This window comes from Micropterus salmoides, unplaced genomic scaffold (genome assembly GCF_014851395.1).
Source record: "Micropterus salmoides isolate LMB-PRFRI ecotype aquatic unplaced genomic scaffold, ASM1485139v1 Ms_hic_scaffold_19, whole genome shotgun sequence".
Lineage (NCBI taxonomy): Eukaryota > Metazoa > Chordata > Actinopteri > Centrarchiformes > Centrarchidae > Micropterus > Micropterus salmoides.
The window spans coordinates 27,350,519-27,474,676 of NW_024041039.1; the positions used below are offsets into that span (position 1 = coordinate 27,350,519).

The following is a 124,158-nucleotide window of genomic DNA, read 5'->3' on the forward strand; positions in this document are numbered from 1 at the left end:
CATTATGTTCAAAAACTCAATATTGGTTTGGGGTAGCAGGCATTTACTTTAAAATCTGGATGTACTGGCAATTTTTTATATGTGGACATGGAGTATAATTCACAGAATTCATTCAAAAACCTTAATAACAGAAGGCCTATATTACACAGTACACAAAGTGTATAATGTGAGTAAACTATTCAATATTAGTCAATGTATGTGATATTTAAGACAAATCAAGCTGCAGCAGCACACCAAATCACTCTGTAGTACTATGAACATCAGCAATATAATCTCCTTCTGCAACATATACCAAAAGCATTACAGAAAATATCTTTAAAATATGCTTAAATATGCTAAGTCAAATTAAAAATGACCTTTTATACAATGCCTGCTTATGATGCTGTAGCCTCCTCACTGATGCCATTTTCTGACAGTAGAGGGCGGGAGAAGACTGTATGTGAGGACAATCAGGGTGGACTGTAGAGGAACCTCAGTACAGACTGCAGCGGTGGAGCCATGAGGATATGGTTTTACATTTAATTCATTAAGATTATTTTATGCATTAGAGTTGTGTGAATTATTTACCATCATATGAATGTTGATGGTTATGTTGTTTTTTTTTAAAACCATTTGAGTTCATACATTCATAATTATTCATTACATGTCCGTCTTGACACAGAAATGTAAAGGTTAAAAACTGGAAAATTCCATTTTATCATGATTTAAGAACCATAATAGAGGCAACGTTTCCCTTTGAAACATGTCCTTATTATTTATTTACCAAACTGACCCCTGGGGAGCACGGGACATACCCCACTTAAAGAGGTATTTCATCTGGTTGGATGTATGTAAGACTTCCTCACAGGTCAACACAGATATTTGTTAAGTTCCCACTGTTCCCAAGTGCAGTGATGTCCTCAGTAAACACTACTGATGGTGTGGGTATTGATTGCTAGTTTCCAAGTGAACTAGTTGGCGATAATGGCTTGAAAGCCATCCGTCCTTGGTGAACAGTATTTTCCACATCATACACAGTGGTCAACAATGCAGCATGACATTAAAAGGTCAGCAAAAGGAAATCAGATCAAAATACATTTTAAATTGATGTATTAATGTTTATTCACTGTTTACTTCCATATAAAAATAGTTAACAAAGTAGTTATATTCGTTCATGTATTTTACAACATTTAACTATGCTGTTAAAGACATTTAAATTGAAGCTCACTGAACATTTATTTTGCTGTTTTGACTGCTGTTTAGGTGCTTGTTCTTTTAGCATCGCCATAGCTGAGTTTCATAGTTGTTAACCGTTCAGTTCAACAAGTTTAATGCTTTGATATGTGGTTTTCCCTCCAAAAATGAATCCTTATCCTTATGGGATTGACCTTCATGCTACAGGACTGTGACACAGCGGGCAGCAGTTATATTTGCTGATCTCCTGCTCTAGAGCGCAGTGTTTACACACACCGCACATCCAGAACTGGTACTCCTGGATCGGTACACCTGTCACGATGCATGTGGGTAATTTTCCTTCCGTCCTAAAAGGGGAAAAATAGAATTAGTTGAGAATATGGTGATTTATTAAGGCCCCTATGCTCCTTCTTCCAAAACAGTGCCTTTACACACTTTAAAATAATATGATGATATGATTTTGTAGCCATACAGTTTAGGAAACTAGACATATCATTGTTTGGGGCCAGAGTTTGATCTGAACTCCCTGGTGCCCTCACCCCTCTGATGATCTGTCCAGCTCCATCATGCGGCTGTCCTTTGGGGTGTGCTTGGTGAAGATTTGCAGCGCCAGATCCTCGTAAAGCTGCCGCTGTTCAGGGTTCAGACTCTCTAAGGACTCCAGCTTGATGAAGGCCTGTGAGCAGGTGCCAAAGGCCCGGTAGGCTGCCGAACAAATGGCGAGCAGAGAGTAGATCTCCACCGCTGGGATGATGTCCTCATACTCGCGCAGGTGAAGGGCTTTAAAAATGGAGAGAAACGGTGAGACTTCCTCTCTGTTAGGTTGTATCTATTATAGGAAAATAACTTGACTTCAGCCTAGGTCCCGAGACTCCGAAGTTAGTCAGGCATTGTACAGTTGTTACTGCTGTTGATTCTAAAATGAAATAAGAGCCTGTGTAAAGAGGCTTGTGAGAGCTGTGACAAAATCCATAGTAAGGATACTGATCTAATGAATCAGCACTGACCTACGTATTTACACAAATTATACTGAAGTATTTAATACAATTTAATAATGCAACAAATTCCAGAATATAGTCAACTTCAAAAATGTGTGGAGAGACAACCTGTGGAATACTTAATAAATGTGAAAACTAAATAATAGCTCATGAACTCAACATCTGTCTTTGCATAGTTATGGAAAATACTGTATATTAATTATGACATTATAAGGTCAACTGTCCTACTGTATGTAATTTTGTACCTGTGCGCATTGCGTTCTCCATGTAGCCTTGATATAGCTGCCTCTGAGCTAGCAGAAAGAAGTGATACCCCTCCGCTCCACGCCAGGCATTGTCCACAATATGATTGTCTGAAGAGGTTGAATCTTCCTCAAGCAGCCCAGCAAGTGCAAACGTTGCCTAATTCCAGCAAAAGAAGAATAAATACACTAAACCATATACTGTCCCATACACTAGTGAATGACATACAGCACAGTACATGATGCATATCGATACCTTTTGAAAACAAGCTTGAAAACAAATAAAGAATACATCCATAGTATATATACGGTATGTATGACGTATATTACCTCAGACTTCTTCCCTTTGGCCTTGCTCTGCTGTGACGTCTTCACCTGCTCGTGGTAATTTTCAACAAGAAGTGCTGCCAGCACATAGAGCTTCTTCACTCGCAGTGGTCGGGTCCTTTTCTCCGCCTCCTCATCTGCTATCTGTAACAGCAGCCACAAATTCCATGGTATGTGCCCACAAACATTCCAGCAAGTAATTTGCTCCATATAAGCATAGGAAATATTTATATTTGTTAAAGACTAATCATTTCCCCATGGCTTTCAAATTGCCCAGTATCTAACACAACATAAAAATGTCTGAAATGAGAAGGTTTTAGGTGTTTTCCAGTTTATTCAAATGATTAACTCTGTTAAAAATACTGCTCTAAGGGTGCTGAAGGAAACTGAAAATATTAACAATCACCATTATTATTAAGGATCACACCTCTATCTCAATGTAAAAGCCACATACAACTTGAGGTTTTTCTAGTGAGCATGAAACCAGGACTACCTTAAACATGAGTTTGGCTGCATCAAGAAAATGGTGGGCTTTCCGATACAGTTCCACTGCCTCTAAAGTTTTATTCTTCTCAAGCAGATGTGAAGCATATTTGGAAAGAAGAGATTTAATCTCCTTCATGTTGTGGGTCCTGGCGAGCTCCACCGCTTTGTTCCACTGTAAGAAATGATGACAACATTTCTTCAAAAACAAAATTACAACAGCATTATTTTTGCCTATGGCTTTTTGGCAAATTAATCTGAAATACTAATCACAAAAGTCATTGCTATGTGTGCAACATTTACTTCAATTTAGCTTTCAGTGAAAATCTGCGTCACTAAACTAGTCCATTTTTTGGCTCCCAGTACTCCAACCCTGCTGACAATGATCCATAGCTGCATATCTCACTCATAGTCAAGGCACAACAGTTAGATGGCGTGAAAAAACACTGTATTTTTCAAACATTCTGGGGATGAGCCAACAGGAAGGTTAAAGAGGAAACAGTTAAAGTGACTGTGTGCCTGTTCATTTCATTGTCAAAACCACAATATTAACGCAGGAGGAGAAACTGCAGAGAAGGGAGGAAGTCAGGACTGCTAATGACTTCATGGTAACACATGGTGAATTACAGAGCAAATGTACCATCCTATAAATTAAAGCACAGCTGCAGCTTATGTTACTGATGTACATAAAGATCAAACTTGCACAAAGAACAGTTAAAAAATAATTTTTCTTGAACCAAATGCTCAAATTTACATTGGAAGAACATAGTCTGAACGCAGCATTCACACTCTAGGGCTAAATATCACTCAGGAAGAGGATGGGAGTGGGAGGACAGCAGGTGCCACTGTGACTGCTGTGGTCCAAAGCTGTCTGAAGATCGCTGTCTTCAGAGCGTCACTGAGATACTCTGGCGCCACAGGTTTTCTCTCACCTGGTTTAGATGGACACAGGTGTCAACAGCAGCTTTGGGCTGGTTGCACTTAAGGTAAGCGTTCACAGCCTGTTCACACATGCCCACAGTGGCAAACATCTGTCCAATCTCCTGCAACATAGAGATGGAGAATGGAAATGTAGGAGATACTGTAGTGTTTGTTGTATTTAAAAGCTACAGATTTAAAAGCTACAGATTCAGAGTCACTGGTGTCTGAACCTGTACATAAAGCCTAAAGAGAATATCAAAGACTTATTTTAGGTCCAACCTCAACATTTGACTCACCGGTAAAAGTTTATGATTCTCTGGAAGCACAGTGGTCAGCCTTTCAAGACCATCGTAGTCCTCTAACATGTAGTAGCATTCTGCCAGCCTCTCCTGGTTGCGACCCTGAAGGTAGTACTGCACTGCATTGACCCTTGAAACAGAAAGGATTTATATTTAAAAATTATGTTGTTTGTTTCCTTTGATCTTAAATCATGTGGCCTTTTTTCCAAGCCTGTCTTACAACAACACTTACAAGCTCCTAAGTACACTGAAAGAGTTACTGCTCACTGTAATAATGCTTATTCTCAATACTGGCTATTCTCCTAACAATTTTTCCAATGTAAATGATGGGGGAGAAAAAACACAGTCCTAAAGTTTAGCTGAAGCTAACGCAAGGCTTCAGTATTTAGTACAAAAATCACTCTTTTTGTAACTGTTCCTCCCATATGGCTCAGCAAGCACACAAGTGGGGGGAAAAAAGATGGAATTTTGCACTCAAATGACTAACTTTGGAAGATCCCCTAACTAGTTTCAAATGAAAATCTGAATGCATTTTTGCACAGAATGAGGACTTACACTGGAAACATGTTAGGAAGGGCTCACTTCACAGCTAGTATAAACAGTGTGTTCATTGTTCACCTACCCTTTAATAATGAAATCTCTTTATTGGCAGCATTAATAATACCATTCAACTTAGGCACTAACTAATTGTTCTCTGCATTGTTTATAGCTTGGATACTAAATACACCACAATGTATTAACAACAGTCTTGGGATTGATAAATACACAACCAGAGAAAGAATTGGTAAACTAAATTTAAATACCATTTCTGTCTGTCAGCAAAGTAGTCTCCAATTGCATTGTACGCCTGTTCCAGCAGCGTATCATCACAGTCCCCAGAGCCAGTTTTGAGCAGCTGGAGAACCCTGAACCAGTCTCCCAGCTTGATCCTAAGGCTGATGGCAAGGTCCCTGCAAGAAATAAAACACCCACTAGCCATCACGCCTGGGGGCATAAGGTAACACTGACATTGAAAATGACAAATTGAACAAAAGCAAACAAGAACGGAATCAATTAGTGGAGGTTTTGATGTCCCTATCAGATATGCCCGAACAAATATAGCTAAATATACCTGCGATCCATATCCAGATACATCCGCTCAGCTTCCTCAAAGCTGCTGAAGTAAGCTGCCACCTCCGCCTGTTTCATCGGCTCGCTCTGCAGGTTGCCCAGGCGCTTCACAAACTCGATGCCCTGGTAGTCTTTGCAACGGACGAAGGCCTGTTCAGCCGTCTTCAGATCCAGTTTCTGGAGGGCTGCCTCAGCCAGTAGACGCCTGACAGGTTCATAACGGAGAGAGAGAGGTGGTTAGCTACAATCACCAGTAGAGCTGCATGGCATGATATAAACTGTAATGGAGCTATTACTAACTCACTAACTAATCCATGACTAAGAGTGTTACTTGTAACTGTAAATCAATATGTAAGTGGTCTTTACCAAATAAGTGTCTGTAATCAAGCCATCTGTATCAAACACAATGATTCTATGACTTTATAATTCTATGAGATGAGTACAAAGAGTATCCTTATGTCATATACTGGAACTGACTCCTAGAAAGGGAATTTTTTGATGTTGCCAAAGTTTGAGGGATGCTGTAAGAATTGACACCCCAGCCAGAGAACACACATAAGCCATTGCGATCAAGCTGCTGCTTCAAAAGACTATAACCATAAATCTCTTACACTCTATCATGCTCCCACACCAGCACAGAGTATATGTTCAGATGGAAAATGGTTCTGACCGCAGCCATTGATTAGTTAGACAATTCAGGAACTGCTTTTGAGAATAGATTTAGCTGCATAAAAATAAAATAACAGGGATTCAATCTCTTTATTCGTGAAAGCTTGTACATTTGTTGATTAAATGAAAATCAAAAGTTGCCCAAGAAGTGATGATTTTGTGTCAAACTAGAAGCAAAACACCAACAGATAAAGAAATGGATAGTTTACACGGGAGAGAGGCAAACTTACAGAACCTATGAGGACACAATACATGATTGTACTTTGAACTGAACATTTTAAATCATCATTTATGGCCCTATTTTCGCAGTGGCGCAACAACCAGTGCGAGCAGCAGTCCGACAGTTTTGTATATCTCTGACCTTGAAAAATTCTTTTCCCATCTGTGTGGTATTCTGATGCACAGCGCAGACTGCAAAGTGCACAGATGGGAGGTTCATTTAAATGAGGGAGTGCAAAGTGAGTTGTTGGTCTTTAACTTTGTGCAGAGAATAGATGTCTTTAACCACCTCTGTTTGTTGCACGTCAAATAGCTGCCACTATGGTGGTTTTATCAACAAGAGCAAATGCACAGCGATAATGCAATAATGCCTAAAATTTAAATAAACAAATGTAATTAAACCCTCCCCAACCAGTAGATGTGTTTAAATCTGCATCAAAAATAATATTTAATGAGGGGAAATCACAAACATCAGTAAACCATTGTGCATTTATCTATAACTGAATATGAGTGATTACTTCCACTCTGGATCTGTTATCCACAGCTGCTTTATACTGTATGAAAACATTCGGCTTCAGTTCATTAAATCCGGACCACGCAGACAACAATACGATTTCTTCGAGAGGCTGATCCTTCATTTGTAGAGCCTGTGTCGTCAATGCCTCACTGTAATTGGCACATGTGTTTCACAGCGATGTGACCAGTGATGTGGCATTTATTAAAAACCCCGCCCTGTGATCTCCATCCACCTTCACCCAGATCTTTTACTCTGTGCACTGCTGCACATATACATGAATTAAAACAGTAGGTGTGCTTAAAGAGACTCCCACAGAGTCTGTTGCTGCACTTGCGCAATTATAATATGGCCCTTAAACTTAAAGCCAGGTTTTACGCTGAATCAAAAGTAAATATCAAAATGTGCATTTACCAGAGCCTTGGGTGAGGATTGTCTTCAATGAACTGTGAGGCATCTTCAATCCCAACTTTTTCAATCAATGCACGACTGTCTCTCAGGGAGCGGATTTCAAAGTTGATGAGGTTGTCCTTGTTAGGCCTCTCTGGATCCTGTCAAGCAAATGCAAAACAAAACTTTCAGTTGAAACTATGAAAAAATATATATGTTGATATTAGCATAAGTGGTTATGTTTTAACATGACTGTGTTGGGACTTAAACCATCTCTTCACCTTCATGATTTCATCAAGCAGTACAGATTTGATTTCCAGGTCTTCAAAGTTGCAAATGTATCCAGATGTTTGGACTGGTTCCTGTTTTTACAATATACAAAATACAATACATTATTGCAACAGTTGCTAAATGTTTATTTAGTGCCAATAAGACAATGCAGCTGACTGTCGCACAAACACCTGAGCACTCACCTCTGGGTCTAGGTTCCTGAAGACATACATCCTGGTCTTCTCCATCATGGCAAACAGATCAGGATTGTCATTAGCCCACTTCATGTCCCAGACATCCTTGCGCTCAAACTTGGATGGATCTCCTGCAGATGCCTGGTTTCCTGTGCTGTCGTCTGTGGAGGCACGAACTTCCAGGTCCAACAAAGTCAGCACGCCCGCGATGTCGATTATGGCCAGGCGACTAAAGAAAACGATAATTACATTTTATAACAGCCCTGCAAATGGGAAATATTTCATCTGCTGTGCATCAAGTTAAGAGAACCACGGTAATTTCTTGGGAATTCACTTTTCTTTGCATGTCGATTATCTGTATTTTAGCTATTTCTTTTTAATACAATTATTTTTACTTATTATTTTTTTCATCTACATGAAGGTATCGATACGATCGCTTTAAAACATCATACCCATTAGCTGGGGTAGCTACCCCTAGCCTACTATTGTTGTTTGTACCTGTCTTTATCTTAAGATGGACATGTAGCCACCCAAACCACTTTATTTGATATGTAGGATGTTGCATATGATTTGCCGAAGGAGCAGCACATTGTTGCCAGTGTGGCACCAGTAAAGCCCAACAGAACTGTTATCCACCCATATTTGCTCTGCGTTCTTCTAAAAACTATCCACCGTTGATGCAGGCTGCTTTCCAACATGGCCACCAGCGGAACAGTGTGAGTTACATTAGTAGAACAACCAAACATTACATTTATAAGGTTTTTGCCAGCTCATTAATATCTGGAATGTGAAAGGTTACCAATCCTAAAAAAAAAAGTTCTTGGAACGAGTTCGATCAGTGCTTGCCTGGAGTTGCAGTTCAAGGACAGATAGTAGGCTCTGTTGTTCAAAATGTGTTTCTGGATGAGAACAACATTTGGGAGGCTGTATCTGTGGATGGTGCCAGACTCACGGCCCTGTAAGCACACGCACCCAGACACTCAACTTTAATTTTACTTTTTCATTTTATGGAATTATTCAAACTTTTATAAAATAAAAGAGAGATGTACATACCACAATCAGGGTCTTATCTGTTGCTGTAATACAACAAATGGGATCTCGAGTTGCCTGAAACAGAACAGAAACGTACACGTGAAATATGACAATTTATACAATTTATCTGTTTTACTTTATTCTCGTTGAATTTATTCCTTTGTGAGCTAACGATTTATTTTAAATAAATAATAATAATAGTTATAATAAGTATATATTAAATATTAATAATTATTATCATTATTATCATTATTATTATTATTATTGTCATTATCATTATCATTATCATTATTATTATTATTGTTGTCGTTGTCGTTGTTGTTATACTACTACTACTACTACTACTACTACTACTACTACTACTACTACTACTACAGGTGTATCTAAAAATAATACATTTTATACAGAAACTTTAACAATTCAAAAGGAAAGTTCCAAAATTAAAATGTAACATCATAGTTTCACAGTTTACTCTACTAAAGATGGCTCAGAAGTGTTTTTGTAGAGTTAGAGGTAGAAATGTCTTACTGTGAAGGCTTTTGCAAAATCTGTACCACTGTCATTGGCTGCAGATGGGCTGCTGTCAATGTGATAGACCCTAGAAAGGAAGGAAGTGAAAACAAATGAGAAAGAGCCAGAGAGACAGCCAGACAACCAGAAAAACAGCTGCCCTTTCCGCTGAGGTGAACTGTGGTCTGGGTGCTAGGATAGCCCTGGCAGAATATTAGGCCGTGCCTAGCCTGTCTGGAACCTCAGTGGCATTTGATTCCGATGAATGAATCCTTGTCATGGCACTGTCAGTACCGACACCCTACAGTGAGCCAGTAAACCCACAGTGTCATCCACTGACTCACAGACTCTAGCCTTGAGGTTAAGCGTGTAAGTTTCCATGATCTGCTCAATGTTTACTGTAAGTTCTGATGTGGGCATTATATTTTGTCCCCATCCACTACCTGGCTTTGTTAAATACAGTCCTCACAACATTGAGCTCCGATGTACTGTAAAAACAAAAAACTCACCTCTCTCTTCCCTCCTTCTTAGTTCTGGTCACTTGATTGATCTCCAGAGCTGTTAATTTCTTCGCCACTCTGTACTGCCACAGGTAGAAAGCCTCTTTGGATGCAGCGATCACATGTGTCTTGGTCATGGTGACAAACAGTGGATCTGACCAAGTGGGCAAGTGACAGACTTATTATAAATAGGGTATATCATTTTGTGCCATTTGGGAGCAACTCAATACATTGTATCCACTTCTTATTTGTGTCATGGGGGGGATCCTGCGTGTACCAAGCTTCAAATACAGACTGTGTTACTAATGTTACAGACAGAGAGGATTTGAAAGTTTTTTCTGGTTCTTGTTGGTCTCACACTATACAGTTTCAGTACATGCACTGTACATAAATAATAATTAGGTATTACATTTTATTTGGGTGGTGACAAGTTACATAAAATACAATTCATTCTCTTACAGTGAACTTTACCAAACTACATCAAAGATCAAATATGAAGATTATCTGTAACTTTGAACGAGGAACAATTGTGTCCATATTTTCTTTGTGGATAAATACAAGAAGATACTACTGTATAATACTGTTCTCAAACAGATTTTTTTTCCACTTTGACTAGTCTGGCAAAACAAGCAATCATGAGGCCACGAGAGGACACACCTCCAAAATGCGTAAACTTCAACTCACTCTCTTATTATTCAACAATGTTGGGTCTCTCAAACCTGATTCAGACCATGAGAAGCCTTTAAAATCTGCAGACTTTGAACTGTTTTGGCCTGAGCTTCTCAGCAAACATTTGGCCACATCAAACAGAGACAGAATGCTGACTATTTGTGTGATATAAAGACGCCCAGTGCTCACTGTCTATTTGCTATAGGACGCTGTGTGCCCATGAAAGATGTAACTGTGGGTGGCAGGTGGCAGAAAGCCAGCCACCATTTCTCTATGCACAGGGTGTGATCTTTCACATTGGCTAGAAGAATTACACGAACCTTATGGTAAATTCAGACTTTGATCAGCCCACTGCTGTGCCACAAGAAGATTATTACCACATTCACTTCTGTATTCTCACTGTATGCACTCTTGTAGGGCACATAGCTTGTTTAGAAGATGGTATAATGTCAGAACGTCACTTTAATGGAGTTCTGACAAGAAAATGTGGCATCACAAGATTAATATGTCTCTTTTTAATGTATGAACTCACCAATATCAATGTATTTTGAGTCCAGTGGAGTCCCAATGGAGTTGCACAGAATCAGGACATACTGAAAAACACACAGCAGTGCAAACTCATTCTACAGGTCAATGTATGATTCTTTATCAAAACAAATAGTTCTCATTTTGAGTGTGTGGTTTTAATTTGTACATTACCCTTGAATGACTCCCAGACTCTAACTCAGCATCCTCCTGTGTGCCAGTGAATTAGAAAAACAGGGGGCAAGACAGCAGAGAAACATTTGTGATCCTTACTCTTATATCTTACTGTCCATCTTCTACTGTATCAGCCCAAGTATGTAAAAGTACATACACAGCAATCGATAAGCTTGTCTGAATCATACAGCATGTAACTAGCATATCAAGTCAATCTGCAATGTTCATCACAACAAGATTTTTGCCAAGTTAGGACGTGTTTGTACCTGAGGCTGGGTGTCATCTGCCTTGCTGGCTAGGATGCAGAAGTCCCCTGAGGTAGTGATGGACATCAAGCTCTTGACATATTTAATAAACTTCTCGTTGTTTTTGGTGTCCCAGAATACCACACAGTAGTCTTGCCGCTCTGGCTTTGTGTAGGCATACACTACTGTGCTGCAGCAGTAGCCCCACTGTTAAGGGACATAAAAGAGCTGATGAGATTTTGTGTGACATTTGTAAACTCTGGAAAGGAAAATTTGTCATTTAATAAAAAACACATGTCCCTTCAAAGAACCCCTTTGTCTGAATAACTGTGCAGTAGCTACATCTTCCAAGTAGTACTTTTCACTGTAGGTTTATAGAAAATGGTCTGCTATGACTAATTTCACCCTCTTTATTTAAGAAAGGAATACACTACGTAGTCATCTTCAATGTGTGATAATAGACAGGAACATATGACCTATTATTTTTCCGGACAGATCCTACAAGCAAGGTGTTGTCTTTGCTGTAGGATCAAGAGTTGCTTTATAAAACTAAAACACCAAATATATGTCTAGTATGTATTTTATGACACACACCTTCCACGTGAAAGAGAAAATCAATGGCCAAAAGAACCTTTAGACACTTACAAATGGATGGAACATGTAAAGATAATCCAAACATTCTTCTAACTGAAAGACATGTGACATCCTGTTTATTAGGGCCCGAGCACGACCGTGCGAGGTCCCTATTGAATCTGCTCGGATTATATATTTTTTTTTTTTTTTTTTTTTTTTTTTTTTTTTTTTTTTTTTTTTCTGCAAAGTAGGCCCAAATGACATGGCCTAAACATACTCGAAAACTCACCAAAATTTGCAAACATGTCAGAACCGGTGAAAAATTTCGTATTCTACAAGTTTCGCACATGGGCGTGGCAAAATGACTCGCTAGCGCCACCTTGAAAATTGGAAATGATTAGCCCCTCGTTCACGTTCAACCTACATGTACGAAATTTTCTGGGGACATGTATCGTATCAAGACGCACAAAAAAGCCTCAAGAACCCATAGCCTAAAGTCAACAGGAAGTCGGCCATTTTGAATTTTATGGCCATTTTTGGATGATTTACACACTTCGTACTTTAACGAACTCCTCCTAGGGATTTAGTCGGATCAACGTCAAATTTCTGCTGTGCCTTCTAAAGGCATTGACGATGAAAAGTTGTGCTATTTGCGAGTTTTCGTCAATGGGCGTGTCCGTGGCGTCGATGATTCGCAATGAAACAGGAAGTTGTTGTAACTTCAGTGTACATGCTCACATCTGGACCAAACTGTACATGTAGGATGAGAGTCCCGCCCTGAACACATGTACATGCCGACATTCACCCACAGTCATAGCGCCACCTGCTGGCAACAGAAAGTGACCTTTAACGAAGCAGCCCCCGCCGCACGTTTCACCTACGTGCACGAATTTTCTGTGGTACGTGTATCATGTCCAGACGCACAAAAAAGCCTCTTGGAGCCATAGCCTAAAATCAACAGGAAGTCGGCCATTTTGAATTTTACGTCAAATTTTGGATGATTTACACACTTCGTACTTTAACGAACTCCTCCTAGGGATTTAGTCCGACCGACCTCAAATTTGTGCTGTGCCTTCTAAAGGCATTGAAGATGAAAAGTTGTGCTATTTGCAAGTTTTCGTCAATGGGCGTGTCCGTGGCGTGGCGTCAAAGATCAGCTCTTCGCCATGACACGGAAGTTGTCGTAACTTCAGTGTACATGCTCACATCTGGACCAAACTGTACATGTAGGATGAGAGTCCCGCCCTGAACACATGTACATGCTCACATTCACAGACAGTCATAGCGCCACCTACTGGCAACAGGAAGTGACTTTTAACGAAGCAGCCCCCGCCGCACGTTTTACCTACGTGCACGAATTTTCTGTGGTACGTGTATCTTGTCCAGACGCACAAAAAAGCCTCTTGGAGCGATGCCCTAAAATCAACAGGAAGTCGGCCATTTTGAATTTTACGTCAAATTTTGGATGATTTACACACTTCGTACTTTAACGAACTCCTCCTAGGGATTTAGTCCGACCGACTTCAAATTTGTGCTGTGCCTTCTAAAGGCATTGAAGATGAAAAGTTGTGCTATTTGCAAGTTTTCGTCAATGGGCGTGTCCGTGACGTGGCGTCAAAGATCAGCTCTTCGCCATGACACGGAAGTTGTCGTAACTTCAGTGTACATGCTCACATCTGGACCAAACTGTACATGTAGGATGAGAGTCCCGCCCTGAACACATGTACATGCTCACATTCACAGACAGTCATAGCGCCACCTACTGGCAACAGGAAGTGACTTTTAACGAAGCAGCCCCCGCCGCACGTTTTACCTACGTGCACGAATTTTCTGTGGTACGTGTATCTTGTCCAGACGCACAAAAAAGCCTCTTGGAGCGATGCCCTAAAATCAACAGGAAGTCGGCCATTTTGAATTTTACGTCAAATTTTGGATGATTTACACACTTCGTACTTTAACGAACTCCTCCTAGGGATTTAGTCCGACCGACTTCAAATTTGTGCTGTGCCTTCTAAAGGCATTGAAGATGAAAAGTTGTGCTATTTGCGAGTTTTCGTCAATGGGTGTGTCCGTGGCGTGGCGTCAGAGATCAAGTCTTCGCCATGACACAGGAAGTTGTTGTAACTTCAGTGTACATGCTCACATCTGAACCAAACTTTACGTGCTTGATAACTCTCCCACCCCTCTATGGAGGACCGATCCTGACACAGTCAGAAATAAATACAGAAATAAATAAATGCTCAATAAACAAATAAGCTTCCAATTAAATACACAAAAAATAAAGTAAATAAATAAATGTTGGCAGTAATTAAATTATACAAGGAGACATAAATGTATATATTTTAATTAGTTCCTTTACTTATTCACCTTTGTTATAATTACATTATTTATTTATTCTCTGTTATAATCTTCAACTTTATTTATTACTAATTTTTTTAATGTATTTATTTATGTGTGTGTTTTAATATTTTTGTCTGTTTTATTCTTCCTTTGTATTTTTCTACCTTATTTATTTTCACCCATGGTATTTATTTCTGCCTGTCCTTTTTAAATTTCTGTCTCATTATGCAAATGAGGAGGGGCTGTGTCTCAAGGGGTCATCTTCTCTGCTATTGGTGGACCAGTCAGACAGGAGAGCTCCTACTCTACCTGCAGAAATCAACGATCTTGCCCCTCACACAGTCAGATGGCTTCCTTCAGTGCGCTGAGGTGTTTAACAACTCTGAAGACAATACTACCAGCAATTTCTTCCTTCTCTTTTCACGTAGACGCTCCGACAGACAGTGCTTTCAGTTTGCTGCATGCATGGACACAGAACTGCGGTATAGGGAGAAGCACACGGTCAGCTGGCTGCAGCTAAATCTGGAGTGCACTCGTATTCAATTCTGTATGGTAAATTCAGTTTTAACGGAGCAGAGCGAGCTGACAGGCAGAGTTAGAGACTTTTTCTGTCCGTTTCTCTCTTTACAAAGACGCATGTTGCAGTCAGAGTCTTCTCTGACATACAACACAATTTATCAAATTACACATCGGATATACAGTATGAAAATAAGATTGATTGGATTATACTCACAGGAAGTATAAAACCTGTTACATGCGTCTATTAAAAGTAAAGTAACACAAAAATGTCAGGGAAATTACTTTACTTAGATTTCAGGACTGCAGTTGTACATTTGAAATACCTTCCTACCTTTCTGATAGGAAGCCTTCTTGAGGTGGTATAAAACATTTCTTCATATATTCTGATTTGAGTTGTGGACAACTATGACCACATGAATTAAAAAAATTAAACATTTCACTGCCCAAGTCAGCTATAACACGAGTCTTGTTCATTAGACTACATGCTGTACAGTATTTGTGGACAGATTTTGTCCCAGGATTTATTATGCATTTCTTCTTCTTCGTTGCATGGTTTAGAATAATAAGGTGAGAAATGGGTCTGTTCTGAGTTCATCCTGCACTGCAGCAGCTAATAAAGTCCATTTAATCCCCAAAACGCTTTTCTTTTAGGCAGGCTGGAGCAGAAAACAACTCACCTTTCTCAAGTTGTACAGTAATGTCACATGTGTATGAAGGTGGATCAAAAGAGCTAATCTTAAATGTCAAAGTGGAGAGGAGCCTAGTAGGCCTATTTATTTTCATTCATTACACAATATGAATAAGCTATGCAGACAGTTGTAAAGAAAGAACATCTTTTTCTTCTGTTCTCTACTTGTTATAGTTACACAGTATTAGGGGTGTGGGCTGTATTAAAAGTATCCACTGTTCTCCCATGCTCTAACACACAGTAACGATGAAATGTGTGCTGTTCTCACATTCTTCCTCTGTATGTACACATAAACAACAAGGCAGGGAAATATAAAAGGAATTTATTTTATTGTTTGGGTACATTATTGTTCAGTGTACATGTTCACATCTGAAACAAACTTTACGTGCTTGATAACTCTCCCACCCCGCAGACATCTACACGTCAATACCGATTTATATTCATAGCGGCAAGTGCTATGTAGCTCCACATAGGGGACACAGGAAGTGACATATAGTACATTCATGCGGCGTCGGAAACGCGTAGGAAATTCACAGCCGCACCGGCAGAACTCCAGAATGTGCAACTCGGCCGGCTCACGCGCGGACGCGCTTACAAGTGCGAGGGCCCGCCCAACGCTGCTTGCAGCTTTAATTTGGATTTGTCATCACTGTCACTTCATGTCACTACTTAATCTGTTTTTATAACTCTGGCCTGATCAATGCTTTTAAGCAGAGCTGGACTGGGACAAAAATCGGCCCTGGCATTTTTGGCCCAGGTGGCCTACCAACATCTGTTGGACACCCCTTACCAATACACCATCCTTCCATTAAAGGGTTCAGATTAAGGGTGCGATGAAACACATGAGATGTGACTTTGCACAAGATTGGGACCATGACAATAAGACAAGACTATTTTAATAGGCCTACTATTTAGAAAAACTATTTATTGATGAAATGTTTGATAGGGGGGTCTAGGGGTCCTCCCCCAGAAGACTTTGAGCATTAAACACTTAATTTCCTGCATTCTGGAGAAATTTTCTGCAACAATTTATGCTGGAATTTTTTTTTTTTTTTAAAGGTAAGCACAAAATTCAGTAGCTTATTCTTGTTTTTAGCCAAGGTTACATTTTTTGGGACAACACAGTTTTCTTCTATATTTACACTGCATTGCAGGCTTATTGTGCAAATCAGCCTTCTCACAGCATTTTTATTTGTTAATTAACATTTCTTGGTGCAAGCTATTTTTCAGAACATTTTTAACAAATGCTTTCAAAAAGTGCTGGCTAGCCTCCATGTCCCCAGCGTCCCCAGTGTAAATGACCCCACCTCCCTGCTCCCTCCCTACAGGTTGAGCTACTCCATGCTAACCGCTTCACCTCCACTCTCCTCCTGCTCTGTCACTTTGTCACTCTGCTCCGCTGTCTCACGCCTCCTCCTCTGCCTGTCAGCGGCCACAGCTCTCCTTTACTGTTTCAGGTGCCTGTGCCTGCACCACGCAGGTTACTGCAGCTGATGTTGAAGCTACTGCAGCCCCGGTAGCAAACATAGCTGTTATTTTCGCGCATTTGGTGGCAGCTGTCTGAAGAATTTAAAAAAACTTTTGGCCCGCAACGCCAGAAACAGAGAGCAGAGGAGGAGGGAGTGGGGGCTAGTAAGGGATGTGATTGAATCAGCCCAATGTCAGTAGCCTTCAGAAAATTACCCAATGGGCCACTTTCCGTGCTTTATGGCCCGATCGTTGGCCCATTTTTAAAAAAAAGCCTATATAAATAAATAATTTATGTTAAACCGGCCCCACTGGGCATTCGCCAGATTACCAGTCCACCCTTACTTTTAAATTTGCAAACAGCGTTTTAACAGTGCTCTCGCCAGATTAAGTATAGGTTTTGTCTGTCCACGAGCATCTTTAAGAATTAATTCTCTCCCAAAAACTTTGATTAAAAGTCCCACACAAGTGTTAGCATTTACCTTGTAGTCTGGTCTTATGTTAGCAAAGTAGATGTAGGAGTCCACAGCCAGGCCAATACGCAGCCCTCCTCCCTCCCAGGCAACTCCTGTTATCTGCTTCCCAGGAACTTTTAGAGTTCTCAGATGCTGTTTGAATATCAAAAAACAAAGCAAGCGCATAATTTAAAACTTTTTTTTTCTAAGTGTCCTTGGGCTAGACACTAAACCCCAAATTGCTCTAGATGTTTGGCCAGCATCGTGAGTGGTAGCACGCTGCCATTGGTCTGTGAGTGTGAGTGTGTGCGTGAACGGTTGAATGAAAAAACCTCGTAAAGCGCTTCAGAATGTAGCCTGTTGAGAATATTTCTTAAGGGGCTTTGTTGATGTAATAAGAAAAGGTAAGACAGTTCTAGCTTAGAGTAATTTAGCTGATCCCATAAGTGTTTTCTGACATTCTAGCTTTAGGTATTTCTCACATGTACTTGTCCTTGTCAGGGAGACAACAATAGACTGATTAGTTAGAGACAGTAGCTCAGGCGTCAGGCTAGCAGATATCAGTGCTCTGGGAATCTTACAAGGTTGATTCCTACAAGAATGTTTAAAAGAACTCACTGACTCAACAGATTAGAGTATAACTCACGGATAGTGAGAGATTCCAATATGACGAAGCATTGGAGTCTAAACATCAGATAGATTAGTTATTCTAGGTGAAAGATGACCTAATAGAGAAACCTACAGGCACTAGGGGGAAGAGAGAAACATAAAAGGGACCAAAATATGTTATCCTTCAGATTTGGTGTTGACATCTGACATGTTCACATGTTGTATGCTGGAACTGTGTCTCCTCGGCCGGGCTCAATAAACCATGCTATGTTAAACTTCTTCACACTTGAACCTGGCTCACAATAATTCTTCAACATAGCCATTTACCCTTTTATCAAAAGAGAAACTAACATTGCGAGGTATTTCATTCTTAAAAAAACAGAAACAAAAGACATTGGATTCTTTATAATTCTGTCCATTCTATGTCAACTGTTTGCTCCCATATACTGTATATGGTATACTGCATATGCCTGATCTTTATGGATAAAATTCTATGTAAGTAAAATCTTCACCCTCACCTCTCCAAATGGTGTGTAGAACTGCACAACATTGAATTCTTTCTCCATATTTGAGGCTCTGAGAGAACCCGCCACCGCCAGTACACTGCCGCAATGATTCCACTGGATACTGACCACATTGATCTGAGTGTCAATACACACCGGGTCTGAAGAAAAGGGCAGCAGCATAGCACAGCACCATTGGTAAACATTTCATTCAAGTGTAACCTGGATAATAAACTGCAATATACTGTTTTTTTTCTTACTTTCATCATTCTCGAAGCGCATAATCTGGCACCTTCCATTGTCAAAACAGATAGCAAGACATGGACAGTCCGGTTCAATGTAACCACCAGTTCCTGCGTACCAGTGGATTCCTGCTATACTGACAGCTCCAGTTGCATTGGTGAGACAGCTGACGGTCATTTTCATCTGAAACAAAACATAGAATATAAAAAAGTCAACATATACATATATGTAATCAGTAAAAGTGAGCATATGGTAAGATCTGATGTGCCTGAAAGAAAGGCAGAATCAAAGTCAGTTTAGGTTGGCAAAGTCTGATATTTTCAAGTCCTACACTTAGGGCTTTACAAAACTTTAAAATTATTTATTATTATTATTATTTATCAGTAACAACTTAATATATCACCATTTAAAGCTTTAAAGAGACTAATGTTGATATGATGATGTTGAAGAATGTATGATAACAGATTCTTACTAAATCTGCTCTTTCCATGTGCGCTGAAAGCTGCACTGATGACAATACAAGGCACACACTAAAATTAACTGAACTTTCTATTTTACTCATGTTTATGTACTCACTATGAAGTTTCCTTGATTGTCATAGATCTGTACTTCCCCGTTGACCATGCCGAAGAGGAGGATCTTGCTATCTGGTGACCATGCTACATGAGCAAGCTGATTTCCCTTTAACTCTTTTCCCCAGATCCGGTTTCCTACCAAATAAAAAAGGCATTTATACTACTGTACATGTTCGCATCATTCCCTCAGTATGAGAACAAAGCAATCCCTGTCAAGGGACAATATTTTGCCAAATTTAGCTGGAAAAATTCTGTAATTGATTGTCATTTATTAGATTTTTAATGGTGACAGTTTAAGTCTATTTTACCATCTACAGAGCCGACAATGACGGCTCCATCTTCATACACAATGCAGATCTTCTGACCATCAGCGTTCCAACTCATGCTCCTCACCACCGACTTGTTCCGGTTGTTGATCATCTCCTCGTACCATGCACCTTCGGAGGGGGCAAAGACAAACAACTATAAAAAGCTGCGTTTCGACCAAAAGACCTCGGCTATCTTTTCAAGGGACTAAAAGGTTCCTTCAGCCCCTTATTGTGTGCGTTTCCATCGAGGCCTAAAGACCTGTGAAGATTAAGCAAATTAACCAGCTGACGTAGGTCTATCTGCCCTAAAAAAAATTTTACCACTATCCATGAGCAAAATTTATAAATGAACATCAGATTTGACTGGAATTATTGAAAAACTATAGGCTATGCTTGACCATTAAAAACAGCTTGCTTTGTGTGGGAGTATAATGAGAGACACATGATAAAGATCGTTACAAATTTAATAACATACTGGATAAAGCGATCAAGTTCTTAAAATAACCAGAGCACAGAGACAGCAGTTTGGAAGGTTATTAAAACTTTTTCAGCCGACAAGACCTGCAGATCAGCTGGCTGCATTCACGTCTGTGTCCGCCTGAGCGTCGGAGGAACAGGATTTTGAACAAGCTTTATTACCTGCCGTAATCAGCTGTTCCACTTGTTTTGGAGAAGAGGAGACCGACTTCAGCTCTGTGTAAAAACTTCCTGACTGATGAAAACTTAAAACAACAACTTCAGACCCTGTATTTAGCGTAACTCCATCAGCTGTTCTGTAGCGGGAAAGGCGTTGCCGATAACAACATAGAATGTTTATCCAAACGCGCAACATGAACAGCGCTAAAATGACTGTATTCTCTATAGGGGTAAATTTTACCCGCTGGCGCTTACAGATATAAATGCCCTTTTTTTTTTATCTGGCTTTATTTTAACAATAGGGGGTGCTACATAACCCACTTTTAGGAAAAGTCAGAGACTGGGGGACAAAGATACATACAATCATAAAACAACCGCGGGTAAATTTGACCAGTTGGCGGTTCTCGTGTTAAAGCCAGTAGCGTCTTCTCGCCCATTCATAAATTCACTGCAAGGCAAGCCCCCCAAAGTATCGGTACTTTTGGAAAGGGGTAAAATAAAGACCATAGAACTAAATTTAAACCCTGGTCCCTTCGGTGGAAATGCAGTGATTTCCTCCAAAAGTTCCTAGTTCTGGGGGTGTAGTTCCTTTGGTCGAAACAAAAGCTTAAGCTTAAGCCGCGCTTATTACAAGCCTACTTGTATTTTTAGTTTGATGGCAGTAATCACCTTTGTAGAGCATCCATACAATGATAAGTCCATTCTGGTCACTTGTTGTCAGCTTCTCATACTGTTCGTTCCATGTGACCACTTGCACTGCGCCTGCAATGTATTAATCATAAAGTGTCAGATACATTTCCTGTGGCTCCTGTATAAACTTTAAATTTTGTGGATGCTGCCTGTTACTTAAATATATTGATAATGGGTTTGCCAACTACTAAATATAACTTACCACTGTGTCCCTCTAGAGTCTGGTTCATTGACAGATTACTGGGTGCAGCGAGACCTTTAAGTTTGGCATCATCTGTTGACAAAGCATTAAAAGAGGTCAGGTTCAGAACGTCAACAATGTTCAAGCTTCTCTATGGGGGAATTTTTAAAAAAACTTTTTACAATGGGCAGCACTCATCTACAGCATTGGAACAGTAGTTAAATACCAGCAGACGTTTTACTGATTGTTGCACATTACTGTTGGTGGTCGTCTCTGTTTGTTTAACATAGCAACACAATAGCAGGTCTGTGCAACAGACGGAGTGGACAAGTTAGTGCCATTTCTACTAACTAACTGTGAGTGGACACTGAGGCACCAGGGCAGAGCCAAAAAGATTATGAAAGTTTCAGAAGATTTCTTAAACAATGTAAGAAATCATTGTTTCAGAAACCCTCAAATCTCACTCACATGGCTATTACATAACAGCTTTGACTGTGACAGAAGAACAAAAAGCTGAATGTATGGAACATTATTAAACAAAACTCCAAAAAGTTTGCGTTTGCAATGTCATTTAGCTGACTGATTTTATTAAAGCGAAATAACAGCAATAAAAAATGTATATATGTTGAATGTTTAAATGTGAACAAGGACACATACTGTCACAAGTGAAACCAGGCCCAGCCAACATCAGATTATTGTGTAATCAACAGTGGATTTCTTTATAACAACTTTTACACATGTTGTCCTTTTAGCCTTTTACTACACTGGATTTATTTATATCATCATCATCATCATCATCATCATCATCATCATCATCGTTGTTGTTGTTGTTGTTGTTATGTCATATAAGTGTTATTATGTAACCAAGTCTTACCAATCTCAGATACTAGAAATGGACTAACCACCCAACAATTTTTTCAGCTATGAGTGGAAGTAAGTTATTCCAGTCGTTTTAGGTAGGATATGTTTTTTTTTTTTATCCAGCACATGTCAAACAAGTTTGCATTGTGTATTGTATGAGTTGAAACCATGAGCTTACACCAGTACTGTGCACACCGTTATTTCCATCCACTGAACTTACCTGTCTGAGTTTCAAGCTTGAGCACTCTGAGGAGACCATCGTCTCCTCCACAAGCAATGAAGCCTTGATCTTTGTTCCAGGAGACACATTTTAGATGGATATTGTTGGGGATAGCAATCTATAAAACACGGGAAATGTAAGCCACACTGTTACCAACATCTATGTCTTTGCTGAAGTTTTATATAGTTGGTCAACGTTAGGTAGAAGACCGAGAGGTGTAAGGCACTAACCTTCTTGCTGAGGTAGATAAACATGGTGGTGGTAACGTTAATGTCGTTTCAGACGAGATGAATTGCGTACAGCGTAGTTATACTAGCATCAACAGACACTTACCCAACGCTATGTACTAAACTAGACAGCTAACGTTAACTTTTTCAACCTAGCTACATCATGCGGGCCTCGATATGGTAAATTTAACGTTAACGTTAGCTTATCCACTTAGCTTTGCTAGTTAACGTTAACTACTTAACGCGGCAGATACCGAGTACCAGAGGCAGTTACCATTAAATGTACCCTCATCAATGAAATGGCCGACTACAATTATAGCGAATAACGTAGGCGAATGTATTGGAAAAACTGTTCAAATTCGACGTTTCATCGCTTGTACTGGAGGACTGCAGTACTCGATGCTTTAGCTTCCCTCTGTCTCCCGTGGTAACCGTAAACCGGAAGCGTTGGGTTTGGGGTCTTTCTGGTAATTGTAGTTTTTCTTGTTCGTGTACTTCTGATAGACATTAATTTTGTAGGATCGTCACTCCTGTTTTATTTGAGAGTTTTGAGCTTTATTTAGCTTTGCAGGGTTGTCTTGCACTTACTTAAGCCTGCTGTGAAAACGTAGTTGACCCACTACCTAACTGACCACCATAAAAAAAAACAGCCTATATATAATTATAATACAATTTTGCAAAAAGTGAGTCAAGTGAAGGTATCAAAGTCACTCCCAAGATGGACAGATTTGTTCTGGGATGGTATAATAATTGTATTAATTTTAAATATGCCTTTGGTGTAACCCACAATACACAAAAGAGATGTATAGGATCCATTATTTCAGAATATTTATTTATGTGCAACTATACTTCCAATACAAATACACAGGCAAGTTGCTTTCTATCACAAGAGCACCAAAATATGTCATGCACATAACTCAGTTTCCCACCACAAATACCCAATTCACTTTGTTTCACATGTGTTCCATGGCTATGACGAAGTAGAAAATACAGTGCATGTGTGTGTTGTATGAAGAAAATACTGTACAATACTGTTTTAACTGATCTTAGCTCACGGTTTCAAAACTTAAGTGCATCAAAAAAAGACTTTAATTGCCAGGACTGCTACAAGAAAGTCTTGATCCAAGCCTTGCCAAGTGTGAAAATCATGGCCCAATCATCCTTGAACTCCCTAAACTGTTTTCCCTCTCCTACCAAAACAATCACACCTATCTGTTACAAACAAAACATTAATTTCTAATCAGTGTTGTGCAATACAGTTCTTGAAATATTTCAGGTATCAAAGGAAAGGATTATAGATAACACTGCTAGGACCAACTGGATCAGGCTTTCTTTTGGTCTACTTAATAGTGCTGCAATCAGATAGGTAACAACAATGCTCTTGTTGTATAAGAGATTAGTTGTTATGGATGGCGGCTTTGTGTTCTACCAAGAATACAAGTACACTGACCAAGAAATGCTCTCGGAGAACGATGTGGTACAACAGTTTCCCACAAAAAAACATTCATTGTGAAAGTAAACTGTTGAACAATTCTTCATATATATTTTTAAAAGTTTGCACTTCTATCAATTCTATAACTTCCTAAAGTATCTTACGTAGTTTGAGTCTCAACTCAATGGCTTACACTGTTAGGAGGAAAAAATACAAGTATATGTAAACATTTACACCAGTAATACAGTTATACCTGACTTCACTGAAAGACGTAACAGTGTTGTGAATGAAAAATGCACAATCCACAACAGTAATGCTAAAAGTATACTGCATTAGTAATCAATACCATGCAGACCATCTTAGACATTTTTACTGAAACATTAAAAGATGACTTCAGCAGGTCAAAAAAAAAAAAAATGCACTGCTAGTCCTGAACATGTCTTATGAAATCTTCATCGCTGTTCTTAATACTGCTGCTGGTCCTCAATCAGGTTTACTTTGTCTGAAAGTTCATCAAGTGAACAGACAGTCAAGGAAATAGAATTTAAAGGTGTATATGTGATGTTTACCATTTCATCGGGACACTGGGCATTTGTAAAAATTAATGACTACAAATTAAAAATCAAGACACTCAAACTTTAGATTCTGATTCAACTTACTGTTATTAAATGTACAAATACGACAAAGTGATTATAGCAGCTTCCCAAGCTAGTGCAAATGTCTCACATAATAAATAGGGATGTACTGAAATGAAAATTCTTGGTCGAAGCCGAAACCGAATATAATGAAAAACTTTCCCAAATAATGAATACTGAAGGTTTTTAATTTTTTTTTACCATTTCATAAATTTAATAGTCAAAATGTGCTTTTTATTCAGTGTTTCCCACAGGATTTGGAGAGACTGTGGTGGATGGGTCCGAGGCCCGAGAGGGTCCGGTAAAGTAAATTAGATGTGTCCCTTTACTTTTAATTGACACATGTAATATGTTTTATACTTTCTGTGAATATAATCCAATTAATCTTTTTTCCATACTGCATAGACGCCTTATTTTGAAAAGCGGACATTGTCACATGTGTATCCTCACACAAAATTCATCAAGTCCGACCCATTTTGATAAATAATGTTGTATGTGGTTCTTGTATCACGTAACATGAATACTTTACATCCTCTCTTCAGGTAGGACTCTCATACAGCAACACTTGTCTTTGTAAAGAGAGAAACTGACAGGATAAACCATCCAACGAAGGTTAAAGTCAAGGGCAACTGGACTTGGTTGAGGATACTGGAAGACGTTTCGTCCCTCATCCAAAGGACTTCTTCAGTTCTGACTGACTGGTAGGGAAACTCAGCTATTTAACATCAGTGGGGTCGTTTGCCAGGATCGTCGATACTGCTGGTTCGTTAGTGTTCCTGATTGCTGTAACAGAAGTCCTTTGGATGAGGGACGAAACGTCTTCCAGTATCTTCATCCAAGTCCAGTTGCCCTTGACTTTAACCTTCATTGGATAACTATGACCTGGATGACTGAGAATCTTCACAGACATCAGGATAAAGTCGCTAACCTGCCTGTCAGCTCGCACTGGTCCGTTTCAGTTCATTTACCATAAAGGCTTGAATACACTTGCATTCCAAATATAGGTGCGGCTAGCTTAATCACCTTCTCCCAAATGGTGACAGAAACACTCAAAGCGGTTCTTTTCTATAAAGTCAGCCACAGATGGAGTGGATGTGCTAGGAGACAATTCAGCAGAACAGTGTCTGCAAACTGTCATTTTTGTGTCTTTCTCTGACACTTTAAAATGCTTCCACACTGCCGACATGTCAGCGTAATTGTTCAGTAAAATTTCTTCAATCTTTTGACTTATTAGGCCAAACGCCGAAAGTGCTTTTTTTTTGGCTATTTTGGCCGATTAATTTTGGTGGCCGAACATTCGGTGCATCTCTAATAATAATAATATAATAATAATAATTTTAAAATGTTATATCAAATTCAAACTATGGATCCCTCTAAGCCTTCCACACAAAAGGATATGCTTTCTGCTCAGCTCCTGAATGGTTGACTGTACTTTTTTCTGGAACACAATCTGAGCTTCACACATGCAGGCATCTTGGGTTATTTCACTTCTCATTTCCTCTGAAAGAAACAGAAAAATATTGTTAAAAGTCAAAGCATGTGGTGGTTTCACAATGTTCAGTGTATCATCTTTGCAGTACTCCATATAGCTAAAAAACACAGCCCATCTTATGTTCCTCTTTGTGGATCGACGGTCAACTTCCTTATAAACCGATGTCGTTGTTCAATATGAAAATATTTTGCGGCTGACAAAATCATGAGCATAATGGATTTTGATTCAACAAGATAGCGGAGATCAGATAAAACCATGATTTTTATTTTGTGAGTGAAATTAGAAAATTTATCACTTCAGCTTGTTAATCACAACCTAAGAGTGCATAGTAACTGAGGTCAGGTGTGACTACTTTAAAGAGAACACGTTAATAATTGTTTGAGCGGTATACTCACATATACATACGATACCAATTCACTGAAAAAGAAACAATCACAGCAGACAACAGGCAAATCAATTACAACCAATTTGTTCTGGTCCTTTACTTGGTCCAAAGTTCTCAGTGGGCTCAACCCACAACTTCCATTGTTTTAGCAATCTCTCATTCCTTAAGCCAGCAGCACAGCACACATTTATTTCCTGTAAACTGTGCTGTAAATGGCTGGATCAGTAGTAGTATTGCTTGTTGACACAGTAGCTTTGGTTGCAGTCAAGTGCAGACTTCTCAATGACTAAAGAATGCAAAAAGACAGATGTGAAAGGTATGTAGTTATCAAAATATAGGTTAACGCATTGTAGGCCTAAATCTATACACAAAGCCTTGTATCAGTGTCATAGGATTGACCAAACACCAACCTGGAGGCATGCACTGAAATTTACACATGTGAGTATAGACAATTAGTGAGAGATTTTTCTTGTCTGTGGAGGCTGACTCTATTTAACAATACAATATGCATTGACAAATGCATTGGCTGTTTTTTGTGGAAGGGTTGCAGACCTGTTGTCAAAGAATTGGGTGACAATCCTTAAACATAATTCTATTTTATTTATGCTGGGAATTTATGGTTCTCCATTGAGATGTTGCAATGTCTTAACATGGATACACAATTGCTAGATGTGTGCACCTCAAAAATGTGAAATGTAACCACATATCATGGCTGTGTTGTTTTCACTAGTGATGCTTTGTGTTTCTTCCCACTAAGTTTCAGTTTCCAGTTCTGGTAGAATTTTGGAATAATATAGAATAAGTTGAAAAATTACTTATCTTCATCTTTTCAGTAACACTAAACTAATTTGTTATATCCAGACTCAATATTCATATGCAATAGTTATACATACACACAGTATATCAATCCTTAAACCTGTTGTCATTAAATAAAAATAAAAATAAATTCTTCTAGCTAACAGCAAACCCTAACCTGATACAATTGAACTGTATGAATCATGGCACATTCTTGGGACCAGTGAGAAACAGGCTCTCATTCTTTGTTGCCACAATTTTGGCCACCTTCAAAGGAAGGAGGACTCTGTAGTGTCATTACTGTTGGGCTGTCATGTTATACCAAGCCTGGTACAGCCAGTGGTGAAGCCATGGAACCACCTATGGTTGTGGCAAAATCACAGGCAAGGTAGTTTAGCTATTTGACCTGGTAAGATACGAGCTAAATTCCTGGCGCCTGGTATTGCCTTCTGAGCCAGAATATCAACAGAGCACACTCTATTGTCCGGATTGATCGATTTAGCATTGGAAAAGTACCATCATCGCTATAATGTCCTACATTCTGGACTGTTCATGTTGCCAGTAATAGCATGGTGGATGCCCTGCTCTCATGGTGCTGCAATAAGTCCAAGTAAGAGAAGGACCACCATATGGACATTGTCCTAGTGACTGGTATTGTCTAAGAGTGAAGTCAATATGTCCTTGTTTACAGTCAGACCAGCTTCCATACTAAAGGTTAGGCTCATCCTGATATGCAGACCACACAAATGCAAATTTCAGTACTACTCAAGCCTATAGAGGGCAAAGCCTGGGTGAAAGATGATATAATATAGAGGATATCTACATTGGATTGTAAGAGAGCAAAAAAGACAGCATTTGTAAAACTAGCATCTCACCTTGAATCATCTTACATACTTTAAGATGGTTTGCGATTGGTTCTTGTCAAGTCAAGCACATGGTCCAACTGGTCTTTGATAACGCCTCTTCAAGTATCACAAGGAAAGAGTGTTCAAGGGGCCCTTGGCCTGCTGTCGAAACTTGGACGCTCATAGTTCCTTCAAGTACCCATGAAAACCATGTCCATGTATGCCACACTTTTTATTAAGTTAGTGCCAGTCTGGCAAATTTTCTCAGTTCAGCCGAACTCAACAAGCCAATAATTTAAGAGGCTTGCGTGACACATTCCTGAGGCTAGAGCTGATTCAAACTATGGAAAATCTTTTGCAAGGTTTCAATATACAGGTACCATTATGTACGTTGACAAAATCCTTACGTGAGCATGTTTTCTGATCTGCATTCAACACGTATCCCACTCGACACTTGCAGTTGTAGGTGTCACCATTGTTGATACAAATATGCTGGCAGTCATGTCCCTGAGCGCACGCATCTGAACCTGTGAAGAGACACTACCACATTTAACTGACTTGGTCTAAGACATCATGGTAAAGGAGATCTAGGTTATCATTATCTTAAAGGCGCGGTATTCTAATCCAATACACATCATTTTGTCAAATTTAGAGAATATCTCCTCACGGTCTGCTAGCTGTCCGTTCTGTGTGTGTGCTGAAAAAAATCTTATCTGAAAATGGGAAACAAAAAAAGTGGCTCGTACCAAGCCACATAATACTACAAAAATCAGCCATGGTTTGTGTGTCAGGTCATGTCAAATGGCTTGCACATGGACATTCAGCTTACTTTCTAGTTTGCCAAGACATGCTGTTGTTGTGATGTTTGCTATTGCTGCAGGACAGTTGTAAGTATTGCTGTCTGGAGCTGGTGTGCTGGTTCTGGGACTGTCTCTGTTGTGTTCCATCATTTATATTGTATATGTGCAACTTTATACCACTATGTGGCACTGTCATAGAATCAAGATGGCTATAGTGAATGTACAATACAATAAAGCTACTGAACACTATGTTTTGTTTTACTGCTTGTCTTGCCATCTCTGCATGTTAGCTTCTAAGCAGCAACTGTGTCGTTGTTCACTCTATATCATGGTATTTGTCATAGTATTGGATTTCTCTGGAATCACATACCCCACCTTTAATAATCATGGTATCCCTTGCCAAAACATGATAGTATGTGTCTAGCATAACAAGTGCCACAGCAGTGCTTGTTGCAGATGTCACTGTAACAATGTTTACTTGAAACAAAGAACTTTCTTACGTGAGCATGTTTTCTGATCCATGTTCAACACATATCCCACTCGACACTTGCAGATATAGGAGTTCCCATTGTTGACACAAATGTGCTGGCAGTCATGTCCCTGGGCACATGCTTCCAAACCTGAAAAGAAAAGCTCACACCTCAGTGACTTCAAAAACAGTCACTTAGCTTTTTGCAGAGCCTTTGGACACACTTCACTTCAAAAGAAGTGGATGTCTTAGCCATGTGACCAATACATTTCAACATTCACAGTCTCTAAATCTCCTGCTTATACACACTGGTCTCAAAAGAGTTGATATGAGGTGTGTCCACAAGACAAACTGCCTCAACACCTCCTACTCTCCAGTTGGAGCTTTTGGTGCTCTGACCACGCTTTGAAGATCCAAGCATGGTGCTTTGTGGAATATCTGAGATGGTGGATCACACCACAGCCACAAAATATGCATATTGAAACAAATTAGGTGCTTACGTGAGCATGTTTTCCGGTCAGCATTCAATACATATCCCATAGGACACTTGCAGAGATACGAGTCATCACTGTTGACACAAATCTGCTGGCAATCATGTCCCTGGGCACATGCATCCAATCCTGGAAAGAAGCACTTCCACATCTGACTTAGACTACCACCATCAGTCAAGAAGCTCTTGACCGTTGAGAACCCCCCTCCCCGACCAATTTCCTTTAAACGGGAGTATCATGAAATCTATGGTGTGTATGGTATGTACAATTGATTACAGTGGAGCCAGGTGTGCAGGAGTTGGTCCAGCTGCCAATCATCATCATTACTCTGTTCTGCTTCAAATATGTGGTTCCTGCCTCAACACACTGCCAGATTGTGGGCTCAGCTACCTAGTTAGTCTTGCACCAGCGTTGGCATTCTGCTTTGTGTGTGTGTTTTTTTTGTAGTTTGGCTAATTCCTGTTCTCCACGACTGGTCCCGTCTCCTGCCTCTGCTCTGCTCCTGTTTGCCTTGGAACCTGACTGCTTATCCCTGAATCTCTGGACTCTTAATCGGGATTGGACTTCACTCTCTGGATCTCTGGACGTCCCCTGCCCGATTAAACTATCTGCTTCCCTGCCTGGTACTGCGCTCTCCTCTGGCTCATAGCTCAAACCCAAACCTCCCCAGAATCATATACTGCTGGCATTCACTATCAAGTATTGTGTTTACAAATCCTTCTCAACTCTAGTATCTGACTCAGTGTGCTGTGTCCTGCATTTGGGTTCTCACAACAGTCTAGCCTTAACATTTAAAGCTGCTGCACCAATCAACCCTTTTATCTTTTTACAGTTTCACAGCAGAAAAGAACATAGTGAGATTTGAAGCAAATCTAATACACTGTACCAAAGAAGAGAATAATATATTTTAGAGAGGTCCAACACAAATGAGTCATTAGTGCTGACACAAATATGTTGGCAGTCATGTCCCTGGGCACATTTGTCTGAACCTGAAGAGAAACACTTCTTACGTGAGCATGTTTTGTTGTCTGGATTCAAAATATATCCCACTCGACACTTGCAGATGTACGAGTCATCACTGTTTATACAAATGTGCTGGCAATCATGTCCATGGGCACATGGATCAGAACCTGAAAAGAAACATGTCCACATGTGATATGGCATCATTTAAGCAGAGCTTGGAGTGTTGAAGCCTCTGTCTGGTCATTGTTTCTATTACAGTTGATGCTACAATCCATCTCCATCATGTCCCTCGGCACGGGTATACAATTTTAAAAAGAGAGACCCCAATACTCCAAGATTTTATTAATAATCTAGAAAAAGGCCTCTGTAAAATTTAGGTAAGCACTTCATTTTGTACCAGGGCATGGACTTGAAACTCAGACTTTCATTGTCCTATCTGGTCTGTGTTAACAACAAACAACAACAAAAACAACGTGTCGGAAGCAGAAAGACTCATGTTGATGGTATCAGCGGCTAAACCTTTGCTTGAACACCACCTATTTCTAATACAACTGGGGATTCTACAGACTACATGGCTGTGCCGTGGGCTCACCAGTATCACCTATCATGGCCAACATCTACAAGAAGTAATATGCAGAGCTCTGAACTCTTTCAGAGGAACAGCACCACGGCAATGGTACAGATATGTGGATGACACATGGGTCAAAATTAAAACCCAGTAAGTGCAAACCTTTACAGAACACATCAACTCAGTGGACAGTAATGTCAAGTTCACACGAGGGGAACAACAGTTTGGCCTTCTTGGACTGTGCCGTACACAATGAAGAGGACAGAAGATTCTACATAGGAGTTTACAGGAAACCCACACACAGACCAATACTTAACTCTCTGACTAACCACCCACTGGAGCATAAGCTAGGGGTTATTGAGACCACTGAGCTTATAACAGACCAACAAGTGCCAAGGCCCAGCAGAAGGAACATTAACACCTCAAGGATGCACTTAAAGCTTGTGGATCGTCAAACTGGACCTTTTGGGGAAACAGCCACGGGATCTATGAAGAACACCAGCACTATGTTAAGACAGTCAGTCCACCCAAAAGACTGCACACCCAAGCACAAGAAACCAATCTAGTGTACGCTGTCCAGTGCAGTGACCTATATATCGGGGAAAGTAAACAACCATTAGACAAACGCATGGCCCAACACAGAAGGGCCAATTCCTCAGGTCATGACTCAGCAGTTTACCTACACCCGAAGGACAGGGGACACTCGTTTCGAGAACAACGATGTATATATTTTGGATAGGTAAGAGAGGTTTGAAAGAGGAGGAGTGAAGGAAACCATCTACATCAAATAGGAGAGACCATCACTTAACATGGGGAGGAGGCCTGCAACACATTTATCCCCCAACGACAATACTGTCCTTTCATCCCAGGAGATTTACCAAACACTCACATCTGGACTCAGGTGACTCTAACGACTGTACCGACTGCTGTTACAACAGCCAGGAGCACTAACAAACAAAGGGGTATTTCTAGTATGAAATCCACACATTCCACTCCACCGTTCCATTTCCACTTTTTAGTGATCAGTAGGTACTCCAAATGTGCATTACTCAGCCCCACTTGCTGCTCGTTCAAAACACGTTCACTATTCACTTTGTACAAGAGCATGCATATCAAACACAGTATACAGTTAAAATTCAGGTGCTTACGTGAGCATGTTTTCTGGTCTGCATTCAACACATAACCCTCATGACATATGCAAAGGTGAGAATCGCCATCTTTGACACAAATATGTTGGCAGTCATGTCCCTGGGTACATGCATCTGAACCTGAAAAGAGAACTTCCACAGCTAAAATCCAAAGCTAACTTCCTTGGTGAATTATATGATTGCCAAAATTGATTTAAAAATATAAAAAGGCCATGGCCAAATGCTCAATGTCTCTTTCTGCATTTATTCAAGTATATACAACAGTCAAAATTGTAGTTAACCACAGACAGTGCGCTATGACATGCATATCAAATCTCATGATAAAGCCCAGGTTCTTACGTGAACACGTTTTCTGGTCTGCGTTCAACACGTATCCCACTTGACATTTGCAGATGTACGAATTATCATTGCTGACACAAATATGCTGGCAGTCATGTCCCTGGGAACATGAATCCAAACCTGAAAAGAGACATCCACACTGACTTAATTAAAGCTTCACCAGTCAATTCATAGTTTAAGTCATGGCCATGTGCTCTATACCTGTAGGCGCATCAGTCTCAGTCTCCCAACTTCCTGATCATTCAAAATTTTTACTTCCTAATCCTTAGAACAACCCACAACCTATTGATTTATGTGGGTCCACATAGCCTACATCAGTGTTTCACCAACTTTTTCCGTCCAAAACAAACTTTTGGCTGCAAACACCAATAGGTTCAGGTATTTTGAATGCTCCAGAAAATTCATTCTAAAACATTTCCTCAAGTAGAAAACAGACTTTGAGTGAAAACCAAAACACTGAATTCCGACATGCATATAAAATGTATATGTCAAAATCTGGTTCTTACGTGAGCATGTTTCCTGGTCTGGATTTAACACATATCCTTCACGGCACATGCAAAGGTATGAATCACCCTTTGTGATACAAATATGCTGGCAGTTATGTCCCTGGTCGCATGTTTCCAAACCTGAAAACAGACACTTCCAGAGCTAACACTTCCACCATCAGGAAAGACAAGCATTGATTGAAAAAAAATGTGATGCGTTCGCCAAATGCTTTAAGCCTTTTTCTGCCTTTAACCAAGCATTTCTAAAAATCTTTAGTTAACCAGTGATACTGCACTAAGCCATGCATATCATAAGGTCTAAGTTCTTACGTGAGCATGTTTTCTGGTCTGCATTTAACTTATATCCCACACGACACTTGCAGATGTACGAGTCAACATTGTTTTCACAAATGTGCTGGCAATCATGTCCATGGGAACATGAAGTAGAACCTGAAATGAGACACATGTAACTGACATCTCATGACATCAGTTAAGAAGAGCCTGGACTGTTGTAGCATCAGTCTGGCCATTGTTCCTTTTACTACTGATGCTAGCTGTGGTTTCATTTTGTTCCTCTTTCTGTATCAATCAAGTCTCCCAAGTCTCTGAGTTATTTAGGCTGAGCTCAACAGCTGACTGTGTGAAAGTTTTAAGAGCAAAGTGTAATATTAGTCACAACAGGCATAAAGAAAGTCTGCACTCTACCTCAACAATTTCTGGTCCTTCACAATTACAGTCCACATTACAACGTGTCTTTCAAACAGCAAGACCTGGTGGTTTCTGTATTTGATCAAGTACTGAAGTAATGATTGTCATAAACCAAAGACGCTGCCCTAAGACATGCATATCAAATCTCACAAGGCATGTTTTCTGGTCTGCAGTTAAAATCCAATAAATGCTTGCAGATATAGACACTTCATAAAAACATACACTCCAAATCTAATTAAAGGGTAAAGTTGCTTACGTGAGCATGTTTTCTGGTCAGCATTCAATACATATCCCAAATGACACTTGCAGATGTAAGAATCATCAGTGTTTACACAAACATGCTGGCAGTCATTTCCCTGGGCACATGTAGTTGAACCTGAAAACAGACACTCCCAAATGAAGCACACTCAGTCGAATTACATCAGTCAAGCAAATCATAGCTGAGATGTTAATGGGCCATTCAAATTTATAATTCAGGGCCATTTGCTCACACTCTCTGTGCATCACTCCCAGTTTCCTAATTTTATGCTCTTTCAAATAAACTCAATATTGACTGCTGCATACATGCTGCAGTGCTGTGCTCCACAGAATGGGTTCTACATTTACTCAGGTACCAATAATAATGAACTTAGGGACACTGCACCAAGCGATGGACGTGAAAGCTATTTGTAAGGGTCCTTACGTGAGCATGTTTTCTGGTCTGCATTCAACACATATCCCTCGTGACACATACAAAGGTAAGAGTCGGCATTTTTGACACAAATATGGTCGCAGTCATTTCCCTGGACACACGTATCCAATTCTGAAAAGAGACAATTCTACATGTAACTGTCTCAACAACAACCAACTTGTACACTGCTCACACTGTTGCTGATCTGTGCCTGACCCTTTACAAATTCAAGCTGAACTGAGCATTTACTTCCCACTTTTCAGAATAACCCGAACCCAAGTAGCATCTGCCATAACTGGAGCAGAAGCCAGTGTAGAAAAGCCTTAAGGTCAGTTCCTTTCAATAGCTGCTGTGGTGGCACCAAGAATACTTCAACAACAAAAAGACTGGGAAAAGAGCCAAGCCAATGTGTTTCTACAGATTTTGTTTAAAAAAAAAAAAACATGATATAAACATAAAGTCTACCTGAAATGTCCAGGTTCTTAAGTTGGCATGTTTTCTGGTCTGCATTCAAAACATATCCCATTCGACATTTGCAGATGTACGAATGATCAGTGTTGACACAAATATGCTGGCAGTCATGTCCCTGGGAACATGAGTCCAAACCTGAAAAGAAAAAACTCCCACATGACATGAAGCCCTCATTGTTCTACTTATTGTAGAGCATTTGATTGGCAATTATTACTTTTACCGTTCAGATAAACAAGCTAAGAGGTGTCCACCGTAGAAAGAGCCATATTTTGCTATGTCTGGTATATAGAAACCTTTAATCGTGCAAAACACATAGGAACTGACCAAAAGACAGACAACAAATCTAGGAAAAATATTGTGGTTCTTACGTGAGCATGTTTTCTGGTCTGCATTCAACACATATCCCTCTTGACATGTGCAGATGTACGAGTCATTATTGCTGACACAAATATGTTGGCAGTCATGTCCATGGGCACATGCATCTGAACCTGAAAAGAAACACTTTCACATCTAACCAACTAGTCTAACTACATCAGCCAAGGAGCCCTGAGTCAGTTGCATTTCATACACTTGCACATCTCCCTTTAAGTGGGCTTTAACTAGGGTTCAACTTTGCAGATCTTCCTTTAGACAATTGCTAACAGGATAATTTAGATTTTTTTTGGCTCTAAAGTACATAATCCACAGCTAAAATCCAAAGCTAACTTCCTTGGTGAATTATATGATTGCCAAAATTGATTTAAAAATATAAAAAGGCCATGGCCAAATGCTCAATGTCTCTTTCTGCATTTATTCAAGTATATACAACAGTCAAAATTGTAGTTAACCACAGACAGCGCTATGACATGCATATCAAATCTCATGATAAAGCCCAGGTTCTTACGTGAACACGTTTTCTGGTCTGCGTTCAACACGTATCCCACTTGACATTTGCAGATGTACGAATTATCATTGCTGACACAAATATGCTGGCAGTCATGTCCCTGGGAACATGAATCCAAACCTGAAAAGAGACATCCACACTGGCTTAATTAAAGCTTCACCAGTCAATTCATAGTTTAAGTCATGGCCAGGTGCTCTATACCTGTAGGCGCATCAGTCTCAGTCTCCCAACTTCCTGATCATTCAAAATAAATTGAATTCTTACTTCCTAATCCTTAGAACAACCCACAACCTATTGATTTATGTGGGTCCACATAGCCTACATCAGTGTTTCACCAACTTTTTCCGTCCAAAACAAACTTTTGGCTGCAAACACCAATAGGTTCAGGTATTTTGAATGCTCCAGAAAATTCATTCTAAAACATTTCCTCAAGTAGAAAACAGACTTTGAGTGAAAACCAAAACACTGAATTCCGACATGCATATAAAATGTATATGTCAAAATCTGGTTCTTACGTGAGCATGTTTCCTGGTCTGGATTTAACACATATCCTTCACGGCACATGCAAAGGTATGAATCACCCTTTGTGATACAAATATGCTGGCAGTTATGTCCCTGGTCGCATGTTTCCAAACCTGAAAACAGACACTTCCAGAGCTAACACTTCCACCATCAGGAAAGACAAGCATTGATTGAAAAAAAAATGTGATGCGTTCGCCAAATGCTTTAAGCCTTTTTCTGCCTTTAACCAAGCATTTCTAAAAATCTTTAGTTAACCAGTGATACTGCACTAAGCCATGCATATCATAAGGTCCAAGTTCTTACGTGAGCATGTTTTCTGGTCTGCATTTAACTTATATCCCACACGACACTTGCAGATGTACGAGTCAACATTGTTTTCACAAATGTGCTGGCAATCATGTCCATGGGAACATGAAGTAGAACCTGAAATGAGACACATGTAACTGACATCTCATGACAAAAGTTGGCAGCAAGCAATGAACATATTTCCAGGTTCAAAACAAACAACAAATATAGTTGTCTCAAAAGCTAAAATTAAAATCAGAGAAATTTGAGAAAATGTATGATCTTACGTGAGCATGTTTTCTGGTCTGCATTCAACACGTATCCCACCCGACACTTGCAGGTGTATGAGTCACCATTGCTGATACAAATGTGCTGGCAGTCATGTCTCTGGGAACATGTATCTGAACCTGAAAAGAGACACTCCCACATCTGACTGACATAGTCTTGGATTCAGTTTAGAGCAGGGTCTTCAAAACTAGGCCGTCATCATGTCCTGCTCATTTAATTTGTACTGAATAGTGTCAGCCCTAATCTATTTAGGGCAACCCAAAACATTAGTAACAAGAGATGGTATGCAGTGTGTCCACAGCACAACGTGCGGAACTAACTGATGTCCATAGAGTGCTTCAAAAGCTTATGAACTTGGATTTCCAATGTTCAAAGTTCTGACAAAGATTTTAAAAGTTAGATATTTATACCTCTAATACGGCTTTTCCCATCCAATCCCAAATATATATTTTTTATTTCTTTAAAACAAAATTGTCTTTTTCAGCAGGTGTTTTCAGATAACGAATCCTCTAAAAACACAGTGAGATTTTGTGACAGACATTTGGACAAAAACCATTAAGACAAAGATAAAGATTCTTACGTGAGCATGTTTTCTTGTCCGTGTTCAAGACATAGCCCGCACGACATTTGCAGTTGTATGAGTTGCCATTGTTGACACAAATGTGCTGGCAATTGTGTCCCTGAGCACATGGATCCAAACCTGAAAAGAAACACTCCAATGTCTGATTGGCTTAAGCCTAGTAAAATCAATCACTTTGTGTTATTCCTTTTGTGTTGGTGAGGTGTAAGTAGGTATTGATTAATTGTTTTTAATTCTACAAAGCCACATGCAGGTTAGTTTGCTTAATATCTGTGCTTTAAATATAGTGATACAAGAGTGAATTAATTTTGTATCTATTTTTAGTTCAGACCATGCAAACACAAAATGTTCTGAAGGAAACACTTCCGTCATAATAATTGCATGTCTTTAGTAGTGATGTCATTGTTGTGGGGAGACAGAAGTTGGTCTCAGTGATACACAGAGGTTGGCTGAACTCACAAACTCAGGTTCAAGATGTCATTCAAAAACAATGAATTTTGAATTTGCAGGGCTGGAAGTCAGTCATAATTTTAAGCCCAGTGTGTGATAAGTTCGACGGAGAAATCTGCATGAATAGCATGGGTAACCTTAGCAGTTACCTTGTTAGTTTGGGTGGTACCAGAAGTCGGAAAAGAGAAATTAAAAGGTCACACTCTTAAATAAATAAATGTTTCACTCGTGGACAGTTACTCAAAGGTACTGAGCCGTCAAGAGGTCAGGATGGGAATTTTTCTAAATGAAATACTTCTGCATTACCTTGCAATACATTTGGTATTGCTTTTGGTTTCCCAAGAGTGTTTTACATTCTCTGAAATGTTGCTAAGGATACGGATACGTAGCTGTGTCTATTGTTCCAGCGTGTCTACACATGTGGCATTTCAGTCGCGTTTTTCTGTTGTCCGTCCAGCGGAACAGATATTTTAATCCATCCAGCTGTCTGCACCGGACACTAATGTTTTACTCGCATGTAAACAGGACCTAAAGCATATTTTTACACTTCAAGTCTATATGGTTCTGTTTTAAAATGCACTGCGAGATAATGCAACATATTGCCAAGGACTGCAAAAGAATTGGGAGTGAACACAAAACTTATTTCGAGAAAATGCTAAACTTTTTGGGAGAGAGCGCAAAAGCTGTTCAGAATAAAATCTCACTGACCTTTTGGGGACTCCGTACGAATTAAACTTTTATTGTAAAAACTAAGCACCAAGTTTTTATTTTCCATGTTCTGATATCACCTAAATGTATCATGGCAATAAGCATTTGGGCTGGATCAAGCATTCCTGTAGCCTTAAGCATTAAGTAGGCCTACTACATTAAATATAAATATTATGTTTAAACACGTAAACATTCTTCACTCTATTACATGTAGTGCTTTGTTTATATGAACAGTTTGACATGTTTTCTTCCTGGAATCTTGTTGTCACAGTGAGGTTGCCAGGCAACTGACAGAGACACCCAGAAGTCAGCCAAGAAATAGTCCAGCAACTGTGAAACTTGTTCTTGCAAATTGTAAATTTTTTTATACGGATCAAACAAATGAAATTTAACATTTTAACTATTATACTACCCAGTTTCCATTATTTATCCTTGCTAAGTTAGCTTGCTGCTGGCTCCAGCTTCATATTGAACAGATATATTAACAGATATTAGAGTGGTATCAATCTTCTCATCTAATGATGTGCATTTAGAGGCTAATCAAACAATTATAAAAACCTGTTTTTTTTTAAGTTTCTGAAATTCTAAACATTTCCACTCAAATACGTAGGCAAATTTAGCGCAAGCTGAATTTCAGTTGCAGAATGAGTGGCCGTTAATGTTGTGTCACAGATTGCAAAGCCCAAACTGTGGACCTGGCAGCTTAGCATGTCTACAGGTAACTGAGCAGGGCAAACGGCATAAGGCGCAAGATGCAACGCAGAATAAAAAGAGCAGTGCGCTCCCTGTGAAAAGTAAAGGCAGCATCATATAAGGGTTTCAACCATTTTAAAGAATTTGCTCTGAATTGGCAGATCAACTAGTGTCTGTCTTCTTCTTTAAGTTGGTTAGTACATTACTTATAATACCTGTTTGATGTTGACTGCATTCCACTTATTATCACCATCTGCACGGCAACAGTTAGTGAACACAGTTTGTGGAAAATCAAACACAACAAGTGGTGGTAATTCACTGGTTACCATGCCCTAGTTCTTAAGACAAAAGAAGAGGACTAGTGACTTTAGAATGGAGAGTCCCTCTATGGTGCTGCCCATATGATCACAGGTGACATTTCAAGGACGGGTCTGACATACCGTTTTTTCTGCCATCTAGGCCTAGTCCATAAACATCAATTCCGCCATCTAATGGAATATCCGCACTCGCATTCTCATCATCCTTACCACACAAGGTTTCCCTAAATTTGGAAGTGAGCTTCTCTATGACACCATAGGTCTCCACATAAAAGACATGGTCATCATATGGGTGGCTGGCCATGAGGCGGAGGGACATCAAATCAGCTCTGTCTACTCCCACTGCGTAGATCTCGATCCCAGATGACCGAGCTGCTGCTGATACATCCTCTACCTTGTCCTGGGGCCTCCCGTCGGTCACTATGATGGCTACTTTGGCGATGTTCATGGAGCCAGCTCGGGACCCTGCCTCTGCAGTGAAAGCTTTCTCCATGGCAGTCTTGATGGCCAGGCCTGTCATGGTGCCTGAAGCGAGGGGCTCAACACGGGCCAGCGCCTGCTTCAGGCCAGACTTGTCAAAATATGTCTTCAGTAGAAACTCAATCTGCACTGTGCTGGCATAATTGACTAAGGCGACTCGTGTGGCATCTGGGCCGATCTCCAAGCTGTCCACCATGTCTTGCAGGAACTCCTTGGCCTTTTCAAACTCAGCAGGTCGTACACTGCGGGAGCTGTCTATAATGAAGACCAAGTCTATGGGCCGATTTCTGCAGTTAGACCTTGTTGCTGTACAAAAACAGAAAGCATGTTTTAAATGGATGTTTAAGTGTATTTTCCATTGTTTTTGGATTTAAGATACAGTGCTACGTCTCTCACAGTTTGTGAGAATATAAATCTCCTGGTGTTCTCCTATAGCATGCATTTGTACACAAACACTGTACCAGTTGCACAAAAACACCAGTGTACTATGGACTGAATACAAGCATATGCTATAAATGGAAAATCAGTATAGATGTCATTTACACTGGGGATGCTGAAAAATAGCTTGTATAAAGAAATGTTAAATATCAAATGAAAATGCTTCAAGAAAGCTTTAGTTGCACAATACGAATATATGCAATGCAATTGCAAAAAGAAACAAATCTGCATTGCCCAAGTAACTTAAGCTAAAAAAAGTATTTTATTACAACTGATTATAGAGTGACACAAAGATGTGCATGCACCAATCGATAACTTTAACAACTTCTGGACACAATTTTCTTTTTGGCCCGTGAACATGACAAAAGAGGAGGGATGACTAAAACACGCCTGTATGTATGTTGAATCAGCAGGAATGTAATTAATGAGAAAAGTTGATCTGCAGGAGAATTCATATCTGAAAGCAATACAGACTGCCTGATAGCCTGACTGCATTATATTCCATTACAATTTTTGATTTTGAATTGTCATCTGCCTGATCTTTGTACTTCCCTTTACATAAATAAAAAAATCACCATAAATTGGTGCAGAAAATTTCACCAGAAGGCAGGAAATTTAGTGTTTAATGCTCAAAACGTTCTAGAGGAGGACCCCGTCCTATTTCAGCATTGAAGATGTCTTCAAAACAGTGTTAAATTCTCATCTCGTTCTTGTCGATCCGTTATTGTGTATCGCCACGTCTCATTAGCAGAGCCCCTAATCTAAGCCACAATGTCCCCACCACTTTTCAACACAAAGTGACGCCCTTGGAAATCACAATCAAATCCCGTAATAAACAATAATCAACCTTTTCTCCTGGTATTCACTATTACCACTATGACCATTACACCTAGGCAAAATAAATAATATTGTAATGAAACTACAGTAGGATTAAACAAACTTTGCCCAGGAACTGAAGTTCCATGAGTTCCAAAACATTTTGAACCTGTTGTATCAGAAAAATATTAATATTTTCACCCTAATAGATGTGAAACAAACTTCACAAAACAAATATATTAGTTTTGCGCATTTGATGTGTGTAATCTGCCAGAGAAGACTGTCCATGACACCTCATTTTTCTTTTGGAAGTGTTAGTTGTGGCCAAAGTTAAGTACCTGCGGCAGTTCTGATGGATGTAGGAGAGCCACTCGAGTCTCGAGCAGGCTGCCAGGATGCAAATGGTGCAGCTGTGTGTTGCAGCTGTGAGAGCGTCTGGTGATGGGGGGGCTGATAGCGATAAAACCTGGAATTAGTGCCACCAGCTTTGCCAAGGGAGAGGGAAAAGGCAGAGGGGACAGCAGCAGTGATTACTTTAGTTTAACTTGAGCAAAATGAGGTGCAGCATGACGGGCATGCATACATGATTATTAGCTTAATAATACCTTTTCAATGTAAATATCACAGAAGGGAAAACGTCATGCCATTTGGGCTTTTGTTGAAGACCTGCAGTATACTGTAATATACTTTACTGCACATTTACAGATGCAATTATATTGCCTAAGTTATACTATATAGCCTGGTCAATTTTTTTTAACTAATTACTATACAATATATTTATGTATACACAACTGGTACTTTGATATTTCAGTTATGACTGTGGAAAATAATAAGTTAATTTTAACTTTGCCCCAATTTGTGCATCTGGTGTATTACCATTCAAATCTACACACAGAGCTAAGCATCTTATCATCAGAAAATAAAAAACGATGTTTTATATTTTTTATATTTTCGTACACAATGACAACAAAGCAATGTGTATTACTTGCATACCCTATTACAGAAAGAACAATGACATTATGTCATTTCTGAGTAGGAATAATAGTAGCAAATTGACAAATGGGATAGTAGCCAAATCGGTTTGTTGTTTTTATAAATCCACAGAATAGACTTCTGGATTCTGAAAGCACTTTCAGAATAGTGTTGTTGAAAAACCTGTTTTTTTCAGAGATCACAGGTTATTTATGCTTTATGCTTATCTCTGTGACTGGACTGTTCATGTTTATATCAAAGCAGTTACCCAGGTACACAACCTGGTATGTTAAAATATAATATTTTACATTTCATTATGCCCGAATTTAAAAGCTTGTACAAACCATGACAAAAGCACGTGAAGCAAATTAGAAGGTTTCTGCACGCATCCACAGCAGGTGGATGGATACTGAAAAAGAGCTTACTCCATAAGGCCACAAACACCAACCAACCAACCTCCGTCCTCAGTTCTCCGTCTCCCCTGATTCTGGTAGCTGCTGGCACCTGGTCGGGCCCCCTGCTGCGGCTGCTGGAAGCCTCGGACACCATAATCACCCAGCTGGACCTCTTGAAAACTTTCAGAACTTGGTTCTTCGTCAGAGGTTTGCTCAATAGATTTGATATCTCCGAAACGCTGGTTGACCCTCGGGGGGACTTGCGGGGACGCGCTTAAAGGCCTAATTGAGTGAATCTGCCGGTCGTGTGACCCAAACTGGGGGAAAGTTCCCAGAGTTCCCGATACCAGGATGCCAATGAAACCGAGCAGTCCCCACACTGATGAAGTCATGTTGCCTGCGCGCAGTTGTTTTCTGTCTGCCCCTCGGTCCACCAACACAGCTGACTGTGGCGCATTTATATGATCTCGTCCACGGCCCACAAGGCGTGGGGAGCAAGAGGCCAATCCAGGGACATTTGGAGGAAGCGAAGGAAGCAGTGCACATGTGAGGGTGGTCACTTTTCTCTAACTGTGAATGATCTAAGAATTTATTTCATTCGACCTGGGTTTCCAGGACTTAATTAGGCTACTTTATGAATTTACATTCACAGTACTTTTTTTGCATTATTATATCATATTCTCTTAATATTTATTTAACAAACAATACAATGTGGATTTTCACATAAGACTGTTACTACTTGTAGTAGCAGATCAGGAATATAAACAGTGGTGAAAAGTAACTATAAGCCTACTACTGTATTTAGGTACAGTTAAAAGGTATTTGTATTTTGTTTGAGTAGCCTATTTCCATTTTACACTAGGCTACCTTACATTCATACTCCACAACATTTATTTTACAGCTAAAGTGCTAGTCAGATTGAACATGAAATATTTTTATTAAAAAAATGTAAAATCAGCTTATAAAAAACGTTGTGTTGTTTGAATTTAAACTGTCTAAAAGCAAAATAGTATATAGGATGGCGCTTACACCATAATGGGTCAGTAAAAATAACGATATACTATACTTTAACATTCTGACCGGGGCCATTCTGTCACCTAATGAGTACTTCAACTTTTGTTACTTGAGTACATTTTGCTGCTAAAACCTGTAAAACTATCAATGCAGGACCTTTACTTGGGTATCCTCACAGTGTGGTGCTATTTTCACATTTTAAGTAAAAGATCTCAGTACGTCTGCACTAGCTGTAATCATTTTTCCTAAGAAGATATTAATGTTGCACACATTTAGTGTCTTTCCAGAAGTTCAACAGATAAAAAAGAAACCATTGTAGTAGCTTTATTTAACTTCAAATGTCCATCTTGAATTCCACACACACACATTGCCCCATATTTTGTTAAGTTTTACAATTCTGACCTCTGCTGACATAATGAGCAATAACCATGCAAGAAATGGCCTCTAAGCCTGACAGTTCATTCTTGACCTGGGAAATAGCAGCCGACATATCCAAAGTGAAGGTCAACTAACTCACTTGTTCTGGAGCTTTTGACTGTATCACTGTCTTCATCAGCAGATGCATGTTGCTCAGTTGTCAGGGAACTGTAGATGTTCAAATGTTCCTCTAGTCTATTCTAAGCACTTTTAGGACTTCTTGCCCAAAATGACCTGTTTATGAGGGCCTCCATATTACTCTATGGTAACTTAACAATTTGCAATGGTGGGATGATTCACAGTGAACTAAAACATGTTTATTTTAAGGCACAAGATATTCAGTTACCATAGTCTACATGTAGCATTTTGCCCTCTCATGGACTGTAGGCTAGTGCAAAGTGTGCTCCATTGTTTCTCTGTTGGGGTCATTGACCTATAAAAGAGCCACAATTCAAATACAGACACCTGCCTCATCTGAATATAGGAGATCATGGTGAGCGATAATGAACGATACTGAAAATTTAAATGAATCATCTTCTATGAGCAATTCTAATCATATTTTTGATCTTGTGCCATTTGGTGTGTTAGTATGAAAATTGTTTTGCATAGAGTAACATATTCTTTCAGACTGGTCCTGCCTGTCTGACTTCCCACAAGGGGAAGTTATATGAGAGCTGCTGTCCAGAAACCAGTTCATACAAGAGAGAGGAACAAATGCATACATATATGTGTTTACGCCTGTGTATCCACAATGTTCATCTTTTGGTTATTTGTCAGTATCATGGGTGTATTTTGCCCTTGTTCAGGCGAGGATCTTCTGCACGCGTACTCACCTGGGGACATCATCATTGGAGGACTTTTCCCTATTCACATACAAACAAACAGAAACACAACACCGGGACCACTCACCTGTAGAAAGTAAGTATGAGCTTACTGAAATTAGTCAATTTACGTGACTAAAATAGAATTCAATCATTTCGGAAATTCATCTGTCTTCTGTCAATTTTTGCAGTTATGATCTCCAAATGTTCCTACGCACTCAAGTGATGATATACGCCATCAGTGAAATAAACCAGCGCACACCAAGGGTTCTACCCAACTTCACCATAGGATATGACATCTATGACACTTGCGGAGATGTCAGCCTTGCCATCAGAGCAACTCTCCAGCTGCTGACCCCTGAGAGCTGTTTAGAGCCATCTTTAGTTCCACCTGCTTTACCTGAACCCAAAACAAAGGCAGTAATTGGTGAAAGATATTCTGAAGTGTCAGTAGCTGTTGCACGAGTTGTTGCTTTGTCAGCTGTTACCCAGGTTTGTCTTCACTGTACTTGATACTGTTCTATTAACTACAGTTAAAAATGCAAAATATTTTCAATGCCTTTGCATTGTTTGAGGCTAATGGCAGAATTCCTATTTAAACTATGCTTGTGTAACATACTTGTATCACGGTTGCAAACTGCATGCAGAATGATTTCAATGTGATTTATTCCTACAGATTAGCTATGGATCAACTAGCGAGCTGCTCAGCAAAAAGTTGAAGTTCCCCACTTTTCTGCGAACGGTATCTAGTGATGAATATCAGACAAAGGCCATTGCTGAGCTGGTGTGGCAGTTTAAATGGCAAACAGTGGTCATTGTAGGAAGTGATGATGAGTACGGGAAGTATGGCAGAGACAGCCTTGTGGACATATTCAGTCAAATGAAGGACGTCTGCGTTGAATTCACCATCATCCTGCCTGGTTACTTTTCCCAGAACAATAACCAAACCCAAAATTTGCTGCATTCGTTGGTGACCAACATCAGCAAGTCCTCTGCAGAGGCCATCATCATCTTCACCAAGGATGTCAATGCTGGTATCATCATGGAAGCAGCTATTAAACACAACCTCAACAGAACTTGGATTGCAAGTGATGCATGGTCCACCTACACAAAGCTCTCTGCAATGCCAGGCATCGAGAAGGCCGGGGAGGTTTTTGGATTCATCTCTCAAAGGCATGAAGTGCCTGGTTTTAAAGACTACATCATCTCGATGTTCAATGGAACCACTAACGCCATTCTCGAAGATTACCTGAACCTTTGTTCTAATCCAGCTGAGGAGAACAAAGAAAGTAACTGCTCACTAAACAGCCAAGAGGGGTCCGAGCAGTGTCTGGACCTAAGCTGCTTGGCCAGTTACATTGACCAGGATGAATCATTCAATATCTACCTAGCTGTTCAGGTCATTGTTGAAGGCCTCAGACGCTTGCTGAAGTGTGACAACCACAAATGTGAACGTAACGCCACATTTACAGCCTTGGAGGTACAGGAAAGTGATCTTGCTGACATATTTTGCATTGCTAATGTGCGACTTTAAAGCAGTAGCTCAAGATTTATACCCTTATCCGCTTGTTATTCTTGATGAATTAGATATTAGAATTCTTTTTTTTTTTTGTTATTCACAAAATACATTTATGGGAGTCTATTTGATACATGAAATATTTCCTGTTTTATGATTTGTCATTTTGCTAGGAGTAGAAGCAACAATAAAAACATTTCCTGATTTTATATCAATGTAGTTTTGTTTATGCTTGTCTCCACAGCTTCTTATGGAAATCAAAAAAGTCAACTTCACTGTGAAAACCACACATATATTCTTTGACTCCAATGGAGACCCCAGTTTAGGATATGATATTGTTTATTGGAACATGACTGAACAGGGCACAAACATAAAAACTATTGGAGTATTCTGGCCAGGTCAAAAAATCAAAGTCCCAGAAGATCTTGTTAAACTGCGCCAAGTGGCGGTAAGATAAAAGGTTTCATCATATGTTTCTTTCCTCAAATAATTTATGAATATCATGTTGCACTGATTCTGTTATTGTCTTTCAAAGGTAACTGCTTACAACTGCTCTAAAACATGTAAACCAGGGCAGGAGCTGAAAAACCAAGGCAAGATGTGCTGCAATGATTGTGTTCCGTGTGCAGATAGAGAGTTTTCCGCTGAAAATGGTAAGTGTTTAATTAAAATGTCTGTGTGTGCGTGCATGCTGTGTGAATATACAGCATCAAATTGATCAACTTATTTACCTGTGTGAAAGTCCTTTCAAAAATATGACTGAGCCTTAAAAAGCAATCTCCATGGTTATTAACATTAATAGCATTTATTTTACATGGCCCAAATCACACATTAAGAATGGAATAAGGGATTGCTAAAATTATGGTAAACATAACAAATGGGTTGTCCTGTTAATGGAGCATTTCAGCTGCTTTCTCAAAACAAACGTATTGGTCCTGCTGGCATAAACATTTATGATTCATGGTGAACACAAAGGCCATGTTTTTGAAGTACAATATTTTTAAACATGAAATCCAGCAAGAAAAGGATAGAATAAAATAAAATAAAATAGTTTAAGTAAAATTATTTAAAAGAATGTTTTTTTAAGAGCTTAACACTTTATGGGCCCTTAACAATTGTTTTGATGATTTCCAGTGGAGGGACTGGTTTTGTTGGTGGAAAAGTTTCAGTCAGTATTTTTTTAGATCTCGATATAGTCAACCACAAGATTTTACTGGACTGGAAAACTGGGTGGGGCTTTCTGGAACAGTGTTAAATGGGTTTGAATCCTATTTAAAGGGCAGGGACTACTTTGTGTCAGTTGTCACAGATCTGAATATATGTAAATGACCCATATACAGTATATATTTATATTGTTAAATAATAAGCAAAACTGATATAACTGTCTTTTGACCCAGAGAAGAACCATTCTAAGTCAGTGCTCAGTATCATTGCCAGTGTTATAGATCACAGACCAAGCAAGAAATCTTGATGTAATCATGGACTCAGACTAAAATTTTAATCACTCCACAAAAAGCCATACTTAAAAATGTGGCACTCTTTCTCCTCGTCCTCGATCTTGTCCTTGTCCTTTTTTTCATTTGCCCAGGAATTACCTTTCTTCTACCTGAAATCAACTTAAAAATAAAAGCATGGACTCTAATCTGCGGCCTGCATGTGTACTTCCATATGAATGCGTGTGACATGGTATTATTCTTTTGACCATGCGGGTCACACCGGAGTCTGATATGGGCCACATTTAAAAAATAATCTAAGCAATAAACTTGAATTGAGCTTCAAGGCCTGCATGTGAACGTAGTTTAAGACCAGGATAGTTGGATCATCCGCTCTCCAGTTCTCATACCTTTATACTGGCAAAGCTATAAATCGCAATAAGAATGTTTTTTACATCATGTTTTAAGACGATAGCCAATACAGGATATTCTGTTAAATAAGTGAGGTGCCAGTTATAATCCAAAAATTGGTTGTTATATTATTTTATTATTGCATAATACTTTCTGAAAGTTTATATACTAAACGTTTAAATACATAACTCACTTATGTGGGTAGTATATCAAACATGATGATCAGATTTAATTATTATTGTCGTCATCTGTGTTGTTTTTGCAAATGTTGTTTTGCGTTTTGCAAATATTGTCATACTGTTGGACGGTATGGGTGATGAGATGCTGTGATATGATACTTCCTCATTTTTGTAAAACATAATATTCTACATTAAAGTATTTCTCAGGATTGTTTTCATGATGAATATACAAAAATCATATATTCTTGTGCAGTTAAACGTGCATTTCTTTGCTTACTTCTATAGGTGGTAAATGTAAAAACTGCGGTCCAGATCAGTATTCATCTCCACAGAGGGATAAGTGTGTGAACAAAACTGATGAATTCCTACAGTGGTCAGATCCATTCACTATCATTTTAAGTTCCTCTGGAGTCTTTGGGATAATTGCTTCCATTGTCTTTTCTATTTTGTTTGCAATCTATCATAGCACTCCGATTGTGAAAGCTGTTGGAGGTTACTTGTGTTTCTTGGAGCTTTTTTCCTTGCTGGTCTGCTTCTGCCTTACATTTAGCTTCTCAGGAAGACCCACAGTGGCTTCCTGCATGGTAAGCCTGCCGCTCTTCGGCATAGCCTTTACCCTCTGTATCTCCTGTATTCTGGCCAACCTGCTCCAAATCTTAGTGGGCTTCAACTTTGACCTGAAGATAGGGCCCTGGGTGCAGAAGCTCAACAAGCCGATGGCTGTGGTGACCATTGTCTCCGGGATCCAGGTGGCCTTGTGTGTGCCATGGCTGTTCCTTTCCCCCCCAAAGCCTACTCAACAACATTTTGACAAGACCATCCTGCATCTGTGTGACAGTGGCTCTATGAACTTCTTCATTGCGATGTTGGGCTACATCGCTTTCTTGGCCATCGTTAGTTTTCTGTTTGCATTCAAAGGAAAACAGTTGCCAGATTTGTATAAAAATGCAAGTTTAATCACCACCAGTATGCTGCTGTTTTTAATTATTTGGATCCTCCTCATCCCAATTTATATCAATTTGGTTGGGGTGTACAAACAAGCCATTGAAAGTGCAGCCATTCTAATTTCAAGCTACAGCATCCTTGGGTGTCACTTGGCCCCAAAGTGTTACATTATGATGTTCAGGAAAGAGATTAATAATGAGAGGGCCATTACTGAGCACATCAGAAAGCATTATGAGCAGAATGATATGGCTGTGAAATAATAATCTCATATGCATATCCATTAAGTCTTTGCTGGTGCTAGGTAACAATTGTCCGCACAGAAAGTTCTTCCTGTGTTGAAATCATAGCAACTGTATTCCTCTCTGACTACTTTAACATTTGTGTTTTGTGCCCACAAAAATCTGGGTTTTTAACGTTACATTTTCGTTATGTCATTTTTTAAATGTGTGATCGCTTTCCACTGCCATATCTATGGTGGCGGAGACGTGACGAACAAACAAATTACAAATTTGAAAAACACAAGCGCACTGGGAACCTCTGGGAAAAAACACAAATCACATGCAAAAATCACAGCGCAAATGCAAAAGCCACAACACAAAGCCACCACATAGCAACAGCAGTGAGTAATGAGATTTATTGATGAAGGACTATTATTGCCTACACATGTAGAAAAGGACAGTTCTTTGAGAAGTTAGTGAAATGTTGTTTGTTAGCTAACATTAGTGTAATTACTATGTGATTGTCACAATTGACAAATATTGTTCAATTCCTTCATATTTTCTTAAATTTTCTTCTCCACATCTATTGTTGCTCACTTCCAATGAAATGTTTTGTATTTGGGTTGTGGCTTTTGCATTTCTGTTTTCTATGAGAGTTTTTCCTTATCGCTAACACAAAAATACTAAATTTGGGCCTTTGTGTCAAACCTCTACACAGAAGCCAAACAAGACACACCACTTGGAGATAAACATCTCACTTCTGTGTCAAAATGAACAAAAGGGCATTTTTGTTGTGTAAGGAATAGTTTTATGGATCACAACTTCTGTACTGCACTGTCCTTCCTGGCTGAGCAACGGGGAAAATATCGTCTTGCCTGTTGTATCCATCCGTGGATTGAACCCACCTAAACGTCTCCACGTGCCTCCTCCATTGCTTGCAGAAGAGGCATGTGGGCATGTGGGCAGCGGCCTTTTACTTTCCAATTCAAAGCCAAAAAGAAGTCTCAACTGGACTGCGAAATGGGGAGTAAGGGAGCAGGTACATAACTATGAAACACAAAGTGATATTTTCCCTCTGCTGCCCAGGGACATTCACAAAGGCTGTTGGCACATTTTGCCCTGACGCCTGGTTTTAGCTAGATTGAATACAGCTTCATCAATGAAAATTAACTCGTTAGACTTTGATACACTGACACGTCAATATGGTGTAACTCAAACCCAGCACCACAGTGTCTACATTTTCACACAATGATTGGGTTGGGTCAGAAACAGTCAGTCAAACTGATTTGTCACAATTCCAGTACAATCTTTAATTCCCTTCAGTTCAAGATATCTTAATTAAGTTAAAATGGTTAGAATTATTATAGATATCTTAAACTGGAATAATGAAAAATGAAAATTATTGCATATTATTATATGAGCCTGTATTCCATATATGGTCATTTGCTCCACACAGCTATGCTCAGTCAGTAATACGTGAAAATGCGTGATTAATCATTAAATTAACTTGCTAACCTGAAATCCTGCTTTGCATCTAACCATCTGAGCTGGGAATGATGTCACACCCAGTTGATGGCGTTCCAGTTAACAAGTCGGGGTCTTCCGCGTTTGCGTGGCGGTGCATTTGGGAGTCATATTGTTATATATATATATTTTTTTATCTCCCACCCCTCTTGGCTATTAGGTTTCTTGCCTGCCTGAGGCTGGGGTCGTTGCGGCACAGTCGTGGCGTCCCACTCTCACTAACAACTACATTCTTTTAGAGGCTTATGCGCACACACATGTGCACACACACACATACAGTCTCACACATAGACACAAACAAACTTAGGTTGTCCCTGGTAGAATTATTCCTGATGCTTTTCTTTCAGTTACTTATTTAAATTAATTGTTATTATTCCAGCTCTTGTGGCTGTGCTGTGTTGCTTATTTGTGTTTGACTGTTTCTTGTTTTCATCTCTTATCTCTGTCTTTTATTATTATTTTATTATCGAGTTTTTCCGCCCCAAGCCCCCCTCTCTGTTCTATTGCAGGTTTCGTTGCTGTCTGCAATTGGTGTTTCCCTCTGCTATTCCCTGTTGTCCCCACCTTCCATCCCCCTTCTCTTACAGGTGTTGTCCTTTCTCTGTGCTGCCTGTTTGTGCCCCCCCATCCCCATGTCTGCACCCCTGTCCGGCCCGGTGACGAATCAATACATAATTAAATAAATAATAAAACAGACAAAGGAGTATATTAATACTCTCTTGTTAAAGTAAAATCGGTCTGGCACAATATGGAATCCAGCTCATCATACTCAGGACAGGTTTAAAAAAAAAGAAAAACAAGTTGGAAAACCTTGCTTGGCCAGCAATGTTAGCTATTGTTACCCCAGTTGATTAAAAGAAACGCATTGTGCTGTATTTACTCCTACTAAACACTGTAGCAACACATCCACAGACAGTAGCTGGACAGCACTTTGTGTACAAACATTTCAATGAGTCACAAGTACACAGAAGTGCTAATAAACAGTATAAACTACAGCTTACACTAACTGTTGACACTCAGAGCAGCCATCTTGGGTCACGAAGTCAGGGTAGTGCGGTTCTCCCGACTTTCCGACTTTGAACTCGAAAATTCCGACTTTGTAAGTCAAATGGAACGCTCCAATACCAACACTCGAGACATTTGCTCTGGGGACCAGCGGAGCTGTTTGTCTAAGGGAAGGCAGCCGACATTATTGAAGCTGCAATAAACTTCACAATCTGATGATCTGTTTCTATGATGACAAGCAGTCCAGTGCGCCTGTTACACCAGTGAACATGCCCGAACACAGAGCTATGGGGTTTTGAGTCTTGAAAGTGAAGACTTTTAAATCAGTCTCTCTCCCCTTACCCACTCACTGTGGCGTTAAACACAGCATGCGTCTGTCTTTTCACAAATCACACCCTGTGAATAACTGTATTTCCCAGAACACTGTAGGCTACACTGTGCTATTTTTGGCTTATCATATGTAAGACAAATATGGTAGTTGTTCTTACATACTAATAGTAAGGTTGGTGATACATTTGTTGCCAGATCTCCTGCTTTGCTGCTGTTTCTAACACTGCTGCAATATGTTTTGAACAGAAATGATGAATTAAGAATAGTTTTTTGATATTCATTGACCTTTATCTTTTAAATTGTCAATTTAAAAAGAATTGTACAGGACAAAAGAGGAAAACTGAAAAAAACACTGTAGTGTGTATGCAAGGTAAACAAAGGTGTTTGGCTATGTAATATGGTTACCTTTTACCTGCCTGTAAATACTGTATATTGTCCTTTTTCGGTGTGTAATTGTTATATTTTTGATCATATTGTCTTTCAGATATGATTCAGACACAGTATTAAAGGTTCAGTGTGTAATAGTTAGGAGGATTTATTGACAGAAATACAATATAATATACATAACTATGTTTTCAGTGGTGTATAAAGACGTTATGTTTTATTACCTTAGAATGAGACATTTCTATCTATATACACCTCTTACATGGACATCGCCATGTTGTGCCGCCATGTTTCTACAGTAGCCCAACGAACTAAGGGCACTACAGAGCCCATATTGTCACTGCGTTGAATATGCACGAAGAAGAAGAAGTAACATTAGCACTTGTAGTAGTAGTCAACTGGTTTATTAGTAAGAAAAAGTAAGAAAAGAGGAGAAATTTGGACAAATGGAGGAGCACACGTATTATTTAGCAGAAGAACCGACACAGCATGACGGCCACAATAGCTTCTCCTGCGCACCTGGAAAGGGAGGGGTGAGAGGTGCGTTCATGTGGGGTTGGAACAATTTGAATCTTTTTTTTTTCATCTGTAAATGTTTATTGCAAAAACAGAAATAAAGTGTACATGGGACATAAAAAAGTATACAAAACATTGATTTGTGCAAGATTACAAATTGCAAATACATATTTTGCAAACATGTAATTGTGATATGGTTATAACGGTTAGTTTGCTGTCCATGTAGAGTGAACTAGATGGCTGCGTGTTGCTTATATGCTCTGTTAATGCTAATCCAACACATCTTTGTAGTAGCGTCCATGTTGATTTTATATTCTGACTTAAGAGCACATAAACACACACTGAAGTCGAAAGTAAGACCTCACAACTCCGGAAATGGGACCGTCCGAGGAGCATATGAATGCACTGTGAGCCATTAGTTGCAATTCGCAACCCTCACTGCTAGATGCCGCTAAAACTTAACACACTGAACCTTTACATAACACACAAAGTGAGTGCTTGTTATGCTTGTTTTTGCTACTGTAAACTTTATTAGGCTACTTAATTTTGTGGTTGCTTTATTAGATTTTGATTTTAAGAGATGTATCCTCATAAAGAGTTGCATACTGTAACTAAATAAACTTTACTTTTCTTTGTGAGTACTGCAGTACTGAGCCTCCTATGTACAATGAAAGTTTGCCTATGGATTGTTCACTGTAGGCTGTAGAAAATGAATTTGCAACAAAAAGGAAGACAAACACAAAGAGACAAATGCATCACTTTTTAATCACTTGTTCAAAGAAACAAAACAACAAACAAGAAAGCCTCAGCTTTTCTCTATGGAGGGATTGTTGGGTCAGAATTAAAACTAAAAGTCTAAATAAAAAATGCATTTGGTATTTAGGATTGGGCATTTGAGCTATAAGGTACAGTACATCTAAAAGGAAAGCCTACTATTAAATGTGGAGATGGTGTCTGCCTCCTGAAACTAAACTAGAACCTGATTGGTGGTGGTGGCGTAACATAGATACGATGCTTGCCTTTGGCGTGGGAGACCTGGGTTCAATTCCCACTGTGAGACATCCACCATTGTGTCCCTGAGCAAGACACTTAACCCCTAGTTGCTCCAGAGGCGTGCGACCTCTGACATGTATAGCAATTGGATAAAAGCGTCAGCTAAATGATTGATTTTAATACAAGGTAACAAACTCCACTTTAGAAATGTTTAGATTACCCAACTCACAAAATACTGTATATTTGTAATGTGTCTTAGGGTGTTGATTCTACACTGGCAGGCAAAAGCAATTGCGTTGCATATGTTTGAAGGGTAGGTGTGAGTGTAAGGGTAGATAATAGTAAAAAGAAAATGCACTCATGTCATAGCCGTTATTGAGAACTGGACCATGTAAATGCAATACTGAGAATATCACACTGGCAATCACAGTAAGCACTGGTTTCTCATACAAACACTAGATGGGGCCCTTGAAACATCCAGTGAAGAGCTCTGTTGGTGTCTATAAAAGTACATAAGTGCTTTCATAAAATTTTGTAGTACACATGTACAAAACACACGCCAGTAATTCGGCTCCGCACCTAATGTTTTATTTATTAATAAAATACAAAATGACAAAAAGTTTCCATAGGAAAGCATTATGAAATTGCAATCCCAACTTTCAAATCCATTTCAAATGTATTGTTAAACACTGCTTCTTATGATCATGAACAGACTTCTTGCCTTCAACAAGGTACAAAAAAAAAAATAAGAATAAGGAGGAGAAGAGGAGAGGAGACGTCTGCTTCTTGAGTCCCTGTGTTTTAAATGTTAATCTTAAAGATTTGTTTCTGGTGGTACCTGTAGTGTCTGCTGACGAGGACAAATACTGTATATGAAGATCACATTGGTTGCCATGGGTAGCTGATATTTAAATTTAGTTATGTATTTAGATTGCTGTCTGACAGCCAGAGACACATTATATGGGATTTAGACATGCAGAATGTGACGCATGCACTTCCTGGGCTCTGGCCAAAACCAGCAAAAACCTTTACAGAACACAAACACTCTGAAACACTACATTATGAACCCCCACAGAAACTATGGTATTTCTTGATATGTCAGCATCTTGAGGATTAACACTTAAGGTGTTCTGTACAGAAGTGGAGATCATGGAAAATATAAATATAAAACATAGCAGCCATTTGAGGAATTAAATCACCCCTCCAACCACCTCTTTGCGAGTTTCTAGCTAGGGATGTGACTTTAGCTGTTTACAAGGCTTTGTAGGGTCCAGTAGTTTAGTAAAATAACAGCCCCACCCGCTTTACATTTCGCAGGTCAGTCAGCACTGCCGGATGCCTAAGCCGGAAGCAATCTGCTACCATACTTTTTTAAAATATTAAATGAATAACGTGAGTAAACCCTCACCTCTTGGACTAATGCTACAGTTTCAAGTCCTATGGTGATGGGAATCTTCTGTGAAGTGGTCTTTTTGATGTATTTTGCAAAGGTATCTCTCTGTACACTATTCCAGTTCAGCAAATAGACTCTTTAAGAACTACAGTTACTCCCCCAAATTAGCGCAGGAAGGCTGCAGCAACCTAATTAAGTACAGAGTTGCCCTGTAACACTCTGCCTGGAACACACAGAGACACTTGGAGTGTGATTCAGCCTCATTTCATTGAAGGTTGATCCCCAGCTTTCATACAGAACACAGAAATGTGTGCGACATGTCCCTCTCATTCTCCTGTCAAGTAACTGGCCTTGAAATGTCATGTACATTTGTGAAGACGACAAAAAAACAAAAAGAAAACACAAGTGAACCTTCTGTAATAATTAACAAAGGATGCTAGATCTGAAGAGAAGTGTTGTGTTGTACAGTATGCGTTTAAACCACGTGGGCCTGGCAGGGTTTTGTGGGCATCTCCAAGCTGCTCTCTCTGCCGCAGCAGGCTGGCACTTCAAACAGGCAAGACTCCTCCGCAGGAGCTGGCATGCCCTGGGAACAGATCTGCTGCACTTGATGCCTGTAGAAAACAGATAGAAGTTAAGATTGTCTAGAACGCAAGAAAAACTTAAACCTGCAAATGTTCCCTCATGAACAGACTCCAATAAGAGATCCATCATTAACTACCACTTTCAGCTTCTGTGACGTCTACTCACCAGGCACGGCGGGACATGACATAGTGAATGTCAGGTCTTTGGAAGCCGTTGAAGGTGGAGGAGGCAGCCACGGTGTAAGCACCCATGTTCTCAAAGACCAGCCAGTCACCCACTTGCAGGTCAGGCAGGTTACACTGCTCAACAATGCGATCAAGGCCATCACACGTTGGGCCCCAGATACTGCAGGGGTACCTGACCTCATCTGGCTTTGGCTTCTATTAGTATTGAGAGGGGTGAGGAAACAAGAGGTTAACCACTACCAGACTTTACCTTTCACTGACCCATATTGATAAAGGAGAAACTTGGCCCCCCACTTTCAATTTCCTAGAATTTCACTTACCTTATGTAGTGTTGGCAAACAGTGAGCATGGTCATAGAGTATACAGTTGAAGGAGCCGTACACTCCATCATTGACATAGTACATCAGAGTCCTATCATTGGTCACATCGTCTTCTTCTGTGAAGGAAGCATAATCATTTTAAAAACTAAGTAATGTTACAAATCTGCGTTTAGAACAACAAACATTTTTTTCCTAAATCAAGGCTGTTACCGTCAGAGCCTGGCTCGTCGTCCATGATGACCTTTTTGGCAATGATGTTGACAACCAGTGTGTAAGCAGAGGCCACATAAAAGCGCCCTGGCTCAGAAATAATCTTAATACCAGTGTCAGCAGGAAAATACTTGTCCAGGGCAGGGTTGATTACTGCTGTGATCTACAAGTTAAAAACAGGAAGTCATCACAGGCACAGACACTACTGATGCTGCAGCTAAACGTATAAAAGGCTGTACTGTCATCTTTTTATCCAACAAAAAGAACAAAATAATGTTTAGCCTATGAAACACCACGATTTATAAAAACTAAATAAAAATAAAAAAAGCAAAATACCTCTTCAAATTTGAGTTCTGCATCGTCTGAACCAGGGAAACCACCTCCAATGTCCAACAGGTCCATGTTGAAGCCCAGCTCATCCTAAGTCACAAAAATCAAGATTCTATGTTTATTTTGCTGGGTGAAAACCCACATTAAATTACAGCTGTAAATGTATTTCTGTCACAACCCACCCCAATATCGAAGACACAGCGGGCATCAGCGATAGCCTGGGTGTAGGTCTCGGGATCAGTGCAGCCACTGCCAACATGGAAGCTGACACCGATCACATCCAGCCCCAGTTTTTTAGCCTGCTCCAGAAGACCTCGACAAGCTTTGAGTGGGGCCCCAAACTTCACACTTAGGCGACACACTGCCTTTGAGTCATCTGTGGCAATACGCAACACCAGCCTGGGCACAATGCAGAGACCGTTAGTGAAGAGGAGAAAAATGTAGACAAACAGATGAATAAAAATACACCACAAAAGCCTTCATATTATGGATGGTAAATGTCTCACTTGGCATTGTCATGACAGCGGGCTACTTTCATGAGTTCCACCTCGCTATCAAAGGTCATCATCTGGACCCCATGGGCAGATGCATACTTGATCTGAGAAACTTGCTTGCAGGGGTTGGCATAGATGATTCTGCTTGGATCCACTCCCAGAGACTGAACCAGCTGAATCTCCGTCTAGTAGGGGACAATGCCAACAGTCAGCAAAAAAAGTGCTAATTTAAAAACACGAGCTGCCAATGCAATTTCAGCTAATCATCAAGAGAGCTTTGAATTGTTATTCTGAGAAGATCTAGCGCTATGAACATTTTCCAACACGCACCTTGCTTGCACAGTCAAAGCCAGTTCCCAGGGATGCCAGTGTCATAACTACAGCCCGGCTGTCGTTGCATTTGACGGCATAGAAAGGAGTGACGCGAGGCAGAGCCCTCATCCAGCGCAGTTGTTTCTTTAGCACATCTCCCAAGTCACAGACATAAAAAGCATCCCTGTCATCCTGTAATGCAGTGGATGGAAAAGAGGGACATGAGTTTTAAAAAAGCAGGTATGTAACAAAAACATCTTCCAACATACAATACTGCAGATCCACGGCAAACAATAAACACTGTGTGTAATATTAAATCTGACAATCATTTGCACACCCAAGGTCTTACGAGTTAAGTAAACGACGTACAATTCAGATACCAGAAATCTGACCAAAAGTGTAGGATAAACAATGTCAGCACAGGACGCTTACCGTCATGGATGAGTCATTAATTTTCTGCTCAACAATATCCCTGGCAGAGAAACCCTCCTCCAGGAAAGAGAATTCAAACTCAGTAGGAGTGGCAGTGTTCATGGTCACAAGAAGCCCTTTTGATTGGTCACTAGAAAACTGGAAAAAGGAGGGGAGGACATATTGAGACTACATTCAGCTTTGAGAACACAGTGTCTTTTGTGTCCTTGATTACTAAAGTCCATTTTATTCCCCTCTCATGGGAAAGTCTCAAACAAGTGTGAGTAATTCTAAAGCATACTACTTGACTGAGTGATCATTTTTAATAGCATTATCTATGTAAGACAATGCAGCCAGTGACACACTTACTTGAATATGATAGATGGAATTTTGTGTTGCAGTTTCTCAGGTGCAGAGAAGCCAAGGCGGCTCACCAGTGAAGTTAAATCCCTTCAAATAAGACTCAAGGCCGGGGCCTGCAGAGTAGCCAGTGTGCGTTTTCCTCAAGGGATGATTCTGTAACCAAGAGCAGTTAAGGTTTTTTGTTTGTTAGTTTTCCTTATCCAAATGGAGAAAGGATAGAGGGTGTCTTTGCTGGCAGATTGTAAAGCACCTTGACGCAAATTTATGATTGTGCTACATAAGTAAAATTGAACTTATGTACAATATGTTAACATAAAACAAATCATCAAGGGGAAAAGCTGGGTCAGGAAAGAAGAAGCATAACTATGGACTCAACTTTAGTGGGTTTACAGCCTATTAGGAGTAGACTTAAAATAAAACATTAATATATTGCATTTATGAACTATGAACAGGATTTTATATTTATACATTAATCACACATTTACGATTTATTCAGTTAAAAACATTATAATTAACTTAAAATTGCAATACACGCACAGTGCACAGTCTTTTCTAGCGATCCATTTTATAACTATGGCATGACAACTTGACACCATCTGTACAGAAAAAAAAAGTCAATGAAAGGACTCATGTCCAAGCTCCGCCCAGTGAAGCTGTAACCCAATTGCAAAGAAGACCCGCCTTTAATTTAATGGAACGGCATGAAAATGAACCAATCCGAGACCAACAAATGACGCAGACGTTAATATGCCGGTTCCGTTTAGAGCTCTGCGTGCCATGAGGCGGTATAACAGAGTCTATGGTATAACGTAGCATTAGAAGTGACTTTATATGCTAGTTTACACTGCCAATTCAAAAACCTGTTAACCGTAACGTCAACACACCGAAGTCTATAGCCCCGAACAGTTACCATGATAGGGAAACGTCCGGTTAGCAAGCAAGGTTAACACATACAATAAAGTAGTAGCTAACGTTAGCTACCCAGTCGTCTGTCACAGCGGCCACGTAACTTAACGTTGGTATTATTGAGCAACACTCCAGAGAGATTGAATTTTGAATTAATTTCACATTACGGTAAAATAACAAGAATACAGTAACGTTACGTTAAGTCCCCTTTTCATTGTATGTCGTTTTAAGCCGCCGAATCAGCGTGCTAACGTTTGTTAAAAGATGTGACGTTTTTAGTAATACATCGAAAAGTCGTTTCTTACCTTAAAAAGCATTTACAAAGAGTTTGTCCATTGGACTCAACTGCTTGGATAAACAAATAAAGCAGTTCCCCTTCACAATGAAGCCTGCTGCGGGAGGTGCTGTCTCTAACCAGGACTGAAACGAGAATGGAAGCCGATAAAGGATCACGACAGTATTTATAGAGAGCTCGTTCCTACGGCAACGCAGCTAGCTGAAACCGGCCTCCCATCCACGTATGAACCGGTTTAGCCTTGTTACCTCATCCACATGGTGGAAGCGACACACAGACACAGGGGCCGCTAGACAATTACCATATACAAGAGTACGGAAAGGTACAACCAGTTCAAACCAGCCTCATATTTACGTAAAAAAAAACTTGAGGCGTGTCACCACATTGAGGTAAAGTCAAGGCAGATAGGGGCAATCACTTGTTTAGTTGTCTAGTTAATGTTAGCTCTCGCATCCTGTTTTAGCCCCGGTTTGTGCTTCTCATAAAACTGTTGCCTTTATTGTCTTTGGCCAGCGTCCTTACCTCACGGAAACAATACATGTAGATTTGAACCGTTGATGTGAATTTGAACTTCTTTTTTTTTTTTTTTGAAGTCCAAGCTTTCAATAAATGCTTAAAAAGCTTGCATCTTTGACTGTAAGGGTATGTTTGATGCAGCTGTCTACTTTCCTAACCAGATTCCTAACATGAAATGTACTTGTCCACGGGCATGCTAGCCAGGACTGTCTGGTCAGGCAATTGCCAGTCCAACACTTAGGGATTTAGAGAAACATATACAAATCTTTAAAGAGTTGAATATAAAATTGATTACATGTTTCAGTCAGTTTTCAACCAAAACACAGTCTCTGGGCTCAGGTTTGCAAATGTGAGGATAGTAAATTAAATATCTCTTGGGTTTGAACTGTTGTTTAGATAAACAAGCATTTAGGAAATTATAATGCACATTTTCATTTTATAGACAAAATGATCAATAAAGAAAGTAATTCATTTCCTATGGCCAGCTGTAATGCACTGAATTTGTGTTAATCCCAGAAATGCCTACTCACATTGGCAGACAGCAACAGTCTGCTGGCCCTGACTGACAGCATGCTGGATGGCAGCCTGCTCTTGACCTTCCTAATGAGATTAAAGGAGATCACAAGATGACTAGGAGATGGCATGCTGTCAACACAGTCACATGTCACAACAGCTCTGTAAAGTTCTATGAAGATATACAATGAATGTGTTTTACTTGAGGAAGTGGGGTGTTTTTTTTATCGTATCTATATCCTTGTCAAGGTTTGTAAAACAAATGTTTGACATGAATAAAAAAAATACATATGCCACTGTAAGATACTGAAAATGGTGTGCAGGATTTTTAAAGTCTTATAGTACTTCTACATTGAAGAAGAAAAATGCCTTTTCACCCAAACCCTTCAAATTCCTGTCCCCCAGACATTCTCGCTTCCCCCAGACATTCTCCCCTTTACTGCACAGTCCAATCAGTCCAAAGGTTGCTTTCATAGACATTTGGTTTGCAAGAAGACATTACCAAATGGAGGAAAATAAAGAATTTGGTTAGTGTAATCATGCATGTGGAAATATACAGGACACTAACAGTAAACTTAAGAGTTTCAAGAAGACCACATATCTGTGGCCTTAACTTAATATCTTTTCCTGGTCTTGAGGCCACACTCAAGATGGCATTCTACTCTTTGCACAACATGGTTTCCATTCAAAGTTTCTGCAGGGTTGGTGAATGAAGTCAATTTTTCCAAGCAGTTTAATTATCAAAAAGTAAAAAGCACAGCCTTTTCTGAAATGGTCAAAAGGTTCAAATGAGGGCGGCATACTTCATTTTCATAAATTGCCGTTTTCGCAATGGTTCTGCACTAAATCTTATCTTGTTCTAGCAGGCCTCGCCTCCTATGCAGAGCCATGCCTGTCAGGCAGGAAGTGGGCTCACACCTGGGGGCTAATTCATTTTCAACAGATGTTTATTAGCTTGCTCAAAGTCACAAGATCACAGTATTCTTCAAATGTGTTACATAGCAAACCCGGGTTAGATTGTTCGTCTTGACTCTAGCCATTTCCTTTTGTTTCTGTTTTTGTCTCTCTTCGACCACGTCTGTGTTCCTACCCTCTCCTTCACCCCTCTCCTGTAATGTCTGTCTCTCGCTCTGTGTGGAGTTTCTGTTATCACTACTGTGGACCATTGTGGCCTAACCCCCACATGTACAAGGCCTCACAAAATACAAGGATGATGATTGTTATTGGCCAACCCACAAGATATAGTGCAGCGTACGGACCTTGGTGACTGTGTGTCATGTGTATCACTGCATCTGGCTTTGCATTTCTCTTCACTTCTTTGTTAGCTCGTACTTGCGAAATGAAATCATGATGAAACAGTTTTACAGTTTCATCATCTTATGTTCCTGTACCATCCAGCTCAGTATGCTTTACGCATCTTTTGGGAATAGGCAACTTTGCCTGACATTTCTCAAGAGACTGTACATTACCTCAGTTGAACCAAAATGAAGAAATCTGATGCTTGAAGCAAATAACACCACTCAAGATCTTCTACACGGTGTTTCCCCACACCAAAGATTATCTTGTGATATCAGAGATACAAATATATAATCCCTTTTTTTATAAATAGTTACAGTAGTTATCTGCGTCAGTGTCTGGTCTGTATGTCTGTTTATAAAAAAGCTAGCAGATCTGATGCGTTGTTTACCTAAACTGAAACGACTTACGTGGTCTTACACTGATGATGTCAGATAACTGTAATCTATCAGAGGTTTGAAAAAGAGATGTACAAGCTTAATAAAGTTAAAGGAATTCAGGTGATTAAAGTCATATTTTAGTAGGCTATGCACTATTTATTGAGCTATGTGACCAGTGTTCCAAAGGCATCTGTTGATTATCATGTGACAGAATATACTGCCCATAAAAGGTACACAGCACTGACTGTTTATGGTTCCATATAGCTGCATAAACTTGTTGCCAGCAACAGCAACATTTAACATTCATTTAAACTGACTAAAATAACTACGTAGCTGTGGGGTCAGAGGTCAAAGATTGGATGTGTTTAGACAACATAAGGGGTTAACAGACAAAATCCATGAAGGCTTGACCTCAATATACCCGAGCATGTATGACTGGCCCAGACAGCTACTTAGAAGACCGGAAATCTTAGTCTTTCTCTGCATGGCTATAGGCCAATCTGAGCAGATGGTACCTGTGGTGTTTCTTTACTCTTTTGAATCTGGTCCATTTGTCATTTCAGATTAGACAGAGTGACTTTGATGGGGTGAGACCCCAACAGCATATTGACACATTAGCTTATCAACTTAAAGCTCTGATGACAGACGCCACCTAGATAGCTGGGTAGAGTTAAAACCATTGCACTACACAGGCACCGTAGAGTGACTAGTCAGCCACCGAAAGGAAGTGCATTGACACAAACCTGAAGTCGGCTTTGTTACGTCAATGCAGCTTAACATAAAGGGAAAGTAAGATGCAATATGTCAAACAAGAATGAGACTTCTTTTTGTGACAAAAACAGTACAAGGCCGGCGTGGAGATAAATTTCAAGGTCTGTATTGTCATAAAATACACAGACAATGGGTGGCTTGTAATTTAGGTCATGCTGTAGTGTTTAGGATGTTACTGCAATGCCTTTAAATTGAAGGTTTGCTCTTGTGGGTCTCAACAACACTTCATTCACAAGGCTAATGTCAGGTAGTGCACAGTAGCTCAAGTAGAAAAGAGCCATGATGTTAGCGAAATTACTTGGCAACTTTAGTTACACAGCAATACCCATCTTAAGTTTGCTAACATTAGTCGAGTGCTGCACAAACCCTAAGTGTACTGAATTGTGCATGGTTGTGTTTTATTACTTATTAATTAAATTCTTAATTTGTAAGAGGGTTTACAATAAACCACATGACATTCACTGAGTAAACGATTCATGTCGACATCAAAAAGAAAGCAAAAATTTTACTTAGCATGGAAAACACGTTTGATTTTAGAATATATTATTTTCTAAAAGGTTTATGTTACATCAAAAGTATCAACTACTTGTATATATACACACACACACACACACACACACACACACATCTATATATATAATACGAACTTCTGCATTCTTGCTAGGTTAAATACACACAGCCCACCACAGTGGAACATTTAACCATTGAGAAATAAACCAGTGGCAAAGAGGCAGACAGACACAGGCAGAGGGTGTATTTGATCTCAAAGTCCATTCTCTTTTCTTAGATGGAGTTAAATTATACATGTTCCACTGCACTTGCTGCTGTGATGATCGTTTCGTTTTTTGTCGCTGCTAGCTAGCTAGCCTTACAAAAACACTGGGGCTGATTGGCAACATTGTAAAGAAGTTATCTCTCCTAGCTGTTTCATGTACATAGTGTTGTTAACTTTCCATTGTTAGTTATAATGCCACAGTATAACTGACTTCACACTTGATTTTAAAGCTTGACTTTTGGTCCAGATTTGTCCGTTCAGCTTCACAGGGACATGACGGTGATAGTTAAGCGGGGGGTGGGGGGGCTTAGAGACTTATTAAATGGATGGTTATAAGATTTTAAGCATACAACAGAGGATGAAACCCACTGACTTTGGTGATCCCCTGACCTTCCCTTTATTATCGCCATGAAGTTGACTTTATTTGGTGAAATTTCTTGACTGGATGGATGTCTGCTGTTAAAAAGTCCCTTTTTCATTTGTGAGCATGTCAGCATGCTAACTTTAGAAGCACCACTGTGCCTCACACGGCATAGCTGTAGACTCTTAGGCTTGTTAAACAACAAAACAAAACATGGACCCATACAGTGTCCCTCCATCATGTTACACTGTATTTAGGACTTAATGCCAGTGAGTTGAAATCTTTTGGATGCAAGAGATGAATATCAAACTTTATACTTTGCATGATCTGAATTGATTTTGGGACACCTGCATACACTTGCAGTTTAAAGAGGAATGAACTAGGCTGGTTTTAATATCATCAGACAAATATGTGAGCTACTTATTTTAAAAATGTCATGGCAATGATGTTGAGATATCATGCAGCACCAGTGTGTCTTGTATCACTGTGTGTCTTGAATCTGAAGGTCAGAATGACTCCAAGTTTCCAACCATCTTAGAATCTACAAAGTCAAAGACCAGAGTTGATAGAATATTAACTTTAAAACATATTTTCACGGTCCACACAGGGCTAGTACACAGATAAAGGAAGAAAAAGAGGAAGCACTCGCAGAAAACCCATGCAGGCACAATGAAAAATTGCAAACCCCAAACAGAGGCAGCAGGTTTGAACCAACAACCTTCTTGCTAATCATTTCACCACCCTGCTGCTGAAAACAGAGGCTCTCAAAGTTTTCAGAGTAAGAGTGGTAACATCAAAAGGAATAGCTCAATGGTAAAACCTTATCAATTTGATTCAATTTTAATAATGTAATTTGCATATCTAATTGTTTAAATACTGCATTGAATAAAAAGACTATTAAATTAAGCTTTCGAAAGGTTGTTGTAATGAATTTAGCCTTTGACCATGCAGCTGCCCCACTTGCCCACTAGCTCTGTCCCTGGGGTGATGAGAGGAGAGCTGTTTAATCAAGCTCTCTGCTTACTCATCACTTCTTCTTCTTTCAAGGTTGAGTTGCCCAGAGTTGGTTAGTAGGCAAAAAATATTTGATTTTCACTGGAACATCTTTTGTGCTTTCCTGGGTTGGCCTGAAGCTCGGTGAACAGGCTGCGTCAGCACATTTCACTCCTTTGATCCTTTTTGGGGTGGGGGGGGGTACAGACTGAAGAAAATTACTGCAATTAAGTAGGCAATTCACTCCCTGCACTCCAAAAAAAAAAAAATGCATCTAATGTAATCCACTTATTTTCCAGTAACCAAATATCTATTTTAACTTAACATTGTATATAATTTTTAAATTAAAGCAGAATAACAATTTTACACACATTATAAACTATACAGTGTAAAATTGTGCAAAAGATTTATTAAACCCATGAAATAAAATGACTAACAAAACAGAAGTTATGTTGCTTCAGTATTAAACAGTTGCTTTACCAGCCAGAGAAAACATTAAGCAATTAAACACTCTGTAGGTCAGGATTTTTATAGTCATCTATAACAGCTTCACCTTAGTTGAGGTCACTGGAGCATGCTAGCTGAGCCTAGCACATGAGTTACTCCTGTCCTTGTTTTTTCTTAAAAACTGTACTGACATTGAAAGGCATACATTTTTTCGACTGTTAATATGCAGATGCATTACCATATTTTCTTAAAGCTGCCATGCTAGCCGCTCAATGACACTGTATAGGCACAGCTGTGCTTCGAACCAAATGCTATCGTCAGCACAATAGCTTTCTCACAATGACAACGCTAATGTTTAGCAAGTTTAGTAAATTCACCATCTTAGTTTAGCCTGTAAGCATGTTAACATAACACAAGTACAGCTGCAGGTATTTTGTCATAAGCCAAAGTAGGCCTACTGGATCAAAACTATCTATCTATTATTCTTTAACTATTTTGAGTAATAGACACACAAAACTTACCTTCTGAGAAAAAAAGGAATGCTACCATTGTGGTTCCACAAACCTGAACATGAAAGGACCCATTTTTCCCCTTTGTTTTAATTAAACATGTAACACATCATTACACATCACAAATGTGAATTAAAGAGTATATAGTGAACACATAACTAATTCATATTTTTTCTATTTCAATTATATTTTGTATTTTTCTATTTTATTTAATGTGTATTTTCATATTTGTTGTGTTGTCTCTGGAGCTACTGTAGCAAGTGAACAATCTCAACCTTTACAGAACATTAGGGACGTTCCTAAAACGTCCTCTTTTGATAATGGAAGTGCCACAGTTCAACATTACTCATATGAGTTCCATAATGGCTATTTGATGGTCACAAAGCAACGTTACAAAGAGGACATAATCAGAACGTTCTCATATGGGTCTAAGCTGGTCGTCTTAGAATGTTCCTTATATGGCTTTAGGGGCAAGTTCAACAATGGTTATTTTATGAGCACATATAAAACCTGACAAAGAGGATGTAATCAGAACGTTCTCATATGGATCTAAGTTAGTCATATCATTACGTTCTTTATATGACTCCATATTGGTTATTTTATGGTCACATAGCAACTTTACAAAGAGGTCATAATAAGAACATTCCCATGTGGTTTTTTGTTGGACATATGAGAATGTTTTGTTACGAACTTATGAACAACGTTCTCACATCTTATTTGCTCATAAGGAACTTATACCTTTATAGAAATACAACACGATAGAAATCTTTAGAAATCTTGAACCATGAAGAATACTGTGGGTCTATGTAATAGTTTGGCTTACAAGTTAGTGTATCAAATGGCATTGCCTTGCCTCTGTGGAAATTCAAGTTTCCTTATTCTTTGTGGCATCTTTGGTTGACCCACTTCCTGTGGCCTGATTGCCAGTTGTCATGGTGAAGCCAAAGCAAAGTGAAAAGAAAAGGGGGCAATTTGCCTGGAACCCAGATTAAAGAACTATCCCAGATGACATGTTGCTAAATGATGTTTGTATGTTCCTAAAGTGGGACATTGTCGCTGGGGTCCCAACACAAAGGAATGAACTAAGCTGATGATTTGTCGTCTGGACTAAGTCCCCTCTCTACTGATGGTAATCTCTCAACAAATACCCGGTTAAACAGCTGTTCATCCTTCAAAGCCTTTGTACCTGTGGATTTCTGTTTTAAAGTATGTTAAACCCTAACCTTGATCGATCTAGCTGCATACAAAGTGACAGGGCAATATGACCCTGAAAAAAATTAAAGGAGGGCTGTGTCTCCAGAGGTACAGTGGGTCGTCCAATGATCACAGGGTTGGCGATTAGCTGCCCAGCTCCTCCAGTGTCCTTGGGCAAGACACTGAACCCCAAATGGCTCAAGTTGGTCAGGCCAGCAACTAGCACAGTAGCTCACCGTCTGTGTAAAGCCATTTGGATCCCACTCGCATTTGTAAGCCAGCAGCGTTTTAGCCTAGCTTAGCATAAAGACTGAAACAGAGAAGCATCTTGCCTGGCTCTGTCCAAAAATTAATTTGTCTGCAGGCACCTCTATACCTCACTATTTGTTTAATCTTTACAAAATCCAAAGTGTAAAAATGATGCGGAGACTCCAGGAACTTAAATGTCCTGGCCAAGAAATAGTCTGGCACATAAGCCCCTCGTAAAACGGTGCATTTTCCTTTTTACACTCAGGTTTTTGTAGGCAGATGGGTCATGGTGAAAAAGCACGGTGACATCAAATGAGTTCAAATGAGCCTGGGGGCCAGGGTTGGCATGCTGAATACTTAAACGCACCTCCCTCCCATTTGAAATGGGCCAATGCTGGAGCAGAAGGGGTTCACACCATCAGCCCACTGGGGGATGGGAAGCACATCCAGGGAGTTCCTCTATTTCCAAGAACTGCAGTTGCCGGCAGGGGAAAGAAAAAAAAAATCCTTTCCTCAACCACATTTTTCTCTGCCCCTCCTCTTCTGACGTATATAGGTTGTAAACTGCTGCAAAGAAAGCACGCTCTAGTTTGATTAGTATTAGCACAATTTGAGCCATTTTTTTGCACTCAGTAGAAATGTATATTTTGACTTTCAGTAACAAAAACAAGTAGACAAGAAAGTGTTGTACCAAATATAATACATAGTACAAGTGTTGTTAATCCAGAGTTGGCTTAACAATATACAGTTATAACAAAGCATTGAAAATCCACTTTAGTCTTTTTTTTCCCCCACACACGCAAACTATTTCTCCCCTTCATTAACTGAAATAGTAGGCTCCACTGAGAAGCATAGTTAATCTTTTTTAAAATGCTCTCAATTTGCAGAGAACAGCTAAACACATGGCCCAGGCCACCCAGGAGCAAGGGGCAGGGCTCGACTGTTCGTCAGTGTCAGTCTACGCCACTTGTGCAGAATGTCTCCAGTATGTCTAGAGCTGAAGATCTTCAACCCTCGAAGATAAGACAAAGGCTGTGGGTGAGGCCTAAGCTGCCCTCCTCAGTACCGGCCTCTCCCTCCTCTTCTTCCCCTGCCCCCGCCCCAGCCTCTCCCACGGCCGCTGCTCAGGTGTCCGGCCGAGCGTCTCACTTTCTTTCTCTCCTCGTGGTGTTCCAACTCGGCCTGCTGCTGCTTCTTCTGCTGCTCTGACTGCAAGCGGAGGACAGAACAACGCTAATGTTAAAGAATGTTCTGCTGTGTGTTTCCACCACCTGTACATGCCTACAAAAAGCAAGGAGTATTAAACATTGCTCACTTCCAGGTAGGGGCAGGGGATGAGACAAAAAAAGTTTGCATAACATAATCAGAAGAGTCAGGTTTTCTACCAAGTAGGTTTGCGCATATATGGAATTTGCTTTGGTATTTTGGTGAGTAAGTGTGCTGGCCAAGAATAAACATAGTAAATAGAAAATATAAAGATAAATACAAGTACTATAAGCATAACATGAAATAGAAAATTGTATTAAGATATAAAACATTAGAAAAAATATGACGGTTATTTCAATGAAAGGGCTGTACAGTTTGTGCAGGGATTTGCAACATATTTACCAAGTTCACAGTATGAAGTTTAAAAAATATTTGCAATACGCAAAATAGTAATATAGAGGATGTGTATTAATGTAATGCATTGTAAACTTTATTTTAATATAACGTGTAATGGGGGGTTAGGGGCATATGGGACTCTGTGTCAGTGTCAGTAGGGGCCCGGGCCTTGCCGATGAGGGCAAGCAGCAGATGGAAAGAAACTGTTCTTATGGTGTAAGGTTTTGGTCCTGATTGACCGCAGCCTCCTGCTGGAGAAGTGTCTGAAACAGTTTGTGTCTGGGATGGGACGGGTCAGCCACAATCTTTCCTGCACGGCTCAGGGTCCTGGAGGCATCCTGGAGGCGAGAGGGTCAGTAATGGATTTGAGGTGTGACAGCACAAGACGCTCGAATCAAGTCAAGTAGACTTCATAACCGCAGAGGTCAGAGTGACGGGTCTGTAACCTCTTTTTTGGGGGGAAGGGGATGACGGCGGAGGATCTGAAGCAGGCCGGCACATGGTATGTCTCCAGTGAGGTGTTAAAGATGTTTGCGAACAATGGTGACAGCTGATCTGCACAGTACAACAGTAGAACTCATTCAGGCTGCTGGCCACGTGAAAGCACAAACACACCAAAGCATTTCGCAGCATTTTTCTATTTTTCTTTATATTGTGGGGTGAACTGGGATCATTGACATATTTATGGTGTGTTTTCATGGCAATTCTTCCCTGCTTTTAAATTATATACTGAACTAAATTATAAACCCAACACTTTTGTTTTTGCCCCCGTTCATCATGAGCTCAACTCAAAGATCTAAGACTTTCTACACAAAAGGCCTATTTCTCTAAAATACTGTTCACAAATCTGTCAAAATCTGAGCACTTCTCCTTTGCTGAGATAATCCATCCACCTCACAGGTGTGGCATATCAAGATGCTGATCAGACAGCATGGGGCTTGCACAGGTGTGCGTTTGGCTGGTAAAAGGCCACTCCAAAAGATTTTCTTGAACATTTATGCTCTTTTCTATTTATTCTGTACATTGTAGTAAGAATGAACCCCTGTACTTGTATGATGTTCTTGTTTTTAAGGCAGTTGGTCATAGTTTATTCCTATTTGGGGTTTGTTAACATCACCGATAGCAAATCACCTTTATCTTTATTATTGTTGGTATGGGATGCTGGCTTGTTATCATTTGATACATGAAATGCACGACCAAAATCGCTTTACCTAAATGTAGCTATTCGATAGAGTTACCATGAGTGCGAGACTGTATGAAGTTAAACCATCTTCTTGTCAATACATCTTCAAACCACCTTGTAAGCCGTGTTTTATGTTTGCGCGTCATTGCTTTAAACAATGAAGTAATTGGAGCGAGTTATGGGAGGACAGTTTACCTTTTTGAGGGTGAAGGTCAGCTGTTTGCTGCCCACTGCAGTGTCGGCCATGCTGCTGGTTCCAGAGTGCTCCTCTAGCCTCAGACGGTCCTCCAAAGAAGCCCTGGAAGAACACACACATTCCTCAGACACAATATACCAAATAGTATACATAGTGTGCAGTCAGACAGTAGTGTGTTGTTTTGGCTATGAACTCGAGAGCTGTAGTTTTGTTTACAATTTTAATTAATATTCTTATTTATTGATTATTCTTTGTAAATCTATTCATTATTTAATCTATTTGCGGGGCTATTTTACTCATCATGCACCATGTTTCTACCATAACTGGACAGGCCAGGTCTCCCAGCTGTCACAAACATCTGCAAACCCTAAAGCAATCTGAATAATAGCCTGGGTTTCAAAGAGTGCCCCACACAATAAGCTAGCACTCCTCTAACAGTTCCATTTAATACATTTCGCAACACATACTTCTGCAGTCTCTGCTTGCGGGCCATGTCGTTAAAACTTCGGAACTCCTCGCCGGCTTTGATCTGATAAAACTGAGGCTGATTTGTCTTCTTGCTCTCAGCGATGTTTAAGGTTTTCTCTCCTCCATTCTGTTCCCTCTCCAGCAGGACCGTGTTGCGGTCTGCCATCTTCCTCTCCTGCCGACGGCGGTCTCGGCCCTCCTCCCGCAGCAACCTCCGCTGCTCCCTCACCTCCTCCACCCAGCTCTTGTCGTCGTCCGAGCTCTCCTCCTCGGAGCTGGCTTGCCCCTCGGGCTCCTCCTCGTCTTCAGCCGCCTGGACAGAGATGTTACAAAGCCAAAGTTATTGATGTGACATTCTTTCTTAGCACTGAGGACAGGTCTGACCCCTCATCGTAAACACCGTCTAGAAAACACAGTATGTCCAAACACAGATTGCTCTCAGAGACCTGTGAACAAGAGAAACAGATTACCACGTCTGGAGGGATTACAGAGCACTAATATGGCAGCTAATACAGTATTTCCAATACAACAACTGAATGTGGAAAGCCAGTATTTAGTTACGCTGCTCCCTTTTGGCTCAAACCGATGAAAATCCCTCCTACGGTTTGTTTCCCATCTAACGTGGGAGCAGCTTAAAACTTTGCAGTTCAAGTCTGATGTCCTTGACTCACATACAGCACTTGCATTCCTGAGTGCCCTGAGACTGGACAACCTCTGTTTCCATACCAGTGCAGAAACTAGAACTAGCAGCTAAGTTCCATGTTACCTGTTGGGAAGTGGCAGCCTGCTGAGCCAGTAGACGTAGCTTCTTCTTCCTCTTTTGGCTGACCTTGGAGACGATGGGGTTGAGGAGGCGGAACTCCTCGCTCTGCTCATCCACCTGGTAGTCTGGGTTTTCGAACATCACCTTGAAGCGGTCGTCGCCCAGGATGCTGGGGAGGGCCTGCCGTGTTGAAAAGTTAAGATGACATGATTATGGTTGATCAGGGTGTCCGCGGGGTCTTAAAAGGTAATAAATCAATTGTGCAAAAATGAAGGCCATTAAAAAGGTATTCAATTTTGTAAATGTTTTTGTCAATGTGAAAATCCTTTTTGCCCAAATAGTTTGTGTGCTAAAAATGTGGGTTAACGTATTTATTATTGTTATATGATATGTATATGATATACAAGAGTAAGATGCGCCGCCAGCAGCTGAATCGGTAAGACAGAAGACAACGGGGAAAATATACAGTTTACTATTATATTAACAATATACGTTTAATATAATATTATAATATAATACTAATACACTCATTTATAGTAGCTCCTTCTCCAGGTTGTGGATGGATTCTCTGCAGTGGACAGATGTAGATTTAGCCAGAGTCAAGATGCCAGTGTGCCAGTATGTACTTCTTCTAGCCGCCTCCTCCTGAGAGCAACATGTTCACCTTTTTCTATTTTACATATGTTTTTATAAGTTATTGTTAGAAAAATTTACACACAACCCTTTTAAAAGGTGTGTTTCATACTTAACCGGTTACAGATCCAAGTGGCGTGGCAAATATATGTTTTCTCTTGCCAACAGATGCTTTGGTGGAAAGACTTCTAACTCAGGAAGTACAGAGAAGGGTTGATGACAACCTGTTATGTTACATAACGCCGAAATTCAACAGCGCAGTGACTTGAACAAACAGTGAGTAAACATCTATGGTGCAATATTTAAGCTATAAGCAGAAGAAAAGTCTGCTAGCTGCTAGGCAAATTTTTGGAGTGTAAAATAAGGCTTAAGCTAATAATGTTGACTAGCAGATTATGGCAGTTACATCCCCCGGTCATCTTGACATGACCTATACTAAACATGCCACACCCGCACAGAGAGGGACTTTTAGGGAGGGGCGAGAGCCACCACTGTAAAGGAAAGGTGTGTGCTGGATTTATAACAAAACGACAGCATCTATGAGAAACAGAATATTCCCAGAGAATAAGATGAATTCTGAGACCCGAGAAGTGAAAATGGAGCACGTTGATTTTTGTAATGTCTATGAGCTCCTACCTTGCCCTTCTTTTTCCTTGAAGCCAGCTCTGCTTCGTCATCGCCCTCCTCCATCAGCTTGAGAGCCAGATCCTTGTTTACCTTGGGCAGCTTCTGTCTCAGTCCCAACACATTGCACATTAGATCACACAGAAGTCTACTAATTGCAAGAAGACAGAAGGCAGAATAAACTTTGTTTTTAGACCTGAACAACAGGTTCCCGGCAGACAACCGTGCAGTTTAAACATTACATTTACAACATGAAATGCTTAGTAACAATTATAAGAAAGTAATGGTATGGGTTGTCAATGCCGAACCACAAAAAGTCAAAAAACAATGATTTTCTCTCTTAATGGAAATTTTAAAAGATTGGATCACTTCTCTATGCTGTAACCACTAGAGGAAAGGACCTCTCACCTTGACCGGCACTCTCTGGGTCCTGGACTCCTCAATCTTCTGGCGGATCTTATCCTTGCGATACTCCTCGTAAGCAAAAGGATTTGCCATGCTTTTGACCTGCGGCCGCACCAGAAAGCAAAACCGTCAAATCCAAACCTACCTCCTTGAGAACAACACTTTTACAGCAGGTTTTGACTGTTAAACTCAGGCTAAAAATGCTTTAACAACTCAAATAGTTATTTAAGATATGTGGGTACAAAATGTATATTGCACTTCGACAACTTACCTTGTGATACAGCCTGATGTCCATGAAAAAGCCGTGCATATAGGCTCTCAGGAGAGATGATCCCACCAGGTGAGACAAACCTGACACACGTAACAAAAACAATAACATCAGGAATTTGCTAAATACATTTCTTTAAAATAAACAGACATTTTGGATGAAAAAATAATAACACCATGGGAATAAATAAATATATATAGATTCTATCCACATTAGCAGTGCGGTTATACAGATGGCAATGTCAGTCTGTTGGTCGGTCCATCACTTTGGTCCAGATTGAAATACATCAACAACTGATATCTGGATTGTGATGATGTTTTCCCCGCGACCCTGTTCGCAGGATAAGCGGTTGACAATGGATGGATGGATGGTGAGGATGATGTTTTGTACAGAATCCTACTGATTGATGATCCCCCTGACCATCCCTCTATCACCAAGATGAGGTTCACATTTGTGGTTGAGTGAAATGTGTCCACAACTATAGTATGGTTTGCCATTATGGCTGTAACGGTTCTGAAACCGAGACCAAAACCGCAACACAAAAGCCCATGGTCTCGCGTCGCCGATCCGACAGACAGAACCGCGACACACCTGCTCCCCAGACTGTTGAGCTCTCATTAATGCCAGGAATCCACTGACTCCGGCTACAGCACGTTACAGCTGCGCCAGTTTTGATGCGTCCATAGCCCGGCGCCAAAGTCCACTGGAAGTGTCTCAGCAGTGGAGCGTGCAGCCTGCTCCACGCTATTGACTTGTTAATAATTTGTCATTTTTGTGCTTCTAATAACTTTTGGTTAGGTTTAGATTTTGTTGATTTGGTACTATGATTAAGTAGGCTATGTAGTTAAATGATTTTCTTTTGTGTCTGTTTTAACCAATTTTGTGTTTTTTTACGATCGGGAGTCTCAACAGGGTGTTTGAAAATTGACCGGATTCTCTATGCTGTTCTGTGTCTGACTTCCTGCCTGGTTCGATCTGCTCTGTGCTGCTTGACGGGGCTAGCGGAAAAAGTAGACCTGCTATGTATTCTCAGCGGAGCGGAGAGACGCTTCTGGGACGCGCTGCAGCCGCGTTTGGTGGACTCATGAGCATTGACTTCAATGGCCGCAATTAGCGCCGGCAGAGTCAGTGGATTTTAGCCGTAACGCCAGGAATCTCCAGAATCTGGCTATGGTCTGTTACGGTTGCGCCACGGTTTTGATGCGTCCATAGCCCTGCGCCAAAGTCCATTGGAAGCGTCTCAGTGTTTGGGCAGCGGAGCGTGCAGCCTGCCCCACATTATTTACTTGTTATTAATTTGTCCTTTTTGTGCTTCTACTAAGTTCTTCACAGCTCTATGTGACCCCGTTTTGTTCCGTCAACTTCTGACTGCATTTCACACAAGGAGCATTTCAGAATCAGAGCATTTTGCCTGCCTGATTTTGCTGACATGTTTAGATTTTGTGATTCTACTATGATTAAGTAGGCTACGTAGACACTGTATTTAAAGTTAGTGCAAGTTGTAGAACCACATTTTGCAAATATTACACCTTCGACCAATTTTATTGTCTTCCAACTGCTATTGGGTCCAGTCATGATTCGACTTTGACTACATTAATTAACCCAAAGGGGGGGGGGGGGTCTGAACTGAACCGTGGATTTGGTGTATCGTTGCACCCCTATTTGCCATTTCATTTGGTAGACATTTGTGACCCTTTCATGATGAACTGTAATGACTTTTTGGTGATCCTGGGACGTTTCCGGTCAAATATTTGGAAAAAAAAAACCTACAAAACTAGTAACATTCCCATCGGCCTCAGCTATACTTTGTTTTGTGCAAATCAATAAATATTAGCATTCTAACACACATCCTCACAGGGCCACTAGCATGACTGCAGGCTCTGTAGTTTTATGGTTTTCAGGAATCACCTGAGAATAAATTTGGGAGATTTCGGTCTGACATGCAGAGAAAACTATAGCATTATGTAATAAAAATGAGAATCTCCTCCCTGAGATTACTCACTCCAGGGTGGGAATGGGAGCAGCGGCATACACAGGTAGCGTGTCTCAGAATAGGTAGGGTTGATTGTTTTAGAGCATATTTGTTGCGTCAAAGCCTGCCAGCAAGTGAGAGCATGTAGGTAGAGGGACACAGAATGTGGAGTAAGTGCTCTCCCCAGAATCTTTCCGACATCGAGTCCTGCCTGTAGCTGCCTTATGGTTACATAATATGTATGTTACGTGGCTCCTGTAAATCAACACCGCTGTTCCCCTGCCTGCCCCCTCCTCGCCCTTTGATTCCGCAGCAGCCAACCAGCTTTCTGCATCTCTTTCTGCATTCCAACGTTCATTCAACCCGTAGGGTCCTCTCCCCCGACCCTCCGTCCTCCCACTCCCACACACTACTTTTCTTAACCAAAGCCCCTCAATCGTTCCCTAGGCCTCTAGTTAGGTAGTCTAGCCACCCGTGCTAACCCCCAAGGCGGCAAAGTGGCTCACGTAGATTTATAGTTTTGGGTGTAACTTACAGGGCTGGTCTTAAATTCCCTCTTTGTGCAGTGATCTCTTTGACTCTTTGTGCTTTCTAAATAAAAGAGTAACACTACCAATTGCATGCTTGGTTTGGGGGAATCTGCGCTGTGAATTGGTTGTATAACTTGTTTCCACATGCGGTGAGTTTTGCGAGGTGAAATTAAGGCGGCGCGGTCTCACCCAGATTTTCCAGGTCCTTCCGGGTGACAAACTTGTAGTCGTCGTACACTGTGCTCTCTGGACTCTCCTCCAGTTCCTCTGTCAGGTTATCGAGGAAGGAGCACCACCGAGGCGCAGGGCCCAGAGCCTGAACACACACACACACAGTTCAGATTTAGACTGCTGAGTAAGTCCGAAACCTGTCATGTATTTGTTGAAACAAAAATAGTTGAACTGTCCGAACTGTCCTAGTTATGTCATGTTCCCATTCCAGTGAGACATTACTGAGCTCTTCCTTTTTCCAGTGATCCATGGCATTATGCCACCTAGAGCTGCAACTATAGAAATTATAGTATTTTTTTAAGAAAAACAAAAGTCATAATTCTCTAATTCAAGCTTCTTAAATGTGAACATTTTCTGGTTTCTTGACTCCTCTAGGACAATAAACTGAATATATTTGGGTTGTGGACAAAAAAAGACATTTGAGGATGTAATCTTAGGCTTTAGGAAATTGATTCTTGATATTTTATAAATAAAACTACTAACTGATCAATCGAAAAATTAATATTAATTGTCAATGATAACAACTGTTATAACACTGGTCACTCAGCAACTATTTCAGTCATCATTCGTGTCATATTTAAGCAAAAATGACAGGAAATTAAATATTTTCGCCTCATTTCTAAGAATTTGTGATGGTCACTTCACTGAAATTTTAACAACCTAACCAACCTTTGTCAAGAAAGATTATTCAAGGAAGGTCAAATCAAGAGCAATCAGACATGGTTGAAGATACTTGAAGACGTTTCACCTCTCATCCAAGAGGCTTCTTGCCTCGATAACTATGACCTGGACGACTGAGAAGCTTCACAAACATCAAGCAGGATTAATTGATAATAATTAATCCTGGTCCCCCTAGTGGGTCGCAACACACTGCAAATCTGATCATTTGGGTTCATGACATGGTTAACAGGGTTATAAAGCAAAAAAGACACATTACTGCTACATAAACCAGAAGTCTTTTTGGACTTCTAATCTTGGCTTTTTTCCTTTTAAATTACTTGAAAATTTCATATCTTGACCCCTTATAAAAATTACAAAATAATTGAAAATTGAGTAAAAGAGCTGAACTTGAGAATATATTTTTGCACAGTATGAGAACAAGGCATTTTAACTGCCATCATTTCCAGCAGAGTCCCAATGAAGGTGCCACTGGTCACACCAGTATAATGATTACAGAGCCCCATAACTTGTTCAACACACACATGACATGTGACTGCTGTATAAGGACAGACTTGAAAAAATGTGATTCTATCCTTTAAAGGGTCACAGCCACTGTCGTAGAGGCTGTTGTTTAATGAACAAAGAGTGTTATCTGGACATTAGTCGGAATTTATTCATGCCTCATTTGCTAGTGTTGTGTCCCTTAATGACATTCACTTCTCAGAATTGCTTCACACTTCAGTTCTCTTCACTTAAAAGTATGTCAGAGTAAAGATTCACTCATGTTATGAAATCTAAGTAAGCTGGAATAACTGGATGGCTGTGAGTCCTATGGTCGCACGGAGCCACACTCCTGCGATCAGCACCCAGTCATTCCTCAGTTTTATCAATGCTGAGCTGAGAGCCTAAAGCCGGCTTAGAGATAAGTTAGAGCTGTGAGCAGCCTTTTGACGCAGAAACATTGCGCAGGCATAAATAACAGATTTTCTCAGAAGATGACAAACGTGGCTCCAAACGGAGCCAACACACGCTAAACTGTCAATCAACTGACTGATTTTGAAACGTTCATTTTGTTTTACATTTTCATGTCGACACTGATGATCAGTTCAACACACAACAACCATTACGACAGTATTTTATTTTATTTACTCTTTTCCCAACAAAACAACGATGGTACGGATCTTCTGACCCAACCAGAGCTGCCTCCATTACCTGTAGCCGAAGCAACAGCTATTCTTCCTGGGGTCCACAAATTAACGGATTAATGATTATTTATTAATCTTTTTTTCCTTTACCGATCAATCTGCCAATCATTATCTCAATTAACTGCTTCATTGTTCGGCCATTTAAATGTAAGAAAGTAGTAGGAAATGCCCATCTCAAGGTGACATATTCAGATTTCTTAATTTGTCCACCCCTTCAACAGTCAAGAACCTAACAATATTGAATTTACTATCACATACCACAAAACAAAATCAGCCGTCCAACTGACAAGCTGAAACTCTTTTTTTTCCAGCTGCAGGTCCAACATGTATTCCAACAATGATGGAAACACCTAACCCTTCTCTCTACTGCAGCACAGAAGGTTCAGCACGTCCATGATGTCTGAAATTTACGCATTTACACAAAGCAAAGTCTAGTTTACTGTACACACACACACACACACACACACACACACACACACACACACCTTCTCTAGAATAACACTCACTGTCGGATCAGATCAGGGTCATAGGACACTGTTGAGGACAACAAGCTTTACTCATTATGAGGCAGCCTTGCTTGTTTGCTCCTACATGTCCAACCACGTGAATCACTGAGGCTTGTACACACAGCTCTGCTACGTTAAGCCTGGCACCTGATGAACAGGACGTGAATGTGACCTGTCTGATGCACGCTGATTGTAAAGTCACCAGTCAGGAATGTAAATGCCTCTGCACTCACCGGCAGGTAGAAAGTGTTCATCTTAGGATCTTCATTGGCGGTGAAGAGCATACCTGTGAGAGAAACACGGGGTGCAGGCAAAACAACGTGAGGACGGAAATAAAGCACACACAGAGCTCACTGTGGTGTAAACACTGAAGTTAGTTCCAGTCATATATATTTAAAGGTCATATTAGCCTTAAAATTAAAACTGGTGTGTGAAAAAGTGAAAGTGGCTGGTTAAGATTTCAGAATTAATTTCTGCCCAAATAATAAAGGAATTAGAAAACTGTTTTAAAATGAGTGTATTTAACTCACTGCTCTCTAACACCTTTAGTGAGGTGCCACTCAAAAATAAAGTTTCTAATTTTCATCTTACCACCCCCCAAATGTGTTAATAACGTGACAAAAACTAAGTTGACAAAATTTGAATGTTTTCTAATAATTTTTACTGGTAGCTCAACACTAATAACAAAGTTTTACAATATTCAACATTTTCCAATTTAACATGTAATACTAAGTTTAATATCACAAGTTTGAATAATGTAAAACTCCTCAAAAAGAAGACACATAGCTGCTAACAGTTACTTCATAAGTTAATAATAAACACTTATGTATTCATAAGTGTCCAGAGAATGACTGTATTGCAGCTTAAAAAACAGCTACATGTGTTTTGTTGTAGGCTAGCGCTCCAGCTCACAGAGCAGCTGCAGATTTCTATGAAGTGGACGAAACACATGCACATGTAAAGCAGATAGACTTTCAGATAGACCTTAATTATGGAACTGCTGAAGTGGCATAAGTGGGCGGCTTTGACTCAGGGTAGAACGGTTGTCCCCTTTAAGGAAGGTTAGGAACACCAAATGTTCAGACTGTAGATCACCGAGCCCAGTGGAAAGCTCTGAGAGCCTAAATGTGTACGTCCGCACTGCGCTCCAACAAATAGAAGCGACAGCTGCAGAAGAAGCTCTTGTTAAGTGACCTCTCTTGAAGAGTCCTCCTTTACTGTACCAGAAAAGAACTTGTAGGTGGTGCTAAAAATGAGAATAATTAAGATTAACATGACACACAGATGCGACATGGTGGTGCAGTGGTTAGCACTGTCACCTCACAGCAAGAGGTTCTGTGGATCGAGGCCCAGGCTTTTCTTTGTGGAGTTTGCATGTTCTACCCGTGTCTGTGTGGGTTCTCTTCATGTTCTCCTGCTTCCTCTCACTGTCCAAAGGCATGCATAGCTTAATTGGTGACTCTTTGCCCTTAGGTGTGAACGTGTGTAGGACTTGTTTGTCTGTATGAGTTAGCCCTGTGATGAAAGGGTGACCTGTCCAGGGTTCACCAATGACAGCTGGGATTGGCTGCAGCCCCTTCGCGACCCTGCACAGAGTTAACTATACTACTGACCACGGCTGCAATAGTGCTAACCCAAAAATATTATTCTGATTACATAGTATTTAAACCAAATAATAACACAAATCAGAATATGAAAAAGAACAGTTAAATGATATAAAAAGTATTACTCAAGGATTAATTTACTTTGGTAGAGAAATTTTGAGTTAAATAAGATTTTATCGCAATGAAAGTAAATATAAAAACATTGAGCCCATTGAGCTACCAGTAAATATTAATATATCGAATGAAACTTCTCACAGTTACTATGCATCATAAAAGGAACAGAATGAGGGGGTGGGACCTGGAAAATGTTGAAAATAGAAATTGGCCATTACATTGAGTGGCACCCTAACCTTTAGGGATAAAACCTCATTTCAAAAACCTGAAATGAAGCAAAACCCTAAAAAAATCTGATTAAATCTATGTCAACTTTCAAAGTGAAAGCCTGACGCTACTGTAAGATGGCACCACCTGGAGGTGGAATTGTTTGTGTTTTTGTGGGTGCTCTGCCAATGCACTTGAAGTTACACAGTATGTTGGTAGATGACTATCATGTATTTAGTATTCTAGCTTTTCTCTGCCTCTCCCCATGGGACTCTTGTTGGAGTATTTGTTCTCACCTGAATTAGGGTAGATGCAGACATCATTGATGTTAGTCTGTGGCTGTATGGAGGAGAACGCCTTTCCCTGTGGTGAACAGATAGAATAAATAAGAGATCAACGGCATCAGAATGAGTCTAGACAGATCGACAGTCCAGACCTGTCTTTGTTGTACTTCATCAACACAATGAACATGCACAGATGTCTGACTACAAGCTGCCATTTTACATGGACCAGTGGGCCGGTATCAGTGCAGGGAAGTTTGGAAATGCTAATATATAAATACGAACACAACCCTTTATACATCATCATTCACATGCAGCACAAGTGAGGTAGGGCAGGTCTTCTAATAGCTGTTAGAGTCTTACTGTGTCTTTGTTCCAGAATTTTATAATCTTGGAGTCGGCAGACACAACCAAGTCCAGCTGATCGTGGAAGTTGAGAGACTTGATTGGCAGGTTGTAGAAGTGGTCCTTCGCAAGCAGGGGCTGGCTGGAGCGCAGGTCATAGAGCAGCACCTAAAAAACAAAAACGCTAAAATTTAGAAATGTATTTTATCCTGCGACAAGTAGGCTTCCGAATGCCAAAACAATACTGGGGAAAAGTTAAGGATGTGTTCAAAACCATTATACCAACTGCGACTGTCCCATCAAAACCAACAACAAACAGATGCAACGTCACAAGGGCACCGGCTGCAGCTGAGCTTTGCAGTCAAAGCTGAGCTCGTTTTGGGAACAGTAACTTTTTAGAGGAGGCATGACACCAGCTATTTCTCTGTGAGGTGACTAATATCAGGAAGAAGAGGCACAATTTCACACCATGTGGGCAGCTGATAGTTCACAACAAAAAACACAGAGGGAGCGGAGAACGAAGCAGTAAACCAAAATACTGTGTGTCACCCTTCTGTTAATTATAAGCCCAAAACATAGCTCAGTATTTTTTGGCTCACCTGTCCTGTGCTGGTGCCCACTGCCATGGTGAGGGAGCCGTTAAACTTCAGCGCACTTATAGAGGGCAAACCTTGAACTCTGCCAATAACAATAACAGGATATCAACAGAATATTAAGGGGATAAAAGGTAAAGTGAGACACAAAGACAAACATATTAAATAATGGCAGACACTACTGCTTTGTGACAGGATACTGAACTAACAGTGAATCAGACGAAGGCTTGATATTTCTAAAAAGGTACCATAATGATGCACAGCTTGCAGCTTGTTTTTCATGCAGCACAATTACAGGCAGAGGAGAAAAGTGCCATGTGGCCACATATGCATCGTCAGGCTGACAGCTTGGTACTTACTCTGCTCCTTCAGCGAGGCTGCTCAGGGCGCAGTCCAGCATGCCCACTCTGTTCCGGACACGAGGGTCCCAGCATTCGACCCTTCCCTGGGTATCGAACGGAAGAGATGTCAGACAGTCAGACAAATGCAGGGTGACGGGAGATTTGGGGAAGGTTGCGACTCATGACTTTACGTTTTCTTTAAACTAACCGTTTTAATACCAATAAAGAGCTGCAATGGGCAACTTCTCGTGTTGGCAGCTCCTAATGTAAGTGAGAGGTAACGGTTTGAAAAACTTGAACTTTAACACTCCAAAATCATGTAACAGACTTATTTTTATCAGCCCAGCTGGCGTGTGATGCTTACACCAAACAATATCAAAGAAATGAGAGAAGAGAAAGATCTACCATTAGGCAATCCAAAAATGAATAAAGCCAATTATCAAACCATCTTATATGAAATATTAAAAAATCCTGGAAATGAAATTGGTGTTTTATTTAACACATCCATTTAAAGTGAATCTCTGTGGAAGTAGTAGAAGCAGCATTACTGAACTAGACTGCATGGTCAAAAATAAATATTTTACTCCTCATTAGGGGCTTTTATTTTTATAAACACATTAAAGATTTAGTGCAGTATACGTCTTAGTATACTCAAAAATGCACTCAGCAATTAACAGCCACACACACACTCAGTGTCACAATGTCACTTGCTAATAACTGGTGCCTCATTTCACACACAGCCTGCTATGGCACTTACCTCAGAGGTTCCTGTGGCCAACAAATGATGGACGGGGTTGATGTCACACACATTGTTCTCCCTGGTCAAGAAGTCAAAAAAAAGAAGGATCATTAACATCAGCTGAGGGCAATGATGGCAACGAGTGTATCACTTAATGTCAGATTGCACCATAGGTTTTAGCTAGGGATGGCCGTAACTAAACTGAATTAAAAATGAGCGAGGAAGCTCAACTACCTGGTAAGTTCTGAAACTATGTGTCTGTTAACTTGATTCCAGCTATCGTTTGCTATCGCTTTGCTGTGAAACACGTTTTAGGACAGGCCTAAATGATCCAAAGGCCATTTAGAAAACAAGCATTTTAATAGTTGTTTGCTTGTCGTCCTGTGGACAGGCCTGACAAAGAATGAATTCATATGCTAAACAAACAGCGTTATTTTGTTGGTTCGGCATCATTTTGATCTGTTTATTGCAATTTAACCACAGCAAAATGTTTTTTGGGTTCACACTGCTGTAGTAAACCAGATTATTTATACATATACTGATATCTTGAGAAATAACCTTAAGAACATTATGTGGAATATACTACAATACTGTACAGTAACATTTTTAAGGAAGTTAGTATTTTACAGTTGCATTTTAAGGAACTATTTATTATACAGTAGCTTTTAAAAAAAAAACTGGTGTGTTTTAAAAGCTTTCACAATATTTTTGGGCCCATGCCGAGTGTCCATATACCAAGGGTCTTCACTTCCATAGTCCACCACTGTTTTTCACATCTTAGTTCCACACAAGGAGAAAAAGCACACGCACAGAGTATACATATGATTATAATAAAATGTTTGTTAATAAAGTCTGTGTAACTTTAACATGCGTCGCTGTGCTCTTAAATTTCTTATTGTGCTCATTGGGAAAAAGGTTAGCGTAGAGCCCTGCCCAGCAGAATACAGTAAGTTCAATTGCTGGAGGATAATTTTAAAAGGAGAGAGACAATTAATTTAATTTAAAGTCCTTGAAGTGTGCACTGTTCAAGAAGTTTCAGATCGGGACTCAGAATCAGTAGATTTTGAATATTGAATGACTTGGATTGGGGCAAAAAACTAGTTTTACTGGTAGAACAATTTTAAATCCAGCGTTAATCCCATACTATTATTGGATCATCCACGCATCACCGCACGTACAACAGTGAGGGAAAACACGTTGTTGTACTTACACAGCATCAGTCTGAAGTGAGTTGAGGAAGCGCCCTTGTTCCAGGTTCAGTCTGAACACCTCTGAACTGAAAATTAAAATAAAAACTCTAAATGTTGCCTAACCAGCTTATTCCAATCACATGTACAGGACAAATCTGTAAACATGCTAACTGTGCATCATTTTTAATTCAAACATACTCTCACCTTGTCCCCACAAAATAGAGGTCACAGGAGGGGTAGTGGTAAGAAAAGTCCCTTCCAAACTTTGGAATACGAGTCTTGTAGTAGTGTCCATGCTGGGAGTGGAACTCTACGTAGCGGTCACAGTGCAAAAACACCAACTGCAAATGCACAATTTAAAAGCAAATGAGCCCGGTGCATTACCATTGTTACAGTAATGAACACATTAAAACCATAATCAGTTGTGCTGTTTATGAAGATACTACAAATATTCTTTTTAGTATGTGTAACTGATAATGTGTGACTCTAAAAATAACTTTTACCACCTCTAAAGTGATTTTTAACAGATATGTGGGCGAAGCTGGCAGTTTTGTTTAAAAGAGTACTAGCTGACATAAAATGTGGAAATGTAAAGAACCAGTCTTCCTTGGCTATATTGACTGATTTAGTTTCCCACTGTAGGAAGTTACAAAGGCATAAAATAAAATAAACTTTTAACAAATACTGTTACGTCTTACTCTTTACGTACATCTAAGGATCCCAGTGAATAGAATACATTTAGAGACCACAAAGGTATTAAAACATGAGCATGCACAACAGCACATACACTCCAGCAGCAGTGCTCGGGGGAAAAGAGCGCTCCCAATGTCTTACCTTTGAGTAGTCATCAGACAGGATGTCAAAAGCCACAACTTTGAAAGAGAGAAAAGAAATTCATCAAATTTAGTCATCACGACATGGATGCCATACAACAAGTGTGTGTGTCAACTGACTTACCATCTGAATCTAGACAGCGCTCAAACTTCAGGGACAACTGGTAGGTGTCATAACAGCGAATCCTGGGTTTGTAAGTGCCTGAAATGAAAGGAAAATACAAAACATACACAAAAATAAGATGACCCCCCTGAACATTCTTGCAGGCTCTAACTTACAACCGATGTCATTCTGACTTAAAAAATTAAACAAAATTATATTTAACTTTCGTCACAGAAGAAATTGACACTGACAAAACAGCCTTACAAACACACCCCAGAAGAAACACAAAAAGCCACACTAGAACACCACAATGTTTCAGCCTGTATCAACTTTTCAATAAAAATGAAGCATATCACAAAGAATAGCCAAACTGGATATCACGCAGCAGGGGCTTCAGCTAACTATAGGTAAAGTTAAGGTGTTGGGCCCCAGGTACTTCAAATTTCTCATGAAAACCATGTGTGTTCTTCAAAGCCTCTAAATATGTATCCCTGAGACTACTCTGCTACTAACATACCAAACACAAAAGTCTGCTGTACAGCATGTGGCAGTGCAAGAGAAGCTTCGGAACAAATGGGCAATTAGTGCGTCAGGTTCGACCTGTAATGTACTTTAGAACACCAAATAAAGATATCCTGCTAAAAAAGGACAATTTTAGGAAAAACAAAACAAAATGTAAGACCTAGAGTAGCTTCTGAGGAGTTACATCTGTCACAATCTCAGAACACACTGGCTGTCATCTGATGATTATTTAGCCTCTGGCAGCAAGGGCCGATGTTTCAAGCTCCAGTGTAGCCAAGGCTTCCTCTGCTATGGGCAGGTCATTCATTACAGTCCAATTAGCAATCTCAGAAGCCACCAGCTGTCATCTGACGGTGAACTGAATGCTGATTCATTTTTAAAAAGCGAATAAAAACCTAACCTTTAGAGTTGCAAGACTGACAAAATGCTAAATTGTCGTCAGACAAGTAGATGTGTTCCGAGATTGCATTTCAGCCAAAGAGTTCTGTCTCTTTTGCTCTCTACACAGACTGTTCACCTGCATCAAATATGCTCTATAACAAATGGAATGAAACGGTACATACTACCTGTATCCCAAGTGTGCGCAGTCACTTCTCCCAAGTTAAATAATAACAACGATTCATAATGGTATCACATATAAGTCGCTTTACATTATCTGTCTATCCGGTTGGAAAACAATGTTGGAAGCACTGCAGTGAAACCAGACTGACGGTTCAGCACCAACAGAGACACAGAGATCTCTGATGCCAGATCTCACAAGAGTGTGCTGCTGAGACAGAGACAGGTCTTGAACAAAGTACATTTTCCCCTGATTTGTCTGTCTGAAAATGCCATTTAAGTGTCAGAATGTTCGGGACATATGTGGCTTGTGAAAAATGACTATGGGGTTGAAAGAATCGGTCAGAATCTGTGCTCATTTTCAGCTCTCCCATTGAAATAAATCGACCCAGGACCTGCTGCAAGGGTCAGTGGCAAAACCCATGTGACGCAGATACTGGAAATGACTAACTGCACCGTCTCCTTCCTGAACTTTCTCTGCTTGCATGCAACCAAAGCCAGCTCAAAAGAGATAAAAAGTGGGACTACAAACAAAAACCAGGAAACTTATAATACCAAAATCGTGTCCCTTGCCTACAGATTTGCAGAAGATATGTTTATAGAGACTACTTCTGGCACAAATATCAGAAACATCAGGATACATTTTGTTAATCTTGTCTTTAGAATAATGTCATTTATGGATGACTGAATCGACCTGGCATTAACTGAACCTAAATGGATCCTCTCCCTCCACGCCAAGATCTGGCTCCCAGAAAAACTTTGAAACAAGATGCCTAGAATCAGGACGTTGTTTCATTAAAGCAAAAAAAGAATGTTCCTTCGGCAGGTTGTCAAAGCGTTTAAATATTTTAAGCCAAATGTCTGATTTGTAAATAACAAGAAAGTGGAGGAAGGGAGAACGTTGCTTTCAGCTCCAAAAAAGTGATTATTAATGTACAAGTCTGCGATGGTCCAGACCTTTATTCCTGCAGTAAATAAAGACTTGGTCAGATTGGGATGGAACAAATTTATTTAAACTTTTTCACTGAATCTTCCATCAGATGTAATGCAGAATCGGTAGTGGAAAACAGAAGAGCTGAAAGAGAACTGTTTTTTTTGCAGCATGAGAGTCCAAGTGAAGCCACTTGGGTGTATCAACGAGCTCACTTGTTTGACTAATCTTGCCTTTGTGTTGGAACACAGAAAGGGACAAACCCCCAAGTTTCTTAGATTTTTGTATGCGAGTCTTTCAGATATGATGGGGTTTATACCCCCAAACAAATGGCATTATTATTGAATCCAGTTTTTTAAAGAATTACAACAAAAGCTAAATTGGAATATTTTGATACAAATATAAACCTGAGGAGCAACACAATTTAATCGCATTTGCCTGCCCTATAAGAGAAAGTGGCAAAGGCCTACGAAAATCAATATATTTCTTAAGTTTGTCTGACTAAATACAAAACATTTATTTAAATAAGGGCTTAGGATTTACAGGAATAGACAAGCCCACGTAAGTGAACTTGTCAGGCAATTTCAAAGGGAAGATATTTTATAAAAAGCCAAGAATCCAACTTTTCTATAGGAGGAATTAATGCACTTTCCCTGAATACCCAGAGAAATGACTAACTCTACAAATAGTCCACATTAAGAGATAACATTTAATGAAGGTTTGCTACAAAACACTATCCACAGCTTGTCTTACCTGCTGCCAGGATGAACTGCCCATCCCTCGATACTTTGATAGAGGTGCACACTGTGGGCATCTCAAAGTCCTGGATGAGCTCAATCCTACGCTGGATGTCTAGTAAAAAAAAAAAAAAATAATAGACAAGTCAGAATAACGACACACACTTAACAGACAATTAACCGGTCAGTCATGCTGACATTGTAGCGGTCAACTCACCAACATCTTTCTTTTGTAACTGTCTCTTCTTCCGATCTGACAGCCACTGCATTAAAGAGGTAGAAGTGATTAGGATTTTGTACAGCAATTACTGACATGTTATTGAATAGATTTTGGCATCAACATTGTCTCAACACATAACGTCAGGACTAACGTTACTCTTGTCCCGGCTAACTTAGCTGTGTTCGCTAATCTACTAGATTCAAGTTAAGTAACTAACGTTACGCTTTCAGGGAAAGTAATGCTTCTTACCTCTGGAAGGGACTTTCCATGACTTAAATTGTAAATCTTAACATCGTTCACACTAGATATCTGCATTGTAGAAAATGAACAAGACTCTGGTCAAACATAACCCTGTTACTACACCGGTAAACTGCACACAATCCACGTTGTTGCTTCGGAGCAAAAACAGGAAGAGGGGGTGAGCTTCCCGAAATGGGCCCGAGTAGAAACTACAATGACTGAACACAGTGCCGCTGCTCTCCAACGTAATTCTGGGTTTAAACAACTATATAAATATATTTTTTGATACAATTGATAAACCGCAACAAAAAGTATATTTTCATGTTACACAAATTCGTTAAATTGCTTTTATCTATAACGTTAACTGTGACCTCTATAACGTCGCTATAGCTGACAATATGCTGTGTTTCTTTAACTAGAGATGTTTCTGTCTTATTTCTTTCAAACAAAATATCAATTGATTCGCTTGACATAAATGTTTGATAATGATATTAAGACAATTGTCAAGGCCACACCTAACATACATACTAAAATAAAGTTATGTAAAGTCACTGTTGTATTTGGCATTACAGCAATGGTTCATAACGTTCTCTCCAAATAACGAATCAATGCATACATGTTCAAAAGTATAGAAAAATCCAAAAACAGCACGTAAAATTATTTTGTAGCTTAAAGGAACATGGAGTGCAACCAGCAACAGCAAAGCTGCAAATTTAAAGTCAACCTGTGACTTGCTCAAGTCACGTGATGTGGACTGCTGTCCATTCAATTGGCTGGTTCAAGATAAGCGGGCCTGCGAAGAATCAATCAAAGATTCTTTATAAGGAGTATAACAAGATGAGAGACGGGTCTGTCTGCAGTCTAGGAGGCTACACAACAGGCTCCCTGAGATAACTTCCTGGATTAATTTATTTAATATTATTTACCCAAACCGGCAGACACCGCGAAGAGGCAGGAGTGGGCTTTAGTTGTAATTTCTGCTATTTACGTGGGATGTCGGCGCTGAGAGTGATGTGTCACTGAGTTGACAGCGTTTCAGTACAACAACAGATTTAAAGTTGGGAAACCAAGATTGATGCCTCTGGCCATTGTCAGCCGTTAATAACAACGCATTACATGGTATTTTGCACATACAAACAATGTAGCAACATGTCAACATATACTGACTGGTTTAATGAGACACAAATAAGAGTATAAACAGTATATTACTACAGCTTTCACTACTGTTGATTCTGGGAGTAGCCATTTTGGATTTTGAGGGTGGGGTTAGTGAGGAAGGCTAGATGATATTTCTGACTTGGAACTTGGATTATGAATACCGAATGTTCAAAAAAATATTCAAGTCCCCCAGTCTCTAACTTTTGTGTGTTATGTAGCACACCTATCGTTGGGTGCCAAAAATAATTTTTGAGTTTTGGGTAGGCTACAAAGTGTGTTGGTGATAGAAACTTCCAAGTTGATGTTTTTAATTTTGGTGGTTGGTTGACCTAAGTTTACATTTGTATTACATAATGGCTTCCTTTTCTTCCATGCAGTTTGAGAATAAAATAATGCACTAATCCAGTAGTTTTATTCGGTTTGTTGGCTGCTGATGGCTACAGTCTTAGCCATTATACAGCATCTGTTCAATATTTGTGAAGTTTCTCTTAACTGCATAAAAAGTTTTAATACACAAGAAACAATTGGTTGTTGTGGTAATAACTTTTGTTAATTGTTATGCCAGGAATCCACTGACTCCGGCTATGGCACGTTACGGCTGCGCCGGCGTCAAAGCACACTGGAGGAGTCTCAGAAGCGTTTCTGCAGCGGAGCGTGCAGCCTGCCCCACATTATTTACTTGTTATTAATTTGTCCTTTTTGTGTTTCTGCTACCTTCTTCACAGCTCTATGTGACCCCGTTTTGTTCTGTCAACTTCAGGCTGCATTTCCCATAAGGAGCATTTCAGAATCAGAGCATTTTTCCCTGCCTGATTTTGCTGACATGTTTAGATTTTGTTGATTTTGTGATTAGTGCTTGCTTTTTGTGCTCCTACTGTAGGCTACGTAGTTAAATTATTTCTTTTTGTGTCTGTTTTACCTGTGTTATTTGTTGTTTTACAATTGTGAGTTTCCACAGGGTGTTTTATTTTGAAAATCGACCGGATTCTCTATGCCGTTCTGTGTCTGACTTCCTGCCTGGTTTGATCTGCACTGTGCTGCTTGATGCAGCTATTAGTAAAAATAGACCTGCTATTTTCTGCAGAGCGAAGCAGAGAGCCACTTCTGGGCCGATTCTGGTGCGTTTGGTGGACTCACAAGCATTGACTATAATTGCCGCAATTAGCTCCGGCAGCCGTAACGTGCCATAGAGTCAGTGGATTGTAGCGGTTATGCAAATTAGAGCGCTGAAACTCCAAATACAGCTGTAGGAAAGTCGCTACCTGAAGAAAATGCTGCTTAACACACATTTAGAATTGTGGGTGCCGTCCCAAGCGCCCAGTTCAAATCTGTACATTCTTGTTGTCACAATTTTACCATTACATCAGGATTAAGAGGATAGTCTAGTATGCCACCAGCTGGTCATAGCCCTAGATTAAACGTTGTAAACGTTGAAAATGTTGTTTTCCAAACACAGATGTACATTACAATGGTGTGTATCCTAATCCACCACTGATGAGTCCCACTGCTGTAACTTTCTCCCCACACTATTAGTAATGTTTTTAATGATGGAAGTTTGGTGAATGGTGTTAAAGCTAGAATGTCCAATAATGTTTTTCATGAATAATGTTTTGTTTTGTTTTTTTATCAAAAAAGGCAGTAATGAAACAAAAGGAGGGATTTTATCTTAATAAAAATCATTTAAGTCGTAAAACTGCATTCCAAATATTTGTTAAACAAAAAAGGAAGAAAAATGACAAGATATAAGAGGATATTTTGCATGTTAAATAGTGGTAGGCAACCCCCTTACCTCACAGAAATGGTTCAACCCTTGTGCTTAGCAGCCAATGGGAATTTATGACACTCACTTGTTCAAACTGGACAAGTGGCCAAATAGCTCAGAATTATGTGAAATTGATATCTGAAATCACACGTTGTTAATGTGTTGATAACGTGTTGATAACATGTTGTTGCCTTGTCAAAAATCAAATCATATTTTTGAACTGCTTGGCTTTCCATATACTTGCTTAGTTTTGACACCAAACTCCACATGTTTAGCCTGTATACGTAGCTATGAGAATGTCTGGACTGTTAAAGTAGTTCAGTTTCTTAAATTTAGGATTGTATGATTTTTAAATGTGTCCTTACATCAAATTTCTATGTAGGCTATGCTATTCAATAATTTTGACTTCCAAGGGCTAAAATCTGCCCAATCTCTCCCTGATTCTCTCCTCAATTATAATTGTGGCATTGAACAAATAAAAAGTTATGAAAGAAAAACTTAGACCACTGCAAAAAGTAGATGTATTGTTTTGGAAAAATCCACTTTGAATGATCTCAAAAACATGGACCTAAAATGTATCATCTTCGAATTGGTACAAAGTTTGTCTTAGTTTAGTTCTGATAAAGGCCAATTTGTTATTTATTAGACATTTGCAGCAATCAAGAACACATACACACATTCAGCCGTAGCTATCCGAACATGGTCTGCAAACTACAGGTAGCCTACAGATGGATCCAACAGGATGTAAATATTTCTGTGACTTCCTGTGTATTCTTTGAAAGCTGGTGGAAAATGTCCTACTTGCTGCTTTTTGTCACCGCCCCCTGCTGCTGCCGCCTGATCTCATCCACTTTTGAGGCGAGGCGCAGTTCATCTCCAACAAGCCTCTCAGGTTGAGCTGCTGCTCAGATGTTCCCAACACTCAGTGGGACTGCCACAGGACAGTCATGAAGATAACTTGACGGTAAGAGTCCCTGCTTTGTTATTTCTTTTCATTATTTTGTTTATTGTATTTGACTTTATGTAAGCATAACCAAGGAAAAAAACCCTAATGTAATCATGGGAACAGAAATAAAGAAATATAAACAGTTTTAAAACCTTTCAACGTAATTTATATTAACATATAAATAAATTATGTATAATTTATATAAGTCAGCTTAGCATAAGAGCCAGTTTATGCGTTTGATGATAGAGAGTTCGTCTTTCTAGTGTTTGTTTGCTCTGAGTCACAGTCTATTTGGTGCCAAAGCCTGTTCTTGTGGGGACGAGTTTGACTGGAGGTATCTATGTGAAGCCCCGGGAGCCATGACAGACTTCTGGTTGATTTCTGTCCCCCTGGACAAGACCAGTTTAACCAGTGTAGAGAAACTCAAGCACACCATTGCCAAAACCAACCTGGCCTCCTGCTGCAAGTTCTCAATTCCAGATCTCAAGGTGAGGCTGTGTATCATCTGTCCTAATGAAGAGCCTAAGGGAGCCAAGTAAAGTTTACAGAGTAATACATATGCACACACAAGGACCAGATATGGAAGAGTCTCCTTTCTTGATCTGTGAGAAGAGCATTGTCAAAAACAGGGAGCAAGAAGAATTGTATGTGTATGTTAGTTCTGTGTTTATACCAGTACAGTAGAGTATAGCTGAGGAGGGTGATGGTGTTTGGTGTCCTTCTCTGGTGAAGGGATATAGGCTCAGGTTGCTCTCTACAGTTTGAGGCAAAATTTCCATCTGACCCATTTCACTCAACGTGACCAATGTTCACCTTGGCTGCAAGGAATCGCATTTTAACAGCAGTTTTTCAAGCCTATCAAGAGCTCAAACATGAAAAGCCTTTAAATGTCATAGTAAATGTGATATGTGGGCATCACATTAAAGTAAGTTCACAAGTTGTTCTGCGTGCAGAACTGTTGCTTGTGTATGGTGATTTGACCTCCCTGTGATGTCAAATCAACAATACATCAGCCCCAGTAACATTAACTGTGCTGTCTTTGCTATGACCTCAGGTGGGAATACTGGACAGTCTGCTCAGCGTGTCAGATGACCTCTCCAAGCTCGACACACTGACTGAAAGGTAAAAAATATCCAAGAATTATGAACCAAACTATGTTTCCCATGCTCTGCTGATGCACACCAAACCTGTTTGTCTCAATGGTCATAGAACATTTGTAGCTTAATGTGCAGCTTTGTCATTAATTAAGACTTGTAACTGTGAGCTTGTGTATGGTCTGTGCCATGATTAATTGATGCTCAGGGACAGCTGACGGTTAGTTTTCCTCCTGATTTTAAATTCATTGTTGGTGCATCAGAGCTGATGTGGATGTTAAAGCCTATTTGCAACCTCAAAATGTGGCCTACGTAGATCAAACCAGACAGATTTTGACTCGTAATTTAATCCAGACTCGTGTTTATTAAGTTAGATCTGTTGTTTTCTGAAAGAGTTCTTTACTTGGATAAATAAAACCCTTGTTGGACATTAATAGTTCATTGTGAGCCTCAGTATCAATAACAAAATAATTCAGAGAAAAGAGATTTCCAGGAAAGGAGGCAATAAATGATTTAAATTGTAACTAAATAAATATTATATAAAATACATGAATAAACAAAGTAAAGGACCTCTTTATTAATTATATTTTTCCTGTTGCCTGGCCAGTGTGATTAAAAAAACATGTCAGTGTATGAGGGAGGTGATGGAGCAGTCCGGTGACAAAGTGCTGGAAAACGCCTTAGCCAATGGAGGTAACACACAAACACACACATATACATACTGAGGGTGTTGATTACATCCTAGATAGAAACTCATTAAGTAAGTGCAAAGAAGCCGCAGGCAACATGCACATTGCAAATGAGACTAAATGCTACTTAAACTGACTTCTGCATGTACATTATGCACAGAAACATCCGCTCCAGCACACACACTGAGAGATAACACAAACTGATCCCTTCACTTTGTATTAGCGTTCGGCATTGAGGCGGTAGGACAGATCAACAACTGCACAACACAAACCAGGCTAACCATTGTCTCTGATCACTTTCCCCCCATCAGACCACGGCATGAATCAGAGAGCCGTCCTGTCACCCCTGAAAGCTTACCTCAAGTCTCTGAGGGGTATTTTATCTGCTGGCAATTTGCTCTTTGAGCTGGAGTGCAATGCTGTGTGCCACCCTATATAAAGTGTGCATTTTACGGCGCTTTTTCCCCTGTGTTTTTTGGAATGACACTCCTATTCCACTGTGTGAGGTTTACAGTTTTACAGTTTTTGGTTTCTAGTTAGGTTATGACTTCTTGTGCATGTTTCTCAGTGGACCTGATGACCTACGTGACCAGGTTTCAGTGGGACAAAGCCAAGTATCCCACAGCTCTGCCTCTCTCCAGCTTGGCAGAAATCATCAACAAGGTACAAACTAATGAATATGAGGATCATATGGGGGCACTTAAATATATTTATTACAGTCATAATCACCTTTAAGGGGTACTCCAGCAATTTATTATTGCATTTTGGTGAAGATGGGAGACAGTGAAAGTCGCAGTGAAATGCTTCAGTATTGTGACCTATTTCTGAGGGATACCATTTAGTTACAGAATCCTTCAGATTCAGTTATGAATGTTTTGTCTCTAAGCACAAGTTGAGATGACATCTGGGTACTAACCATGACTAGTAAATTAAACTAAAAGCAGGTCTTTGCAACATGTTATTCCAACGTTTTTTGACGAATTGAACTCAAAATCAATTACTTTTTGCAATATATCTTTGTTATTGCATTTAAGCAGCATATATACAGTCATCATATCATTACATGTTATTAAAGATATTCAATGAGTTCTTATCTCGCTGAGGTTACCACATGTACTCCTGATGCTTACATGGGCTTTTAATACATGCATGTGTGTCAGGAAGTTTCCCAGATGGAGACGGAATTAAAATCCCGAGCTGCGGCGTTCAACAGTGTGAAAATGAGCTTGCAAAGCCTTGAGCACAAACTAGAGTGAGTGACTTGAGATACATGAAATTACAAATACATCATTCTATTAACCTTCAAATATTGAACTGGAATGTCTGTCTTTCCAGTGGGACTTTGCAAACTTGCAGTCTGAATGGTATAGTGAGGAAGGAAGACCTGGTGGTCTCAGAGTACCTCACCACTCTGCTGGTAGTAGTGACCAGGTGGGTGACACATTTACATTTTAAGTTATTCTACCTTTATTTTAGTGTAGAAGTGTTTGTGTGTGGATATTCATGTGTTGTTTTGTAAATGTGTCTCTGCACATTCTGTGTTTTTGGTCACAGAGGGAGCTACTTGCTGTGGGAGGGGACCTATGAATCTTTGTCAGAGTTCGTGGTTCCACGGTCCAGCAGGTGAGCTGCCTATGCAGGCTTGGCTGTAAGACGAGTCATTCTACTTGATCCAAGTACAAGTGCACCGGCAAAGCTCTGAGTGCCTGCTCTCAGCATCCAAAAGGTCAGGCTATGGTTAACAGGTGTTCAATTACTGGCAGAAAGTAAGAGTCCGTGTGGCTTGGATCAGTAGCATGGGAGGAAACGTTTATTTCCAGAGAAGAGATGTATTCAATAAAGAACTAAAAAGTGCTGTCTAAATTTGTCAAGGATGTTTGTTTTCAAACTTTCAACTACACAGAGTTGAAAGAGTCCCTGCTTTCAGCAACAGATCATCTGCATCTGTTTTGGTTGAAAGGAAATACCGGTTGGTGTTAGCAAGGGTGTGGTAGTGGGAGGAAAAGTGGGACTGATTACCCAGGGCCCCAATCGGAGAAGGGCCATCAAAAAGCCTGGAATAAAATGTTTGTTTTTGTTTGAAATGTTTTATTTCTAAGCAAGTAGTGTCATAACTAGATTAAAATTGGCTGAATGAATTGGAGACTGAACTTAGGCTCTTAGGCCTCTCTCACCCCTTACAAAAGATGTAAATGGTTTAGTCCACCCTGCACTAGGATACTACGGCTGATGGTGGAGCAACATGCCTTGTGACAGTCCTGTAGAAACATGGCGGCGCAACATAACATCCATTTTAGAGGACCCGCGGTGTATGTAGATAGAAATGGCTCATTCTAAGGTAAAAAACCCCTAACGGTTCATTATGTAAGGTCTTTATACACCACTGAAAACATAGTTAAGTATATTTTATTGCGTTTCTGTCAATAGATCCTCTTAAATATTACATACTGAACCTTTAAGTTAATATCAGCAGTTTAGATTGAAGGCAGTCAGTGAGGAATCTAGCTTGAAGCATCTTGCATTGTAGGCTAGAACATTAATTATTATCAGCAGCTTAAATTAAACTTTCTAAAGTTTTAATTACTTTGCTTTTAGGCCCACTTACCTTTGAACCAATAACTTACACTGTGGTCAGGGAGACAAAGAGAGATTAAATGGCCGTAATGGCTGTATGTAATTTTTCAGTTGTCTTTTATTATGCAGTATAGTAAGCATTTTCTCAATGGACAACTAAGATGGTATTTTTTTTCTTATACGCAAACTTTATGCTATGTCTGCACCTCCTGTCCAGACTAAAACAGCAAATCCAAAGACCTAAGATAGGGAAGTTTGAAAACGCTGCCGACCCCGTAAAGATTTTAAAACTCCGGGGTAGTGTTTTAGTGAGGACAGGCGAAAACGGAGGACTTTAAAAACAATGACGCAGACCCCCACATCTGGCTTCCTTATTGGGTCTTATAAGTCATGCAAAACAAAAACACAATGCTACTGACCATGTTTTAGTTTTATTAAAATATCTTGTACTTTGCAAATAACACTTATACACTTACTGTGCATTTTGCTGTATTTACTTTACGATGATTCTCAGTCTGTTTTCCCGCCGCCACAGTCTCTTTGTACTCCCGTATTACTTTCAGTAAGAGTTCCACCTCGTTGTTGGTCCATGCAAAAGAATCTCTGGTTAAGTTCTTTGTCTGCAGTAGTACTTTTGCCAGATCTTTTGGAACTGTTTTTTAATATAGATGGAGATTCTGATACGCAGCTGAAACGCTGATGTGGACGGAGATCGTTTAGATTCGTTTTAGTTTATCTCAAAAGATGCATGAGACAGGGACCAAGAGAGAAAAGGGCCCAAAGAGGCTGCTTATGTATAGGGCCCACACTTTTGTGTGACGCCGCTGGGTGTCACTGAATATAAGAATAATGGTTAATATGGATCTTTGAAAGCTGATGCTGGCCTGTTTGGAAATAATAAGTCTAGAAAACTAAAATTAAATCCAAACATAGACAAACCTCAGAAGACGAAATACAAAAGTGAGTACACCCCTAAGTGAAAATGTCCAAACTGGGCCCAATTAGCCATTTTCCTTGTTAGTTTGACTCGTTAGTGTTACAAGCAGGTGTGTTAAATTAGTTTAATTTGTTATCGCTCTCACACTCCCTCATACTGGTCACTGAAAGTTCAACATGGCACCTCATGGCAAAGTACTCTGAGGATCTAAAAAAAAGAAAGGTTGCTCTACATAAAGATGGTCTAGGCTATAAAAAGATTGCCAAGACCTTAAAACTGAGCTGCAGCACGATGGCCAAGACCATACAGCGGTTCAACAGGACAGGTTCCACTCAGAACAGGCCTCGCCACGGTCGACCAAAGAAATAGAGTGCACATGCTTCATATCCAGAGGTTGTCTTTGGAAAATAGACGTATGAGTGCTGCAAGCACTGCTGCAGAGGTTGAAGGGGTGGGGGGGTCAGCCTGTCGGTTTTCAGACCATAGGTGCACACTGCATCAAATTGGTCAAAGACAAGCAGGCTAAGGACATGGATTACTAGAACCATGTCCTGTGGTCTGATGAGACCACGATAACCTTATTGGTTCAGATGGTGTCAAGCATGTGTGTCTTGCCTACAGTCAAGCATGGTGGTGGGAGTGTCCTGGTCTGGGGCTGCGTGAGTGCTGCCGGCACTGGGGAGCTACAGGTCATTGAGGGAACCATGAATGCCAACATGTACTGTGACATACTGAAGGAGAACGTGATCCCCTCCCTTCAGAGACTGGGCCGCAGGGCTGTATTCCAACATGATAACGACCCCAAACACACCTCCAGGATGACCACTGCTTTGCTAAAGAAGCTGAGGGTAAAGGTGATGGACTGGCCAAGCATGTCTCCAGACCTAAACCCTATTGAGCGTCTGTGGGGCGTCCTCAAACTGAAGGTGGAGAAGCACAAAGTCTCTAACATCCACCAGCTCCGTGATGTCGTCATGGAGGAGTGGAAGAGGACTCCAGTGGCAACCTGTGAAGCTCTGGTGAACTCCATGCCCAAGAGGGTTAAGGCAGTGCTGGAAAATAATGGTGGCCACACAAGATATTGACACTTTGGGCCCAATTTGGACATTTTCACTTAGGGGTCTAAGTGTCTACTCACTTGTTGCCAGTGGTTTAGACGATGTGTTATTTTGAGGGGACAGCAAATTTACACTGTTATACAAGCTGTACACTCACTACTTTACATTGTAGCAAAGACATTTCTTCAGTGTTGTCACATGAAAATATATAATCAAATATTTGCAAAGATATGAGGGGCGTACTCACTTTTGTGAGATACTGTATACTGGAAACCATTTAAGCCTCATATCTAGTGCACCATCACATCGCAGTATTACAGTAGGCTACTTCAGTCTCACCCAGCTTTCACTTTATTTTCTCTTTGTTGTCTTCCATCTTGACCTGTTGCTGCATGTTGACACGTGTCGCTCTGTCCTGTGTGAACATCAGGAAGCTCTACGAGGATGGAGAGGGAGGCATTTTCTCAGTTACACTTTTCAAAAGAGCTGTGTGTGAATTCAAAGCCAAAGCCCAGGAGAGCAAGTAAGCAGGACGGATAGGCAGTAAAAACACTCTCAAGTCAAAGCTGTGTTGTCGGTGTCAATTACCATAGTGTAGCCTATGATCCACACAGGTTCATCGTACGTGAGTACCACTTTGAGCTGGAGGACAAGAAGCAGCAGGAGATGAAGCAGCTGAGTGTTCACAAGAAGGAACAAAATGTGAGTCAAACATCATGAATGCTTTCTATAGAGCATTTGGATTTGTGTGTGTGTTGTAGTATATTATAAATGAGCATGCCTCTCCCCAGGGAGTCTTTGTGCGTTGGCTGAAGGTGAATTTCAGTGGGGTGTTTGTTGCTTGGATTCACCTGAAAGCGCTGAGGGTGTTTGTGGAATCAGTCCTCAGGTCAGTGCTGATGACAGAAGTAATTTCCTCGTTTTCTCTCAACATTAATATGAAATGGCACGTTGTTGCATTTTCCTTTGACCTCTGTGTGTGAGGAGACTCTTAATGATGTCCCCTGCCAGGTATGGATTACCGATGAACTATCAGGCTCTTCTGCTGCAGACGGACAAGAAGCGTTCAAAGAAACTGAGAGCAGAACTCGCCTCGCTGTTCATGCATCTGGACCCCACTGCCACTGCCAGCAAGACAGATGTAAGAGGCCAAATCCACTTGCACTGCCTCAAACGTTGCTCATAATTTTGTCATTGTTACATTTGTGTTTCATCTCGCGCTGAAGAGGCACGACTACACAAACATAAAAATTCCTGAGTATGCTTGTTTACTTGTTACCTCTGGATCTGTATGTGTGATAAAACAATCTCAACTCTAAGTCCACTTATTAGCTGTTTCTGGAGCTTTCAAACACATCTCAGATTTCATCAGCAAATAAAGCTGACTCAGTTGACCTGACACATCAGACACATGATGACACCATGAGTCAGTCCCAATTAAAGTAATAATGCAGTTTAATTTTTAAGTACACGAAATTCTTAAAGTTTTTCTACTCACAATTAACGTGGATTAAAATGGCAGAACAGGGCATCAACCTGTAGCCATTCGAGTAAAAAAACTAACCTCATTAACACAAGTACTGCACTTTAAAGTAGAATTCTGAGTGACTTTGTCCCTCTTCGTAACTTAAGCACATCCAAGAGGCAAATATTTTACTAAACATTAAATATTCTCCACCAAAGTGACTGGGCCAATATTATAGATCAATTTTGCCCTATTGCAGATTTGTCCCTGTCAGCATATCAGTATGTCAGCCAATAAGTAAGTAACAGGAACCTGCAGCATAGAAATAACCAAGATACAGTATGTTTGAGGAAGTTTGAGGTAGCTGCACTTGTCAGTGCAGCAGAGAGCACTGACAAGTTATTTTTACTGTACATCTTGGTCACAATTCTTAAATAACCTAATTTAAAGTATTGTTGTTGTTATAGTAAGTAATAGTATAACACGGACAGGGGCAATTCAGCTGCATAATGACTATTTTTACTTTTGATACTTTTGCTGATAATACTTCTACACTTTTACCGAAAGATACTCTGTAGTAGCACTGATTAGCAGTTCTTTTTACTTGCACAATGATGCACACGCAGCTAACTCCAAACAGCAAGTTTAAATTTACGTGACTTTATATTTTTTTGCCACTTGGGGGCAGCTCAATAAACTGTGAACACAACACATAATATGTTTTCCACAACTACCTATAAGCCAACACAGTGTTTCTGTGCAGGTAAGCTGTGACATCCCAGGACTCATTCAGCAAGAGTACTGCTCCTACATCTGCTTCCACATCAACACCAATGTGCTGGAGATCAGCTAGCAGTCAGCAAAAAGAAGACCTGCTCGGTGACCAAGCTACGAGGGCCCTGACGCTCATGTGGTGGACACCACTCAGAGCCAGGAACATAAAGACCCCTGACTCTAAAATAAAACATATCCAGTGATATATATCCTTGAATATATTGGTTTTCCACATTTCTTGTGAGCCAGACATAACTGCCCAGTTTCCCTTGGACAGCAGTAGACGGATTGGGGCCCTTTTCACCACTCAATACCAGCTGCACATGGAACTGCGGAACCATTTAAATATGTTTAATATCTAAAAAATGTTGTTCAGTGTTTTCTTTTGAAAGAATGTGTACTGTAAATGTTAATGTAGGTGTACAGTTTCAAGCATTTTAAGTGAGCACATTCTTCTTAGAAATCCTAAAGCCATTTTAGTGTGATGAAGTGTCTTTCTTCATGCACGGTTGCACATTATTCAACACAAAAGTCCAGTACATTTATCAGTGCATTATTCAGTATATTGTGTAGAGACAACATATCATGACTCTGTATAAATATCACTTGTCTTTAAGCTCATGTTTGATCAGTATGTTTTTAAATGTAATGCTATCAGTGGTGGAAGTTCTCAGATCCTAGTAGTACCAATACCACAATGACCACAACGTAAGAATACTCCATTACAAGTAACAGTACTGCAATCAAAATCCTACTTAAAGTTATATTCCTTAAGATTTTCATGAAATCAGACCACATATTTTATAATATTCGTTTTTCAGCAATAGTCATTCAGTGCATTTACATTCAGTCTATATAGTAGTTTTAACAGTGAAGTGCGTTATTCCTGCACTCACTGTCGCCAAATAAACCACCACTATTATCAGCTAAATGTACTTAAAGTATCAAAGTAAAAGCAAGTGTTGTGCAGTAAAATGGCCCCTGTGATATTATTAATAATAAATTGTTAATTCTGACAAATCAGTGTGTAAGTAGAATTTCACTGTTGTAGGTAGTCATGGTGGGGCTAAGGGGAACTTCACCAATTTAACACATCAGAGTATGTTTACAAGTCTTGGTGCATATGTGACTCTCTCTGAAATCTGATAAATTGCCTCAGGTGATGTCACTGGTGTCAGTGTCAGTTGGAACTGAAGACTGAAAGTGAGAAAAAATGCATGCTATACATTAGGCTCTAACAAGAGGGTGCTATCCTTGTTCTGTGCAGCATATATTTTCACAGTGATTGTCTCTACTATCCTAAATGATAACTGACCGATCATGTTGGAAGATTGCAGGGTAAAGTAATCCATGCAAACATGTGGCATTTACCTTCTGAATTTGAATAGGAAAATAGGGAAATTAACACTGGTGGAACTGAGTTAGATGTTGTCTTTATTATATTATAATGTGTAGCTGATTAATGTTGCTCTTTTAATTATTGACTGGTCTTTTGAATTGAATGGTCTTTACAACCAAACAAGTATTGCATCCCCTGAAACAGATATCTGCTAGTGGATGTTCCGTTTGTTCCCTCCAGTCCGCTTGAGTGTGTGTGTGTGTGTGTGTGTGTGTGTGAGAGAGAGAGAGAGAGAGAGAGAGAGAGAGAGAGAGAGAGAGAGAGAGAGAGAGAGAGAGAGAGAGGTGTTAGGAAAAGCTGGCCGCTCAAGCTGTGCCGTTCAGTGCATGAAAACAGCCTGGAGAGGATCATTTACGCGCCGAAATAATGGACTTTGATTCTGGTTAGTACGCTTTACTTTTACATTGCAGGATACATATTCATTCAGTCAAACATTTAGTAAAATGTGGACAATTCCGAAGCCAAAATATAGAAGTGGTTTATGCGCAGAGGGGGAGATTGCAGTGAACATTGGCGGAGTCCGAGTGGTGCTTTTCGGGGATGTTTTGAACCGCTACCCGGAGAGCAGACTTGCGGAGTTGTTGAACTGCTCAGCTCAGAATTATGAAGTTATCTCGTCCCTTTGCGACGACTTCGATCCGGGCAGAAAAGAGTTTTATTTTGACCGAGATCCTGATGCCTTCAAGTGCATCATCGACGTTTACTACTTTGATGAAATCCACATCAAACGCGGCATTTGCCCCGTCTGTTTCATCAAGGAGATGGAGTTCTGGAAAATAGACCAAAGTGTTTTAGATGAATGCTGTAAAAGTTACCTAAGTGAGAAGGAGGAGGAGCTGAAAGAGATTGCAAACAAGGTGAAAGTTATCCTTGAGGATCTGGAGGTGGATCAGTGCATTACGCGCACCCAGCGGTGCCAGAGGTTCCTGTGGAGACTGATGGAGAAGCCGGGTTCCTCCCGGCCGGCGCGCGTCATTGCCATCGCATCCTTCCTCTCTATCCTGGTATCGGCGGTGGTGATGTGCATAGGGACCATCCCGGAGCTCCAGGTGACGGATACCAATGGAAAACTGGTCGAGCACCCGATCCTAGAAGCGATCGAGACCGTCTGCATGTCATGGTTCACAGCGGAGTACTTACTTCGTCTCGCCTCCTCTCCGAACAAGCTGCGCTTTGCGCTCTCCATCATGAACGTCATAGACTTTATGGCCATAATTCCTTTTTACGTAGTCATGTCCCTCACCTACCTGGGCACCACATCCATGATGGAGCTGGCTAACGTCCAACAGGCTGTCCAGGCTCTCCGCATCATGCGTATCGCGCGTATTTTCAAGCTGGCGCGCCACTCCTCCGGGCTGCAGACTCTGACCTACGCGCTCAAGAGGAGCCTCAAAGAGCTGGGGCTGCTCCTCATGTACATGGGCGTGGGAATCTTTGTGTTCTCGGCGCTGGCCTACACCATGGAGCAAAGCCATCCAGAGACCCTTTTCAGGAGCATCCCGCAGTCTTTCTGGTGGGCCATCATCACCATGACCACGGTGGGCTATGGAGACATCTACCCCAAAACCACGCTCGGCAAGTGCAACGCAGCCGTGAGCTTTCTGTGTGGGGTGATAGCCATCGCCTTGCCCATCCACCCGATCATAAATAACTTTGTGGTCTACTACAATAAGCAGAAAGTGTTGGAGACTGCGGCGAAGCATGAAGTAGAGCTGATGGAGCTGAAGTCCGGCAGGGACACGCGCAGAAAAAGCAGGGATTGAGACATTAAAACTGTGGACGCAGCAAAAGTTTGAGCAAGTGCTTTTTTTTTTCAAAAGACATTTAAGACTGAAACATACATTCAATTTAAGGAAAATGTGAAAAAAAAAAAAAGTCGTCAAAATCTAATACACCAAAACAAAATTTAGACAGCTGGACTTTTTATGGACCTGCAGACACAGTGGGACGTCTCCATGCAGACACCTGCACATTGCACCACAACAGTGATGTTGTCTTTACACAGTTGTGTTGTTTATATTGCTACTTTGTGTGGTACATGCTGCAGCTTATGGTGCAGTTATTTACTCCATAGCTATTGTTATTGTGAAGGCTGTTGTTATAAAAGAATTAAATGTAGGGCATGGAAAAACTTGTACATAGAGAAGGTATACACACTTGTGCATGAGAATCATTAAACCATCATATATCCTACAAGGCACTTGTTGATACTTGATTTTCAATAAAAACAGGAGGAGGTAATCAATTTAAATCAAGTTCATGTGTAATATATCCAGGTTTAATATTCTGGAAGCAAATATGTCAGATAGGGTGTGGGTGGATTTATATTCCAATTTAAATGCCTTAAATTTGAGTCATAAATTGCAGCCTCCAACAAACCTGTGAGTGATTAATCTCTTCCATCAGATTAATCTAAATTTGATCATTTTTGTTTTATGACAGCTATCAAAAAGATGAATGTCTGGCAGACCCCTCTTGCCGTTGGGTAGATGCAATTATTAATTCCCATGGGGTGAAATAAATGAAAGAACTAAATAAATCAGCCTTTTGAGGCCATGAGAACACACATACTTTCATGATACTTTCTCAAAAACAACAATTTTAAAATTGGATCTCATTTGTTAAACTTTAGTCCTGGAGACATCTAAACCAACCAGACATTAACCACAGGTGACTGCTGCTGACAATGCCAAGCACTCCTGCAGAGATGTGATCAAATTTTCTTATTCACTGTTTCTGCTCAGGTCCAAAGGTAAAGTGTGTGTTTGTGTATGTGTGTGTGTGTGTGTGTGTGTTTTGAATTTTCCATTTGTGCCAGCATGTTCACGTCCACTTCAAAGTAGTATTCCATCTTTTATATGCATGCATAACCACTAGAAGCCTTGCTAAATTTTCACAAATTGCATTTTGAAATCTTTTTGTGCAAAGATCTTTCACTGTGTTGTTCAAAATTTAATACAGGAGAGGTTAAGTAAGTTTTATTTAATACCGGCATTCACTTGCCAAAATGTATAGTTAGAGAAGGAAGTACTTAAGCAAAATAAGGGATATTTCTATGTAGAAATCCTCCATTACAAGTCCGTCATTGAAAATGCATGCAGAAGTATTATTAGCAACATGTGTTAAAGTATCAAAAGGAAAAGTACTGGCCCCTGTGATAGTATTATTATCATTAATATTGTGTGTTAATTTCCTACTGATGCATGAATGTGTCTATTGTACTTTTGTAGCTGATCAAGCTGGAGTTAATTTTAACTACTGTTGGGTTTAATCTATATCATCATCGTGCATTTTATGTGTAAAATCATAATTTCCAAATTAACTAGTAACTAAAATAATCAAATAAATGTAATGAAGTAAAAAGTACAATATTTCCCTCTGAAGTAGAAATGAGAAGTATAAATGAGCATAACATGGAAATTACATATACCTCAAATGTGTGCTAAAGTACAGTACCTGAGTAAATGTACATAGTATATTCGACCAATGGACATTTATAAGAATTTAATTTGGAATTTTTTTGAGTTCTGCCTGTGTGTAGTCATGCACAGAGGGCTGCTTCTCCAAGGAGCCTTAGTCAGTGTTTTTTTGTTGTGTCTTGTCTTCTAGCCATCTTGTACAAAAACGGCACAGGGATGATGACAGAAAATGTCTGAAAAACTAGATTGAAGTCCCCCAAACAAGCGTTGTATTGTAGACAAGACAAGGGTCAGTGTTGTATGGGTGAATGCCTCTGTTAATCCTGTGAGGTGTGTGTGTGTGTGTGTGTGTGTGTGTGTGTGTGTGTGTGGACACACATTTATCACAGTCTGCCTGAGTCTTCATCTGCGTGTCGCCGTATAAGTTTCTGTGTTTATCCGTGCTTATGCATCACATGTGACACCATCCAAGCTGTGGTCTGTGAGAAACTGCCGTCCCCAGGGGTAAAACACTTCAAAGGAAGGCTACACGGTACACACACCCACACACACACTCGACGCTGAAAAACACTCCCCTCCCTCTCTCTTCCACCACCACCCCACCCGCTGCTTCTCTCCGTCTCCTTTTCACCCCTTCGTCCTGCCTCCACCTCCTCATCCTCCGCCTCAGATGATGATCTGTCAGCTTCACTGGCTGAGAGAGCAGCGATCAGACGCGATGATATGTACAGCGTTAGTCCTATCATATTTTAAAGGGGGTTTAGTGATGCAAAACGTTATGCTCATAGGTTCAGATCTTTTAAGAAAGTGTATTGTACTCTGATGGTAAAAAATGGAAGGAATAAATGATTGTTCATGAACATTAAAGGATGAAAGATTTGTGTAAGGATGAAGGGAAATTAAAAGACAGAGACATCAACTGACATTGAGTTTAACCAATTATAGCACTTCATATGTTATGCATCAGCAACCTTTACAAATGACTCAGTCTCACTCCTACTGCATGGCACGGACACACACAGGTTGAGATGATATGTTGCCGACCACAGTCTGTAATGACCTTTAAAAGCAGAAAAGACAGACTGACCGTCACTTTTGTATGAACATCCATGTTACTAATGTACAATTTATTTTTTCTGTGGCTCTCCTGCTAAGTTTGATCCATGGCAACCTGTATACAAACGCATCAAAGATGTAAGAACCTCCCTGTCAATACCTGGCCTCCCCCAGTGTGCTTTGATGCTTCACAGGAGAGGTCTCCCGTGATGCTTACAGTCCCAGAGTGCACAAGTTTCTGAAGGAGGATTTAATGGTAGCTTTTGATTGAAGAATGGTTAAATACTGATAATTCAGTCATTTTTAATTAGTTCCCACTGGTCATAGTAATGTAGCAGTGTAGGCGGGTCCGTAGGTTGGTTAGTGTTTAGGTTACTGAAGTTTCACTTTTTTTTTGTGCAGGGTTTCTTGAGCACTGATGCCGCAGCACTGTGGCAAACATGTGATCACAGTGGAAAGCAAAAACACATATTCTCCAATCCCTGTGTAAGAGATTGCTTAAGAAAAAAATATATGAGTCAAGTTTTTAAATCTGATTATGGAAAAAACACTGTGATGCTTTCAGAACATGTGGTGTGGGGTGCAAATTTAAACACAAGGATCCAACAAAGCTGCTCTGACAATCTGTTGATGGCAGTCAGATATGGATGACGCCTCTGTTTATGAAAATGAAAGTTAAATTACAAATCACAACACCGGCAATAAGCAAAGGATAGAATTAATAATGAAAATCAGGTCATTATTATTATCACATACATCAACTAAAAATATCCATTAAACACATCAACCAATTGAATTAAAATGAAGTAAATCATAGATTATAAAGATTTAAAAGACCATATTTTAACTCACATATTCACTTTGTTCAGTTAACCAACCAGGGAAATGCCTAACAGGCTGATGCAGGCAGTGTTGTGTAATTAAATTCAAAATAAGACTGTGATGTAACACATTTATAAAGATCTTATTAGGTTTCAGTGTTGGTTTCATGGAAACCTGAAGACACCAGAGGCTGGCTATTATAATCTATGTGGCATTCAGTTCAGCCAAATAGCTTAGAGTTTGATTGAGCAACAAGTACTTTGATTAAAGGAAGTCACATATATTGGTAATTTATTGTGAAACAGACTAAATCACATAAGGGAAGAAAATGTTTTATTTGAATAGGGAGTGGGGATTAAGAACACACCCTCTCTTGTTGTCAGATTAATTACACTGTAACAAATTGCTGTAAAATAACGGGACATTTTGTACAGTAATGCACCGTTATTTGTACAGTTGAATACTGTCAATGTTGATGCCTTTGAGGGAAAAACATATTAACAGCGAGCTACTGTACAATGTCACTGTCTAATAGAGTATTTTTTGTTTTGTTGCTTGAGTCCGCCCATAACTCATCTGATCACGTCATGTTGCTTCACGTCACACCACCTCAGCACGTGGTCAACTTACATAAATTAAAAAAACGAGTTTAGCATTATAGAGTAGTGATTTTAATCAACATAATAGGAAGGATAATAAAGAGATGAAGAACTGAAGACAATTTTCACCCGGATTCTGGCCCTGGCAGCACTGAAGTGGGCGAAGCAGATCCCCACCTGGTGCTCTCTTCCTTGCCTAAGCCTGCACACTGTTATCCATCCTGCTCTTGTGGCTTACTTAACAAGGTAATTTCAATCTTATCAAAGTCAGCATTACCCGGTTATGATATTGTGTGTTGATTTTTATCAAATGTAAAAGACAAAAGCATAACAAAACCCATGTTGCAAGCATGCATGGACACAAAGCATAGAGCCTGAACAAAGTTTCAGAAACTGCTGTACTGTATACATTTACTGGTTACATGCTAAAATATAGTGTAATAGATAGATATATAGAGGGTTATTAGGTTGCTCTCACATCTGCCAATAAAGGTCATTCAAATTTGAATTTGATATCAAAAGAGAGCGATAGAGAGGAGGGCTAAACTGCGCTTGCCTGTGAGGTCTGAACCGAGGATAATGCATGCATATCTGAAGTTTTTTAACAATAGACACCATGGTTGAAAAAATCCAAAGTACAGTCTTAAAGGACCAATATATAATATATTTACTGTACTAAATCACAAAATAACCATGATATGTCAGACTTCGATTATCTAAAGTGGAATGTCCAATGTGAGAGGATTACATATTGAGTGCAAATAATCTTTATTTAGCACACCTAATTTCTTTTTTGCTTTCTCTGTTTTTTCGTGATCATACCTTATGGATACTGAAGGCAGGGTACAGTTTTAAGTATGGTATGCAAGTTGTTGAAAGATTGTTGAGGACCTGCTTGAAATGATTTATTGTTGTTATGGATTGTATTTTACAAGAATTACATTACTGTAAATTTGTCAGCTACAGAAGGTGTATGAAGCAGTGGCTTTAATAAATAATGTTACATAGCTGTCATAGTTCAAGAAAATAATTTAACTGATCATAGGATACATAGAGTAGGCTAGTATAGCATATTGAGAACCTGTTCAGAAATTGCGTTTTAATGAAATCTATTTTACAAAATTGTACTTATTTTAAAATTTGTCATTTTATTTTGTTGATAGTGCATTGACTTTAATAAATGCCACATGCTGTAAGGCCATCTATTGTCTGATCCATTTAAAGGCAAGAAATTTTGAGGTATTTTTATTTTGAAATGTAAAATGTTTAAATCATTAGCTTACAGCAGTGTTATACTGTAAAACCAAACAAACAGTATTATACTGTAATGCTTATATTACTAGCACATTACTGTAATATTTTTTACAGTAATAAACTGTTGTTATTGATTACAGTAGTTACACTGTAAAATAACAGTTTCATGCTGGCAACTGTAGCTGCCAGTATTTTATTGTAATTTAATGACAAATGTTGTTACAGTGTATTTTAACATATAATTGACACCTGTGATGAGTAGCTTGTAGCTGCAGTGGTCTCCTTTTACTACAAAAACATGGATAGATAACTTTATTGATCTAAAACGAAATGGTTCATGGTCACCCATGCACAAGACAGGTCACAAAGAACTACACATACATTCCAGGAGGCTTAGTGTAAATCAATCCACTTATGAATGGCCAATCTGGAGAGATGCTCCTAAAACAAGACCAAATATAGCCACAAGTGGCAATGATTGGGGTCCAAGCAGATTGCAAAAAGGTGCAGATGACTTAAAAATATAAGGGGAAATAAAATTTTTTAAGCCAAGCTGTTTCTGAGATAATTGCAAAAACACCTTGAGGTCAGTGAGTGGCATCATATGTGCCTGAATAGTGGGTGGAATTAGCAACCCAATTGCCAAATTTTGTGTTTCAAAATCTTACAGTTTTTTGCAGAGAAAAATAAAAAGAAGCAACTTTCATAGGGTCCAAGTAGAACAAGCGGTCTTCAACTTAATATGACCTCAATTGTCCCATTGTTGGCAAGCTGGACTTGACCACATGGGGATTTGATGGGCTGGATTTCTGTATCCCAAACGAAGGTGACTTACTGACTGAGCCACTGGTTACATGTGGCTTCCACACACCGTCTCATAAGTTGAGGCAATGACATCATTTGTGCCAGACAGGTATTTTTTCATTTGTTTAAACTTAAAACACTTTACAGTCAACATGTTGGTAATACAATTCTGAAAAGATCTTGTGCATGTAGTTCAAATTACAGCAAGAAATTAACTATCACAGCATACTCACCATTTGACCGATCCTAAAACTCTTTGAAACACTTGACATCCATACCATCTAGAGAATGTCTGTTAATTTTGGTGGCATTTGAATGAAGACTTGTGTAGATATTTATGTCAATTGATTTAGCATATTTTAAAAAGTGAGGGACTTCTGAATTGAGAATAGGTTGCAGTGAGGCAAACTTTGTCACACAATGCTGAAAACACAAAAACGTGCTGAAAACATTTCAGCTCCCTTAAATGAAAATGGCAGTTTCATTTTTTAACAAAAGATTATGTTTCAAAAGACAACAAATAACTGATTTAAGGACGTTTTTTAACAAACCAAACAAGATAAACAAAGCCAAATTGTGACGGGAACAAGGAAGAAAGACGATTTGAGCAACTACTTTCTGAACATAGTGGAGCATATAGTAGCTAAAGAGCCAACTAGTTTTATTAGAAGCTGGTGAAGAACCAAACAGGGCTAAAAGAAGAGTGAAATTGGCCTTTCATTCATCTGGTGGCCAGAAACATGACGCCAAATGAATGAGTGTTGCTGTGTGTCTGCTGGATGTGTAAGATGGCAACTGTTTTCTTATACAACTGTCAGTGTTGTTGTGTTACGCTACCCCCAAGTGACCAAAAAAAATTATAATGTGATGAAGGTTCAAGTAAATAAAGAGGCTTCTTACAACCTGGTGGTCAGGAGGTCGAAGAAAAAACTTCTGCTTAGGGCCCCAAAAACACTCAGGCCAGTCCTAGACTAGTAGGCTAAAGTGCAAATTTTACTGGACAGAGTGAACGTTTTAGCAACAGCTAAGCACTAGTATTACCTGCTCATGTATCTGTGGGATTGGCTAGTGAATTCATCACAATGAATGTTAAAATGAAAATAAAAATACACATTTCTTGTGAAGCTCTACAGAGTCCATGCTTTTCTGTGTTTGATTTTCTTGTAAAAACACAGGAACACAGCACTGCTTGGCAGCGGACTCGTACATCGAGTGCTCACGAGTATGTGAGCACTCAATATTTCTGCCTGCAGAGTGCTTTCCATCTTTGGGCAAATAAAACTCTAAACTGTCAGATTAAAAGCCAACTGTATGTGATTTGAACATGTAACCCTCTGCATTTTGTGTATTCACAACAAGTAGTGGTGCAGGCAGCGTGTCCCTCTAAGTAAAGCATCTGTCAGTCAAACACATTGCACTCAACACAGAATCAAACCTTGAATCCTTTATGTGATGTCATGTATAACAGTACAGCAACATATCCCCCTCCGCTTTTCTTTCTGTCTCAAAAAAGCACAACTAATTTTCCTCACCAGCAGTGGTCTTCTGTTGTCATGGCTCCAGTCTTTAAATAACAGTCTCACTCTCATTATTCTGCCTAAGCGAAGCCTTTTTGCTTTTAGACTGGACTCCCACGTCGAATGCATGCAATTTATTGTAATAGATTTAATGGAGCCACACAATGTTTCTTTTTCAGATCTTATGCACGTCAGAAGTATAATTCATTATAGATATTTTGAGGTATTGCTAAGTTGGAAAGCAGAGAATGAGTTGTATTACCTGAAATCTGATCAAGTCCCTATGGAATAAGAGCACTGGGGATAGTTCACGCTTGTATTCAAATCCAAAATTCTGCAATGCTTACATGGTCATATCTGCTACATTTTATGAGCCATTTTCATTTACTGGCTTTATTCAGCCATTGAGTAAAGAATTCTTGTGTATTCATAATATTCCTCACTTCCTGTCTTCATTTAGACACGAAAGGTCATTTATGGGAACATCCTGTCACAATATTTGGCACTATAGTGCAGAAGAGGAAGTGTTATCACTGTTTAAAAACACAGGTGAGTTTAAAAGTAAGGGTATGTTGGAAGAGTGTCCTCAGTTTGCTGCATCACTGATGGTTTTTAAAACTTATTTTGCTGTGGAAGCCTTATTAATGACCATTGTAAGCGTGACAAACACTCACTCCCTCAACTCACAAGTGTGAGAAAACTGTGCTGCTTACTTTATTAAATCCAACTGCAAGTTAGGTTAGACTGGGAGTTTTGCTTGATATTTATTTATTTATCTATGCAGTTGGCATGGATAGCATTCATGCTGTGCTTGAGCAACATTTCAAAAATGAAAAAAGACTTTCAGAGACTGATTTAATATTAGAAGAATATATATGTCTCAGAGTAGTACAAACTGCTGTCTAGTGTTCTGACATCTGATAAACATTCAAACCAATAGATCTGTTACAAAAACTGAACTTCCTGCAGCGTTACCCAAGTTCCTGCAGCAACACACCCCCACCAAAGCAGCACCCTTCATTTTTCTATGCATGTGGCAGGCCATGTATGTGTTAATGTAGGAGATAGAGAGAGAGATCACAGCATGCGTTGACATGAGTAAAGCAGATTTTCGGGGGGGCCCATTTACTGGACCTTTTCAGGGGTCGAGTCATTTCTGTGGACGGGCCTGCTTGTAAACAAACAACAGCTAAACATTTACATCATTATTTCTCACCAAAACACATTGTGTGTATCCTTGATGTCTAACAAACATGCAGAATGTGAATTTTTTCTTCCTCATAAAACATTTGAAAATCCATGGTTTACAGTCACGTTTGCTAGCTTGACTTTGTGTTCTTCCCGGATATTTTTCTGGCATATCGCTTTTCTTGACACGTTACCACCACCTGTAGATTAGCGGAAGAGTGTGAAGCCATTGGCAGGACTCTGTGTGCTTGTGCTCATGCATATGCATCCTCCTGAGTGTGCAGAAGATACACACAGAACATACAAATGGGGACCCACTCAGCCAAACATTGCTCAGTAGCACAACTGGAGGTCAAAAACTCCACAGGATGCCGTTTAAGTTGAAGCAGTCAAATAAATTGAAATGACAACCAAGCTAAATATTTTTGCAGGGTATGTACTTTAAGATTTGTTAGTCAAGTTCCTGGGTTTTTATTCGTGTCACCAGAGACAACAGCCAGATGTGATTTCAAGGCAACAGAGGGAGACTCACTACTGTAGGATTACTTGTGTAGTGACTCAAGCTCAGTTAAAGTATTTCTGACAAACACAGAGAGTGCAAGTATGTTATTTTTGAGATTTTACATTTTGTGGCCTTAAATGCGCATGTTTTCGCACAAATATCTCACTTAAAGAATAACTTTGGTATTGTGTGGTAACATGTTTAGGTGTTGAAATGACTTGTAGCTACACAAAGTTTTTGAATCCGTGCAGTACATGGCTTCAGTCGCCAGTGGCTGAAACGTACTCCAGGGCAATTATGCCTGTCAAAGTTACGTCCACAAAAGAACTATTCTCGCTCTGAAATCTCATGGCAAGTTGTTGCAGGAAGACAATGGTGGGATTGTCACAGTTGAAGAGAGGAGTTTGTTGTGTTGGAGTAACGTTAGGAAATAAAGTCTTGGATGCAGTTCCTCTATGTACAAAACAAACTCCTCTCCCTTGTCTCCACAGGCGTTTCCTGCAACAACTCAATCTGAGCCTGTCCGTGGCAAAAATAATTTTGTGTATGTCATTTTGACGGGCACAATTGCCCCAAACAAAGCAACTGCAGTTGGTTTCTGGCTGCCCGCTGAAGACATCTACTGCACAGATGCCAAAACTTATTGTACCTGGTAATAATTTCGACAGCAAAATATGTGAAAATAGGGCACAGGTTTAAAAATACTGAAATCATCCTTAAAAGTATAGACACCGGTGCAGTGGACTTCTTTCCCTTTTTGACTAAAGAAATTGAATCTCATGGTTTCATCTTGTTCAGTGTCATCCATCTCAGCTTTCTCTGTGTTTACTGAAAATCACAGCACTCTATCAGGGTGAACTTCACTTCTCTGGTCAAGAAATGCTTCACTTAACTGGTAAGTGGGAGACAGAAACACTTCATGAATGGAGTGAGAAACTCGTCAGTGTCCTGCTTTAGATTCAACACTCCTTCTGACAGCTAAATTATTGATCTTGAGAATTAATCTGTAAAAGCCGCAGGACGGTGACCTTTCAGACATCTGTTTTTTCATCCTGCCAGTCTGATGCGGAGCGAGCACTCAGCCTCACCCGCTCAATGATTGCTTTGCACTCCTCCTCGGCCCCTACTCACTCACAGCTGGTCACTCTGTCTGGTATTTAGGGCGGCTCGCCTCTTTCAGAGAATGTGTTTTCAAGTGCCAATGCTGGAGACTCTTTATGTTGCTTTTTTAGTTTTGGAAAGCACTTCTTGGTCAATAATGCATGTTCTCCCTGCAGAGGTCACTGCTGGCAGGGGGTGAAGAGGTTGTCCTGTTTGGTGTATTGTGTGGAGATGTATTGACCTATGCGTAGGTTCTAATTTATGGCACGCATGACAGAAAGAGAGTAGACCTAAGGGTCCTTGACTGAGTAATGGATTGATAGCTGTAATAGTTTGAGTTTTGGATTATTTAAAAAAAACACATTAAAATGCAACGATTCAAAGTTTGAGAAATCACAAATACATTTGAAATGTTTGAATTGATTTCTGTGTCTTTATAAAAACACTCCCTACTACTGTTACCACAACTAAGAACATGAAAACTGAGTTGTTCTGCAGAGTCAAACAGGAAGAAAGAGTGAAGTTACTGAAAATATCACAATGAGCTTCTGGTGTTTCTGGTGGAAATGGACTACTTTCTTATTTTAGTGCAACCGTCAAAGTTGTAACTTATAATAGATGGATTGGCATAAAGATTTAGTAGACATTCATGGCATCTCAAACAATGCATCCTAATAAGTTTCAGTAGGTCAGTCAGTTGGTCCACCACTTTGGTCCAGACTGAAATATTTCAACAGCTTATTCATGGATTGCCATGAAATTTTGAACAGACAGTCGTGGTCCCCAGAAGATGAATCCTACTGAGTTTGGAAATCCTCTGACTTTTCCTGTAATAATGCCATGAAGTTGACAGTTTTGTTTTTATTGAAATGTCTCAAGAACTATTGGATGGGCTGCTATGTAATTTTGTACAGACATTCATGTTCCCCTCAGGATGAATTATATAACTTATAACTTTGGTGATTTTTCTGTAGCCACACCCACAGCTCAAAGTTTTTACTTATCCAGTGAGGAATATTTCCACTAACTAGACTGGATCAAACATTTGGCATGACATCTCAAGCAATGTATCCTACTGCCTTACAGTCGGTATAAGGATCAACCCTAATAACTTACCTAATAAGATCCCTAAACTATTAATCTAGTGTTACCTTCAGGTTAACATTTTAATTAGTCCTATTCATTCATTTATGACCAAATACCTGCCAAAGTAATGACATTAGCATCACCCACAGCTCTACTTTGTGTTTGGTGCTTCTTGGAAAATGTTAGCATGCTAAGATGCTAATCTAAGATGGTGACCATGGTAAACATCAATATTCATTTGAGAGGCAGACAGGAAATTGGAGGAGAGAAATGGTCCAGCAACCAAAGCCCTGACTGAATTGTCATTGGGGGCATTGTGATTATGTGGAATAGCCTACACCTTAAGCTATGATGCCTCCACTGTAACTCGTTTCTGGAAAGAGCTGCTGTTGTTGACTTGACATGGCTATCTTTGGCATTCAAAAGCACAAAAAACAATACTCCATTCACCTTCATTATATTTGGGTCGAGGCAGACCAATATCTCAAACTTGGACAAATTAGAAAATTACACGAGATACCACTAGAGGTAGGTGAAAAAATGTTTTTTGCAATTTGGGTGAACACTTTAAAAACTGAATAACTATTATTGCAGCACAATCTTTTCCTGATCATTTGTACACCTCCCATAGATGCATGTAGTTGAGAAGGTTGGGAGATATCATCACTTCTTGCGTTTTGTTGAGCACAGCTCCACATTAGACATCAAATCAGACTGTTTATTATCCCGTAAGAAAGAGATTAGTACCCCACCCCCCCAGCCATAACAAATACAACTTTGTGCATCGTGAGATAACCCAGCTGAGCATAATGTGTTCATAGCTCAACTGTTCCGGGCTGTACGCCTTTCTAAATATCGCTGAGGATGTGAGGGAAACTCTATCATATGGTTGAGCTAGCTTCCTATTCACATCCAGTTTTTTGCAAATTGCTCTTTAAAATGTCACAGACTGCAGAGCTGCTGTGAGCATGCAAAATCTTTCCTTGAGGGAAGAATATGAATATTTTAGTCCATGGTGTTCTTTTGGCCATATGTATGTAGCTGTATTTCCAGCACTCTGAATTCCTGGGGGCAAACAACTACAAGTAAAATTGATTAGGAAGTGTTGTGTTCTTTGCTTGACAGCAGATGCACTGGCTATATATTCATATTTCACATTACTATATTCTTATTCCAACATTACTGTGCATATTCTGAAATAGGAGGAGGAAAGATAGAAGTGCATTTAAAGGTGAAAGTCACATTTTTCATTCATAATTCATACATTTTATTATTATAAAAATGAGAAAAGTTATTTATTATCATCATTTTTAATGTTATGCAGCTCAACATTAGTCAGATTTCAAAACCTGCATTAACCATTAACCTTACATTTAATGTGTCCAGTTTCTCAGAGCCCGGGCCTGCATGTTGACGTGAAGATGTTGCCTGGACTGGAGGTGACTGGGGAAAAACATTCATGGTGTTGCACTTGGTTGTTCACATGAAAAGTGGCAGAAATTGTTGTTTCTCCTTTCATACCTCTGCACAGCTGGCCAAACACAGAGCAAAGTGCGTGTGACTGGACTGTTGGATTGTCAGTTTCAGAAAGTTACAGAAAAGGTTGGTTGCAAAGGCGGTAATGGTGGTGTGTGTGTGTGTGTGTGTGTGGTGGGGGGGGGGGGGGGGGGGGGGGCTATTTCAACCCTCGGACAAGCAGTAGAAGCATAGTGGCCATTCTTAAAACAGCAGCTTATTCATACTGGCTCTTTAGCTGCTAAATGCTCCACTATGTTAACCAGCTGGTGAACATTTACCCGACAATTTAATCAGAAAGGCAAACATACTCCATGCAACACCTCAGCTTTGCAACTTAATCTGACTCTTTTCTCAGTCGAAACAGCAGTAGAAAGACACTTAAAACACAAACACTTTAAACATTTAAATTGAACATTCTGAATTTGAATTGTTCCCCGTCTTTCATAAACATAATAAAAAATAATAATAATAGAGTAATATATATGTCTAGACTATTTAATCCTTCTGTGATCGTTACAGCAAAACCAATAGGCAAACGATAGCAAATAGTCATACAAATAGTACATATAAAAAGTGGAAACAGCCTGCAGTTTAGCCTGCCATGCCATCTACTGGACTGGAGCTGACAATGGCAGATTTTGTGGCAATTGATAGGTGTGTCCAACAAGGCGACTGTACTATGGCTAGATGTAAACATGAAGGAGTTTATTAAAGTCGGAGCTTAATAACACAAGTATTAGACTTTATTTATTTTGTTAAGAGAGTAGAACAGAATGGATAAAAGTCTCTGCTTCTCTACTGATAAGGTGCAATTATACAACACGAGCCTCTCTTGCGTGAGGTCTTCATTGGATCATGAATCCGTTGTTTTACTGGTTTCAGGGTGCTGTCGTCTGTGGCCTTTTTAAACCCATTTACTTGAATTAGTTGTAGGCTGGATCAGGTTGAAGCCAGCATTGACTGAGTGTGTGTTACATGGCTGAATTAAGCTTTAGCTGGAGGGGCCCCCCCTATTGACCAGCCACCACTGGTGCTGGGTAGCTAACTAAGTTTTCAGAGATTGTTTGCTGGAAACAGCTTCATGCTGCATCTGGAAACAATGCTAGTGAGCGTTGAGGGTGAGCCAAAGCAGTAGCCTAAAGGTGCGGACTGTAAAACCAAAACCATGTGCTATAAGACACTGAAAGGTTCTGAGCTGCAGAGTCGGTTCATCACTGCAAGTGACCCCTTTCACATGTATGTAATCATCTGATGCATTATTAATGAAAATATAAGTATTGATTATTGCTACGTTAAAGATCCAAAGCCAAGCCAAAGAGTAGGGAAAAATGTCTGCGTATAGGAGTGATTACATCCAGCTAGACTGTCTTTAAGACCATCATGCAGGTTACCTGTGAAAACACTTTTTTAAACACAATTTTAATGAAAATAGAGAGGATACTCCAAATTGAAGACCATTTACTGTAAAGAGAATACTATCTCAGGATTCCAGATTTATCACTGTCTTCCTTTTTGGAAGCAGATTTTGGTGACATTGTTGAACTTTAAGGCTGCAAATAAAACTCAAAATGCTTCAGCTATTTAAAACCTTGCACATATGTAGCCATACAGTTCCTTTTTATGACTAAATGCCTAAACATTACCAGGCAGCTATATTGGTCCTAAGAGCTATAATTTTGTGCTCATTGAGAATGTGGTCATAGAGAGTGAAAGTTAGAAAAAGGTAACAGGTCAAATTGCTACTGACACACAGATCTGTTCCAGGGGTGATTTTAACACAGTAATTGCGAAATAATACAAGAACTAAAGAAGTTGCAGTTCTGCTGTGGTTAGAGTTAATACATTTACACTGTTAGCTGACGTTTTTATCCAAAGCGACTTACAATTGCAATATATGAGGTCACACACCTCTGGAGCATGTCAGGGAAAATAATTTCTTCCCAAAGAATATGGAGTTAAATGTGTTGAATCATTTCTTTATGTAACGTGGCCACAGAGAGAACGCACGATTACTCTCCCGAAACTAGCATTTCCTCTCCTTAAGTACAGAACAAGTACAAAGCAAACAACAGCCAACAAATGGTGGATGAAGGAAAACAAATGGCATATGGAGTACAATGGACAACAATGGAGTATTAGCATACACTCAAAAAAAACTCTTCCTGAGCTAAGAAAGGAAATGCAAATGTATGTGGCATCAGATGTTTCTCTGTCTCTTGATTGGTCTATGTTAAAACTCTCACCTACATGCCAGCCGACGTTTATTGTAAATCAGACAACCCTTTGTTTAGGAATAAAAATCCTGTGACCAATGTTAATTTCTCACAAGTTAATTACAGTGAAATCCTAAAAATCAGCAACTTTTTCACAAGCAACTGCAAGGCAAGGCAAGTTTATTTGTAAAGCACATTTCAACAACAAGGCAATTCAAAGTGCTTTACATAAAACATTAAAAGCAACACAGGGAAATATAAAAATATATTAAGATACAATTTTTAAAAAGAGTTTAATAGAAAATAAAAACAGGAGAAAAACGGACAGTAAAAGCTACAGTGCCGTGTAAGAAATTAATCTACAACCTGAAATTTGACTTAATAAAAGGCAGCGGTAAAAAGAAGTCATCAGTCATGATTTAAAATAACAGAATTACAGCAGAGCTGAAGTTTCCAGAGAGTTTGTTCCAGATATATGGAACATAAAAACTGAAGGCTTCTTCTCCATGTTTAGTTTTGACTATGGGGACAGAGAGCAGACTTGTCCCAGACGACGTGAGACTACTGGATGGTTCTTAACATAGCAGCAGATCAGAAATATATTTTAACCATATAACCTTTCAGTGCTTTAAAAACCAACATTTAAAATAATTTCTTTAACATACAGGAAGCCAGTCTAAAGCCCTCAGAAATAGAGTGACGTGATCCACTTTTTTGGTCTTAGTGAGGACACGAGCAGTAGCGGTCTGAATAAGCTGCAGCTGTCTGATGGATTTTATTTTAGGGAGACCTGTAAAGACACCGCTACATGCATGGACAAGTTTCTCCAGCTGAGACATAAAGTCCTTTAGTCCCTGTTCTTCAGGTAATGGTAAACTGGGTTAACTAGGTGTTAAGTGTCTTGCTGCGCCGTTGCCACCCCAATGTCAGTGTCATTTGTATGGATGAATGCAGGCTTGCTGTGACAGGTCACAGTGGGAAAACTCTCTGGGAACTGATGACAGTAGTCTAAAGTTCCTGACAGCAGTCCTAAAGTTAACTTCCAATGCACTGCAGCAGCTGAATGAACTCACTGCACGGGGTCTTGGTGAAAAATGTATTCAAAGCTAAGGAAATATCTGAATTTGCTTACAAATATTTCCATAAGTGTATTCTAAGCAGTTCTTTAAATTCTATAAAGTTGTGGTTTGAAGAAGGAATTTGCCAGGCAAATGTCAAATGACAGCTGCTGAGGCTTAGCAATTTTGAAATTTCTGTCTATCACAGCATTTTTATTTCCCTCATTATCATTTCTGTCTCTACTCATAATTTGCTCACAGCTTCATAATTCTGCAACAAACACACTGCTCCTGCAAACTAAGTAATCGTGTATGGAAGGTCTCACCATTACAGTCAAATTCCTGAAGAGATTTCAGCTGAAGGGAGAAGAAACCGTGGGGTTAAGTGGGTATCTGTCTAAATTGAGTTCAGCAATGAATGAAGAGGACAAACCTAAATTATTCATATGCTGACTACCTTTTCATTAATCTCTGAGCACTAGAAAGTGCTTCACCTCTGCAGGAGTTAATAATAGCTCCTCTAAAGAAGAGAAGGGATGGAAGAGAGTCCAAACTGCTGAGGCTTGAAGTAATACAAGTCAGTGAGTCTACCCTTCACCTTAAGGTGCTGGACGTGTTTCAGCATGACAAAAAAAATCATTCAAAAGCAAAGAATTCACCAAATAAAATATACAGTTAAGGATAGTTGTGGGCAACACATTAAAAGCAAATTAAATTGAAGATTTTTTAAATGACATTTGATTACATTTCACAGATTTTCTTTGCTTTTCTGTTGTTTAAATGACCTGAAGATAAAAAGGGAAAATGTCATATCATTGAATTCCAAAGCAGTACTGAAAGGACATTTTTTGGTCAGTCTTTCGTTCCTGTAACTCTCATCTTGATTTAATCTTTGATGTTTAATATGGAACAACTTTATCTTTGGGTTCAATCTTGACACTTCATCCGTCATATCGTCCTCCCCCGTATTTGCTATCGCTCCGCAGTCTCAACTGTCAGTTATCTAATAAATTCCATTAAAAAATAACAATGTTTTATATCAGCTGGTATATGGTAAAGTGTATACATTACAAGACGTTTAAATTTGAAGCATCTCAGTAAATGCAATTTGCAATTCATGTTGTGGGACCGCATTTCCCAGATCTTTACAGGTCCTAAGCTGCAAGTCTGAAGGAACGTATCTACTTTTGCAGAGTAAACAATCTTAAAGTTTAATGACCACAATGCTTAGCTGGCATGATCACACTAACCTCTCCACTGCCTGGGAAACTGTATAGGCCTAATGTGATTATAGAATCAATGGTTATAATCAATGTGTATTTGCAGCACAGCATCATTAGGAAAATCCTTTGTCCCAAACAACTGAGGTCTTCAGTGTTCAGTTATTTTGCAGCTGTCCTCTCGTTTTTTCACCATCTTTTTGTCTCTGTGTTTTCTGAGCTGTCTCTTGTGGCTAACACCCACTGGCAGAGAATTGGTAATGGCTTGAGGATTAACTTCAGAGATGCACTGAATGTGCTGGGAGACCCCATGTCCCTCAGCTAAATCATTAAGTAAACAAAGGACAATGCCGTGTCCCCGCATAAAGCTGGATATTAAGGAACCAGCGCTCTGGATGATATATTGATTATTATTAGTGTTTGTCCCTGGTCGACTGAGAACTATGAATCCTACCAGCAGTCATAAAGCCAGTAATCCTAAAGAAAGATTCCTTTTTGCAGCTCAGTGATGCCCGTTGTCAATGTCAAAAGCATCAACTGCAAAGACAGACTATCAGCAAACAAAATGGCTACACATAAAGCAGCACTGGGCAGCTCAAAAAGCCAGCAATAATTCACTGATAGAAACATCAGGACTTAAGTGCCCAGACATCAAGGTCTCTTGTGATCTCATCCTTGATAGTCTTTGATTTCTCTAAATTTAAAGGTGACCATGTCTGTGTAGGATACAATCGACTCTGAAAAATATGGACGTAGTGTCTGTGACGTTATGGTGACGTCATGTTAAAATTGACATTTTAACATGGGGTTATATGGAGATTGACTGGCTTTTGGAGCCGGCCTCAAGGGGCCATTCGATGAAGTGCAGTTTATGGAAGTAATTTTTGCCACCTCTTTCTGCCAGTGAAGTTTCCACACTTAATATTTAGGGTCAGCCTAATCGTCTGGATTATTGCAACAGCCTTTTCACCTGTTTAACCCAAAAATCTATTGATCTACTCCAGACTGTCCAGAACTCAGCTGCCAGGCTTTTAACCAGAACAAAGAAATATGACCACATTACTCCTATTTTAGCTTCATTACACTGGCTCCCAGTATGTTTTAGAATTGACTTTAAAATTCTATTGATCACTTTTAAAGCTCTTCATGGCCTCTCGCCTTGTTATATTTCTGTTTCTATTAGTCCCATACGCACCAGCACGTACCTTGAGATCCTCGGGCAGAGGTCTGCTGTCTGTTCCAGAGTCTCGACTGAAAACTAAAGGGGACAGAGCGTTTGCTGTCAGGGCCCCGAGGCTCTGGAACAGCCTGCCCGAGGAAATCATGTCAGCTGAGTCAGTGAACTCTTTTAAGTCCCTTCATACTTTTATAGGAGAGCCTTTCCCGATCTTATTTGACTTTATTTTATCCCTTTTATTTTACTGTATTTTACTAATTTTATTAACGTGTATTTTAGTCTTTTCAATGTTTTTCATGCTTTTATCTTGTTTTGTTTTTGTATTATTGTCTCTTGGGTATTATTGTCTTTACACTTGTTAAAGCACT

At 39.8% G+C, this 124,158-nt stretch overlaps 7 protein-coding genes across 40 annotated transcripts; 3 read left to right on the forward strand and 4 right to left on the reverse strand.

The window, feature by feature from the left end:
* Positions 1–1,076: 1,076 nt before the first annotated feature.
* Positions 1,077–22,981, reverse strand: wdr35 (WD repeat domain 35). 2 transcript variants are annotated; one of them, XM_038729343.1, is made up of 28 exons: positions 22,563–22,981; positions 22,333–22,450; positions 21,273–21,344; positions 21,050–21,142; positions 19,745–19,873; positions 19,438–19,571; positions 18,879–19,044; positions 18,634–18,779; positions 17,534–17,659; positions 11,486–11,671; positions 11,220–11,255; positions 11,053–11,113; positions 9,861–10,005; positions 9,370–9,439; positions 8,863–8,916; positions 8,656–8,765; positions 7,819–8,038; positions 7,627–7,707; positions 7,370–7,506; positions 5,555–5,758; positions 5,247–5,393; positions 4,441–4,573; positions 4,156–4,266; positions 3,234–3,398; positions 2,744–2,884; positions 2,417–2,573; positions 1,713–1,953; positions 1,077–1,520 (listed from the first exon to the last, which is right to left on the reverse strand). In XM_038729343.1, exons 1-28 carry the CDS (start codon positions 22,584–22,586, stop codon positions 1,370–1,372), a joined length of 3,558 nt encoding a protein of 1,185 aa, XP_038585271.1. In that variant the 5' UTR covers positions 22,587–22,981; the 3' UTR covers positions 1,077–1,369. The 2 variants fall into 2 exon arrangements, with proteins under 2 accessions (XP_038585271.1, XP_038585272.1); XM_038729344.1 differs by lacking the exon at positions 11,220–11,255.
* A 389-nt stretch (positions 22,982–23,370) lies between these two features.
* Positions 23,371–43,521, reverse strand: LOC119910586 (matrilin-2-like). 31 transcript variants are annotated; one of them, XM_038729267.1, is made up of 22 exons: positions 43,144–43,520; positions 42,054–42,200; positions 40,192–40,767; positions 37,814–37,933; positions 37,233–37,352; positions 36,964–37,083; positions 36,654–36,773; positions 36,139–36,258; positions 35,624–35,743; positions 35,250–35,390; positions 34,797–34,916; positions 34,371–34,490; positions 33,737–33,856; positions 33,428–33,547; positions 32,922–33,041; positions 32,583–32,702; positions 30,914–31,033; positions 29,913–30,032; positions 29,444–29,563; positions 28,551–28,670; positions 26,025–26,126; positions 23,371–24,508 (listed from the first exon to the last, which is right to left on the reverse strand). In XM_038729267.1, the coding sequence occupies exons 1-22, from the start codon at positions 43,472–43,474 to the stop codon at positions 24,456–24,458; spliced, it is 3,270 nt and encodes a 1,089-aa protein (XP_038585195.1). In that variant the 5' UTR covers positions 43,475–43,520; the 3' UTR covers positions 23,371–24,455. The 31 variants fall into 31 exon arrangements, with proteins under 31 accessions (XP_038585195.1, XP_038585194.1, XP_038585204.1 ...); XM_038729266.1 differs by having other exon boundaries at positions 40,105–40,767; XM_038729276.1 differs by lacking the exon at positions 37,233–37,352 and having other exon boundaries at positions 40,105–40,767; positions 43,144–43,521.
* A 1,680-nt stretch (positions 43,522–45,201) lies between these two features.
* On the forward strand, positions 45,202–50,236 carry LOC119910589 (G-protein coupled receptor family C group 6 member A-like). Its single transcript, XM_038729299.1, has 6 exons — positions 45,202–45,431; positions 45,526–45,826; positions 46,011–46,814; positions 47,095–47,298; positions 47,386–47,503; positions 49,159–50,236. Exons 1-6 carry the CDS (start codon positions 45,265–45,267, stop codon positions 50,076–50,078), a joined length of 2,514 nt encoding a protein of 837 aa, XP_038585227.1. The 5' UTR covers positions 45,202–45,264; the 3' UTR covers positions 50,079–50,236.
* A 5,115-nt stretch (positions 50,237–55,351) lies between these two features.
* Positions 55,352–60,759, reverse strand: odc1 (ornithine decarboxylase 1). Of its 2 annotated transcripts, none has more exons than XM_038728782.1 (11): positions 60,603–60,759; positions 59,398–59,544; positions 59,050–59,187; positions 58,636–58,809; positions 58,318–58,490; positions 57,994–58,210; positions 57,818–57,901; positions 57,482–57,644; positions 57,272–57,384; positions 56,932–57,146; positions 55,352–56,795 (listed from the first exon to the last, which is right to left on the reverse strand). In XM_038728782.1, exons 3-11 carry the CDS (start codon positions 59,149–59,151, stop codon positions 56,657–56,659), a joined length of 1,380 nt encoding a protein of 459 aa, XP_038584710.1. In that variant the 5' UTR covers positions 59,152–59,187; positions 59,398–59,544; positions 60,603–60,759; the 3' UTR covers positions 55,352–56,656. The 2 variants fall into 2 exon arrangements, with proteins under 2 accessions (XP_038584710.1, XP_038584709.1); XM_038728781.1 differs by having other exon boundaries at positions 57,272–57,387.
* Positions 60,760–69,276: 8,517 nt separating this feature from the next.
* Positions 69,277–89,570, reverse strand: nol10 (nucleolar protein 10). Of its 2 annotated transcripts, none has more exons than XM_038729319.1 (21): positions 89,410–89,570; positions 89,158–89,203; positions 88,957–89,055; positions 86,214–86,291; positions 86,091–86,128; positions 85,461–85,597; positions 85,277–85,342; positions 84,085–84,145; positions 83,346–83,431; positions 82,993–83,071; positions 82,412–82,561; positions 82,064–82,130; positions 80,076–80,128; positions 77,430–77,556; positions 74,742–74,821; positions 74,474–74,572; positions 74,078–74,170; positions 72,812–72,988; positions 72,045–72,358; positions 71,577–71,679; positions 69,277–69,805 (listed from the first exon to the last, which is right to left on the reverse strand). In XM_038729319.1, the coding sequence occupies exons 1-21, from the start codon at positions 89,473–89,475 to the stop codon at positions 69,656–69,658; spliced, it is 2,169 nt and encodes a 722-aa protein (XP_038585247.1). In that variant the 5' UTR covers positions 89,476–89,570; the 3' UTR covers positions 69,277–69,655. The 2 variants fall into 2 exon arrangements, with proteins under 2 accessions (XP_038585247.1, XP_038585246.1); XM_038729318.1 differs by lacking the exon at positions 69,277–69,805 and adding an exon at positions 70,279–70,753.
* Positions 89,571–93,553: 3,983 nt separating this feature from the next.
* atp6v1c2 (ATPase H+ transporting V1 subunit C2) lies at positions 93,554–102,826 on the forward strand. The gene is made up of 12 exons (XM_038728098.1): positions 93,554–93,754; positions 94,321–94,388; positions 94,968–95,053; positions 95,618–95,712; positions 96,210–96,301; positions 96,385–96,480; positions 96,604–96,672; positions 100,049–100,141; positions 100,233–100,320; positions 100,410–100,507; positions 100,630–100,759; positions 101,847–102,826. Exons 1-12 carry the CDS (start codon positions 93,626–93,628, stop codon positions 101,934–101,936), a joined length of 1,134 nt encoding a protein of 377 aa, XP_038584026.1. The 5' UTR covers positions 93,554–93,625; the 3' UTR covers positions 101,937–102,826.
* Positions 102,827–103,592: 766 nt separating this feature from the next.
* kcnf1b (potassium voltage-gated channel, subfamily F, member 1b) lies at positions 103,593–106,019 on the forward strand. Its single transcript, XM_038729361.1, has one exon. The coding sequence runs from the start codon at positions 103,700–103,702 to the stop codon at positions 105,017–105,019; it is 1,320 nt and encodes a 439-aa protein (XP_038585289.1). The 5' UTR covers positions 103,593–103,699; the 3' UTR covers positions 105,020–106,019.
* Positions 106,020–124,158: the final 18,139 nt, after the last annotated feature.

What these genes read in the sequence shown, in the direction of transcription:
- wdr35 (XM_038729343.1), bottom strand. Translation starts at nt 22,586, where the DNA reads ATGTTTATCTACCTCAGCAAGAAG. An exon ending in CATTGTCGGCTCTGTAGATG is followed by an intron (nt 19,572 to 19,744) that starts GTAAAATAGACT and finishes TTTATTTGGTAG; the next exon opens with GAAACCGGATCTGGGGAAAA. An exon ending in AAGAAGGAGGGAAGAGAGAG is followed by an intron (nt 9,440 to 9,860) that starts GTGAGTTTTTTG and finishes CTTCCTTTCTAG; the next exon opens with GGTCTATCACATTGACAGCA.
- atp6v1c2 (XM_038728098.1), top strand. Translation starts at nt 93,626, where the DNA reads ATGACAGACTTCTGGTTGATTTCTGTCCCCCTGGACAAGACCAGTTTA. An exon ending in AAACGCCTTAGCCAATGGAG is followed by an intron (nt 95,054 to 95,617) that starts GTAACACACAAA and finishes CATGTTTCTCAG; the next exon opens with TGGACCTGATGACCTACGTG. An exon ending in GCCAAAGCCCAGGAGAGCAA is followed by an intron (nt 100,142 to 100,232) that starts GTAAGCAGGACG and finishes TGATCCACACAG; the next exon opens with GTTCATCGTACGTGAGTACC.
- LOC119910589 (XM_038729299.1), top strand. Translation starts at nt 45,265, where the DNA reads ATGTTCATCTTTTGGTTATTTGTCAGTATCATGGGTGTATTTTGCCCT. An exon ending in GGACCACTCACCTGTAGAAA is followed by an intron (nt 45,432 to 45,525) that starts GTAAGTATGAGC and finishes CAATTTTTGCAG; the next exon opens with TTATGATCTCCAAATGTTCC. An exon ending in TTAAACTGCGCCAAGTGGCG is followed by an intron (nt 47,299 to 47,385) that starts GTAAGATAAAAG and finishes TGTCTTTCAAAG; the next exon opens with GTAACTGCTTACAACTGCTC.
- odc1 (XM_038728781.1), bottom strand. Translation starts at nt 59,151, where the DNA reads ATGAACACTGCCACTCCTACTGAGTTTGAATTCTCTTTCCTGGAGGAG. An exon ending in GCTTTGACTGTGCAAGCAAG is followed by an intron (nt 58,491 to 58,635) that starts GTGCGTGTTGGA and finishes GTCCCCTACTAG; the next exon opens with ACGGAGATTCAGCTGGTTCA. An exon ending in GTCATGTCCCGCCGTGCCTG is followed by an intron (nt 56,796 to 56,931) that starts GTGAGTAGACGT and finishes TGTTTTCTACAG; the next exon opens with GCATCAAGTGCAGCAGATCT.
- LOC119910586 (XM_038729266.1), bottom strand. Translation starts at nt 43,474, where the DNA reads ATGACTTCATCAGTGTGGGGACTGCTCGGTTTCATTGGCATCCTGGTA. An exon ending in AGACCAGAAAACATGCTCAC is followed by an intron (nt 35,391 to 35,623) that starts GTAAGAACCACA and finishes TTTTCTTTTCAG; the next exon opens with GTTTGGACTCATGTTCCCAG. An exon ending in AGACCAGAAAACGTGTTCAC is followed by an intron (nt 32,703 to 32,921) that starts GTAAGAACCTGG and finishes TTCTCTTTTCAG; the next exon opens with GTTCAGATGCATGTACCCAG.
- nol10 (XM_038729318.1), bottom strand. Translation starts at nt 89,475, where the DNA reads ATGCAGATATCTAGTGTGAACGATGTTAAGATTTACAATTTAAGTCAT. An exon ending in GTTACAAAAGAAAGATGTTG is followed by an intron (nt 89,056 to 89,157) that starts GTGAGTTGACCG and finishes TTTTTTTACTAG; the next exon opens with ACATCCAGCGTAGGATTGAG. An exon ending in CTCTATTTTGTGGGGACAAG is followed by an intron (nt 85,343 to 85,460) that starts GTGAGAGTATGT and finishes TTTAATTTTCAG; the next exon opens with TTCAGAGGTGTTCAGACTGA.
- kcnf1b (XM_038729361.1), top strand. Translation starts at nt 103,700, where the DNA reads ATGTGGACAATTCCGAAGCCAAAATATAGAAGTGGTTTATGCGCAGAG.